Genomic DNA, 144,179 nt, shown 5'->3' on the forward strand with positions numbered 1-144,179 from the left:
TGGAAACGTAAATAATTGCGTACCGTACTGTACCGTACTGTAATGTATCGTACCGCTCGGTGGAAACGAGTCATTATTCTCCTTCTGTTCTCAGTCCTGTGCCAGTTCCTTATCGAGTGAATCCCTAATGTCCTGCTGTTTGTGTCCTGCCTAGTCCTTTTCCAGGTCTGTTTTACACTATGAAGAAGCTTTTATTTAATTAATAAAAGCCCATTGAGTAATCTGTGTTTTAGTCCTCACCTCATCCCTTCACCTAAACCTGACCATTGCACCACAGCCACCTCTTACTGGAGATATTTTACTACTGCAGATGGCATAACTGTGTGACAATTACATTTCATTGAGTATTCTACACAGTTAATCCATTTACTGTACTGTAAAAATATAACCAATTGACTCTGACTTGTCATTTTTCTTGGGGAAATAATATGGAGGTAAGAGTTGACCTAGGTCAGAGGCCTGTTGCATGAAGATAGTTGAACAAACTCTGAGTTTCAGAGTAGGTTTGGAGTTGACAAATCCATATAGATTCAACCTTGTTTATATCATGGTAAGGCCTCTGTTAACCACACGGTAAAAGGAGTTGCTACCTTTAATTTCTCAGTACAATCAACTTGGATGTTTAAGTCATTTAAACTTGAATTATATTAAACTGACTTAAAAAAAATAGTTGAGTCTTGTATAACATAAAAAAGTTGATTTTTTATTTATTTATTGTGTGTGTGTGTGTGTGTGTGTGTGTGTGTGTGTGTGTGTGTGTGTGTGTGTGCGTGCGTGCGTTCGTCTGTGTGTGGCAAACTTTTTGCTCCCTGAGGGAAAGAGATTATAAATCATACTGATGTTTTTTGAAAATGTAACAATGCAGAAATAAAGCAAGGGTTAGTTGTAAGGAGAGAGAATATAGTTTGTTCAGTATAAAAAAAAACATTGTTTGTGCAGAGTCCCCACAAAACATGAAAACCCAATGTGTGTGTGTATGAAAAAATTACTGAAAACTTTTACTTTTTTCTTCATCACTCCACGCTCCATAACGACACAGATTTGTGACAGCTTGAAAAACTAAAACAATTACATTACATAAATATTCATACCCTTTTCTCTGACATTTGAAACTGAGTTTGGGAGCGTTCCCATTTCACTGGATCATCGTTGAGATGTTTCTACACTTCGACTGGAGTTAACCTGTAGCAATTAGTACGTAATGTAGACTGAAAGTGTCTTATTTTTTGTTTAAAAGAAGCATACTAATAGCACACTTGAATACATTTATTGGTAAAACTTTACAATAAGGTTCATTAGTTAACATTAGTTAATGTATTGACTAACATAAACTAACAATGAGCAATACACTTTTTACAGTGTTTATACATATTTGTTAATACAAATACAGTTGTTCATTGTTTGTTCACAGTGCATTAACTAATGTTAACAAATACAACTTTTGATTTGAATAATCTATTTGTAAATGTTGAAATTAATATTACCTAAGATTAATAAATGCTGAAGAAGTATTGTTCATTCTTAGTTCATGTTATCTAAGGTAGTTAACTAATGTTAATGAACCTTATTGTCAAGTGTTACCCATTTATTTTGTGTAAGGGATATGACACATTGTGCGCATAAAAGTAAAAGTTATGTGTATAAATGCACCAGTAATGTAACCATGCCAAGGAAAATGAATGACAAAGTCTCTTCATAATGATGAGGAAGATGTTCTTCTCTCCAGAGACCGTGGCCTGATCTCCTACATGTTTACCAGCGCTGTTCGACCCTAGAGTCTAGTTACCTGGATCTGTTAAAGCCGTTCCTCTCTGGGTCCCAGTTGCTCCAAATTACCAAGCCTCTGAGAGCGCTTAATGATCGGGTATGTTTTTGTGTCCTGGACAAGTGAACTTGAACCCTTTCCTTGCCATATTTCACCAGTGTGTAATGGCATAAGACAAACAGAGAGACATACACAAACCGCAATAGCTCATAAACATATTAAATCAATGCCAGTGAATCTCTCAAACACAGGCTGGTAACATTCACACAAACACACCTGAATGTGATCGGTTATGTATACAGTCAAACCTAGATTTACTCAGACACCTTCAACATTCTCACATTAACACAGTTTATTCATTATAGTTTAGAAAATGGTAATAAAATATGACAAGAATCAGTTGATATTTGACTGGTTTTGTCCGTCCTTCTGTTAGACTGTCTCACACATGAATTATGTTGAATATCTGTCAGCTGTTAAATTTAACTACACAATTAGATAATACCAGTTTAGCTCAACCAATCACCAAGCAATGCTTCATTTTGTTCAGTCTGTGAACAATTCTTTAGCAATTAAAGAAAACACACTTCAGCAAAACATGATCAGGTCAAAAGTCTGAATAATTTTTGGTTATAATATGTCACAGTTTACTTTATTTTGCTCTCCTCACTTACATAAATGAACTATAGTGTCCTGCACACACTCAAAAAAAATAAAAAATGATATCTGGTGTCTGAATAATTTTTGGTTTGTCTATTGGATATCTTGGGTGGAGTAGATTCATGGGAGAGAGAGAGAGAGAGAGAGAGAGAGAGAGAGAGAGAGAGAGAGAGAGAGAGAGAGAGAGAGAGAAGGCAAAGTTTCTCGGGGTAAAACAGCAAGGGAGTAATGTACTCTAGTGTTCTGCAAGCTCTCTCCATTTACTCAATCCCAAAAAAGGACATAAATAAAAGCTGCTCTACTTGAAGCCTCCGTTCAAGAGAGAAAGTTGGAAGAGGGAGAGCGAGGAAAAGGACACTGTTTTCACTGGAGATATTTCATCTGAAGATTCAACATGGGGTGAGTTGAACATGCGTGATTGTGTTCAAACCTAATTGTAACATAATTGAGTCATGTTTATGTAAATGTGAGTAATATCTCAGCATGCATGAGCTCCAGCGCTGTGAGGTGATTGATACACCTCTCGACATCAGTGTGTGTGTGTGTGTGTGTGTGTGTGTGTGTGTGTGTGTGTGTGTGTGTGTGTGTGTGTGTTACTCACTTTATTACTTCACTAGGCCTTCTGTCAGAGCTGGAGGTTATGCAACAACATAAGGAAACAAATATATAATTTATTCTGTTTACGATTTTCTTAGAATCATATGGAGGATATGAAACCTCTCAACTGGTCTTTTTTCAACACAACCCTTACAAAACAAAAAAAGAAAGTTTATTTTATTAAGTACACTTGTAAAGTTCAAGTTCCTCCTGGGACCCAGGAATGGACTTTTGTCCACTGTAGTGGTCATTATATTTTAGTGAATTTCTCTGACACCATACATGTCACATGTCACACCTGGGTGTCCTGTAAAGAGCAGATTCAGGACTTTTCAGAGATACCGAATGTTTGGAGGTTTCACCATGAAAACAACTTCTCCTTGGTCTTTAAAAATGCCTGACATTAATTTAGTGATCAAATGTAGGAAATATGATAATATATTGTAATTATAATTTAAATCTGACTACTTTTCAAATTGTATTTCATAAACCAACATCTCAGGAAAACATTATGGGGTTTCAAATAAAAAAAGTACTTTCTGTTACAGAACACTGAAGACTCTATTGTGTAGAGGACATCAGGACTTAAATCATGTTTATCAGGCATTTTGGGAGACACAACAAGAGAATATGGAAATAAATTATACATCAATATTCCTATGAAATATTAGATATTATTATTAAAATGTTGCCAATTATTACTCCAATTATTACACTTCTTTTTTCATTAAATGTTGCTCCAAGAACACATTAATGTGCACATTAGATACATTGTATTGAATGGGAATATTAATTTATGGCCATTTTACCATTTTAAGTTATTTTTGGTTAAAAATAAATAAATGAAACCCCAAAATGTATTGGTGATCGAAAAAAAAAAATCCCATTGGTTTTGCCTATACATATAATTTCATGTTATTTTATTTTTTAAACAACTTAGTCCTGGTGTCCATTACAGAGGACATAGCATAACATATGAATAAAAAAATTCTAAAATGTTTTTTTACCATTTGTTTCTTATGCTCTTTTTTTCTGGGTCTTAATATCAATACTAATATCTAATATGCTAGTATACTTGTAAGTGCCCTATTTTAATACTGCTTGGGACTCATTAGGGCCTCTTTTTTTTAGTGTATAAAAGTATATTTTTAAAGGGATATTTCACCCAAAAATGAAAATTCTGTAATCATTTACTCACCCTCAAGTTATATCCAAACCTATATGAGTTTCTTTCTTCTGTTGAACACAAAAGAAAATATTTTGAAGAGTGTCTGTAACCAGACAGTTGATGGACCGAAGAGAGAAACTGTTGGTTGAAATAAAGATGAGTGAAAGGATCTAAACGCATCACTTTAAGACTTTATTTAACAAAACTCAGGACTAGAAACAACAAAACAACCAATTAAAACACGACGAGAACTGACAATTACTGTAACTGAAAGAATCTTGAACCAACAAACCAATCAACGAAATGAATCACAGGTGTACACGATAATCAAACAATGAGTAACCAAGGAAACAAACTCAAACAGGAAACAGAATTAAACACGAGCTAAACTCTCTCAAACAGAAACAAAAAGAAAAGGCTACTTGTATGTTTTCTTTAATTGAACTCAACATCATACTTATAGTTTACTTTTGAACTTTAAGTATACTACTATGTTCCTATTTAGGTATTTTATTGTTATGAATTTTATTCTAGCTTCATGTATTAATTTGATTGATAGGCCTACGCTGTTTCATGTTTGATGATTGTGTTATTTTACATGTGCGTCAGCAATGCTTTTATCGCTTGTTTCTGCTTCTTCTTTATGCTCTCCTAATGCTGTGTGAGTAATCTTTTGGATTTTCTTGCCTTTATTGGTTCACTGGTATTTGGTCCATATATTTCACTAATAGTGTCTATGTTTGTCCAATCCACACGCTACTTTTAGACAACGATCCTCATTCACTACTTGCGTGGGTTATTTAATATTTGTACACACAGGAGAACTTCTCACGAAAAAGCGTGACCACATGAATGTGTTCAAATCTTGTTCTAACGTAGTAAATGGAGTATTGTAAATGAGCGTCCGCGTGCACGAGGTTAGTTATTTACATAAACCACGCCCAAACCATCTCCATATAAGGGCTTTCCGCACACGCTTTCCTGTCATCACACTCGTCAAACAGACGCGCTCTCGCAAGATCCTCGAACAACGACGAGCGAGTCACTCAAAAACCAGTTCAAACACAATAAACACCTTTTATACAGACCCACATTACAGACTTCTCATCAGCCAGCTGTACATATGCATAAATCTGCATTATTCAGAGAAACCGCGATGCTGAAGCTATAACGCAGCTTTTCTTACTCTTTCACTGCATAAGATGAAATATATTTAAGATGAAATTAAATTACTATTTATTCATTTTATAATATGATATAATATACTAATATAATCTAATATAAATCTAATATAATATAATATAATATATTCATTATATTCGTAATTATATTCGTCTTAATTATATGAAATATTCACGATTATAAGGCCGCACAGAGAAAGTGCTTTTTTTTAAATATTTTTTTTTTATTTCACTACGAAGGTTTTTGGTGAACGGTGATTTGTTCTTGAAAACATTCATATGCAGATTTCACACACAAATTTGTGCATAAATGAGACTTAATGTCCTTTTCTTGTAACAATTTCCCATTAAAATAAAACAAAAGCCACAGTGCTGCCCTGACCTCCCTTCAGAAGATCTGGGTCATGAGTAATATTAGCCAACATAAAACAGCTGTTACAGTCTAAACTAGTTTAGAAGTGAACATCCTTCTCACCACCAACAGTTTCATTTTATTAAAGGCATAGGTCACTAAATAATGAAAACTCTGCCATCATTTACTCATCCTCAAGTTGTTTCAAATCTGTATGCATTTCTTTCTTCTGCTGAACTAAAAAGAAGATATTTTGAAGAATGTTGGTAACCATTGACTTCCAGGTTGTTTTTTCCGACATTCTTCAAAATATCTATACTTCTGTGTTCAACAGAAGACTCACACAACTTGAGGATGAGTAAATGATGACAGAATTTTCATTATTTAGTGAACTATGCCTTTAAGTCTATTCACTCGCCCTCATGTCGTTCCAAACCTTATGGTGTAATTTTTTTCATTGGAACATGAAAAGTAGAATATTTTTTTAAATCATTAGGCAGTTCTCGCCATACAACAGGTCAAAGTTACAGTATACCTGTGAAAAATGTTGGGTGAACTATTCTTAATATTGTGGATTAGGTGGTTTGTTTAGCTATAGTGAACGTGTTATTATGCAAAGGCATGAAGTTAATGGTGTTAAAGAAACAGCATACACTCACTCAGAGCTTTGTAAGTATTTCCTATCCTTTTGAATGCTTTGAATACATGTTTGATATATGATTTGCATTAGCATTTGTTACATGCCTACAGAGACTTTCCAAATCTTCAATGGCACACGCATTATAATTGCATGCGTCTTCTCAAATCAGTCATTTGTAGTATAGCACACCCATTATTCGCTTTGAGTCCTTAAAACACGTTCTGAAGTTCCCATAGACAAAACTGTCAGGAAAAAGAGGATCATGCATATCACAGATCCCTTCTGAGGAAATCCAGTTTCCTCTGTTAGTATTTGGAGATCCCCTTGTGGATGTGTGGATGTTTAAGAAGTGCTTTTTTTTTTTTACTCTGAGTACTTGTATAAGTCACACATTCCCACAGGGGAAAGAACTGCAGAGCCAAGTTCTCATTGTGTTGATCTTAAATTTCCATTTCAAGGCAAGAGTTATTCCAAAGGCCTCTTACTAAAAATAAACCCGTGAAGGGATGAGCAAACGCTTTGCTGAGAGCAGATTTGTTGATGGAAGCCAGAAAAATGATTGAATTCTGAACTTCCAAATATTTATATTTAATATGAATTGTGTGCGGTATTAATGCTTCTTTGCCTGAATTTCAGTTTCTCTGTTAACAAAACTTCCACTGTTAAGCCATAGCCTTTTGATACAGTATGGACAAGCCAAGTTTAAGTCCTGACTTAAGTCTTGTTCCCCATATTTATTAAAAATGAATATAAATGTACTGAACAATGCAGTTTATGAACTTTATAAGGTTATTTAGTCATTCATCGTCAGAGTCTGAAGCCCCTCCTCCTTCTACATAATTAAAACTACGACTGTCGAGTGCATGAATTGTCCAACATTTCACACTTTTTTGGGGGGGGGGGGTTATTTAAGTGCTTTATTCGGGTACTTTGGTAACACTTTATTTCGATGACCCACTTTAGATATAAGTAACTTTGCAACTGCATGTCAACTAGCAGTCATTAGAGTATTACTAGACTGTCTGCTTAATTGTTTTGCTCCTTGTTGTAAACTTTGCATTCAATGGCTTATCCGCTACTTTTATAAATGAGACAACCTGAATTTATTGAGAATTCATGTGCTGACCATCATTTGACATTTAAGTCCCCCTAGTCAATCATTTTATCCCTTAAAACTCATCTTTGATCACCAAAATTACATATTTAGACATTTTTTCTTTGAAAAAAATTCTTCATGCCTTAAAATATCTTGAATGTAACTCGACACCCTTGCCTCATTTAGTATTCGCGGTTCTATGAATATGCAAATGAGCCCCGCCTCCACTCACTCGCTCAGCTCAGAGATCCACTGGTTGATGATCACACGTTGATCTGATTGGTTACAAGGTAGTTTGTGACGTCAGAAACACCAGCGATTTCAAAGCGTGTTTTTGAGACTGTCTTTGGTTCACTGCAGTTTTAAGGAGGAAATACTCAGCAATGGTGTCGACACATTAAGGATACCCGGCCCTTTAAGGGAGCTCAGTAACAACTTGATCAGTTGCCTGCGTATTTTATTTTATGTTTATCATCTTAGATTAAAAAAATTCCTTCAAATGAATTGTAACAATACTGAACACTTAAAATGTCTTGCATTCTTGTGCACATTTTTAAGATAGCCACTATTACACTAAGCAGGTCATTCCACATGTTGAAAGGTTTATCTTCTTCCCGTATACGCTGAAGTAATAAAGCAAGAAATAAATAACACAGTGAATCTCCGCTTATCCCGTCTGAACCTTAGCAAAGCAATCAATCTCATAATAAACTCCTGCCACTGCCAAGAATGAATATGATTTATGACGTCTGGTATTGATAACATTTATTCATATTTTATTTCTCCATCTGGCTTTTACTTTCAATATTTTGGTGATTTTTCAAAACCTTGTCGGCACGAGCTCATCCTACTCGAGTGAATTTTCCACATTTCGATCTCCTCGGAAATGACTAATGGTGCGTTCAAGTCATGTCAGACAGATCATGTTTACGAGTTGAAAGCACATGATGGCCTTCACAAACTCGTAACTACGAATGGGAAGCTCAGGATTTTCTGTAAGCCCAGAGTTTATGAGTTTTGGGGCATCAGTGAGAAACGTGGCAGAATCCCACAATACTTACACATATTTAGCAGTGACATCATCAGGCTTTTTTATTTACAACAAACTAAGCATATTGCCTGCACAAAATATAATAGCATTTTAAAGTTTACTGTGGTTTCATAAATTAATTAAAAGCAAAACAGATTCTTCAATCTTCATTTTCTAGAAGTAGAGCTGAAGAAAACTTGTTATTTAATGTCTCCCTGTAGTCAATAATTCTATCCCTAGAAACTCATCCTTAAACACCAAATTTACATATTAAATATGTAAAATGAATGTAATTTTTATAATATCTAATTTTTCGTTGAAAAAAAATGTCTTCATGCCTTATAATATCTTGAATGTAACTCGACACCCTTGCCTCATTTAGTATGCGCGGTTCTATGAATATGCAAATGAGCCCCGCCTCCACTCACTCACTCAGCTCAGAGATCCGCTGGTTGACGATCACACGTTGATCTGATTGGTTACAAGGTAGTTTGTGACGTCAGAAACACCAGCGATTTCAAAGCGTGTTTTTGAGACTGTCTTTGGTTCACTGCAGTTTTAAGGAGGAAATACTCAGCAATGGTGTCGACTTATGAACTTACACATGCTTTGTCTTAAAGCAGATTAAAAACACCATATAGACACATAAACTACATTAAAAGCTGGATTTTCACCACAGGGGGACTTTAAGAGAAGGTACATCGACATCAGCGCATCAGTGTGGCCGATGGCCGATATAATAGCAATTTTAATGTGATATTTCACACTATAAGCACGCATTATCCACTGACAAGGCTATTAACAGACTGACAAAACTGACTCTTCTATTCAGCTAAAATGCCCACATATGTATTTCTATGTTATGTCACATCACAGCAAGAAGAGACCACAATAATTATGACCAATACTTCATGTTTCCAGACTTTTTTCTAGGTTCAATACCTTTGTTGTTGTCAAATCCTAATCCAATCAGCAGCTTAATTACATCAGCTTAATATAGTTTTGTAATGTGTTTGATTAAACTATAAGCTTCTCATCACAGCTCAAAACAAGAACAGCATGAAACAACACTCGTGGGATCTTAGCTTTTATTTGTGTGTGAAAAGAAGCGTGACAAAATGTTGGACACCGCCTGAGGGAAATCAAGAGTGTTTTCACACGCCGAGCGAGCTCCTCTGTTCTTTCCATCAACACTTTCCACTGAATTAACGGCTTGAACGGGGTTAGCATTATTCAACATCTAATCAAAGTTTTAGAAATGGGGGTTCACATAAAGGTAACCACTAATGCAGTGCGTTAGGACGGATGAAAGTGTTCCAGATGTGCTTCTATTGTTAGCACTTTTGACCCTATTTTACAGCTGTTTAAACTGGAGATGGTTATAAATCAGAGATAATTGGGGTTTTGACAATTATCTTTCATACAAGATGGATTGGATGTTGAACGTATTTCCAGACACAGCAGACGGACAGCGAAGTCTAGAAGACCGTCTACTGTGTGTTGTTCCCACTGGAAACAATATAAATGCTCTATAAGCAGAGTAAAGGTTCACACCAGGGGCGTGTCTAGGGGGAGGATAAGCCCCGCCTCCCCTGAGAAATGATCTGTCCATCTGATGATAAATTAAAATTTAAAAGTGGATTGTTTTGTGCATATTTTTCCATCGCTAGCAGATGGGTCTGACCCAACAAAAATCCAGTTTGGCGCTGTTTGACAGTGTGCGCGCGCTTCGGGCGTCCGCGCTCAGAACATGTGAGAACAGAACGCCAATGAAATGTTTACCTGGCAGAGCTTTAAAGCACGAGCAAATAATGACCTTTTGTCCTGTGAGTGTAACTCTACCGCTGCATTGCATTAACATGTGATGTGAATGTACGTCGAGTAACAGTATTGAGGCGCCAGAACTGCAGCTGATGAATGTGCGCTGTAGCCGATACTACCATCTTTTAGTTTACATGCTTAATGTGTTTCCACAACAATGTTAGTGAGTAAATCTACTGAAATGGCCACCATAACAGTGGAGTGTGTGATGTGTAAGACGAGAAAGCCGTGTGCAGTGTGTATGCGGTACAGGAGCAGCATGCGCTATAGTGATTTCACAGTGCGTAACTGATCCGCGGCTGGACCACAAACACATACTCACTATTTTTTTATTTCAAATCCAGAAGTTATCAGCAATTTTTATTTAAAAAAAAGGTTTTGTCAGCATTGCGATTCTCTTTTTACACATATACTCTTTAATAGACGTATTCACGTTTAAACCCAATTTAATCAACGTATTATTCAATGCGTATATTCAACGTATTATTATTATTCAACGTATTATTCAATCTTCTATACAGATTTATATATTTAGTTGCTCAAGCAAGTGGTAAAATATTTAACCATGTATTTATATTAAAATCTGATTCGCAAACATTTTAAATTAAAACTTAAAATTGACAAAAACAGCCGACTCTCATGCCTTTTCTTTTGCATTTAAATTTTAGCACAATAAATCTTGCATTTCACAAAGAACTTGTTTTTCCACCTCCACGAATGAGACGAGTGTCATTCATTATGCCGCCTTGTTGAGGTAAATTGTAGATTTGCCTTGCTTTACCCCGGTCTTAAAGTAAAAAGATGACTGTGACATGAATCAATTTGTTTCTGAATTTGCCAAGACTAGCCGCAGACTGGTCCTGTAGATAGGATACACTGGATGTATCAGGGACCTGATGAAATCCATGAATAAGTACTACAATAGTTCACAAAAAGGGTAAAATAATAATAATATTTGCCTATGGCAAGCACCACTAATAATAAAAAATATATATATATATATTTTAAAAAAGTTATGTTGCCTCTGCTAATCATATCATAATTTCAATTCTTATAGTTTCACAAAAATAGCTTTTATTTCAACTCTCTAGGTCTCCTGACCCCCTGTAGCCTAATATGTTTCCTTTTATCTAGGCCTACATGTTTACATTTACATTTAATTATTTAGCAGACACTTTTATCCAAAGCCACTTACAACCAGAGAATAACATTCAAACACTGTTCTCATACTGTTCAAGTGAGCATATCAATTTTTTTTACCTGGGGCCGCATTCACAAAGAATCTTATAAGAGGCTACAGGTGTAGCTCCTAACTGGCGAATTTAAGAGAAACTCCTAAAAATAATGTGCGTGTCACTCATAACTTTAGACTCCTAATGTGTTTTACTAAGAGTAATTCACGAAGCATTCTAGCCCTAAAGCAGCACCTACGTCTGGAACAGCTTAGAAGAAGAAACAAATTAATTTACCTCTTGTCTATACAAACGTGACTTCAGATTCATTTAAAAAAATCATCAAATTATTAATGTTGACCTGGTTTAACTAACTTTTATGTGATAGCCCTATAGTCTAATAGGGGCCCTGTGCCTATCTCTGGGTTCCTGGCTTAGAAAAAGACATGCACTAAAACAGATTGTGTGTAGTATAGCTTAATTTTGCGCCGATTTTTTTCAATTGTTTATGTTGCCCCCCCAAACATGACATCCTGGTAACCCCTCTGGTTCACACCAACGACGATAACTATAATGTTAAAGATAAAGTTATAAAAATCCTCGTAAATGTAAAAGAATAGCATCAGCACAATAGAGCTCATGTAGCCCCGCCCCTTTTGTATTTCCACAGCATGAAAGTAAGATCTTACAGATTTATGAATGAAAAAATCGTACATATGACTTCCGTTTCAAACATTACAATGCTCATGATAACTTTTGTTAACTCCACAATATGTAAACCAGCTAATTACTCTTGGTGTGAAACAGGCCTTTTGCTTTAGAAGGAAATAGACTTTAAAGGGAACTTATATATTCACAATCTACTGATGTAAAAGTTTTCTTTTTTTCCTATTTTCTAAGTCACCAAACTTACTATTCTGACCAATTAATCTGGCGAAAAATAAAAACCCTAGCGTATGATAGCAGGTTTTGCAGCAGCACTAATGGGAAACAAATGTATTTTAAAATTCATATTCAACATTTGCATGATCCAGACATTCACCACAATATTATTACACCAGATGAGTTCATTTATGCATGGTAATTTACATCGTGTCTTTTTGAATGTTAATTGATGATGCAAATAAATTCCAGTTCATTTACAGAAGCATAAGAGATTCGCTCGCCCCGTTATTAAAGCATTATTAAAGATGCTTTTGCAGCTCAACTCAGACATCTTGGTATATATTCGTCTCACACAACAGCCTGGATGTACTGTATACGGGTGAACCCTCCTCCTTGCACACTTTCCTCTGTGTTTATTCCAAGTCTTGCTAGACCTTGGTGATGTTTACCAGGGGAAGCTCTGTGTTTCGTCAAGCTCAGAAAGAAAGACTCAACCCCCTGAAACACCCCCCCACACACTCACAACCTCCAACAATATTAACAATATTCAGCCGGAGCTCAGATCTGTTCACTCGGAAGCTTTGCTCTACTCGTGACCCTTCATGGTCCTAGAGGAGATGTGATATTCAGGAGAACCCTGTGCATGCTGGAGGTAAATATGCCTAATGCAGGTCTTGATGTGCATGTCATGGCATAAACAGTGCATGCGTTTATAATAGGAGCTGTTAAAGGAATAGTTCACCCAAAATCATTTCCCCCGAGGACCTTTCAACGTATACGGATAAAAACAGTTCAAAACACAGTTCAAAAAGATTATTTTATGTTCTGCTGTATGTGATAGAGGTTTGGATTGACATTTTCATTTTTGAGTGAACTATCCCTCTAACTGTCGAGATATTTGGTCGTGTGTATTGAATCAAAAAGGAAATAGGTGGTGTGTTCAGTGTGTGTTTTAGGGAACTTCTATAATAAGAAATGTTCAAATCACAATCTGATGATGTTTATCTCACGCAGATGTTCATCTTTTTGAACTTAAAGACAAAATAATGAAACTTTTTGTGATATATCCAAATCTAAAGGGATCAATAGTAACAGTATTTATGTTTTGTCGGATAACAATACTTGCTTGAATGTTGCGGCCAGAAGAAAATACGCACCATTAATCACTTGTAATCTAACTATTTGTGGTCACTGAAATAGATGAAAAATGCTCCCAAATCGTCCTATTGTTACTCACACCTTGATTAGGTTGTCAGATCCCCCCATAATTTGCAGTCTAATTAGATTAATTGTCCAATAAATATGTTGAATTATGTGGCACTGGAAGAAAATCACCATTACCTTTCCTGTTACGTTTACGGACATTTCTGTCAACTCTAAAACACAACACAATGTAACGGTCAAGATGTACCCAGTGTTTTTTGTGTGTTCTAGGACTTTTATTTTGAAGTGTATTTTCTGTTCCGTTCGTTCTGCTGATTCTCGTCCTGTGTTTAGTGCCTGGTTTACTTCAGCAGTGTCCGAAATCGTTCAGTGTTCCCTACATTACTCCACTAATACAGTTCACTTGAAGAAGTGAATGAAAACGAGTGAGTGATTTCGGACACTGGTGCGTTGGAAGAGCCGTCGCTGTTGGTTTGTGCTGTTCTTAAAGGATTTATCTTGAACTCTGTCATGGAAACTAGCATGTATAAACCTTAATTAATAATCAATAAAAAGGCATGTATACCTGTTTGATATTACGCTGTACCCACATTGGACCAGCAGTCGTCAGATGATGATGATGATTCAGATGCAGCGCCATCTTCTGGTCAGACGCGGGAATTCATTCAGCATTCAGCTCTCACAGTGCATTATGGGTATTCTCTAGCCATTGGGTATACATTGGTTGTACACTTTATTGCGGTGGTGCATTGTGGGATTGAATGAGTGCACTCAATAACGTCCACTATGGTTTCGGACACCACTGCGAATGGCTGTGCCCTATTTAAAAGTGTAGAGATCATGTTTCATCATAGATGATTTCACACACAGCCTTTGTTTCTATAGTTACCCTTGTTATTGATTACCCACACCTGTGTCTTGTTAGCCTCTTGTTTTCCTATATATCCCAGTGTTTCACTTGTCTTAGGTCAGTTGTTGTCCTTTCATGTGTTTTGTAAAGCTGTTGCGTTCCTGTAATTATTATTTTTGAGTATGTGTTAGTTTGATAAACTGCTGCTATTAGATACTCACCTCTGATCATCCCTGTTTAACCGTAACAGTAATGCATAATTTAAAACACGGATAACACACCTGTGAATGGTCAACACAGAAAATGTCTTCAAACTGGGACTTTTCTTAGATTTCCTGTGTTTATGTTTTTTTTTTTTTTTTTTTGCATGCACTTCATCTGGATATCCAACGCTATCTCACGACCAATTCGTACGAATTCGTACGAATGATAAAAAGTTGGCTAATTCGTACTAATTCGTACGACCTCACTCGTACGAATTTGTACGATTTGTCTAAACCCACGTGATGGGTAGGTTTAGGGGCGGGGTCAGGGGTAGGTCATTCGTATGAATTCATACGAATTGGCCAATTCGTAAAATATGTACGATTTTGCAAAAATCGTACTAATTCGTACGAGTCAGGTCGTATGAATTCGTACGAATAAGCCACCTCGTAGAATTTGTACGTTTTCCCGTGAGATCGGGCTCGGATATCAGTAAAAAATGAGATTCTGCATAGAAGGGCTTTATAAGACAGAAACATGTAATCTATGATCTATGTTATATTTTGAGCCTTAATCAAAAATGTTCATTAACTTCAGCATTGCGTGATACTATTTCAAAGTGATATCCGTAATTTTGACAGATAATAAATTGTATTTACACATGAAAACAAACCTGGAAAGAGACGTGAGGATTTGAGGAGGAAAACTAGAGAATCTTCGTGAATTCCAGTGAATTATTAATGCAAAGGGTAAAAAGAAAAGAATCATCATGAGGAAAAGAACGCGGCGACTGAAAAGAGCTCTTGCCATAGACATTCTTGTCATGTTAAAATACCAAGTGATACGTTATTCTCATGATAAATCATGAAGGAAAATTGACAGCTCATCCAGTCAAGCTTTATTTGTAGGGCAACCTTATGATTTGAAATGATTCGTTTCAGTCTTTATGAATGGACGTTCCTCAATCTGGAAGTGCCACCCATGATTCAAAATCATCAGGAATTGTGACATGTCTGTTTGTTTTTGGACTTCCTTCTGTTCATGTGTTCAGTTTCCCGCCACTCCTCGTTTCCATGACCACGTCTTCATTAGTTAATTTGGCTCAGCTGTGTGTTGTTAATCAGTCTCGTTAGCTCCCCTAGTTTATATAAGCACTCAGTTTCTGTCTATCTTTGGTCAAGCTTTAGTTAACATTATGGGTATGTGTGTGGTATTTTTCTCCTTGTTGATTCTCCTGTTTATTGTTTGGATTGTTCTATTAAAAGTCTCCTGAAGATCTCTCCTTCGTCGTTCACTTTAAGTGCTCAACTTTATTTTCTTTTACAGTAGGCACAATATAATGCAAATGGCCAGAATGCAATGCCAACACAGCAATGCAACAGCAGAGTTAAGGCCCGTTCACGCCAAGGACGATAACTAACGATAAAAATATATATATTGCTCAAAAAATCATTATTATAAATATAAAATAATAGCAAAGTTCACACCAAAACAATAAAGATAAAAGCACAGAGAAACAATATCGCTGGAATCACTTTCAGAACGATTTTATCCAGCTGATGAACACATTAACAGCCAATCAGAATCCACCCTGCTTTAAAGAGCCAGATCTCAAGTCACCTTCATTTATACAGCGCTTTTAGCAATAGCGACTGTTTCTTTACAGTGATAATAGGAGATTACAGTAACAGAGATTGTTTAGGCTTTACAGCAGATCTAGAATAAAGTTATTGTCCAGCTAAAGTTAGTTTTGATTGATTCACTTCCGTAGCAAAGATCATTAGTTATTAACTTTCAGGCCGCTAACACGACACCGTTCTAACAGAAAACCCTTAATTCACACAACAATGTTTGGTGCTCGAGAACGCAAACCTTGAAATGCGTTCCAAGCTGCAAGTGTTGAAAAATTGTGTAAAACGTTATCATCTCCGCGTAAACTTCAAAAACGCGAATCTGTGGAAACGCTGACGACGTGCAAATGCGCATTACGTGTTTCTATAGATACGAGTTTAGTCTAGTTTTATCTGTACAGAGGTGAAGGGAAGGAGGTCTTCACAGGGAGGAACATCGTGACAGGAATAAGGATAGTGTAGAATAACCGATCTCGTGGTGTCATCCAAGTAAGGGTTAATGCCCGACGAGGTGTCCATTGTCAGGTATTAATGGACGACGGTCAGGCGTGAACCGTCCGACGCGCGGGTATCCATTAATACCTGACAATGGACACCTCGTCGGGCATTAACCCACTTATACCATGGTCACTTGCCAAATAACACATTTTTAAAACATTAGTTTATATTTTAATTCGTTTTACAATCGAAATCTAAAGTTTTTACAAACAATAACTTGGTTTCCCTGGTTACGCCTGACGGTTTATTTAGCAACCGGAGATATTTATAGTCCGCTCAGCTCGTAGAACCCTTCAGTTTAGCTAACTTACGAGCCAGAAAGTTAACGTTTTTTTTATTTTTATTTTTTATGTAAGTTAGGCTTGTCTAGCCATGGGCGTTACACTTTCGTTTTTTTAACCTATAATTAAAACACACAGGTAGGTATAACGGCTAACTAGATGTTTGTTTTGATACAATAAATTGTAAAAGGATACTTTGACTGCCTGTTGCTATGGTTACTCACAGCTGATGTAGCCAGCGCATTTATTTATTAATTTCGAACGGTAAACAGTTCGAAACTCCTTTACTAGGTGTCCTCTATCACTTTTTAATGGACACCCTGCAGCCAATCAGAATCGAGTATTCACCCAGACCATGGTATAAAGGCAGACGTTTGTGTTCAGTGGGAATCTTCACTTCCAGTCCCTCGTTCTCTCTAAAGGCCTCAAACATCATAAGAGTTTCATTCCCAGTCTCTCCGTCTCCATTAAAGCGACTGTTAATAAATGATTTTACTGCCATATTTGTGTTGAGCAAACTAAGCCCTCAGAATTGTTTCCACTGGAGGACGTCTCTCCATCCGAGTCTCTCGTCCGCGACTCCGACTCTAGCGTTTACAATAGCGGCTGAGCTGTTTAATGTAGCGTAGGGAGTGATGTGGTGGAACAGAGTGTTGTTTGACTTATGACTGAAAGGCGAAGCGAGAAGTTTAGCTTAGGGTGAGTTGAGTGACCACATCTGGACAGTGTTTCGGCGAGCGGACTCGAGTGTTCGTGCACATCTCGTTTGGGGAGAAGGTTGTGAACGTTGCGTGATGATTCCCATCTCCTGTTGAAGAGAGTCGGATGCAGCGTTGTGTGTAACTCATTACAAGTAGCTTGAGTTATGTAATCAGATTACTTTTTCGAGTAACTAGTAATGCATTACTTTTAAAATTTACAACAAAATATCTGAGTTACTGTTTCAAATAAGTAACGCAAGTGACTGTTTGAACATTTATTGACTGACAGCTCTCCTGTCCTCATGCTGAGACAAATCGAAGTGCCGAGGTGTGTGTGTGTCTGAGCATGATGGTTATTGTGGTTCTAGACTAAATGTGAGCGTGCATTTGCTCATCTCACATGCACACAAAAAAAGATTAAATATTCCTCAAAATGAATAAAATCAGTGAAATGCTGAATCAGAATTCTATGCAAAACTCCACATAAATATATTAAATAAAACACATGTTTATGCATTTATGCACCAACACTGGTGAAAGTTGCATGCGGTGCAAACAGGAATCCCAACATGTCCTGATTATTCCCATCTTCTGTTGAAGATAGTCGGATTCGGAAGTGCTTGGAGGTGCAAGTCATTGATGAATGAACGGCAAAAATGTTTTCTTGAAACATTTTCCAATACAGTTGACTCTCTCTGACATGACGTGTCTCCAGAGACTGTCATTAGCTCATCCAGGCCACCGTGTTCACAGCAGAATCACGTTTGCTCCCAGGAGAGCACATATGCCTTCAGTGGTGTGTGTGTGTGTCCCGGGAGAAGAGCCGGCACCATCTGCTGGTAAAACTACACCACGAGTACAGCTGGAGTATGGCTGGAGTAGGGCTGGGTCGAGCTGCAGGTCAATAATAGGCAATAGGTTAGCTAACAAAATCAAAGGGATCAATGTCTGGTAAGGGTTCTTAATGTTGTTCTTTTAATAATAAAGTCTAATGGTGTTTGGGTAAACACTTTTTTTTAATATATTCTTTTTAATATTTTGTGTTTGACTGCATATAGGCTACATGTAGGCTATAAAGCAATGCATTTTGTCTAAACTTTTAATATTGCATTGAGACATTCCATGCTGCATTTATAATCTGAGCTCATAAAAATCTGTATATGATGATAGTTAATGGTAATATTTGTAAAATGTTGATTGAATAGCAGGAGGGACTGACACCGCAGACACTAACTGACATGCAAACTTCCCGTATGGTCTCTTACGGATATTGATTTATTTGATGAAATGGTTGTGAGGAGTTTATTTCTAAATATCAAATGGCAGTGAAAAGTGTATAAATTATCATTTTACATTAAAGAAGCACAAAAGAGGGCCAAAAATGTGATGTGATGTAGAATATACTGCATACATATACTGTTACTTGTTTCAGAACGTTCAGAGAACATTCAAAAGTAACATTTCCCATAATGTTTGAAGAATGATAAAAATGGAACGTTTCCTTTAACATGTGAACTTTAAAAAAAAAAGAAAAAAAAAGTTTTGAGCGTTTAGACAACATTCAAAAATAACGTTTTCATAACTCTCTTAGAACATATTTTTGTTAGCGGGGATGAAGGTATACAGATAGCTTCAAAGACTGTAACAAGATTTAAGAAGTTTGTTTAATTGTGTTCTGTGTGTGTGTGTGTGTGTGTGTGTGTGTGAGAGAGAGAGAGAGAGAGAGAGAGAGAGAGAGAGAGAGAGAGAGAGAGAGAGAGACGGTGTGGCTGGTTGTGGTGTGTGTGATACAGAGAGAGAGAGAGAGAGAAGACGCTGGCTGGTTGTGGTGTGTGTGTGTGACAGAGAGAAAGAGAGAGAGAGACTGGATGTGGTGTGTGTGAGTGTGACAGAGAGAGAGAGAGAGAGAGAGAGAGAGAGAGAGAGAGAGAGAGAGAGAGAGAGAGAAGACGCTGGTTGGTTGCGGTGTGTGTGTGACTGAAGATCGAGAGAGAGAGAGAGAGAGAGAGAGAGAGAGAGAGAGAGAGCGCGGATGAGATTCTCCGGTTGATCTGATCTGTGTGTCTGCGTGTGTGAGTGTGTGTGTGTATCTGCGGAATGGAGGTCTATCCTCCAGACACTGAAGGGATGATGGAGGCTTGGCTCGACGACCACCGAGAGTTCGCATATTCTTACTTTGTACGAAAGGCTTCTCGGTGAGTTTAAAGGCGCAGATTGGCAACTATTGGATCAGTTTAAAGACGAGGCAGTTCTGGGATAATGAGAGTGAATGTAGAGCAATACTCGCTGCAGCTGCTTATTCTTTATCATTATGGACACATCTACAGTTGAACTGTTTTACCTTTGTACTGCGTAAAGAAAAGGGTCAGTATATAGGCTCCTGCATATTTCCTATGTTACATAATGTGAAACTTGATTTATAAGAGGAATCAAATCTGAGGTTCTGTGTGTAGCCTTTCATTCACATTGTAAGATTGTTTAATGCTTTTCTTTATTAACATAATCAGTTTTGTAGAGTTGATATACACACAGCTACTGTAATGACTTTAGCCTATACTCACCACTCACACACTGTTTAACCAACAAACAAACAAATGTGTGTACCTTTAAATACTGATGTGATTGACATATTGATTTGATGTTATAAATGCACTTTAATGCAGAGCTTAAACAAATAAGTTGCCATAACTGTGATGTTAGATGAATTAACACACCTGAATTCGCATGTCCAGGTGACGACGATTGTGTGTTAGAAATTTGGTCTGTCCAGTAAAGGCGAAGTAATGAAGAAAAACAATATATAAGAACTTATGAAAACAGCATGAAGGATCTCCTCTTAGTGGGACGAAGGCAGATCATCTAAAAACTTATGACACTTACTGTCAAATACAAATAAAGAAAATAAGAACAAATAATCAAACTACTAGCAACAGCACAAATAAATACAATAGAGAAACGATACTAATAAAATAAACAGTGCTTTTTAGAAATTGAAGTACAGAAGTAATCAAATGTAAAATAACTTGGCATATTCGACTGTATAAATGAAAGATTAATCCTTATTAAAGTTACAAAAGCTATTCAGTCCAGAGCTGTGAGTGATTTTCTTGTCTTTTAATGTTTGATTAACATTAAAAACACAGACAGCAGGAATATTAGGCTGCTGTCACTTTAAGACATAATGCACGGATCCAATACACACGCACGCGAGTTCTCTTTCGAGTCTTGCTCTTGAATGTTTAAATTGGCAAAGCTTAAAGGGGTCATATAATGCCATTTTTGTACAAGCTAATATGATTCTTTAGGGTCTAAATTAAAAGTTTGTAATATACTTTAATTAAAAATTCTCATTAGTATTGTAAGAAAACACTCATTTTACCTGGTCAGAAACGCTACGAACGCTATGTGTTTACTGATGTATACGTTAGTTCATTGACAGATTGATGTTACAGCTAATGGTCATGAAAAACTTTTTTCCGGTAAATGTAGGCTTGTCCGTGATGCGTAACGTTCTCTATGCAGTGTTCGGTACAGCTGTCAGGGCTGAAGCACTAACATTTTACTGATCTGTTTAAAAAATAAGCAGTCTGTGAGACTATGACAGTCATTAGGCACATAAACAGCACATACTCAGACAGGAGCTAATACCTTTTTCAATGTTCTCGTTTGTAAAGCAGTCTGGTGAAATGATACGCGCAAACATGAAAGCATTGCTGTTGATCGTGGGGAATATTCCCTTCGAAAACAAAACTCAGCCACTGCGTCTTCAGCGGTACGGATTACCGCAGGAACATCAAGATGATGCAGTGCTCCAGCGTATCAACAATGACGCGCGGGCTATGATTGACAGCTTGCTCACGAGCGAGGGCGGGTCTGTGTTGAAACGCTGCTGTCAGTCAACAGTCGTGGGAGGGGCGTCCGACCGTGTGACGTCACAAGATCGAACGGCTTGATTTGAGACAGGGGAACACATATAAGAAAATGTAAAAAAAACACTGGATGGATTTTTATCATTTTATGATGGTTGTGTACAGGCACCGCCAACACACATTTCAGTACAATCAGCTTGTAAAAGTGCATGTACCATTATATGACCCCTTTAAATGAGTTTAGATTAAACACAGAGAGCGACGTGTGCCGTTCAGGGTAAATGACCGGTCATGTCCGAGCAAACGGCGCTCGCATTGAACAAAGTTTACAAAGAGTGACCGTTTTGTTTGCGGTTTCTTGATTATCGCTGTTGTAATGTATTATTGGGGAGCCAGCATGTGCATCCATCGACAGGAACATACATTAGCGGAACTGTCAGTTTTACGCGTTGTTATTTTCAACAAACCAGATTATAGATGCGTCATCAGATTTGAGATCTTGATTTGAGATTTGAGTTAAAAAACGTTTGTTCTGCTTCTGTCAGTGTGTAGCGCCTACCGCTCCGCACTCCGAGAATCCCGACATATGGAGAAAGTCGCCAGAGTTATTGTTAGAAGTCAATAGTTTTGTGAACCTGTCTGTGTTATGCTTCAGTCATTTAACTCTCACGTCTGGACAACTGTTATTTATTCTGGACCACTGAAAAAACAGCCCATGCAAATCCTAATTATTTGATTGGGTAGGATATCCTCGCTTAGCACGAGTAACTTAGACGTTTATTAAATGGTTGGATGGTGTCTCATGTTATTTATTTAAACTATTCTAGCCAAGGACAATTTAGGTTGAGTCCATGGAGACCGTGGTGGAGTTTGAATATCCTCTCCGGATAATAAACATTTCATTGGAAGCATTTGTTATTGTCTATTCTAATGCTTGCATTGTAATGTTATCTTAACAAAAGCCAAGCATAGTGTTGTTTTAACAGATATTGGATGTAATCCACCAGCTAATGTTATGATTGTGGGGTCTTATAGACTCCAAGGTTTTCCAGTTAATCTCAAGGTCCCATTCAACCTCTAATGAAAGCGTAGAGAATTTAACATAGAGCCTTTGTAACGGTTCATATAGATACTGTAGGTCCACTTATCTGGCAATAAAACCTTGAAATGACTGAGCTGTTTTATCTTGCTTTACGTAGGTCAACTATAGAAGATTTGAAACAGATAACAGGAGGAATGGAAGTGCCACCTTTCAGTTACAAGAGCCTTTTTCATTGAGTTTATTTGCTGTTATGCACATTACAGTACTTTAGCATGATTTCAGAAAATGTACTGTTTTTAACAGTAAACATTTGCTGGTGGATTACGTCCAAATCTGTCAAAACAAAACACTATGTAGTGGCTTTTATTAAGCTACAGTAACATAACAATGCAAGCATTAATGATTTTTATCTAGTTGCTTTACCAAGATGGCGCCAAATGACCTGACTTGTCTTTAAGGACTTTGTCACTAGCGAAGTACACACCACATATAAAATGCATTCAGTTGTTATTCTCATGCTGGGTAGCTGCACGAGTCTGGATAAATTGAGGATACATTATTTTGTTTGTTAAAATCATGATTCTCCCACGATTCTGAATGGACAATTAAACTAAATAACAAGTTTTAGGTTCTGACAAAATGCAGTCTTAAAAAAATGCTTAATCAATTTGAAATATTAAAAAAAATCAGGTTGAGTGAATGATTCAATGACTCACTCATAAAGACTCTCATTACTGGATGAATCAGCGTTTTGGAACAAATCTCTTGAATGAATGATTAAATGACAAACACATTTTTTAACAGTCACTTGGCGCCACCTACTGGTGTAACGATGAAATTGATACAATCCTCATTTGAAGCATCAAGTTACTTCCAAAAGTTAGTTCCCTCTATTTTGATCTCTACCGTAGACTTCAGTGTTTATATCCGAACAATTTACTTTTATCCCAGTACTTCTGTGATAATTTGGATGATTATCTGAAATAATGAGACCGTGTGGCTAAAAAGCTGTTTGATGACAACGGTTCTCTGGATCAGAACGCAGATCTGAATCGTTGTTGATCGTACTTGTCAATGGTTTAATAGACATAGATGAATCGTTGTCATAAGATCGCATGGATGTTTGAATCAAGATTGGCATCTTTTAACGATTAATCGTGCAGATCTAGGGGCAAGAGACTTCTGAGCTAATGTTTTTGATTGCATTTCTTTTGAAGGGAAATGGTCAACGCTTGGTTTGCTGAGCGTGTCCACTCCATTCAACCGTCTAGGGAAGCATCAAAAGCCCCGCAGGAATCTTTAACGGTCCTTCATCCAGCCGATGCCCCGAGTCCGGCTCCATCCACTCCAACACGTAAGATCTCAGCGTCTGAGTTCGACAGGCCGCTTCGCCCCATTGTGGTGAAAGACGCCGAGGGTTCGCTCACTTTCCTAAGCGACACAGAACGGGTTCAGATGCCTCTTCCTCCTTCCCAGCGCGCAGATGTGGGCGGCGGCGGCGGGATTATGAATTCAGGAGATCGCCAAAATGGTGATCGCTGTGCTCGTTTGTTGGACCTCGTACGCGATGTTTCAAGTCACTTGGATCTTACTGCCCTCTGCCACAAGATCTTCTTACACACTCACGAGTTGATCGCTGCCGATCGCTACTCGCTCTTCTTGGTTGGAGAGGACAGCTCAAACAGAAAGTTCCTGGTTAGCCGGCTCTTTGATGTCGCGGAAGGATCCACTCTTGAAGAGGCTTCAAACAGCGGCATTCGCCTCGAATGGAACAAAGGAATTGTGGGATATGTGGCAGCCACTGGACAGCCTCTGAACATCAAGAACGCATATGAGGTGAGAATGTCATTTCACCTGCGGTTTACCATTTAAGTGCTGACTATAAATGAGACAAGCTAAATTCATCTCTGTGCTGAACATCATTTGACATTTTAAAATCCCCCTGTAGTCAATTATTTTAGCCCTTAAAGCTCATCTTTGATCAGCAAAATTACATATTTAAAAGTTTTTTCCTTGGAAAATGCCTTAAAATATCTTGAATGTAACTCGACACCCTTGCCTCATTTAGTATTCGCGGTTCTATGAATATGCAAATGAGCCCCGCCTCCACTCACTCACTCAGCTCATAGATCCACTGGTTGACGATTACACGTTGATCTGATTGGTTACAAGGTAGTTTGTGACGTCAGAAACACCAGCGATTTCAAAGCGTGTTTTTGAGACTGTCTTTGGTTCACTGCAGTTTTAAGGAGGAAATACTCAGCAATGGTGTCGACTTATGAACTTACACATGCTTTGTCTTAAAGCTTATTAAAAACACCACATAGACACATAAACAACATTAAAAGCTGGATTTTCAACACAGGGGGACTTTAAATGAGAATGAATTACAAATTGCATAAAATAAATATAAATGATTGGTGGCTACATCAGCAACAATATCATGAACACAGCAAAGCTATTCTAGTAACAATGCTAGTTTTCTTCTTTATGTGCTCACAATGAAAATTGCCAATTATCCGGTACTAAAAATAGTATAAACACACTCTTGCTTGTATTTTAAGACATTTGTGTCTTAAGGAGATGGTCTAGTTACTTAAGAAAAAGAAAATGTCGCACTATTAAGACAAAGTTGTTAAAATTTAAAATGTACTTTTATCTCGGTAATCTCAGACAGAATTGTTTGCACTGATAATGAGTCATATTTTAACAGATTAATGTCTTAATCTGATACTTCTATATTATTTTGTCATGTGCATATAAGAAAACCCTTCAGTTTGAGAGACTTAAATAACATTTGCTGCTTTAAAAGTCTCCTTAGAAACGCATTTTAGGCTATCTCTTAAGGCCTTTGATTAGATTTAAATGTTACGCAATTCAGTTGCTAACCAACAGTTTGTATAATGATAGCAGGTATTTTTAGCTCTTTGTAATTTAGTTTAATTGCGCTTCTCCCAGACACAGGGAATGAGAGAGAAAGAATGAAAGATTAAAGTGAAAAACAGGATGTGTCTGATTACGGTGAACGCAAATCCTGAACCATGTTTGCCTGCGAGACACTGTGTCTTATGAAGATATAAGGCGACAAACTTCATGATGAGGTTTTAGAATATTAGAACATGATGAAATCAAGAAATCAAGTTATTTGTCTTAATTTGTCTTGATTACTTAAAGGTGAAGTATGTGATTTCTGTGCCAAACAGAACTGCAGTTGCTCTGGTGTTGCAGGACCTACTAAATCTGTAAATGTCATGAGTAAATAAATCACTGGAGCCACAAGATATGAAGAAGAAAATGAAATCATGACAATGTTGATAGGAGAACCGACACACGGTCCCAAGGCCATGCTAACCAGACACATCATAGTCCTCGGTTTGAGCTAAACATTACATTGGAGATCAAACAAGGCAGTGAAAATTATTTTTGGGGTAGAAACTCAATATTAAAGTGACCCTATTATGCTTTTTTAAAGTCTCCTAGATGTGTTTTGGCGTCTCCTATAACAGGTTTACATTCATCCAAGGTCAAAAAAACACTTTCATTTCCTCATAATTTACATTGCAGCATAATCTCTTTTCTCTCAGTGTCTGAAACACTTAGTTCGAAGATTCAGTCTCTCTAAACCCCGCCTCTCTGAGAGCTGCTCTGCTCTGATTGGTCAGATGACTCCAAACGCTCATTATCATTTCTGAATCTCAGCTCTTGATACACAGCAGAAAACAGCGTCTTCTCGACACGAACAACACGAACCAAACTCTTCCAGTCTCAGATAAATGACAGTGTTTGAGGGCGGAGCTAAGAGACCAGGGGGAAAAGAGGGCGGGGCTTAGAGATTTAGAAAGCTGTTCAGCCAATCAAGACCATAGACTGGAATTATGCAAATTAGATACAAACCTACGTGGATTCAGCAGGAAGTGAGGCTGGAGTTACTGACGACTCGTTTCAGTTCAGATTCGCTTCTTTCTTTTAGGAGAAAATAAATGTATGATCTTTCACTTTGATCTTTAAAGCTTTGCAGACCTTTTACATTCACAAAAGGTAATATTGGAAAAAGCACAATAGGGCCACTTTAAATTGAATAATTAAAAAATGCATTGTCTTATTAAATGGGTAGCTGATTTTTTTTAATGGATTTGTGGTTGATTTTTCCCACTGTTTTTCCTGCATCAGGATCCACGCTTTAATGCAGAAGTCGACCAAATTACGGGATATAAGACGCAGAGCATCTTGTGTTTGCCCATCAAAAACCACCGAGATGAGGTAAGAGATCAAAACTCTTGACCTGTTACACTATATATGTAACATTTACCATCAAAACTTGAGTGCTGAGTCTGATGTAATGCTTAAAGGTTGTTGGTGTCGCACAAGCGATCAATAAAAGGTGTGGAGAGAACAGCCCCTTCACAGAGCAGGACGAGAGGGTGAACACTTCTGCACTTTCTATATCATAGTCAGTTTATTGGATCTGTCTCGTTCTGGCTCTATAACAATGGCTTTATTTTTAATCTCAAAAGGACTTTTCTTCGTACCTGGCTTTCTCTGGTATAGTGCTACACAACGCACAACTCTACGAGACATCGCAGCTGGAGAACAGGCGAAACCAGGTATGCTGATTTCCCCACATTTTAGTAAGAAATCAGTTTGTATAGATGCAGATAAACCGTGACTTGGCGTGTTTGGGCTTGTGTTGTAGGTGTTGCTGGATCTGGCGAGTCTGATCTTTGAGGAGCAGCAGTCATTGGAGGTTTTACTGAGGAAAACTGTGGCCACCATCTTGTCTTTCATGCAGGCTCAAGAATGCACCGTCTTCATTACCGACAGAGAAACGGCTGTAAGACCAACATATTGCATCACATTTACTTCCAAAAAGCTTAAACTTTCATAAAACATGGGAATATCAAGCGTGTTTTGCATTTCTTTAGAAGACATTGGCTATCCAAAATTTAGGATGCTTAAAACACCGAAGATTCACGAGGAGACGACGAGCTGAGCTTTTCTGAATCTTGGGCCAAAAAACATTGAGAACAACTGAACTATGGGGTTGTTTAGAAGATTAAAATATATAAAATACAAAATCTCTTTTATTTCGATTAATTCCAGAAATGTAATGGTGCATGACTAGTCTCCACAGAGCAACCCTTTCTTGTATATTTTCCCCCCAATAATATTATGTTTTGGCAATAGTTCGCCACTGCTAATTCTCAGCATTTAGGCATTATAAAAGAGAGGCTGTGTTGGATATTTCCAGAACCGAGTGAGAGAGTTAAGACACACTTGCGTCCTTTATAGCAGACTGAATTGCTTCCTTATTTGCCACTGACATTTACCTGATGTTCCCAAAATACCAAACATTTTAAAATTACATCTGCATTTCCTGAAGGAAATACCAGTGCTTGCAAAGCAGCAAAACAATGGTGTTTAATCAGTTTTACAGTAGGTAATCTTAGGCTTCAGGCTTTCTGTGCTGCGTCACAGTCTTAAACTTAGATGTGCAAATTTACCTCAAAATTGGATCAAAATTGGAAAAAGCTAATAAAGCAGCATTTCCATCCCATGTGTTCAAGAGAACAAAATAGTCACGACTTAGGAAATTGGTGCAAAATATCAGAACTAAAAATGGAAGCTTTTTTCCTCCATCATAAATTGTGTTGGGATGCTGGTGTTCGGGAACACACTCGTGTGTGTGAGACGCTTCTGGAGGGAATTAAACCAAATCATTCTGATCACACACTTCGACTCCGGCGTTTCAGAAACACCAAACCAACGTTAGAGATGCTGCGATGCCATTGGTCCGCTGGTTACTGCAGTTATCCAATCACAGCTGACGCTGAGCCAAAGTCACATGAGTTTATTGTTGAGCATCGAGGGATTTATCCTGTAAATGTGTTTCCATCATAGTTTATGTGCATCGGATAAACGTGCATTCGCGTTAGTTGAGCATATATGTTTCTTATGCACTTAATTACAAAGAATTTATGCACATCTTGGCTTTTCCATCCATCTTTTTTTATGCGATATCCCAAAATGCGCATAAAAACAGGATGGAAACAGCAAATCAGCTCTTGTTTTCTGTCAGCAAGAATCAACATATAAATGACGCTGCATTTGCAGTGTAAAGATGCAAGGAGGAGAACACCAATCACAATTCAGTAAGCAAATAAATAAGACCAAACATTTCCATATTTTATTTTATTTTGTTATTGAGAGAAAAGCGTTCAGCACATATTTACATATTCATCTAAACGTCGGTTATGCGTATAGGAAGGAACTGTCTTCTACATTTAGATGTCTAGGTTAGCTGTTGTGAAGGGGATCAAGGCTATCTTTATGAGGGAGTTCTGTGTATCATAATTCATAGATGTCATGTGTTAACCTGGAAACCTAGTTCTGCTCTGGGTTTCCGCAACTTTACACAGTGTTTATAGTCCTCGGACTTTGCACTAAAGTTCAGCTGTAAAGTGAAAAAAGAAAGCTTGTTAATTCTGTGAATTCCTTCTCCAGGTCGAAGTCACGTTGAGTGTTATGGAAACAGATTAACATTGTGAAAAACATGTACGATCACATCACAGATAAGCAATCCTCCAAGTGTCTTTAGGTTTGGGGAAAGCGAAGTCTGCCAACAAACCCATATTCAGTGTTTGTTATGTGGTCGGGAATGTGGAAATGGAACTCATAATTTAGTGCATGTTTGTTTCAAACTTTTTTTTTAATGCACTTCGTACTGAACTGTGCTTCATTCGTCATGAGCGGGACATTCTAACCCTTCCAGAAATGCACAAACACGGGCACATTAAACCATGTGACTGCCGTTGAGTTTACACAGGCAAGCCAGACTCTAATAGCATTAAAAAAGCCACAGAAATACGGGCCTACTTCTCTGGTAAACCTCTCTAAAGTTGCAGTGTAAGTAATTGCTGTTCTGCTTGTGTTACAGAACACATTCTCCAGTGTGTTTCACATGGAATATGAGGAGCTTGCAGGATCCGTGGACTTCCCGAACAGGTGGGGTTATCATAGAAATTACTATTATGTAATGCAAGGCAAAGTGGCAGGAATGTTCAATATAAGTTAAGCTATATGGAGTTTAGACTATAGACTTTAGCTTCAATACACCTGCCTTGAAGTGTCTAGTGTAATATCTTTTTTGCTATTTGAATATGATGCTTGAGGTTCACTTATACTGGTCTCTTATAGGTAAATCAACTCACACTCATGCAACGAACCCTTTAAAGTCCCCCTGTGCTGAAAATCCATCAATCTATGTGGTGTTTTTAATCTGCTTTAAGACAAAGCATGTGTAAGTTCATAAGTCGACACCATTGCTGAGTATTTCCTCCTTAAAACTGCAGTGAACCAAAGACAGTCTCAAAAACACGCTTTGAAATCGCTGGTGTTTCTGACGTCACAAACTACCTTGTAACCAATGAGATCAACGTGTGATCGTCAACCAGTGGATCTCTGAGCTGAGTGAGTGAGTGAGTGGAGGCGGGGCTCATTTGCATATTCATAGAACCGCGCATACTAAATGAGGCAAGGATGTCGAGTTACATTCAAGATATTTTAAAGCATGGAGAAAAAACATTGAAAAAAATCAAAAATGAGTTTGAGAGGATACATTTATTGACCACAGGGGGACTTTAAACGATTCAAGAATCAGACATCCTGGTATATTTCATGAAACGACAAGGAGCTTTAAGCTAGACGTCAAGATTTTCAGTGATTTTCATATTCTCTTCCTCACACAAAGCTCAAGGGTGTGTTCACACGTGGCAGGATTGGTTGGATTAAAGCGAACTGTAAGTGCGGCTCATTTCAGTAAGTGTGAACGCCGCCATCTGAACCAAACAAGCCGAGACTCTGAAAAGATGGATCTCGCTTCGCTTCCAAAACAAACTCTGACGCAACACGGACCAAAGACATCTAAACCAACCCAAAACAGGATGTATGTAATAAAAGACTTGCAATATAACGTTTAAGACCACTTTTATGCAGATTTATTTTTGGTCATTTTGGAGCACATGACAGTTCGGTACAGGCGTCAGAACCGCGTCTCCTCGCAGCAGATCTTCATTTGTGTTCAACGGAGGGATTCCTGATGCTAATTTTGACTCCTTTGCACATTTTATCACCTTTTCACGAGTTCTCAACTGGTCAAAATACCATATGTACAAACATACAGCGAGCATGTTTAGCCCAGAATGCAGCACTGTTTTGGATGTTTGTCCAGTTCTATCGCAAAATATACATCATAAATACCGCTTCGAACTAAAAGTGTGAACACACCCTAAAGGACTTTGCAATATAACAAGCAAGACCACTTCTGTGATACTTATACGGTGCACATCCCAATCCCCCCCCCAAGGAGCATGTTTAGCACACAGTCTTGTTTTGGATGTTTGGTACGTTTCGTCGCTAAATATATGTCATAAAAGCCTTTTTTTGGGGGGGGGGGGGGGGGGGGGGGGGGTTTGCATCTTTAGGTTCGGCCTTAAAAAAGAAACCAGGACTAAAATGTATTATTTTGTTTTTTGATCTGGACCAAAAGAACCCAAACTACAAGTGTGAACACACCCTAAAAGACTTGCAATATAACTTACAAGAACACTTTTATGGGGCTTTTTTTGGTCATTTTGGAGCTTCACATCCTCATCCTCTTCATTTACACTCTCATTATAATTAGAAAAGAGTGTCAGTTCAGCTTTATGTTCCACAGAAGAAAGAAAGGAACATTAGGATGAGTAAACAGCAACAGAATTTTCATTTTGGGGATTTTTGGCAATTACACATGAAGTTTATTTTCTTAGTAATTTTAAGGCAACATATTTCCTCACTTTTTTTAAAAGTTAAGGCAGCTGATCACTTTTTACAGAGTAGTGTGGTTTTTGTGTCTAAAACCATTTTCTGCATTGCTAGTATTAGCAGTGTTGCACATCTATGAGATTGATTGTGATGATGTGTAGTTATAAGCAGGAGCGCTTCATCATTTGTGGATGTCTTTTACAGGGAATGTGACGTCAACAAGATTAACTACATGTACGCTCATTATGTCAAGAACAGTATGGAGTCGCTGAACATCACCGATGTCACCAAGGACCAGCGATTTCCATGGACTGTAAGTGCTCATAAATGCTTATTCATTCAAACATTGGGATGGGATCATCCCGATGTTTCAACGCTATCTCACGACCAATTCGTACTCACTCGTACGAGTGAGTAAAAGGTGGCTGATTCGTACGAGTGAGTAAAAGGTGGCTAATTCGTACGAGCGTGTATAAGGTGGCTAATTCGAATGAGCGAGTAAAAGGTGGCTAATTCGTACGAGCGAGTAAAAGGTGGCTAATTCGAATGAGCGAGTAAAAGGTGGCTAATTCGTACGAGCGAGTAAAAGGTGGCTAATTCGTACGAGCGAGTAAAAGGTGGCTAATTCGAATGAGCGAGTAAAAGGTGGCTAATTCGTACGAGTCAGTAAAAGGTGGCTAATTCGTACGAGCGAGTAAAAGGTGGCTAATTCGTACGAGTGAGTAAAAGGTGGTTAACTCGTATGAGCGAGTAAAAGGTGGCTAATTCGTACGGGCGAGGAAAAGGTGGCTAATTCGAACGAGCGAGTAAAAGGTGGCTAATTCGTACGAGTCAGTAAAAGGTGGCTAATTCGAATGAGCGAGTAAAAGGTGGCTAATTCGTACGAGTCAGTAAAAGGTGGCTAATTCGTACGAGCGAGTAAAAGGTGGCTAATTCGTACGAGTGAGTAAAAGGTGGTTAACTCGTATGAGCGAGTAAAAGGTGGCTAATTCGTACGGGCGAGGAAAAGGTGGCTAATTCGAACGAGCGAGTAAAAGGTGGCTAATTCGTACGAGTCAGTAAAAGGTGGCTAATTCGTACGAGCGAGTAAAAGGTGGCTAATTCGTACGAGCGAGTAAAAGGTGGCTAATTCGAATGAGCGAGTAAAAGGTGGCTAATTCGTACGAGTCAGTAAAAGGTGGCTAATTCGTACGAGCGAGTAAAAGGTGGCTAATTCGTACGAGTCAGTAAAAGGTGGCTAATTCGTACGAGCCAGTAAAAGGTGGCTAATTCGTACAAGTGAGTAAAAGGTGGTTAACTCGTACGAGCGAGTAAAAGGTGGCTAATTCGTACGAGTGAGTAAAAGGTGGCTAATTCGTACGAGCGAGTAAAAGGTGGTTAACTCGTACGAGCGAGTAAAAGGTGGCTAATTCGTACGAGTCAGTAAAAGGTGGCTAATTCGTACGAGCCAGTAAAAGGTGGCTAATTCGTACGAGTGAGTAAAAGGTGGTTAACTCGTACGAGCGAGTAAAAGGGGGCTAATTCGTACGAGTGAGTAAAAGGTGGCTAATTCGTACGAGCGAGTAAAAGGTGGCTAATTCGAACGAGTGAGTAAAAGGTTGCTAATTTGTACGAGCAAGTAAAAGGTGGCTAATTCGTACGAGCGAGTAAAAGGTGGCTAATTCGTACGAGCGTGTATAAGGTGGCTAATTCGAACGAGTAAAAGGTGGCTAATTCGTACGAGCGAGTAAAAGGTGGCTAATTCGTACGAGCGAGTAAAAGGTGGCTAATTCGTACGAGCGAGTAAAAGGTGGCTAATTCGTACGAGCGTGTATAAGGTGGCTAATTCGAACGAGTAAAAGGTGGCTAATTCGTACGAGCGAGTAAAAGGTGGCTAATTCGTACGAGCGAGTAAAAGGTGGCTAATTCGTACGAGCGAGTAAAAGGTGGCTAATTCGTACGAGCGAATTCGTACGAGTGAGTAAAAGGTGGCTAATTCGTACAAATTCGTACGATTTGTCTAGGGGCGGGGTCAAGGGTGGGTCATTGGTACGAATTCATACAAATTGGGCAACTCGTAAAATATGCACGATTTAGCAAAAATCTTACGAATTCATACGAGTGAGGTCGTATGAATTCGTATGAATTAGCCACCTCGTAAAATTCGTAAGAATTGCCGTGAGATCGGGTTGGATGTTTCTGGGATTTAACAGAGCTCTTATTCATTCAAACATTCACTTCCCACACTATAAACTGCCTCGTTTCCCCTAAGCTGCTTGAATTTTAAACTTTGCAATTGCATTTGTTTTTTTCCCCCCTCATTTCTTTTCGGAAGAGTGAAAATCTAGAGTCCTCGAACGGTCAAATCAAAAGTCTTCTCTGCACGCCAATCAGGAATGGGAAGAAGGATAAAGTGATAGGTATGTGTGTTTTCAATATTTCCACAATCTGAGCTGTTAGTCAACATCGTTCCTAAAATGATCAAAAGCATTTATTAGTGGTGCTACTAAGACAAATATTGATATTACGATTGCTCATATGACGTGATTACACCTCAAATTGTGAAACTAGATGAAAGTGTAGAAGAAAAGAAAATTAGTGAAAACAAAATCTCATAGATTTACATGGACGGAGGGACCAGAATATCATCTGATGCTGTTTTTTTGTATTTGCACCTTAGACACCTCTCATATTTTCTTCTGAATGCATAAAAATATAGTTTATAATTGGCTTTCAGTCCGCACCATTTCTCATGCATTTCTAACTGACGTCATTAAGTTTCTAAACAATGATCACCATTGTGATGCTGGTCGAATTCAAGCGCATTATAAACTATATAAAAATTAAAGTCTGAATTGGTTCGAATAATTTAGCATGTCATCTTCTTAAGGGTTTATGTCTTATTTTGTATAGTCTCATTGAGCCAATCGTGATGAAAATAAATCTTTTTTTAATTGATTGCTTTATCTCCTTTCATCTAGACTTACAATAGAGGTTAATTAAGTTGCTGACAGCTGATAAACCACTAATGATCTCAGCCTTAAAGAATAATGGAACATTAAAATGGTCATTTATTCGGGCCTCATTTATTCCAAACCTGTATGAACTTCTTTCTTTCATGCATCACAAAAATTCATAAAGTGCTGGCACCTTTTTACACGTAATAAAAGTAAACGGAGACCTGTATAAAATTACTCAAAAATACCATGAAAGTATCTCAAAAGCCGCCCATATTCGCCATATTTCAAGTTTATTCTTTAGAAAATCCCCTTTTGTGTTCCATGGAAAAAGGAAAGGCTTATAGAGTAGGTCAAAAACAACAATATATATACAAAAATGTATTTCTTTTATGTTAAATATTCACATATACGTGTTTTGGCCTCTGAATGCAGGTGTGTGCCAGTTGGTCAATAAGATGGACGACGCTTCAGGAGAAGTCAAAGCCTTTAATAGGAACGATGAGCAGTTTCTCGAGGCCTTCGCGATCTTTTGTGGACTGGGCATCCAGAACACACAGATGTACGAAGCCGTGGAAAGAGCCATGGCCAAGCAAGAGGTCACACTTGAGGTGAGTCTGATTTTATACATTTAACTGATTTTATTCCATGTTTCTGCCATAAAAAAAAAAAAAATGCAATTTTATCTGACTTTATTTCTCAGAATTGCAAGTTTATATCCCGCAATTCAGACTTTAGAACTCGCAATTGCAAGAAAAAAAATGCACTATCATATTTTTATTTTGGGTGTTTAGAATAAAAGTTTCCATCCACCCTCCTTAATATTTTATTGTGACTGGGCCGCAAAGTTGCTGAACAACTAACAGGATGTCCTTAATGTGTCGGTGGTGTTACAGGTTTTTTACAATACAATTTCTCAATGCTTAGATCACTTAAACTCTTTACACATTGAGCACAACAGAAATCTATATGTGAGCTAAACTGTGAATCATTTAGCATTATTTTGGCACAAAATTCATTCAATGCAAATGACGTGAATTATTTTCTCAGTCAGACACAAACATATACAGTAGTGGCCAAAAGTGATGTCCGGAGACGATATTTGTATTTAATGACCCTACGAGTTTGATTAAACCATCAAATATGAGGAAAATATTTTAAATATGAGGGATGAACAAAACACTAAACTTGGAACTTGGTTAAGGTGTATATATATATATAATATGACAAACTTATTTGGCTACACTTTAATATGCAAAAAAAAGAAATGCATGTAAAAAAACGAAAGCTGACAGGAAAAAGATACAAGATAATCAGTTATTAATAATTCATTGGTTCTCTCTTGTTTTTGCACATGTTCATAATTAGTTCCACAATTTGTCATGGTTCATTGCGTTATTATCACAAATAAAACAATTGACTCCAAGCACAGCTCCACAATATGCTTACAAAATCTTTAACAAATCTTTCATAATGTTTGAATAAAGGGTGAAGATGTCAATTTTAAGTACAAAACATAATAAAAACTGAATATGGCAGCAATTTGTTACATTTCTACAGTAATACCATATTGAAATATATTCTGAATCTAAAACATGAAACACCATCAAAACAATGAGATAATTTTGTGCTGTAATGTAAACATTGTTCAAGTAACATAAACTGACATTTTACAAAATAAATCATTGTATAATTCTGCCAGTTGTTAGTGTTTAATGAATGACAAAGTGTGTTTGTTGGGTGAAACCTTTCCTAGTTTATAATTTGAGACATGATTGACGTGTTAAGTGCATTTTGTATTTGACATTGACTGCTGTGCCGAGCTGAAAGTGGGTTATGAGGTTATGAGAACTGTGTGAAGAGTTTTGACCTATTGAGAAATGTGTCCTTGATTGTGACCTTACAAAAGATCAAAGTAAGTTAGTTTTCCAGCTTATTTTTTAATAAATGGAAGGCATTTGAGTTCTGGAAGTTAAATATAGCAGATTGAACTTAAAGTATATGAAATGTTTGTCACTCGTGGATGATCCTCTCACTCCTCCGTGTTCTTTTATCCCGGCGTTCGGGAGCTGTCAGAGTCAGAAGCGCTCAGTCTGTCTCCTACAGCTGACACAAAACAACACCGGTTCAGGACTGAAACATACCAAACACTTTAGATATATCAGGGGTGTAACGGTACATGCATACAGTCAGACGACCAATACAGTCAGTCACAGGCGATCCACACTCCAGTCCTGAAGGGGGCGCTTGTGGTAATGCAATGCTGTTTGCTAGCCACCACAACTGGAAAAAGAGCAGAAGAAGAAGAGATGATCTGTGCACCAACCCAAAACAAGATTTCAGATGTCTCACAAGAGCTTGTTAGTAGCCTATAGGACTGCACAATATATAGAAATGATCGAAATATCGTAAATGTAAATATCTCGATATGCGTATCGCAACGGCTTGCAATATCTGGAGTCATGAGCCAAAGATGAAGAGAAAATCACTCGCTCTCGGCTGAGTAACTTCTGTAGCTTTAATAAGAATCAGGATATATTTAATTCATACAGTGAAAACTAAGCAGTGTTTTATTTTTACATTTGATTATTCAGTTTGTGTTGTTAAATAACCCTAATGTAGGATAACCTGAACCCCTGAACCCCGAGGTTTACACTGATGTTAAATAACCCTAATGTAGGATAACCTGAACCCCTGACCCCCGAGGTTTACACTGATGTTAAATAACCCTAATGTAGGATAACCTGAAGCCCTGACCCCCGAGGTTTACACTGATGTTAAATAACCCTAATGTAGGATAACCTGAACCCCTGACCCCCGAGGTTTACACTGATGTTAAATAACTCTAATGTAGGATAACCTGAAGCCCTGACCCCCGAGGTTTACACTGATGTTAAATAACCCTAATGTAGGATAACCTGAACCCCTGACCCCCGAGGTTTACACTGATGTTAAATAACCCTAATGTAGGATAACCTGAAGCCCTGACCCCCGAGGTTTACACTGATGTTAAATAACCCTAATGTAGGATAACCTGAACCCCTGACCCCCGAGGTTTACACTGATGTTAAATAACTCTAATGTAGGATAACCTGAAGCCCTGACCCCCGAGGTTTACACTGATGTTAAATAACCCTAATGTAGGATAACCTGAACCCCTGAACCCCGAGGTTTACACTGATGTTAAATAACCCTAATGTAGGATAACCTGAACCCCTGACCCCCGAGGTTTACACTGATGTTAAATAACCCTAATGTAGGATAACCTGACCCCCTGACCCCCGAGGTTTACACTGATGTTTAATAACCCTAATGTAGGATAACCTGAACCCCTGACCCCCGAGGTTTACACTGATGTTAAATAACCCTAATGTAGGATAACCTGACCCCCTGACCCCCGAGGTTTACACTGATGTTTAATAACCCTAATGTAGGATAACCTGAACCCCTGAACCCCGAGGTTTACACTGATGTTAAAATAACACTTCTTATATACAGTAAAACACTGATGTTCACTGGCAGAAGCTGGTGTTTTCTCGTCACTAAAAGAATGTGAAAAACGTATGTAAGTTATATCATGTTAAATATATTTTAAAGATAAATTAAGTTTATTTCACACACTTTAAGCATTACCGTATCGCATATCGAATATCCCACTATTTAATGAGTTATCGCAGTTTTCTTCAATATCGTGCAATATCGAGTTTTGATACATTTTTGTGACAAGCTCCGCAAACTTCACGGAAAGGAAACCGGGATGACGGAGTATTTTAAGTCGTTTCCGCTGTTATAATGAGACAAAATCATTTGAGTTTTGTGGAACAGTTTTCAACGTTGGGTAAAAGTCCATCACTTCAGCACTCATCACTTTTTTGCACAGCCGTCCAATCACAGTGGAGGAGGGGCGGGACTAATACCACACTGACCAATCAGCACGTCCTGCAGCGGACGACGACAACAAGCACAACAACTGAACAAAGTCATTTAAAAAACAAAAGCCAGAGCAAATACTGAACATTGTGTCAACAATTCCATACTGCGAAATCAGATACTAGTAACGGAAAAACTGAAGAAAAGAGAAAAAAAAAATGCTTTGCACCATTTTTTTTGTCAGTCCGATAGAGAGAGAGAGATGCCATAAGAATGTGGTCGATTACTTCCAGTCAGTCAGTTACACTGGAGATTAATTAAACGGCACTACTTTATTGGAGACATTCTGTAGAATCGCATTGTAGAGTCAAGTCAAGTCTCCTTCATTTATACAGCGCTTTCAACAACATAGATCGCTTCAAAGCAGCTTTAAAGTGACAGTAACAGAACATATGTGAACATATTCTCTGCTCATTAACCCATTAACATCCTATACGTGTGTGTGTGTGTGTGTTTCTGCAGGTTCTCTCGTATCACGCGTCGGCTGAAGAAGAAGAGACGCGGGCGCTCCAGGTATCTGCGGTAAATTGCAATTCATCATTATATCATATTGAAATGTGCTTTCATCATGCCAAATCAAGCATTACTTTTCCTGTCTGTTCACGACACAAACAACCCATGTTCAATGCCAGTGTAAAATAGCCCATAAACACATTATACTATTCCCCGTAATAATGTTGGGTTAAAAATCACCCAGTAAATATCCCAGCGATGGGTTGGTATAGCGCCTTTCCAACTGTGGGTTATTTTAATTTTACAATACAATAGAATCACATATGTGATGTGAAACACCTGTCCATATCCGATAGCAAATTGTTGTTTATCAATATTCTCTTTAGGGATTATTTATTTTGAGGAAGGATAACGTTTTAATAAATATCCATGATATAATTGCCGTAACTCACGGTCTCTCGTGGCGTACTGCTGTAGTTGTGTCTTATTCTACACTGTGTTTGTGGAGAAACCAGGAATTTCCTATAGCTTCAGACTCCCTGTGGGGATTTCCACCGGTCGCTTGGACACCGCGTATGGAAAACCTGCTCTGATTACGACTGAGAATAATCAGGCAATTAAAACGCAGACAGAGGCAGAATTTCTGCTTCAATTGAGAGTTAATTAAACCGGTTAGTCTTATGAAGCGATGCAGATTTAGCTCTATTTGTGTAATTCATAAAGCATGTAAAAACAGCTGAAGATATGCTTCATTTTGAGGATGATGGAATAGGATGTAAACCCCTATTTATTTGGTGTCCCCAGATCCTTAAAAAGTCTTAAAGTGTCTTAGATGTTGTTTTGAAGTCTCCTACAATACATTTACATTCATCTAAGCTCAAAAACACTGTAATTTTCTCATAATCTCCATTACAGCATCAGCTCTTTCCTCTCAGTGTCGGAAACGCTTCGTTCGTAGATTCAGTCTCTCTAAACCCCGCCTCTCTGAGAGCTTCCTCTGCTCTGATTGGTCGGAAAGCAAACGCTCATTATCATATCTGAATCTCAGCTCTTGATCACAGTGATACGAACAGTGACGATGTCGAGGGTTTTACCGTATCAATCTCAGAAAACAGCGTCTTCTCGACACGAACAACACGAACCAAACTCCTCCAGTCTCAGATACACTACAGTGTTTGAGGGCGGAGCTAAGAGAGGCTGTTCAGCCAATCAAGACCACAGGCTGGCATTATGCAAATTAGCTACATTGGATTGTAACAGGAAGTGAGACTGAAATAACTGGCGACTCGTTTCAGCAGTTCAGAATTTATTCTTCTGGAAGAAAATATCTTTATTTGTCATTTAGCATTTAAGGGTCTTGCAACTAAATAACATTTTCTGAGATTTTAACAGAGTTATGCATGTTGATCATCATAGAAGACAATGTTACCATCCGTTAGTTTTAATTGCAGAAGGAAACTAGTTAAGACGCCTCAATTAAACACGACGGCACACGTTGATTTCCCACGCCAGTGAGATCGCATTCAGTGTTGTTCACAAATGAGTGTTTGTTTTTGCTTTGTAAGAGTTTCTGCGTCGCATGAGTTCTCTTCAGTAGATCCCGAGTCTCGGACACAGTGAGTGTAACCGAGCAAACGGCTCATAATAACACCGCAAACTAAGCCTCATAAGTTATTAAAGATGCAACAGCGCATTCATATATATTTATTTATTGGCAGAGAGCATATGCGTAATGGTAAATTGCAGTGTGTGTTTTTGGGAAGCTTAAAAGCTTGAAAAGTAGCCAAAAACTCACCAGTTGCATAGAGGGAAAAGATCCAAGAAGCAACAAATAAAGCATGCATACTCTAATGAAAAAGAAAGACTCTAAAGGCGAGATTAAAGCCAGCGCTTTCCTGAGAAATGGCAAATGCCCGCAGGCTTGAAGAAGGTCGTGTGACTGAAACCTTTGGCATTTCTCAGTAAAGCACTGGCTTTTATCTCGCATTTAGAGTCTTTCTTTTTCATTATTAGAGAATGCATGCTTCTTTTTTTGTGTGCATTTTTGTCTATTTGGCTGATTGCTTTAATGCACAGAAATGTGAAAAGGCTCAATTGCAGGGGGATTTTATGACTTCGCATTGAAGCGATGTGCAGATCTTAAAATGTTTTCGGAAATGTTCCGAGACCTGCAGATAGCATGTGGCTATTCATACCTGAACTGTAGTTGATCATGTGTTTAAACAGATGAAGCTATATGACGTTATGTTATCTCTTTGCTTACTGAAGCAACAGAGGAGACATGATTTATGGACTCTGCATTATGCGATGGTTATGGTTTTCAGCAAGAGGAGACATATCCTGAGCACTGCAAACTCTGCGGATGGCAGATCATTGATTATTAATGCCTGTCAGACAGTGATCTCTCCGCTTGCAGTTTGGTTGTGTGCGTGTGTGTGTGTGTGTGTGTGTGTGTGTGTGTGTGTGTGTGTGTGTGTGTGTGTGTGTGTGTGTGTGTGTGTGTGTGTGTGTGTGTGTGTGTGTGTGTGTGAGAGTGATTCATGAGGTGATGTGTAATAATGTCCTGAACCCACAGGCCGCCACGATCCCCTCGGCTCAGTCTCTCAGACTGATGGACTTCAGCTTCAGTGACTTCGACCTGTCGGACGCTGACACGACTCAAGCCACCATACGCATGTTCGTGGACCTCAAGCTCGTGCAGAACTTTCAGATGAAGTACAAGGTACCCTCAGAAAAATAATCATTTTCCATTTTATTATGGTTTGATGTGGAGAGGCGTTCTGTAACTGATCATACCATTTGATACAATTGGTGATAAGCAGACGAATAGAGTAAATGATTTCTACACTGCAAAAAAATGCTTTTCTTAGTATTTTTGTCTTGTTTCCAGTCCAAATATCTAAAAATTCTTAAATCAAGATGCCATAAGATATATATTATTTTTGGGGGGGGTATCAAAATGAAGTGAGTTTTTGCTTAAAACAAGCTAAATGATCTACCAATGGGGTGAGAAAAATAATCTTAATTCAGACGGACACAGTATTATTTTTCTCACCCCATTGGTAGATAATTTTGGTTGTTTTAAGCAAAAACTCACTTCATTTTCATTTTCTTTCCCAGAAAACAAGACACAATATCTAATGTCATTTTACTCATCTAGTAAATGCTTCTTGATTTAAGAATTTTTAGATATTTGGACTGGAAACAAGACAAAAATACTGAGTAAGAAAAGCATTTTTTGCAGAAGAGACTTGGGTGTTGGGAGTGAACTGGATCAAATAGAAATCATCTCCTATAACAGCTGCATTATGGACTAAATGAGTGCGTTCGTTCCCATCCACTTTTTCAAAAGTAGTATTTTTCCATTAATTTATGAGATTTTTGTTAAAGTGATATAAGCCATGAACCAAGCCAACCAGAGGTGAATCGCAGCATTAAGTATTCAAAAACCCGAGAAAAATACAAAGAGTCAAAGACTGTGAACTTAAAAGCTGTAGTGAGGGAAAGAACTACAATATTCTGTACGGCATCATGGGTAATGTAGTTTTTCACCACGAATTCACGATTGCTTTAAAAATAAGTTGAAGAAATGTGAACAAAAGCATATACCTCTGATTAACACCATTAGAACTCGCAGTCGATCTCTCTTTAAAGTCCCTGTAAAGGCAATTCTACAAAAAAATTCTAAACACATTATAAGTGCTAGAAATGTATTGCTAAAACATGTTACAAAGACTGAGAACTGTGAAGTACTAAATTGTGGAGTTAGACCGTTTAACAGTTTTTCACCCTTGTTGTGAGCCGGATTTTTTGGGCGGGGCTAAAACGGGGGCTTGATGACGCACTGCGACCCCCTGAGCTTGATTGGGCCCCTACTTGATGACGCACGGAGTCACTAAGCCTATCGCTCAATCGCGAGCCGATCGGTGTCCTTATTTAAATTTCCGAAAAATGATCATATCAAGAGGAGGTGGATTTATCTTGAGAAGAGCTAACGTTACCTTGATGGAGAGCTGATGATCACCACCACACCGCCTCTGTAGAGATCAGGTCATCAGGATAGTTTACTTTCGTTGGAGACAACTGGAATTCACTGATAATCCGCTGTTACTGGTGAATGGGGCCGAACCGACTATCTCCCGCTGTCCGCTTCGGCCTTCATCCTCCCGTCGCGCCGACATGCACGAGCTGTGCGCGAGTCATATTTCCCGCGAGTGGGCGTGGTTTCAGCGCAGCCAGCGGACACGCCCCCAGCGTTTGAGAGCTGAGACTACTGCTCATTTTTTCGAGATTTTGATAGCTTATTTTATTTACTTGGCGGCTTTTTTAATCATTGAAATTGGGCTGGGTGGCTAATAACACATTTTTCGGTGGTATGACAAACTCAGAACACATACTTAATTTTGACTTTACAGGGACTTTAAAGGTTAAAAAAGTTTAAAAAAAAGTTTTTTCTATGTTTTCGCGTCTATAAACACCTTAGCACCTTCAGAGCAAGAAGAACACTTGGCAACATGGTGCGTTTATTCAGAAAATAAAAAATTAACACACAGCTGTGACCTCATTACATTACTATTACTGTTTATTTTATGAATCATAGCCAGGCACGTGTAATGACAGCTGTGCTTTAGGACGGCTAAACGCTCCTCGTAATGCTTCAAAACACCTTACATGGCTTGTGTCCGCGGCTGAAGCCATCACACCTAAGCCATCACACCTAAGCCATCACACCTAAGCCATCACACCTAAGCCATCACACCTAAGCCAGCACACCTAAGCCAGCACACCTAAGCCATCACACCTAAGCCATCACACCTAAGCCATCACACCTAAGCCATCACACCTAAGCCAGCACACCTAAGCCATCACACCTAAGCCAGCACACCTAAGCCAGCACACCTAAGCCATCACACCTAAGCCATCACACCTAAGCCAGCACACCTAAGCCAGCACACCTAAGCCATCACACCTAAGCCATCACACCTAAGCCATCACACCTAAGCCAGCACACCTAAGCCAGCACACCTAAGCCATCACACCTAAGCCATCACACCTAAGCCAGCACACCTAAGCCAGCACACCTAAGCCATCACACCTAAGCCATCACACCTAAGCCAGCACACCTAAGCCAGCACACCTAAGCCAGCACACCTAAGCCATCACACCTAAGCCATCACACCTAAGCCAGCACACCTAAGCCAGCACACCTAAGCCAGCACACCTAAGCCATCACACTTCGCAAACGAGCTCTGGCAACAGCAGGATCTTCCACAGTTAAAGGGACAGTCCACCCGGAGATGAAAATACGACATATTTTTTTATAATCTAAATATAAATCTAGCTGATACACCGTGCATAAAAAGGTTTGTGTGTGTTTGATGATATCAATACAGTAGTCAACATTTGAAGTGGATCCAAACCTTTCATCAAAGTTACAAATGAATTCTGAACAATACCCGTTCTTGTCTCAGGACAGCTTTGATGAACTCTTTTAATCCACTTCAAATGTTGACTACTGTATAATCTGAATATATAAGCTTTTGCCACCAATAGCTGAGCGAAAACACCCAATCGTGTGTGTGCAGAATTATTAGACACGTCCAAACCACATTAATCTTAATAACTACTGTTAATTTTGTATTTAATCATTTATAAGTGGGCATTTAATAATTTTTGACTTTTCAGTCTGAGTTAAATCTCTTTTTTGGCTTATTTTATCTGTAAAAGAAAACATTTCCAGCCTTCCTGAACAATTATATATCACTTATAAATGATTAAATACAAAATGAATAGTAGTTATTAAATTTAAGATTTTTTTATATTTCTTTACCAGTGTGATCAGGACACTATAGTTCATTTCTGTAAGTGAGGAGAGCAAAATAAAGTAAACTGTGACATATTATACCCAAATATTCTTCATACAGCGACTACCAGTAACATTTATACACATTTGGGACCCAAAATGATTGGGACACTTTGAGCTGATCATGTTTTGCTGAAGTGTGTTTTCTTTAATTGCTAATGCTCTTTTTACACACAGACTGAACACAATGAAGCATTGCTTGGTGATTGGTTGATCTAAACTGGTATTATCTAATTGTGTAGTTAAATTTAACAGCTGACAGATATTCAACATAATTCATGTGTGAGACAGTCTAACAGAAGGATGGACAAAACCAGTCAAATATCAAGTTATTATCATATTTTATTACCATATTCTAAACTATAGTGAATAAACTGTGAGAAAGGTGTCTGAATAAAGTTTGCTTTGACTGTATGATGTTTAGTTGTGTTTTAGCTGGAGCACATGTCTTCCAGTCTAATCTTTATAGCTTTAGAAGTGAAGTTGTTGTTAACCCGTTCCAGAGTCTGTGCCAGTGGATCTTAAGCGTGAAGAAGAACTACAGGAAGAACGTGGTTTATCACAACTGGAGACACGCCTTCAACACGTCGCAGTGCATGTTCGCTGTGCTGAGGTCGGGCCGGGTTCAGGTCAGTGGATCTGCTAAATCAGGAAACACAGCTTTAACACACTGACTGAGCTTGATGATCTGCAGTGAGATGTGCAGTTGTGGTCGTTGCTCTCTTGAAATGTTCGTTTCCTTTTATAGAGAAACCAGTTAAGCCGTGAAACTAGCGGATGGGTTTTTATTGTGCGCTCCACTGTAAACGTCTTCTGTTGTTCACGCTGGTAGTTAATCATTGGCGTTTACACTCTTGCAGTGAGAGGAAATGCCTGCTTTCTTTGAATAGCAAATACCATGAAGAGCTTTATGTTGTCAGCTTCTTACAATTGTGAATTATTTGGTATTTACGAATTGAGAACTAAACCCTCTGGTGCTCTTCGGTCGTTTTTGACCGGATAATTTTAAGTTTTTTTATTTCATTTTTTGTTTGTTTTTTACTTCATCTGAATGGTTTGAAACTTGGTAAAGGTTTTGGCACTTGCTGTGTGAAGACAAACAAAATCATGGACATGATTCGAACAGCTTAAATAGTCTGTGAACAACAGTCACACTTGTGCTCGTCGCGGTCAAACACGAGCGCATTGGAAATGAACAGGAGACGAGTTTCCTCTAGTGGAAGCGTTTGGTACTGCAGCCGAACAACATCTCACTGAAAGATCATTTATTGAGAGATCAACCTCAACTTTGGAACACAACATGTTTAGATTTATGGCTTTGATTTTCTCACAGTTTTAGAGTAAAACATGTTTTTGAAAATATAGATTTCATATAAAAATTGAAAATGGTATTTTTGTGCATTTTTCATAGCAATAAACGTACAATTCTGTAACTTTTTCTAAGTTAACGTTTTTTCACTTCAGCAATAATCTGCCAAGTGTCGTCTTTGAAAAGAGATCAAACTTCAGTCTGTCGCTCTAAAGCGTTCAAGTCAAGATTTACCACAGTTTAAGTTGGGAATGTAATTTTGAGGTCTATGCTCAAAAAGTGAATAAATGGATTATAAATACAGAGTAAATATAATGTAGTACCATAAAATCCCCTAAAAATACAAAATATGAAAATAAAAAAACTGAAATATAGTAATTAAATTTGAAAAAAAAAAATTATTAATTGGGTCATTTTTGACCGACAGAAGGGAGCCTCGTTTTGACATGCCAGCTAAATGTTAATAGGATTTAGTTTGCTTATTCACAGGAAAATTCTTACAGTTATTTGGGTTTACATAAAGTGTGACTGCATTTGTTTTTAGATAACATGGCTGTATTTTACAGCTTTTAAGGCACTGACCAATCCCTGACTCGCAATATTGTTTAATTTGGCAGAAGATTTATGGCCAAACCCTCTTTTGGTGTTAAAAACGACAGTCAGGATTTACTGAAGAAATAAGCGCTGAAAGGCGAGGACAGGGTTATTTAAGCAGATGATCTTATTGCAAATGCATTTGTAGGAGTTTCCCTTTCAGACGCAGTATTTATAGGAGAAAAGTGTTTAAATGAATCACGCAAGGTGATTGTTACGTTGGGGTTGAATGATGGGAGAAAGCAGAATCCATGTGCAGCAAACTTTAATAAATAAATCCAAAACTAGACAAAACTCAGACTTGGGAAACCGAACACAGGAACAAAACAGCCAACATACAATAACAGTCAAACAAGAACTCACAAAGACAGGGCTGAAACACAGGGCTTAAATACAGGGGTAAACGAGCTAGACAGGATAACAAGGGGGCGTGGTTAATGGAAAACACCTGGGATGACTAATAAACAGACAGGGAACCACTAAACATGACAGGACACAAAACCACATCGTGACATAGCCCCCAAAACAACAAAAAGTTCAGGAGGGCGGTGAAGCGGAGGCGGTCTCGGGGGCGGGATGGAGGGCCAGGCCCGTGGAGCAACAGAGGGCCTGGAGACTGTAGCAGGACTGGAGGCCAGGGCGGATCAGGCTGTGCAGGCGACCAGGGCGGATCAGGCTGTGCAGGCGACCAGGGCGGATCAGGCTGTGCAGGCGACCAGGGCGGATCAGGCTGTGCAGGCGACCAGGGCGGATCAGGCTGTGCAGGCGACCAGGGCGGAGCAGGCTGTGCAGGCGACCAGGGCGGATCAGGCTGTGCAGGCGACCAGGGCGGATCAGGCTGTGCAGGCGACCAGGGCGGATCAGGCAGGCGGTGAAGGCAGGTCAGGGCTGGACGAGGTCTGCGACGAGGGCAGGTCAGGACTGGACAGGACCAGCGGCGAAGAGGGCTCTGAGCTGGCGTGAAGTGCAGGCTCGGCTGGACTGGCGTGAAGCTCTGGATCGGCAGAAGTGACGCGAACAGACTCTAGATCGGCAGAAGCGACGCGAACCGTCTCTGGATCGGCAGAAGCGACGCGAACAGTCTCTGGATCGGCAGAAGCGACGCGAACAGTCTCTGGATCGGCAGAAGCGACGCGAACAGTCTCTGGATCGGCAGAAGCGACGCGAACAGTCTCTGGATCGGCAGAAGCGACGTGAACAGTCTCTGGATCGGCAGAAGCGACGTGAACAGTCTCTGGATCGGCAGAAGCGACGTGAACAGTCTCTGGATCGGCAGAAGCGACGTGAACAGTCTCTGGATCGGCAGAAGCGACGTGAACAGTCTCTGGATCGGCAGAAGCGACGTGAACAGTCTCTGGATCGGCAGAAGCGACGTGAACAGTCTCTGGATCGGCAGAAGCGACGTGAACAGTCTCTGGATCGGCAGAAGCGACGTGAACAGTCTCTGGATCGGCAGAAGCGACGTGAACAGTCTCTGGATCGGCAGAAGCGACGTGAACAGTCTCTGGATCGGCAGAAGCGACGTGAACAGTCTCTGGATCGGCAGAAGCGACGTGAACAGTCTCTGGATCGGCAGAAGCGACGTGAACAGTCTCTGGATCGGCAGAAGCGACGTGAACAGTCTCTGGATCGGCAGAAGCGACGTGAACAGTCTCTGGATCGGCAGAAGCGACGTGAACAGTCTCTGGATCGGCAGAAGCGACGTGAACAGTCTCTGGATCGGCAGAAGCGACGTGAACAGTCTCTGGATCGGCAGAAGCGACGTGAACAGTCTCTGGATCGGCAGAAGTGACGTGAACAGGCTCTGGCTCTGGCTCGGCAGGACTGACGTGAAGCTCTGGCTTGACAGGACTGACGTGAAGCTCTGGCTCTGGCTCGGCAGGCGTGACGTGAAGCTCTGGCTCTGGCTCGGCAGGCGTGACGTGAAGCTCTGGCTCGGCTGGACTGACGTGAAGCTCGGCTGGACTGGCATGAAGTGCAGGCTCGACTGGGCAAATGACTGGTTCGGTGGTTTTGATGGAACGTGGAGCAGACCTGCGAGCTCCCCGGACGGACATCCAAGCGGGGTCAAACACCTTAGACGCCAGATCAGCACTGTCTGAAATAAGTTTTCGTGCTCTGGGCCATGTGATCTCAGGCACTGGTCTGAAACGGATATGTTGCTCAGCAGGGAGTGGTAATGTGGGTTTGCCTGGGCTGACAGTGTGAGCAGGTTTGGCTGGGCTGGGTGAATGTAGGGCATATTTGGGAGTAAAACTCTCCCAGCAGATGGCAACTGCTGCTCTCCAGTCCAGCCCCGAGAAATCGGGGAGTGGTCGAGGATCGACACATCCGGCTCCGATTATATAAGCTGTTTTTAAAGTTTCATCACTCAGATCACAGTTTGTAGCTAGCTCACAAAATGTCTCGGTAAACTCAAACAGATTGTGGCTTTCCTTCACGATCGCTGTGAGCCGATCCCAACACATCTTGAAACACGTGTACTGCTGGATCCATAAATGGTGAGTTCTTCTGTTACGTTGGGGTTGAATGATGGGAGAAAGCAGAATCCATGTGTAGCAAACTTTAATAAATAAATCCAAAACTAGACAAAACTCAGACTTGGGAAACCGAACACAGGAACAAAACAGCCAACATACAATAACAGTCAAACAAGAACTCACAAAGACAGGGCTGAAACACAGGGCTTAAATACAGGGGTAAACGAGCTAGACAGGATAACAAGGGGGCGTGGTTAATGGAAAACACCTGGGATGACTAATAAACAGACAGGGAACCACTAAACATGACAGGACACAAAACCACATCGTGACAGTGATTTACTAAGGTTTGCGCTCGTCAGTTTACTGGTGTTTGCTCCATTATTTACCGCCCAAAACCAGAAGCTAATTTGAGCTGCTCTTGGGAGATTGTGTTGGTCATTATGGAAATGATCCGCTGCATCTGTTCTTTAATGTGTGTGTCGTCAGTAGATCACAAGAAGAACTTTACACTCCTATCAGCGCTTTTATGGGATTTCACTCTCATGCTAATTTAGTGAATCTGTGCCTGTGTTTAGTGACTTTCAGAGTTGTGGTAATATTGTAATAAAGCTGTGTTTCCGTTGACAGAATAATCTGAGTGATCTGGAGGTTTTAGCTTTGATGATTGCAACATTGAGCCATGATTTGGATCACAGAGGTGTCAACAACTCCTACATCAAGAGGTTTGTGCTTTGGTTTAGTGTGTGAGTGTGTGATATCACCGATGTAAAGATGCGACTGATGTATGTTTCACTGTTTCCACAGAAGTGAGCATCCGCTGGCCCAGCTTTACTGCCACTCCACCATGGAGCATCACCACTTCGACCAGTGTCTCATGATCCTCAACAGCCCCGTGAGTAGATGATATACGCGTGTGTGTGTGTGTGTGCTTCATTTTCTGCCTGAGCTTCGGGTCAGTACATCTACCTTGGGTTGTTTTGTCGAGTGTAGTGTAAATGCAGATATCAGATATGGGTCACTTTTAAAAGAAGATGTGAGCAAACAAATCAGATATAGTGACCTGCAGTGCAAATAAGGCCTTAATGTAGTCAGCTTGTTTATAGTCACTTTAAATATGATGTTTGACTCGAATAAAACCAGTTCAATCAATTCAGACACGCTGCTGTGAACATGTAAGATCTGCAGGAATAGACATGAATGCTGTATCAGATCTAGGCAGGAGGAGCTGGGGAGGGGGAGGGGCTCAAACACTCAACTAGACTATTCAAATGATGAGCAAGCGATCTCATTGGCTGCTGAATCAGCAGAGCCAATCAGCTTGTGCCATGCGGTGATGATGTGATTGCATGTAAAGGACGCCCTGTAGTGTTTCATAACTGAACTAGATTTATATTTGCAGCACATTTTTTAAATGCTAACAAACACACTGCTTTCAAAACTGTAAAAAACACATTCACAATAGTAGAATGACATTTTTTTTGCATTTCCACAGCAATTCTATTGACATATGTATAAAAAAAGAAAAAAAAGAAGTAAATTACCATAATTCAAAGGCTTTATTACCATATTCATACTTTGTATTGACATACTGATTTATGTGAAAAATCAAGCATCAAATATAAAAGTTCATTAGTTATGTAATGTTCCCTGTTGTTAGTAGTGAGAATTCCAGTGTCAGACAAGATTGTGTTGTGTTTCTGTGGTTTAAGCGAGTTTAGAAGGCAACTATAATGCAGACTTTTGATAAAGTGACAGTAATGGCCAATGCTCGACCAAAAACTGTAAAAAAGTCGTTGTGCAACTGTGCATTTCCACATATAATGTAGTGCACTAGCCGAGAACTGGATTGGCCTGAATTAATAACTATATTAAATGCAGACATATTTTAAATACAACTACAGTACTTACAGTACTTAAATTATGATTTTGAACATTTTGGTATCAGTAAAACAGACATCCACAATTTTTTAATAATCTAAGTGAAATGCTCCAGTGACCCTTAACCTTACATAACACACAACAACATATGAGATTGCCTTTAAAGCATGTTTGCAAACGCCCTGAGTTATGAACAAGTGTAGCGTGTTGTAAACGTGTAAACAGTTAACGTGTTAATCGTTTGTGTGCGATGACCTATGACTAGATGATAAGACGAACTCGAGGAACTTGCTCATACTTAGATCTTAAGTATTAAACTTTGGCACACAACAAGCCCTCACCTTTTGCACTACAGATAAGAATGATAGCTCAAAGTTGTGTGGCTTTTTGATGGGACGTGTGCTATTACTTCCACACCGTCAGATGATAAAACATGTGAAATCATGTAACCCTCATCCTTCCCTCGCTCTTTGTTACACATCTTTCCCCTCGCGGGTCAAAATGACCCGAAGCCCTAAAATTATAAAAAAACTAAAGATTTTATATTTTATATACCTTTAAATGACTAGATTTGATCAATAAATAATAAATAAATAGATAGTCATTTAAGCACATTCCTCACATTCTTTAAACTTTTATCCAAAATAACTCACAATTTCATGCATAAACCTTTTAACCCTTTCATGCATGAATTATGATAACCTCAGTCAGGATTTCTTCCCTATGTGTGTTTATTGCTCTTAGGGCATGAAAAACAAGAGGTTTTTTTTTTCAATCTTTTTTGATGTTATGAGTAAAGAAACGCATTACAAGTGTCATACATTATGTAATCACATGACTTTTTTCGATGTCAATGAAAATAACATTCTAATAATACAAATACATTTATTTACAGTAAAAAAGTCACTGCAGATTAAGTTTTTAAGTTTTAAGTTTCAAAAACAATATTCACATTATAATTATGAATTGTAGCTGAAATATAGCCATTGATGCATGACGTCCACTACAGTGGACATGTGATTAATCAGAGTTTTCTCTCAATCTAAAATCAAAACTTGGAAAATTTTACTGATATGACTCATTAGATATTGCTTGATGCTGCAATATTTTTTTTACCTACAAGAGTCTCCTAGGATAGAAGGAATCGGTGGATATTCCGGAGCAACTTGGCATGTCTGACTGACCCTTGGCCATCTTGGTTTGGAGGGGGGGGAAATCGAAACACAACGGCTTGCCAGTTGGTTGCAATGTATAGGATGATGCACCAGGGTCCACTGAAGAGGCTGATGTGCAACTTTGCCATAAAAACCCGTGCAAATTCAAGAAAATGCTTTTTTAATAGCTGTCCACTGCAGTGACCACTATGCGTGAAAGGGTTAATTCAGCTCTAAATATCTTCCATTGGGTGTCTTTGCCGACCTCTTGTGGAAACAAAATAATATAACATGATATTTCATAACTCTTGATGTCCTTATAGCTCTATATGGAGCAAATGAGCTGTTCCTCTGGGTCCTAAAGTCAGTTTACTTCATTGTGCATTCAGATACACATGTAGACATAAAGGAAAAAGTAAAGTTTTAGCACTTTTAGTTCGAATTTGTAGCATTTTTAGGTTTTTCTGTGTACTGAAGCATTCCTCGCTTTCCATTCATTCCTAAAGGGGTCAAATTGACCCGCGAGGGAAGGATTTGTTACTTTTTTAAATTTCAACCACAAAACTCCTCAAATCCGTGGTTCAAGTGCCTCATTTTTTCAAAAATCTTTTCCGAGCCCAAGCATATCGTAGGGACTTCTGACTCAGGCCAATAAAGCCATCCAGGTTCTTTGGGAAAACAAAAAATTGTTGTTGTCTGGCATCACTGTGAAAATCCCCTTTTGGAACCTTTTTATTTACTTTTTTTTTAACTTTTTTTACTTTTTCCCCGTCATTGACAGAATTATCCGGCAATCCATGTTTTCACTGCTATATGATAGGGGGCGCTGATATGAAAATATCAGGAATGCTGGCGGTGGCTGGCAACTTAAAAAAAAATTTTGGCAGGGAAAGAGTTAAAAGTGCATATTGTGTGACTTTAAAGCATACATTAAATAAGCGTACATAGATAGCGTATACACATTCATAATCTAGTTATTTAAGTTTAATTATAACACAAGTATTTTGTAAATTTAACAACATTCATCAAGGCTATTTTATAATTCAGAAACGCACACACAGAAAGCCGCTTCAGACAACGCGACAGTAGCATGTTGACTTCTCTTTCACACTTGAACAAACAAAAACACAAAAAACGATGTCAAAATGCCCGTTTTTGGCGAGTATCCTCTTAAACAAAGTCTTAAATGAGTAAAAAAGACTGAAATAAATGGATATGTGGCAGTTCTGCATCATGTGCTTCTGGTCTTAAAGTGACGGCAGCCTAATAAACCTTCTGCACTCACTGCTCTTGACTGAATAACTTTACTAGCTTTAATAAGGATTAATCCGTGTTCAATTTAAAGTTAAGTTGTTATATTTTAAAACCTATTAAATGTAAAAAAAAAAAAAAATGATGGCTTTCAATTTACTGTAATGTTGAATGGCTATAATTTCTGTCTACAATTGAAAAAAAAATCATCAGCATCAGTGACTCTGGCCTTCATTCACAGTACATCACAAAGATGCCTTTAAACACATATTTAACTCTTTCCCCACCATTGACGGAAATCTCCAGCTTTCCGTGTTTCCACTGTTATACGGTAGGGGGCGCTATTACACATCTTCTGAAAGAGTACAGAATCTCCTGATCAAAACACACATGAAGAAGATGCAAAAATGAGCGATCTCATATGTAATCATATGCATATATATATAATAATGCGATTATCAACATTAAACAGCATATAAATCAAAACTGCTTAATATTTGGGGGAAAAAAATGCCGACCCAGAAAGCTCGAATAGAACTGAGTCTGTTGTTTAAAAGCAGAGGCTCTGTTGTTGTTGTTGTTTGGCATATTGCATGTTAAGATATTCATACAACATAATATTCTGAGGGCCATTAACATTTTGTGAAAATGGTCAAAAACTTTGGCGGGGAAAGAGTTAAAATATGCCATCTTCATGTTGTTTTACATTAATCTAGAGGGTCAATGTGAATTTATCATCATATAAAAATATTATATTAATATGCGATTAATTTCTTTCATCTTGCAATAATAATAACATATTTAATACTAATCTACTCTCTCTCTCTCTCTCTCTCTCAGGGTAATCAGATTCTGAGTGGTCTCTCTCTGGACGAGTACAAGGCCACACTGAAGATGATTGAGAAAGCTATTTTAGCCACTGATCTCGCTCTCTACATGAAGTAGGTACTAGATGTCACACACACACACACACACACACACACACACACAGCTGCTTTCACACACCGACAAAAGGGATTTATTAACTGGCTTGTATTTTAGCACACCGCTGTTGATTTATACAGTGCTGGCCACAATTATTACAACACCTGACATCTGAAAATATGGACCTTTTTTGCCTCCAAAATATGATATCATTTCATAATGTTCATGACAAATGCAGATGTTGCACAACAAGTATCAGATGAAGCGGGTCATTCTGTTTCTGTCCACTTTTAACTTTAATGCTATATTTTCTAAATCATAATGATTTTTTAACGAACAAGTATTCGTTATTTCAACGAGCTCATTGTTTCTGCATTAAATCACTACACTGTGTAAATTTATAAATTTTTAGCTAACTGTGATTTTGTATATGTACATGGTAATATGGACTTTTTTCTGTAAAGATGCTTTGAAATGATGTGTATTGTGAAAAGCGCTTTACAAAATTTAATATTTGAGATGTCCACCTTCAGCACATCTCTCTCAGAGTCTGTATATATCCTGAGAACTTCAACACTTGTTTTATCTCATGCTTTCTGCAACTGAAGCCAAAGGCTTTCCTTTAAATGTACGACAGATCCGTCCAGTTTATTTTAAAATGTTCGGTAGCTCCGGCAATAGTTAGAGGAATGTTTCGGCTCATTGTCCTCTTGGAAAACAACAACCGGACATCTTAAATATGTTATGATCTAATCATTTTGGCCTCCACTGTACACGTTTGTTGCTCGTTCATAACGCGAGTCTTCGTGTCTTTGCAGGAAGAGAACAGAATTCTTCGAGCTGGCGAAGAACAGTCAGTTCGTCTGGGAGGACGAGACTCACCGAGATCTGCTGAGGTGAGCGGCGCTCGGGGAACAGCGTAATGCGTTTATGCGTGGGCCGTTTGTTTATATGTCTTGGTTATGATGTTATGATCTTCTGCAGGTCGATGCTGATGACAGCTTGTGATATCTCTGCTATTACTAAACCCTGGCCGGTGCAGAAGAAGGTAAACATGCTATAAAAAGCCAGACGCACTCATCGAAAATCAGTGGAGGAAAAAAAAGACTTTTTATCCCTTCATTTTATCCCTTAAAACTCATCTCTGATCCGCAAAATGCCATATTTAAACGTGCCTCGAAAAATGCCTTAAAATATCTTGAATGTAACTCGACACCCTTGCCTCATTTAGTATGCGCAGTTCTATGAATATGCAAATGAGCCCCGCCTCCACTCACTCACTCAGCTCAGAGATCCACTGGTTGACGATCACACGTTGATCTGATTGGTTACAAGGTAGTTTGTGACGTCAGAAACACCAGCGATTTCAAAGCGTGTTTTTGAGACTGTCTTTGGTTCACTGCAGTTTTAAGGAGGAAATACTCAGCAATGGTGTCGACTTATGAACTTACACATGGTTTGTCTTAAAGCAGATTAAAAACACCACATAGACACATAAACAACATTAAACGCTGGAGTTTCACCACAGGGGGACTTTTAGATTGCTTTAGAAATGTCCTCCTCTCGTTCTCTTCAGTAATAAACAGGTTCAGCTTCTCAACATAATTTAAATGACATAATTTAGACCTTTTACACTCTCATTAAACAATCAAGAATACATTATAATCAAGAATTATGCAAACTCATGACCTTTAGACAGACTTATTATTTACCGTACACACATGAGGCTCTTAAAACGAGACGGCAATATAGTGTCGGCCCAGATCCGGCCCACATCTGGGCCGTGTTTAATCCATGTGTACCGGATGTGGGCCGGATGTGGGCCGACAAAAAAAAAAAAAAACGTAATATTGTGAAATATTATTCCAGTGTAAATCAGCTGTTTTAATGTGAATATATAGTAAAGTGTAATTTATTCCTGTGATCAAAGCTGAATGTTCAGCATCATTACTCCAGTCTTCAGTGTCACATGATCCTTCACAAATCAGTATAATATGATGATTTGATGCTCAAGAAACATTTATGATTATTATCAGTGTTGAAAACAGTTATTTACATTTTTATTTCAGGATTCTCTGATGAATAGAAAGTTCAAAATAACAGCATTTATCTGAAACTGAAAGCTTTTGTAACATTAAACACCACCGTTCAAGAGTTTGGGGTCAGTAATCATTTTTATTTAATTTTGGGGGGGGGATATATAAAATAAATCAATACTTTTATTCATCATGGATGAATTAAATTGATCAAAAGTGACAGTAAAGACATTTATAATGTTAGAAAAGATTCTATTTCAAATAAATGATGTTCTTTTGAACTTTCTATTCATCAAAGAAGCCGAAAAAAAAAAATCACACAACTGTTTTCAACATTGATAATAATAATGAATATTTCTTGATCATCAAATCCGCATATTAGGATGATTTCTGAAGGATCATGTGACACTGAAGACTATCTAATAAAACACTTTCGCAAAGGCCACTAATAAGCAAACCCGTAAAGGCAGAAAAGCCTATATTACTATAGATTATTATAAACTATAAACAGACATGAAGCTGATGTTTAATTGTCAGGGTCGATCAGCGTTTGATGTTTAAGATGAAAATAGCCGCGCAAATTGAATAATTAGCATGTGTTTGTGTCCCACAGATAGCAGAACTGGTCGCCACTGAGTTCTTTGAACAAGGAGATAAAGAGCGGAGAGAGCTAAACATCGAGCCTATTGTAAGCGCTTTACTTTACAGAAAGGTTTAGTCGTTTAGAACCAGGTTAAAATGACAATAACCATGTGACTTTATTCTTTCCCAGGATCTGATGAACAGGGAGAAGCAGGATAAAATTCCCAGCATGCAAGTGTCTTTCATTGATGCCATTTGTACGCAGTTATATGAGGTAAATCACACGAACTGTTCTTTTGTCATTCGACCAAAGCTGCTAGTTTAGAACTGGAGTAACTGTTAAACGCACTACAAATGCTAAATCATGCTAGTAACATGCTAAAAAATGTTAGCAACATGTTAAATCATGTTAGGAACACGTTAGCTACATGATAAACCATGTTAGCAATATTAACATGATATCAACACATGTTAACATTGTACAAAATCATGTTAGCAAAATTTTAAAACATGGTAACAATGTGCTAATTCATGGTAGAAAAATAATTGCAATCTGTTAGCAAACATGCTAAAACATGTTAGCAGATTGTTGAATCATGCTAGAAACATGCCAGCAAAGCATTAACAATGTGTTAAATCATGTTAACAATGCGCTAATTCATGTTAGAAACATGTTAACAATGTGCTAAATCATGCTTTCGACATGTTAAAATGTGTTTGTTATGTGCTAATTCATGCTAGAATCATGTTAGCACTGTTAAATCATGGTAGAAGCATGTTAAAAATGTTAGCAAAGTACTAAGTTGTGTTAGCTGCATGCTAATAATCTGCTAAATCATGTTAACGATGTACAAAATCATGCTAGCAACATTTTAAAACATGGTAACAATGTGTTAATTCATGATAGAAAAATAATGGCAATCTGTTAGCAAACATGCTAAAACATGTTAGCAGATTGTTGAATCATGCTAGAAACATGCCAGCAACATGCTGACAATGTGCTAAATCATGCTAACAATGCGCTAATTCATGTTAGAAACATGCTAACAATGTGCTAAATCATGCTTTCAACATGTTAAAATATGTATGTTATGTGCTAATTCATGCTAGAATCATGTTAAATCATGGTAGAAGCATGTTAAAAATGTTAGCAAAGTACTAAGTTGTGTTAGCTGCATGCTAATAATCTGCTAAATCATGTTAACGATGTACAAAATCATGCTAGCAACATTTTAAAACATGGTAACAATGTGTTAATTCATGATAGAAAAATAATGGCAATCTGTTAGCAAACATGCTAAAACATGTTAGCAGATTGTTGAATCATGCTAGAAACATGCCAGCAACATGCTGACAATGTGCTAAATCATGCTAACAATGCGCTAATTCATGTTAGAAACATGCTAACAATGTGCTAAATCATGCTTTCAACATGTTAAAATATGTATGTTATGTGCTAATTCATGCTAGAATCATGTTAAATCATGGTAGAAGCATGTTAAAAATGTTAGCAAAGTACTAAGTTGTGTTAGCTGCATGCTAATAATCTGCTAAATCATGTTATCAACATGCTAAAACATGTTGACGTGCAAATTCACGTTATCACATGCAACATGCTAATCATGCTAGAAATATGATAATGTGTTAAATCATGCTAGGTAGCAACATCTGTCTATCTATCTATCTATCTATCAATCTATCTATCTATCTATTAGGGGTCTAAATATTAATCGATTCGTATCGATGCATCGATTATACAGCCGACGATTCGATGCATCCCTACTATCTATCTATCTATCTATCTATCTGTCTGTCTGTCTGTCTGTCTGTCTGTCTGTCTGTCTGTCTGTCTGTCTATCTATCTATCTATCTATCTATCTATCTATCTATCTATCTATCTATCTATCTATCTATCTATCTATCTATCTATCTATCTATCTATCTATCTATCTATCTATCTATCTATCTATCTATCTATCTATCTATCTATCTATCTATCTATCTGTCTGTCTGTCTGTCTGTCTGTCTGTCTGTCTGTCTGTCTGTCTGTCTGTCTGGCCAAAACTGGGCTTCTAACTGAAAGCCTTTAAACGTTAAGCTTTTTAAACTACTTCAAACTCTCTGGTCAGGCTTTCTCAAGCCAACACTGAAGTCTGTCTCATTAACGGTCTTCTTCTTCTGCTGTCCTGTGCTCGTGTGCGCAGGCGCTGACGGGTCTCTCGGAGGACTGCTCCCCCCTGCTGGAGGGATGTAGGAAGAACAGGCAGAATTGGAAGATTCTCGCTGAACAAGGAGAAGAAGGAGCTTTGCTGAAAGAAGGACTTTAGATTTTCTGTCGGCATACACTCTTCCTCTGACTATTCGCATCATTCCCTGGCCCTTTCCCAGAGACTGAAGGATTGCAAGACCCTGGTTTGATGTCTTTCACAAAGCACACTCGAGTAGGCTTGAGTGAAAGATGTATCAGAATAAAGTCACTTCTTGAATCGAGACTGCTGTGCTTTAACGTTACCTGTGCAGGTAATCCAGCGGATGAAGAGACATGCTTTAAAACTGTGACTAAAAGAATGTTCCAGGTTCAATGCAAGTATTTGTGAAATGCTATTACCACAGAAAATCATTTCATCACAAAAATCGTAGACTGTAAAAAAATATGTTCGTAGTTTTCGTGATGTTTCTGAAGAGCATTTTTGAAGCCCAAAGTGGGCTGAGACGGCCATCGCCATCTTGTTAGCGCGTCACTCACGGATAAACGAAAATATGCAGCGAGGCGGATAGCGGTGACATCAGCGGCAATCCACCTGTCACTCAAGTGGCCACGCCTTTAATTATGCAGAACTTTAAGGCTTAATATAATTTAAACGGATGAGTTATACAAATATTCACTCCCCTCACAGTTGTCATGAAGGGCAAAATTAGCGATATAGACCAAAACCACTTTTTGTACCAGGCTGCAAACATGTTTTTTCTGCTGTAAAGTTGGGTATTTTAACATGGGGGTTTATGGGATTGACTCTCTTTTGCAGCCGGTCTCTAGTGGCCAGTGGATGAACTGCAGTCTAATCACTTCAGTGTTGGATTCAAGAGAGAACAAACTAAATAAAATAGTTCACTACCGGTCAAGTGACAGTAAAGAATAATCCTGGGGGGGGGGGGGAATTATATATAGCAGCAAATACTGTTTTCAACACTGATAATAATTAATAATTGAGCACTTACAGAACCTTAATGGGCAAGACATTACAAAGGCAGAAAAGTCGTATTTTTCTACTGTCACGAACATGTAACCAATCCCGTTAGCGTGTTTTGTAGCGTTGAGCAATGCAGCCAATCACAGGCATGTCTGTTGATTTCTTGAACGCAATGGCCAATCAGAGGCCTTCATGAACATTGTGTCTGTCACGTGACAAATGAACGAAAGATTCAGAAGATAAAGTAAATATTTATCTTTGGCTGTATTATAATGATTTCTTAGTGGATGTGTTCGGGGAATTTGGATGTTTAAAGTATAACATTTAAATGAACTATGAACAAAATCTTTATTCGAGTCATTTCGTTCATTTAAGTGGCTTTAAATGACTCGAATAAAGATTCGTTCATTTTGATGAATGAGATCGAAACGAGAAATGATCCGAACTTTTCTTAACACTCGCTATTCCTCTCATTATAACAAACAACGTGTAGAAACGGTGTAAATAAGAGATTCATTGATTAAAACGGATGAGCTAAGACGAGAAACAGCTCTTTAGTGATCATCTTTGCGTGCTTTTTAGGCTATAATCCATTCAGAAGTTAAATACATTTACTCACAGATTAATTCTGGAAACTACAATGAATGACAGCGATAATAACCATTAATCCAGAGCCCGTCTACGGAGAGCCTGGCCACTCCCTATTAAGTCCTATTGTACTAATTAAGTCCTAATGTTGGTTGTAGTTCCACCAGAGTTCCACTGGGGGCGATCGCCCATGAGTGCAAAATGAATGGGAGTCTATGGGGCTAGACGGCTAAATTTGTCTCTTTCACCCGATTGCCGTTGAGAAATCTCAGATTTGATTGGAGGTTTTGCAAGTTCAACATGGGTTATAGGTCGAAAGTTGAATGAACGAGTACTTATGTCCTTTCGATTTCTTACAGGTTGAGTTGTTGTTGCCCATAACACGCTAGCATTCTGCTAATGAACACTGATTGGTCAGTGAAGGACTGATTACGACCAGAGATACCGCTTGATGGCATTGTGGCATCCGAAGCGGGACCAGAAACAAACAAAACAAAAACTCGTCTAGCACGTGTGTTTACCTGTGTCAGCTGTGTTTACCTGTGTCAGCTGTGTGTGTTTACCTGTGTCAGCTGTGTTGTCGATGCCTCGAGAGAAAAAAAAGTGCAGAGCGCGAAAGCACCAAAGTGACTGAAGGATTGCCGTAAAGCAGTATCTCTGGTCGTACGATGTGTATGACGTCATTGACATTTTAAAAGACTTTTTAAAGCAAATAAGTGACTAAAAAATCTAACACCCAGCAGTGTGTAATTTCTTTGCATCTCCTGTCGAATACAACATTCAAATTACTAGACAAAAAATTATATCCTGAGAAAAGTGGATTTTGAGGGGTATAGCGCCATAGACCTCCATTCATTCTGCACTCGTCCTGTGAGCGCCCTCATGTGGAGCCAGAGTGGAACTGCACTCGTCCTGTGAGCGCCCTCATGTGGAGCCAGAGTGGAACTGCAGCCAGTTCAGAAGCCGGAAGTTTACTGAGAGTGGAAGCTCTCCCCTTATTAGACATTCTCTGCATTAATCCAAGATTGAGTAGCGTTCACTACTTCAGTTAACTGTGAACGTTTCATGTTTTTAAAATCAGATTAATTTCTCGTGGTAATCGACAGCATATCGACTTGCATTGAGTCCAGAACATTCCTCGTGTTTTCTTGTAGTCTGTATGTTTTTGTTCAGCTCACTCACTGAATTACTGATATACGCACATACTAACTCTTAGTTTGCTACATTGCACTGTTAGCGTAAGCTGATATTTAAACGAACACATTGAATACAGTCGTTTTTCACTGTTTAAACACTTTCACGTCACTTTGTAAAATACCTTTATATGTTGTAGATTTTTTTTTTTTGTTCACTTGCATTGCGTACCTGTGATATGTGAACTTATTTATCATCTGTTACACAAATGTGTGTTAAATCCTTTGACAATCACAACAAATACTTGTATCGGGATGGAAATAAGATGTCTGTAGAAATGAAACCTGTTCCACACCTGACTTGTTGATGGATCTAGTATTTTATTTTATTATTTATTTTTACAATATTTGACCAATGATACACAATCATTAAGAAGGCACCTAATTAACTCTTTCCCTGCCAGCATTTTTGATCATTTTCACTAAACTTTTATGGCCCCAGAATATTGTTGCATGAATATGTAAACATTAAATGCATCAAAAGAAAGAACAGTCAGTTAACCCTTCCTGGGTCGACATTTCTTTAGGTAACGTTTAGATTTTTATGCTGTTTGATGATCGTGTTATTGTACATGTGCGTCAGCAATGCTTCTATCGCTTGTTTCTGCTTCTTCATTTGTGTTTTTGATCCTGAGATTCTGTCAGATGCGTAACAGCGCCCTCTTAAGGATAACAGTTAAAACGCAGATTGCGGCGAAAACTCGTCAGTGGCGGGGAAAGAGTTAAAAAGCACTTTCAGCTCATCAATAACGTAAAATGAAAATTCTTTTGTCTAATTTAACGGTATTTTATAGTTGATCAGTTGACAGATTGAATGGAGAATGCGCACATGGATGCTGTAGCTGGTCACCATTTTTTTTTTTTTTTTTTGCAGTTCACTTAAAGCTACAATATGTACGATTTTTGTAATAAAATATCCAAAAATCACTTGCACAGTGTGATATATTTCCTGCAGTTGTGTACTTACAATATCCCAAAAGTTCCCAAAGATTTTTAATTTCAGAGAAATTCCCATTTTAAATAATGGCTCTGTTCACTTGTCGCCTGTCAATGACGTAATATCCGCGTTATCCCTGGTTTCCGCTCGTACTGCCGTAGTAACCATGGCGACAGACGTGGACATCTGCGTTACATCTAGCAGCGCGCTCACGCTGTTGTTTCGTTCACACATTATGGATCATGGAAAGCAGACTTTGGGACAAAAGGTGAACTAAAACGAGGATCAATATCAGCGTGGCGTTTTCGAGAGCTAGCGACTAACGCTAACTTCGACTCGACAGAGACGCCGCTCTTGCATGTACTTTATTAGACAGGTGAGCAAATGTCCATAAAACGTATCAATGTTATATAGCTCAACATGATGAAATGTTAGAATATGATCAGTATGTTATTCTAGCTTACTGCTAGTCTCATACAGACAAACTCACAGATAGAACATTATAACTTTAACACACTCAAATGCAGTTTAGTGTGATAGTGTAGAGCAAGTGAAACAGCGCTGCTTTACCTCACAAGTTTCATTCGTATAATAAACTGCCCTGTGAGTATTATTCAGCACTTGTGAGTAGTTCGGTAGAATGAAATGTCCTTAGTCGTTCATTTCCGCGGGACTCGCGTGTGGCGCTGATATCTGTCTCTCATTAGCACTCGCGCCCTGCTTCATTACACAGTCATGTTAAACACTAGCCTAGAAATCTAGACGCACCCTAGCGGCAGCAAAATTTATTTTGCAGCCAGGGTAGTCTAGCAACGTATCTAGCAATCTAGTCTAGCAAACTAGCGTATCTAGTCTAGCAATCTCCGTTGACTTTCGTGCTGGAAAAACCTAAATTGGGTCAGGCCAATCACATCGTGTATAGAGTAGGTGGGGCGCGCTTAACATAATGACGACAAAGTTGCAACGGTTCCCTGCTACTTGAAAACAAAGAATGGCTGCTGCTGCTGGAGAACAGTCTTTCGAATCGGCTTTGGCCGCGACTCTGGAGGAATTGGAGTTAAGCTTTTCTTTGAGAAAAGAGCAAAGAACAGCACTTAAGTCATTCTTAAAAAAGGAAGATGTATTTGTAGTTTTGCCGGCCAGATTCAAAAGTTGAATCTATCAACTAATGTTAGCTCTGCTGTTGGGGAAACGCTCTGGTTGGTTGTTGCGCTGTCCTATTGCGTGCAGAGGGAATCTGAAAGACAGCCGTTTATCCCGCCCCTCGGATTGAGCCTTGTCTATGGTGAGTTGCCAGACCTAACACCTTGATGTAGGTCTGGCTTGCCAGGCTAGTTAAACATCAATGTATTCACTCATTATTAGAGTTTCACTCATTATTATTATTAGATTCACTACATTATTAGATCCTTCGGCATGACGGCAAGTTCCATAATTCCGCTTATATGCGTCATCAACATATGTCTTTGTTATTGTAAGAGGTTACGACCCCTAGCAGTGAAAAATATTACATATTGTACCTTAAAAGGTTCTGTATGTAATATTTTTGGTTGTACTAAAGCATAAAAATACCATGTGTGCAGATATTTAGGAAACATGTGACGTTCACATGAGGTGTGTTTCCCGAAAGCATGGTTAGCCAACTATGGTGGCAAGTTTAGGTGTGTGACTCACTGCCAGTTCCCCCAATAGACCCGACCTAAAAAGCCTCGGCATCGTCTAAAATCTCTATGACCACAAGCATGTTCACTCTTTCCCTGTCAACAAAATATTCTGGGGGCCATGAAAATTTTGATTTAAAAAAAAATTATCAAAAAACGCTGGCGGTGACTGGCAACTTTTTTTTTTTTTTATGCCAGCGGGGAGAGAGTTAAAACGCAGATAAATCAACAATTAAAAAATAATTTACTTTAAACTTAATTCAACTTAAAAAAATAAATTAAAAAAACGCGGCGGGGAAAGAGTTAAAACGCAGATAAATCAACGAATCAACCATTTAAAAAAAAAATCAGTATCAAGTAAGATCAAAACTTATCTTTTTAACTTAGCTTTTAGTTAAGGGTATTGTACATTGTAGTTATAACTTAATTTTATTTCTCCCTACACTGATCTCATCATACATTTGTGTGAGGGTGTGTGTAGCCATGCCTTCATCTGCTAGGCTTGATAAATGTTTTTATACATGTATGTTTTATTGTTTTTAGTTATAACTGCGAAGCACTTTGGGCAACAACGTTGCTATGAAATGCGCTATATAAATAAATAATAGTTGAAGTTGAAGATTCAAGTAGGCCTACAGCATCTCACACACACTCGAGTTTTCCTGAGGTGAAATGCGAGGCTCTTCTCCCAGTAATGAAGCATTAAAACACTGACGTCCACAGAAGCACAGGCTCAAAGCAGGACCTGCTTCAGATCAAACACGTTCACAGCCTTTATTCTGCTCCACATCTTCATAATCGAGTCCTTTCCGTCTCTGTTCAGTGTAATTAATGCGACACTGCTTTACCAAACTAAAACCTTCACTGACCTCAAGCTAGACAGACAAGAGTAAACTCAGTCCTCAGATCTTGCACGTACATTTCATGTGATGTTTTAAAATTAAAGTTCATTGTTGATTCTCTATACAGTAATGCAAATCAGCTTTTTGGGATAGTTTAAACCATCATCATAAAGTGAGAACTAGTATTACAGTCAGGTATAAATACATAACTAATAACATAGTAAAAAAATTACAATCAAATTAAAAACTTTTGAATTTGGGATCAAATATATTCTTGACAGGCTTTGTGCAAATCTCCTGATATGTAAACTTGGATGTGTCGCCATCTAGAGGAAACTGCGAGCAATCAAAGAAACGCATAAATCAACAATACAATCTTGGAAACAAGATATTTATTTTCTGTATTAGGAAATACAGCCTTTAAAACAACAACAAATAAGAAATAAGCTTTATATAGATATATACACAGGACTGAAACGTTGTAACAGAAGACAGAAGGAGAGCCGGCGCGATCACATGGAGTCCGTCCTCTTGTAGGCCACCATACTGTTGACCTTGTGAATGGAGGTGGTGAAGGAACGCAAGCGCACCTCCTCTGATTGGTCGATGAGCTGAGGCCCAGACTCCTCCCACTGCTCCGGCACCTGCAGGTCTTTATCCGTGTAGATCAGCAGGTCGAACGCGCCTGGTGGAGACGACAAAAACAAAAGTGTTAGTCAGATCGTAATATAAAGTGAGTCCCCCCAAAAAAATAAAATAATAATAATAATCATAATTGTTAGTCCAAAAAAAAAAAAATTTATATTGTTAGTCAGATCACAATATAAAGTACGTCCAAAACTTTTAACTTAAACGCACTATAACGATTAAATCAATCATTTGATACACTGTAATTACATCTATAATGACACGGATGACCTTAAACCCAGCCGTACCCCCAAACCCGTCCTGAACTAATAGGACATATAATATCAGGCAACTACGCGAGTTAAGATTAGGCTCTGGTCTAGTTATTATCCAGTTATTGTAAAATAAAGTGCTACTGTTTTGCAATACATCAACACAACACTGACTTAATACTGACAACAAGTAAAACTTGGTTCTACACAGTTTCAGTGCAGCTTCAAAGTCTCGACACGATCCAGCCGAGGAATAAGAGTCTCATCTAGACAAACCAGCCGACATTTTAGAACAATATAAACATTTATATACTTTTAACCACTAATGCTGGTCTTGCGCTCGCTGTGATGCGACACACATTAAGTAATCAGGTTGAAAGGTCAAGTGTGTTCCGGTTCAGAAATGTAGGATAGGGTGAAAAACTCCATCTCAAGTCTGACATCATTGTTTTATCTTTTATTTGATTAATTTGTAAATGGCGTTTGACTCAGTCTTTGCACGGTCACTGGGTCTGTTCTTACACCTACATCACGCTTGACCTTTCAACCTGATTACATAATGTGTCGCATCACAGCTAGAGCAAGTATATAAATGTTTATTTTGTTCTAAAATGTCCGCTGGTTTGTCTAGATGAGACTCTTATTCCTCGGCTGGATCGTGTCGAGACTTTGAAGCTGCACTGAAACTCACATCTGGACCTTCGACCCGTTGGACCCCACTGAAGTCACTATATGGAGGAACATCCTGGAGTGTTTTCCTCAAAAACCTTCATTTCTTTTCCACTAAAGAAAGACATGAACATCTTGGATGACGTGGAGGAGAGTAAATGATCAGGAAATGTTCATTCTGGAGTGAGCGACCCCTTTAAGAGTGTTTCAGACTTGTCTCGTTATGGTTAATGTCGTTGGTGTGAATGTTCCTCTGATGAACTCACAGGCCGTTTCCAGCAGCGGCAGGAAGGTGACGGTGGCGGTGACCTGTCGGATCACCGAGCGGATCTCCTCCTGGATGGCTTTTATGGACTTCTCCCTGGGAGCACTGGAACATACAATTATGAACATTCATATCTGCATTGGTCACACAAGAGAACATTAACATTAAATCACAGTGAACTTCGTGGCTAGGGTTGGGAACCGAATACTTGAGGTCAGGAATCGGATACTGGTTATAAAATAACATTTTCCATTCCCCTTAATTCCTTTGTGAGCATTTCAATATGACTTCAAACCATTCAAGTGTGTGAGACTCCTGCGCTGCACACACACACACGTACGTGTAACGGTATATTGGATCCGTGCAGCTCTTGAAGTGACAGCAGCCTAATATTCTTAATATAATTCATATTCTTGCCGTCTCTATAATAAGTAATTTTCAATAATTTATGAAGTACAGTGTTATTTTACATTTGACTACAGTTTCTGTACATGAATACTGAAAATCTTAAACTGTTTATTTCAATCGTATCTTTGTTCAGGTTTATCTTTGTTCAGGTTTATCTTTGTTCAGGTTTATCTTTGTTCAGGTTTATCTTTGTTCAGGTTTATCTTTGTTCAGGTTTATCTTTGTTCAGGTTTATCTTTGTTCAGGTTTATCTTTGTTCAGGTTTATCTTTGTTCAGGTTTATCTTTGTTCAGGTTTATCTTTGTTCAGGTTTATCTTTGTTCAGGTTTATCTTTGTTCAGGTTTATCTTTGTTCAGGTTTATCTTTGTTGTGATTGCTGATTTTGTTGTTCTTTTTTAAGTTACTGAGTGTTTATTGTCTTTAATAATGCTTGAAGTGTACATTAGTGAGGCTAGTTGTTCTTCAAACGCTCCTCGTGTGAGTGTTCTTTAGCCGGTTGATTTCTGTTCATGATATTCAGACACAATTAAATGTTTTGCAATAATGATATCGAAGTATATATTTTTTCTAATTGGAATCGAAATTATGAATCGCTAAGAAACAGGTTTGAGAATCGTTTGAATTTGAACGATTCCTATCCATGGCTGTGATTGAATCTGAAGATAACGAATCATTATTCTGATATGAGAGATTAAAACACGTACCCGCTCTCCTTCGCCGCCTTGTCGCACTCGATGTCGAACTGCCATCGCTCCAGAACCTCGTTGGTCTCCAGACACGTGATCACGACCACCAGCTTCTGAACGGTGCAGTCGAACAGCCATTCTGCAGAGAGACGGACCATCACTGAGCAAACACACACTCACACTACACGCAGGAGCGTTCACAGTGAACAGCAAATCTCAACTTGTAAAATAAGTCTCTGATGTCCCCAGAGTGTGTGTGTGAAGTTTTAGCTCAAAATACCCCACAGATATTTTTATATAGCACGTTAAAGTTGTCACTTTTTGAGGGTGAGCAAAAACACACCGTTTGTGTGTGTCCCTTTAAATTAGGGATGCACGATAATGCATTTTGGCCGATATTCGATATGCCGATATTTTCAAACTAATTTTGTCCGATGCCGATACCGATATATACACATTTTCCCCCTGATATATTTACACTTTAATTTTACTGAAGAGAAATCCAAGTCTCTCTCCTGTACTACCTTTACTGTATTACACTCATGTGTTGTAGATAAGGCAATACACAAGACAAACAAAACAACATTTGATTCTACCATAAATGTATAATTTTACAAATGTAGACAGACATTCACCCCTGAAAAATAGGTAAATTATTTATGCCATTGCCACAGTTTATTTTTAAGTTCAGACTTTAAACTTCAGTCCTTAGAAGTAAAATAAATAGAAAAAAAAATTCAAATAAAAAAAATTACATCTTCTCCTACTTGAACAGGTCTACCAAATGCTCCCCTGTTTTCGGTGATGCGGTGGCGACCCGTTCATGTACTGTAACATGTAAGGGTGGCGCTGCCAATAAAGCAACTAAAAGTTGTCACAGAGAAGCGCAAAAGTAATGATTATGAATATGTCAAATATAGCAAGGAGACATTTTAATTGTTTATTAATAAACAAGTGTTTTCTGTGTCGGCTGCAAAGATGAAGTTGACTGACTCGCAATCTTCGGAGTAGGCTCGCGAGTCAGTCAACTTCATCTTTGCAGCCGACACAGTGAACGCGCCAGGGAGAAATGCACATTTCGGATTACATAGTTTTCTTTCGTTTTGAATTGTTATGTTTAAAAAATATGATTTAAAACGTTCTGTAGATAATAGATATATTTATCAGGTCTGTGAGGCAAGTAAGCTATGCTGAGTTTCGTTTCATTTATGAGACGAACTCCAGTTCACGCGCGCGCCTCTGTGTCGTGATATCTATTATCTGGTTTACTTATTATTTATTAGGCTAAATCCAGGCAATTGGTTGATAAAACATTTTTTAAAATTAAGATACAATTAATACAAAACGAAATTCACTTAGAAAGGCTTTGTGCTTTCTGTTTGAGGTCTCTGTGGAAGTTTTAAAGCAGTCTCTATCAGCGCCGCTTTCAGAGCGCTCACGTCCGTAACCGAGAACTGTCACTGTTTTTCCTCATAAATGCGAACACGAAAAATAAAATAAAATGAATATTTTATGCTCTGTGGAGAGCATAGTAGCTTGGAGAGTTTACATAAGTAAGCTACAGGACATTGTCTTTCGAAACATGACCTGCACGAAAGAGAAAAAAAATACTGCGGCATTCTACCCATCACTTCTGAAAATGCACTTGCGAATGCGTCTCTGTCCCCAGCACATCTCAAACCAAACTGACGCTCATGCTAGAAATGCCTCCACATGTTGGAAGTTTAAGTTGCTGGCACTCATGCTATGTTCACGGTCGTCACGTGCACATAGGAAACACGCCACCCTATCGGCAAGGCTCATCGGCAGAAATATTCATATCGGCCGATGCCGATGATCGTCATTTAAAGCTTTTATCGGCCGATACCGATGTTGTGCCGATATCATCGTGCATCCCTACTTTAAATGCAAATGAGCTGCTGCTCCCGGCACAGGGGGCGGAGCTTCAAGAGCTCCTGTCCTTTTACCTCACACACACATGCACTGAACATTTCAAAACCTTTTAGCCTTTTATGTTCAAACCAGATTCAGACAATGATGGAGAGACTCAAGAAGAAGAGACAACATGTAGAAGCAACAGGATATTTCTGAATGGTTAGTTGATGAATTTATGTAGATGATGTGTAGTTATCTTCTAGTCATTGATTAGCATATTCTGTCTTGATAATCTATAAATCGTGTTCAGGGGGCGGGGTTTATGTAAATTCTAGGGCTGGTGATGTCACAACCCGGGAGGAATGTGGTGTAGTCTCTACCAGCCGTTTGTTGTAGTCCTTAAAAAGAGATTTCTGTAAAAGCAAATATCTCCCTTTGCTCTGAACTTTGAGTATTGTAACTTTGCAGATGTTGTTTATGCTCAAACAGCAACATTACACACTAACTACAGTTAGAAAAGTCAAATCATAATCGACCACCCCTTTAAATGTAAGGTGAGACTGATTCATTCACAGCCATTTTAAGCGTTGGAAATTGATCAACATATTTAGTGTTCATTTGGCCGTTCACAGGGTTCGTACAGACACTGTAAAATGAAATTCCAGGACTTTAAGCACTTTTTTGGTTTTCAAGGACTACAATCAGATCTCACTTAAATTTATTATCTTTCAAATTCTAAAAAATTCAAAGCTGTATCGTATACTTTAATTATATGAGCAATATCACGCTCGTGGCCATGTGATGTGGCTCTATATCAATATAAGACTTAAATTGCAAAAAGTCAAATTCAAGTTCTTCAAGCATCTTGTATGAACCCAGCATTCATTTACATACAAGCGGCTCATCTGTGCTGTAATGTCTCTTGTAGTATAAATATAATAACTAAAATAAAAGGTTTTTATTTAAGTCAGCATGAAATGGAAGTTGTGCTGGTCTTTTCTCCTCTATTGTGCCGTATATCCAAGCCAAACGCTTCAGGAACAAGAACAAATGTGGGCGGGGCTTGATTGAGTCTGCGAGGAACTGATTGGATGGTTGTGGTTTGCTATTGGCTGATCTCATGTGAGTGACAGGTTGCCCCGCCCTCGTCATCACAGAAGAGAAGAGATGTTATTCTGATTCAAGATTACCGGGAACATGCATTAAAAAGTAATAAGGATTTGATGGTGACTTTGAGCTGCTGATTTGAACGGAGTCTAATATAGAGGGTTTGCATTGACGTGACTTTCCCGCGGGAACACGTTCCCTCATCCGGACTGAGTGTCAGAAGAGCTGAGAGTGACTGGAGTTAACAGGAGAAACTGCGAGTAAAACAAACCATTATCAGTTTAAACTAAAGCTTGGACTCGACCTAGTGTTCCTGACAGCTTCCCAAAGATCCAGTGATCCGTGGATATTGACATGCAGCAGGAATCGTGTTTCCTGACATTTATATGAGCCTGATTTCCACGCCGAGGAAATACATAAAGCACATTTGCCTGTGAACACTTTATATAAATACAATATAGATCTAAATCCATGTGATCACTCATATCAATGTTATATCATCCATACATCTAGTTTATACTTTAATGTGTTTACTTAAAAACATCCAATTATGCAGAATATACAATGTTTAATATTTAATTGAGTTGTCAATACAATATATAGGGTGTGATTTTACCCCATAATTCTGCATATTGACAATAATAACTGCAAATCCTCCTTTCTCTGCCTGGACCCAGTGGTTTCTGGGAATTGCAGTGATGTATTTGCGTCTCTGTTCTGTAGCTTTCAGCATTTCTTGTCAAATCTAGTTGTTCAGTCGATCTCAAAGCTCTTCCCCGTTTTAGATGCGTTTAGTGTTTTTTTCACGGCATTCACGCTGAAAACCAATGCTGTCGTGCCACTCAGTGTGTGTGTGTGTGTGTAACTATTCATTTCTTCTGGGAAAAACTTTGAGGCATCAAATCAGTTGAAAACACATTTAATGTTAAATACAAAATATCCTATTACACTGTATAGCCTAGCTAGCGAACAGGGCTGGGTAAAAAAAAATGTATTGATTTCTCGATTTTAATCGATTCTCAGTTTTACGAACCGATATCGATTCTTAAATCCCAAGAATCGATTAGTCATCCTGTTCTCAGCTGATGAATGAATGGAACATGTAGCGCATCCCATCCAATAAATCTCAACAATCTTTGTGCTTTACTATTGATATGAAACAAAGTCTCAGATTTCAAATTACGTCCATTTTCTTACGAAATTCAAAAACATAAATAGCGTTTTGTCGCTGTGGCGTGAGATCGCTCTGGCTCAGCTCTAGAGAAGCACATGATCTTCTCTTCCGCCTTAATAACACCAGTTACAGCGCGAGATAAACATGAATGAGCTTCTGAAAGTGTGTTAAAGATAGAGTACAACTTATCGAAGTCCGTATCATGTGACATGGAGTCGCTCAGTGTTTCAACCGTGGAAAGACGTCAGTAAAACAGCTTGTAAACAATGTCATGTAACGTCACATTTACCTCAGAAAAACCATATCCAGTGACCATAAACTCGTCAGTCAGCGAGAAATATTAACTCTAGAGAGGAGCATTCTGCTAATATATGCACCATATTACATATTCATTATAATTTTTAATGTTCTTCAATATTTGCATGTTTGAATAAATCTGGCAGGTTTGTATGACAGACACCATTTAAATGTCTATATTTAATATAACTTTATTATTATAAAAATAAATAAGTGTAATTTAAGTGTTTGTACACAAATCAGTTGATTGTTACCTTCAGTATTACAGTAGGCTAATGAAGCCTATAGGCTACCACTGACTCCCACAGTTTACAGCATTAGTGAAGAGATGTTTTCCTTGAGGAAATTTGCCATGTGTTGCACCTAATATCCACAATAATCAATATTGAATCGAAATCGAATCGAATTGTGAAAATTGTGTCAATACCCAGCCCTACTAGCTAATGTTACTAAAACATGTGTGGTGCTGTTGTTTCCTCAGACAGGTGTGTGTGTGTGTGTGTGTGTGTGTGTGTGTGTGTGTACCTTTGAGTTGTGTGATGACGTTGGTGAGGTAGTTCTTCAGCTTGGAGTCAGTGGTGAGATGAAGACTCATGTCGTATTGTGTGACTCTGGTGAAGGTTTCCGCCGGATAAATCCCTCGCTGGTAGAGGATACTGTTGATCCCGAACGCTACAGAACACAAACATATATTATTTATTTACATAGAAATTATTTTCTGGAACAGCTGCAAAGTTAGCACACTATAGCTAATGCTAACTGTACAGTAACAGTACAAACGTCCTCCTTCAGCTCGTGCTTCACGTGTCTTGTAGAAATGATTAAGTAAACGTAAGAATCTGATATTGTTAGTAATATTTCCAGGTCAACACTCACTGAACTAGAGCAGCAACTCAGGTTTACTTAATTATCTATATATTCTTTTCACGGAGTATCAAATATGATCATCAGGCTTTTATTAAGGAAGATTTATTTGTTCATCTCTCAATCACCACTGTATTGCATTAAATGTATTAAAACTACAGAACTTTGGTCATACAACTAAGCATTTAAATATAATCTATCGTCAAAACACAGATATTTATATATGCATTTTAAGTAACTAGACGCTATACTGTTATTGATTTATTTTATCTTACTTTTTGGCCACATAAATATCATCTTAGCAACAAATTGCATATTTTGCATAATTAATTCTCGAGTATGAACTCCATAATCTCATAAGTTACTATATTAAACATAAAGCGTGATGCATCAAATGCGATGCTCAAAAAACACAGATGCAAACTCTTTTTACATTTATTTTGATAGTCTAAATGTCCAATACATTTTTATTTCATAAGATTTCTCGGACTAGTTCACATGTCAGGCTTTACAGGGTTCGCGATCACATCTTAACATCTTAAAACCACACATTTGAGATTAAAACAGCAGTCTACTTTAACAATGGCACGAGACTTTTGAAAGAATATTCGCACACCTCAGGATGCAATTCGCTTTCAATTCTATTTCTATTGTAACTATAACCACGACAAACATTAACGACGCCATGAAACGCATTAATCTGTCCGAAAATCAGAAACGTTACTTACAGAAAAATTCGGCAACAAGTTCCGCACTGCCCTTCAGAGTGATTCCCTTCAGCGTCTTAGACATCTTGAATTGAGTTTAGATTCGGTAAGTTTGCGTGTAAACTCAGTCCTCGATGCTGCTTGTTTTCTATTAACCGCCAAACAGTTTGAATCTGACGCTGCGCGTGACGTCAGCGCACGCGTCATTATGACAGCTCACGTTCAACGAATCAACGTTCAGGAAGAAAAATATCCCGTTCAGATGTCGGTTTAAGCTTTGTAACAAAATGATTTTGACCACGCAACAATTTACAAAGGTTAATAATTATATAAAAAGCAGACTAAGCCTGAAAAATTTAATAAAATGGGAGCGATTTAATAATTCTCTTCTTTTACTGTTTTTATTCAATATTTAAATATTACATTCAAATTTGTTTTGTTTTTTAACTAAATGACATTTCCTGCCTTTTAAATTTTTTTGTATGGTATTATCAAAGACTTAAGATAACAATATATATACATAGATGTCTCATTAGTCTCCGTTTCTAAACGTGAGCCGTCCGCCATATTGGAACGGTCAAATCTGGTCCGTGACCACTTTAGAGCAAAGTTGACTGTACTGCGTCGGCTCGAACACCTAGTTATTAGTCTGCAATAGACATTATCAGATGATTTTTAACAGCATTTAGTTTATCATTAATGTGATAATTCTGCAAATGTATAATGCTTATTGAGTTAGGCTATATAAAACACAAATCAGCACATGGGTTACCCTAATTCATCTGGGATTTACAGCTCAGTGGTTTTTACTGCCATAGGCTGCACAAAGCTGCGAAATATTAGATAAAAAATTCATTAATTTCTTAGTGTGAGTGATGAACAGCATTATGTTAACCGGTCCAACATGGCTGACGCATCGAATTTGAATTTCAAATAATTTAATTTTTTGTTCCAGATTACATTCGTCTGAAAGCTGAGCGGTCTACTAAACTGGGAATGAACCAGTGACAGAACTATTTGATTCAAGACACTGGCTCAGAAGAAATCACGCCATGTGTAGTAGTGTGAAAACAATCAAAGAAAAAACACTAGCCACATTTGTTGTGAAGGATGTTATTGGCTTCATAAGTGGCGAAGTTAAAGACTTTGACACGAGGTGGAGTCACTTCAGGGCTTTTGCACCTGGAGGCTTATTCATGTCGGTGGAATTTGAGATTTTATGGAGTCGCTGAAAGTGAGAGAGAAGATATTTGAGGAAAGGTCATCCATCTTTGCCAGAATCTTGCCAGAAGCTAAAGACAAACCTCCAGCTGTCCGTTTATTGCCTGGGTTGACAAAGAGTCATCATCCAATTGACCTCTGGTCCCTCCTGTTTAAAACATTTATCTAGTATATCCCCCATATTGCTTCCATCTTCTTCCCAAAGAAATGCGATGTTTTTCAGGCTGGAAAGACAGCAAGCTAAAACAATCATATATTTAAATGATTAATGGTAAACGTTAGTGATCACTCAAAGAATATTGCAACATCTTCTGCCAAAAATATAGTGATTTGTTTAGATTTTTCCAATAACATATGAATGATTTCTTTGAATCTTTACATAGCATAAATAAACTGAATGAGATTGATCAACACTTCTGAACGGAAGCCTTTCATTCATTAGAAGCCAGTAAGTCTCCTTGAACCGATGAACTCAGTTCAGAATTGAGTAAAAACACAGCTGTCACGGGTTAGCATAGCAATAATCCAAACAAAGATGCCTGACAGACAGACGATGAAAAAACATTTAATAAACACCAGGAACTACACAGAGCGTAGCAGCAGCTAATGCTAACGCCGGTACGCAGGGAAGAACGGCTGTTTTTTATGAATGGATGTCAATGGAGAGGAGGCTTCACTACACTGAATAAGCCGCTTTTGTGAGGAAACACATCATTTAAGTAATCGACAGCCTGTTCGCTAATCTTCAACATGTTTTACGCTAAACAATACTTTTGTTGGGAACGATATAGATTTTACTATGATAAAAAGGTTATTTGTGACCCTGCGATTTCAGCAAGGTACTCACACTGAACGAGTGGATCGCATGCGATGTAAAGCCAAGCTAGCGTTTTATGTGCTCACACTATGGTCCGATCATGGAGCTGCGACTGCTTACACTATGCGTGTGAAATATGTGAAAAAAAAGAAAAAAAAAGGTTGCGCCAATTGAATGAATTACTCTTAGAAGCAGCTTTTGTTTCCTCCAGCCCAAGAGAAAACCACTTTCAAGAGCCTATAACCACTTTTTTTTTTTTTTTTTTGCCAAGATCACAGTTATTTATGCTATTTTGATAAATGTCGAGCATAAATATCTCAAATGGAACAGTTATAGATATTTCGATTCTCAACAGTTTTGCTTCAGATCCCATGTGTGCATCAAGCGGCGAAAGTACCAACAAGTTTATAATATTTGTAAGGTCACGTACGTCACACAACCTTGTTTCTTTGCCTAATTTTGACAATTAGTCATTTAAGAGAAGCTCTTTGCGATAGAAAGAAGACTGTAAATAGGTATTGCGCAAGGCCTGAGGAATTGTGTCATATTTCTTGCAGCTTTAGCAACGGATGTTTATCCATTTACTGCTGTGGGACGCTGAAATACGACTCCAGTCATCTGTCGCACACGCCATCTGTCGCCACTATCCCTTCACGATCCCTTCACAACAAACGTCATCTGTCGCCACTATCCCTTCACTATCCCTTCACTATTCCTCCACTATTCCCTCACTATTCCCTCACTATCCCTTCACTATCCCTTCACTATTCCCTCACTATTCCCTCACTATTCCCTCACTATTCCCTCACTATCCCTTCACTATTCCCTCACTATTCCCTCACTATTCCTCCACAACAAACGTCATCTGTCTCCACTTTCCCTTCACTATTCCTCCACTATCCCTTCACAAGAAATTCAACAAATTGAAACTGTAGCCTACATAGTCTGTGCAATTAAATAGTTTGAAATTGAATGTTAAAAGTTCATACTGATGTTCTGTAACTAATTTTAATATAAAGCATACACTGTCAGAATATAAAAAAGATGCATTTTATGGGTGCAACAGCCTATCACTGGCAGTCCCTTATGAAAATGAACATTACAGTGACCATAGTTCAACTAGGCCTATCATTTTTTGTAGATTTCCATGGTTACCACTACAAGTAAACATTTTAACCAAGTGTAAACAAAAAATATATTCTAATAAGTTCCAATTAAGGCGTATTGAATGTTAAAATGCCTTTCAAATATAATGTTAAGTGGGTATCATTACCCATTTTACTCTTGGTAATTCAATAATTTAAGAAATTATTATTTTTTTAAAGTTCAGTTTAGGTATCGCATCGGTATCAGCGATACTGGCCTTGAAAGTATCGGTATCGTATCGAAAACAAAATAAGTGGTATCGCCCATCCCTATTATAGAGTAGATAAAATACATTTTTGAAAACCTGACGACGCCCACTAGGGGAGGAGCCTGTTAAAATAATTTAGAGTACCGTTTCCATGGTAACGCAATGTCCAATTTCAAAACGGTTTTCACAGGATGATTTTTTTGAGTTCGTAAGCTTTCGAAAGATACCTAATTTATGATGATTACTAAAATATGTGAAATGAAAAAAAGGCGATAGCGTATTAACCATCAGTGCTGTAGACATTAACTGAACCCAAAGCTTAAAGGGATAGTTCATCCAAATATGAAAATTATGTCTTAATTTACTCACTCACAAGTTGTTCCAAACCTGTATGAATTTCTTTCCTCAGTTAAACACAACAGAAGATATTCTGAATAATAATAAAAGTCCCCATTGACTTCCATAGTAGTATAAAACAAATACTGTGGGGTCCATCGACTGTTTGGTTTCCTCCAGAAAGAAATTCATGCAGGTTTGGGAACTATTGAGGGTGAGTAAACAATGACAGATTATTAATGAAATATACAATTTCCAAAAAGTTTTTTTTTTTTTTTTTTTTTTTTTTTTTTTTTTACCATTTGTTTCTTATGCTCTAAGTCTAAACAATGTGATGACATGAACAAAAAAACCTTTCAAAAAAGTTATTTTTTTTTTTCTGGGTCTCAGGAGGAGAAATATTAATTTTTGGGTGAATTATCCCTTTAAAAAGAGTTGTTATTACATTCCTGCCAGCAAACACTTCTCAGATCTTCTCCAGACAGTTCATGCATTTAATTTTCTCATATTATTAAAAGAAAAAGAGCACATTGGTTTGTCAGGTTGCTCATCTAAGAGTTTGAGTTGCACAACGACCAACAGTCCGTGACTCGGCATCCAATAAGAAGCCCAACAGATCTTCCAAAAGCTGAAAGAAGGCTTTACTGTACGACTACATACAGCGCTCATTCATCTGATCTCAGAGCCGGCGACGCCAGCGATTACAACACAGCCCTACACACACATAGCCCTACACACACACACAGATCTAAACACACCACTCCACACACACAGCTCTACACACACACAGCTCTACACACATAGCCCTACACACACACAGATCTAAACACACCACTCCACACACACAGCTCTACACACACCACGGTTCTGTGGTTATAAATAGCTTTCTTTCTGCACTTTTAGCATCTTGTAAAAGCAAGGGGAGCTCGTTGACATATGCCGCGTGCCGAAAGCAAGAGTTTCCTCGGCTGAGGTGAAGTCCTCACACACATTCCTCTTAAACCGGTCTGTTCGTCCACACACTCATGAGTGTAACATAGATCTACACACTGAAGCAACTACTGAAGACACCTCGTGTTCTTATGAAGCTTTTATAATCTTTTTTTTTTTTTGTACTATAAACTCCCATAGATAGATTGCACTAGCATACATGTAGACATAAGTGTATTCAACATACACACCTTTCGTCAGCATCTGACCAATTAATACTAGCACTTACCTTTTATATTCTCTAAACTATTCTATTTGTTTTGTTTTTCTGATTAAAAAAAATAAAATAAAAACGTGCTACTGTGCTAAACTGAGACTTGTTACTGCACTTGTACTGTAGTCCTCTCGTTGTTCTGATTGCATCTATTGTTCTCCTCATTTGTAAATCGCTCTGGATTAATGCTAAATGATTAAATGTAAATGTAAGATCTGCCCACTAACATCGAAGCAACCTCGTGTTCTGCTGCCTCTGTTTACAAGCTTCTCAGACTCCCTGCTTTTATACTCTTTTTTTGTTTTTTTTGGTACCTATAAATTCCCACAGATCGCGCGCAGGATTTTAAAGAGGCTCAACAGGGTCTGTGAGGGGAACTGATTCTCCCTCGGGGGATTTACTCCAGCTTTGACACACAGTAAGTGGAGCTGGAGATGTCCTCAGAGACGGTGATGTCCGATCGGGATGCCAGGGTCCCTGCGGTGCTCGGGTTATACACACATGTGGAGGTGTTCCGGTCACCTGTCAGTGAAGCATTCTGGTGTTTTATTAGGGTTAAGCTACTGTGATATTTACAGAATCTCAACACTCGGAGAGTTTGGCATGGTAATATGACAATGTTGATATCTTTGGTCTTGGCGGAATGGTACAGGTCAAAAGTTAAATTACTATTTTTAATGTTTTTGAAAGAAGTTTCTTCTGCTCATCAAGCCTGCATTTATTTGATCAAAAATACAGATTTTTTTTTAAATATTGTGATATATTATTACAATTTAAAATAATTGGTTTTCAATTTATTATACTTAAAATTATCATTTATTTCTGTGATGCAAAGCTGAATTTTCAGGATCATTACTCCAGTCTATCACGTGATCCTTTAGAAATCATTCTAATATTCTGATTCATTATCAAACGTGGAAACAGTTCTGCTGCTTAATATTTTTTCATAACCTGTGATACTTTTATAGGCTACTGTGATGAATAAAAAGTAATAAAAAAAAAAAAAAAAGCAAATTTTAAAAAAAATATATATATTTTGTAACAGCGATATACACCACTGGTCAGTCATTTGGGGTCAGTAATTTTTTTTCTTTGTTTTTTTTTAAATGAATCAATACCTTTATTCAGCAAGGATGTGTTAAATTGATAAAAAGTGATAGTAAAGAAGATTTATATTATTAGAAAATATATATATTTTTTGAATAAATGCAGTTCTTTTTAACCTTTTATTCATCAAATATATTAGGCAGCAGAACTGTTTCCAACACTCATAATAAATCAGAATATTAGAATGATTTCTAAAGGATCATGTGATAGACTGGATGTCACATGTGACACTGAAGACTGGAGTAATGATGCTGACAATTCAGCTTTGCATCAAAGGAATAAATTATTATTTTAAAGTATATTCAAATAGAAAACTATTATTTTAAGTTGTAATAATATTTCACAATATTACTGTTTTTTTTTCTGTATTTTTGATCAAATAAACGCAGCCTTGATGAGCATTAGAGACTTCTTTCAAAAATATGAAAAAATCGTAATGTTTCCAAACTTTTGACCTGCACTGTAAATATATAAAAAATGTGTACAAAATATAAATGCTGGTGACCGATAGCGGAATGAGGGAGTGCTGGACACTTTTGACCCCAAAAACTGTTGATTTACTTCAAACAAACCTGAACATTTCTAAATATAGGCTATTTGGAGCAGAATCGGCTTGTTGCACCAAACATAAATGTATAAAGATGAATTTCATTGTTGCGTAGTCAACCATGGATGTTTAGAAAAGTGCTGTGTGAGTTTTTGTGCCATCTAGTGGATTAAAATCAAATCAAATAAAACAGAAATGTACAAAAAAAAAAAAAAAACCAGCAGAGATTTGGGATTGTTGGGATTGGGATCGTTTTGTTGTGCATACCTGGCAACCCTGAGGAGTGTGTGAAGGGATAAACACACACACACACACACACTCCTCTGATCTCCTGGAGCCTGTGTTTCAGTGACTGTAAGAAATGCACAAACACACTACGTTAAACGATCTTAATGCAAAAAAAATCTCATAAAATGCACACATGCAAACACGACTGTGACATCATACCGAGAGGGTTCGGCGTGTGGCATACAATTACATGAAAAAATGTTTTGTGTCTTAAAAATATTGTCACTGGCTGAAACTTTTTACACCATATTATAATAATGAATGTCATTCTCTGTTAACCGACTGTTATTATAAATATTCTGTGCCTGGATTGTATTTGGGCGTATGGACTTTTGTTTACATATTTCAGAAGATGAGCTCCATATCAAATGTCTTAGAAAGTTTTTCTTTGCCATATTTGCCTTTTGTCCACTTGAGGATATCAGGATATTTCTCTGTGAAGAGTCTTTGGACTAACATGTACTATAACTATCTCTTTAAGGTGTGCTTTTACTGTTTTTGTTTTGCTTTATTATTAAGATAATGGAAAGAATGCCTCATGGAATTTCAAAGCAGAAATGCTATGTCTGATACACACACACCTTTCCTCTGTTAACGATAAGATCTCTCTCTTCTGTCGTCTCTTCCCTGCTCTGACTTGCTGCAATGCTATCCGTTCAGTCTGAAGGAAAAATGATCATCTGATAATCTTAGATAAAATCACACTGAAGTTTTGCCAACAACTGGAATCCGGTGTCATCTCCAACGATTCACTCGGATATCTCGGATAGCCTTTCCTGCAGGCCAACGACTGGGATTTGACCGAATGAAAAGCACAGATTGGATAACGTGTAAAATCTCTGTCCAAATCCCCACAGAAAACAATATTACCACCATAGAAATGTGTCATATTTCTTAATCTAATATTTGGCTAAACACAGGGATAGAGCTAAACAGTAATATCTATCGGCTTGTATTGTTTCCCTGATTGGCGTTTGATTATTATATCAAGTGAGGGGAACTTTTACTTTGTGCAACATAATAAAAAAGAACCCATTATAATAACTGATTCTGCCTCTGGATGAAACTCTCAGGAACTTTATGTCTGGCACACGTCTATAATGGTTATCAAAACACTACAATAAAGATGAACCGCATGCCAGACGTCAGTCAAATATGACAACAAAAAGGTGTTTTTTAGGGTCCGTTGTGTCCAGACATGTTGAAGACACTGTCATAGAGTGTGTGTGAGTGTTAGATACGCGTTTGAGTGGAGCAAACCCTGCTTTTGAGGATCCCGGCGGGATGAAGAGAAGAGTCTTAAGTGGGATTACACCCATCAGGTAATATAGTTATTGATGATAAATGATTAATTTCGCAATCAATTGTTTCGGTTACGAAAATACATTAATGGTCGTTAAACGGCTTATATTATAAAGTGATTTTGTCTGATTTGTAATCAGGCATTAAAGCGATTACCCATAAAACGAGTTTTGAACCAATCGGATTGCTTGGGTTCTAAGATTGCAATGGGAGAAAGCGCAATATGGCGGAATAAGCCCCGCCTTCTAGATAAACGAGCCAATCGCTGACTAGTAAAGAAGCTAGTTAGAAGCTCCGGTTGTGATATAAACAGTCAAATTTAAGTCATAGTTGTGGTCAGACTTCATTGGTGATTTTCAAATATGAAATTTAATTGTAAGCTTGGTGAACAGCTTTGGAGAAGTTGATTGGAAGAGATAGGAGCTGTTGAAATGACTCGCCTTAAGAGACTTTGATCCCGAGCCAGAATCAGGATCTTAGGGAATAGAAATGACTTATCTGTTTTTTTGTCAAAAATAACACATGCTGAAGTGCCGCACATGTTTAGACCCTGTATCTAATCCAGAGAATGAGAGTTTGCTGCCTGAAGGATCTTATTTTACTGCATGGACATGTGGTTTAGTACAATAAGCCCATTGAGATTCATCCTTTTCTTTCAGTGCAAGCCAAAGTGAGTCAGATTCCTTCCTGAGGATGCATTAGCTTTCATGAGTAATGCAGTGGGAGAATTCTTCTCATTGTTCTTTTAAGCATGTGGAAAATTATACATTATGCCATCTGACTGCACTTGACAAAAGGATAAGATTTATTTATTTTGGAAATAAAACATTACCGCAGATGTAATGCAATACATGAGCGCAGCTGGAATCATGAAATGCAGGAAATACCCTGCATAAAACTTAATATCAAGGGGAATATTAGCCAAATATTATAAATGTTTCCAAGTGGACCATTAGCACATAGAGTATCTAAAACTGATAAGACCCTGAGGAACCTGCTTATTACTTCATGTTCTGGGGGGAATAAGTATTAAGGCAATCTATAACTGTAAAAAGAAATGCGTTACATACAAAGGGTTACTAAACCACATTCCCAGATCTCTTGCGTCTGGGAGGCAGTCCATTCAGCGGCGTTGTCCGATTCGTTTTAGTGAATCGGTTCGTTTAAATGAACGCGTTAAAAAGCGATTCACTGATTCGGTTGTAAGTCCTCGGCACTTAAAAGTGTTACTAAACGTTTACACGTGCTATTTAACGTGTTATTTTTTTGTCAAAAAACAACAACAACATCTTTTATTAACATACTAATCTGAACGTTTTTAGATTGTTTCACATCTATAGGCTAAATTTAAGTGTTTACTTGTACTGGTGATATAGACAAAAAAAATTATACTAAAATTCACATTAGTGGTCAACTGATGTGTTCCTTCCCAATTTCTAAATACAGTCTTGATTTTCATTCTCAACTATCCCTAGCGAGCCTGTGATTTGCGAATCGGTTCAACAGAATCATGAATCGATTCAAACGAATGATTCGTTCGCGAATCGGACCTCACTGTATGTCACTGAAGAGTAACTTAAGCGAAAGATGAGACAGTTCAGGTCTGTCTTTGAGGACAGATGGGTCGACAATGTCTTGACGCTTAGAAATTATGCTATACGACCCGTTTACATGGTTTTTGAAAATCGTGAAAATCTTGCTCGTTCAAATCGCGAACCTAATTTCCAAGCGCGCCTGTTATTCCTGATATCATGACATGCAGCGGTGTTATTTTGCGCTGTGAAAAGATTAAAGTAGTGGTATCATCTGTTCTGATATTCATTTTAACTAGTTTACAAATAGGAACGAATGGTTTTAGGTGCAATGCACGGACGAATGGGAAGAAGTGCGATTCTTCTGACGCTTTTGACTACTTTTAGCGGATTTATTAACTCAACATACGGAACATGGAAGAGCAGTTTTCATGCGAATCGCGTGAATACCGTGGAGAAACCTTCCTCTCAGCCTCACATCATCTTCATCATGGTTGATGACCAAGGGTTTCGAGACGTGGGATATCACGGGTCCGAGATAAAGACTCCAACACTGGACAGACTCGCTTCAGCCGGAGTGAAACTGGAGAATTACTATGTTCAGCCTCTGTGTAGCCCGTCCAGGAGCCAGCTGATGACCGGCAGGTGGGAGACATCAACATATTACACTTTATCTGTCAAACAAAGGGGGTTCGTTTAGTTTATTTGCACGATATGAACTATACAAGAAAAACAAGAAAATACAATCCATATAGGCTACTGTGCAGGGAGAGGCAGGAATCCCAAAAGCCTCCGCCTAAACAACAGCAACAACAAAAAAGGAATTAATAAAAATAATAGTATAAAGTAAGAATTGCGTTATATAAAGTTGCAATTTCGTGATATAAATTCAGAATTATAAAGTCGCAATTTCGTGTTAGTCAGAATTGCATTAAGAGTTGCGTGATATAAAGTCAGAGTTGTGTGATATAAAGTCAGAATTGCGTGATAAAGTCAGAATTACGTGTTATAAAGTCAGAATTGCGTGTTATAAAGTCAGAGTTGTGTGATATAAAGTCAGAGTTGCGTGATATAAAGTCAGAGTTGTGTGATATAAAGTCAGAATTGCGTGTTATAAAGTCAGAGTTGTGTGATATAAAGTCAGAATTGCGTGTTATAAAGTCAGAGTTGCGTGATATAAAGTCAGAATTGTGTGTTATAAAGTCAGAGTTGCGTGATATAAAGTCAGAGTTGTGATATAAAGTCACAAATGCGTGATAAAGTCAGAATTGCATGTTATAAAGTCAGAATTGCGTGATATAAAGTCAGAATTGCGTGATATAAAGTCAGAATTATGTGATATAAAGTCAGAGTTGCGTGATATAAAGTCAGAGTTGCGTGATATAAAGTCAGAATTTTGTGATATAAAGTCAGAGTTGCGTGATATAAAGTCAGAGTTGCGTGATATAAAGTCAGAGTTGTGTGATATAAAGTCAGAGTTGTGTGATATAAAGTCAGAGTTGCGTGATATAAAGTCAGAGTTGCGTGATATAAAGTCAGAATTGTGTGATATAAAGTCAGAGTTGCGTGATCTAAAGTCAGAGTTGCGTGATATAAAGTCAGAATTGCGTGATCTAAAGTCAGAATTGCGTGATATAAAGTCAGAGTTGCGTGATATAAAGTCAGAATTGCGTGATATAAAGTCAGAGTTGTGTGATATAAAGTCAGAGTTGTGTGATCTAAAGTCAGAGTTGCGTGATATAAAGTCAGAATTGCGTGATATAAAGTCAGAGTTGTGTGATATAAAGTCAGAGTTGTGTGATATAAAGTCAGAGTTGCGTGATATAAAGTCAGAGTTGTGTGATATAAAGTCAGAGTTGTGTGATATAAAGTCAGAGTTGCGTGATCTAAAGTCAGAGTTGCGTGATATAAAGTCAGAATTGCGTGATCTAAAGTCAGAATTGCGTGATATAAAGTCAGAGTTGCGTGATCTAAAGTCAGAGTTGTGTGATATATAGTCAGAGTTGTGTGATATAAAGTCAGAGTTGTGTGATCTAAAGTCAGAGTTGTGATATAAAGTCAGAGTTGTGATATAAAGTCACAAATGCGTGATAAAGTCAGAATTGCATGTTATAAAGTCAGAATTGCATGATATAAAGTCGCAATTGCATAATATAAATTCAGAGTTGTGTGATATAAAGTCAGAGTTGTGTGATATAGTCAGAGTTGCATGATATAAAGTCGCAATTGCATAATATAAATTCAGAGTTGTGTGATATAAAGTCAGAGTTGTGTGATATAAATTCAGAGTTGCGTGATATAAAGTCAGAGTTGCGTGATCTAAAGTCAGAATTGCGTGATATAAAGTCAAAGTCTCGTGATCTAAAGTCAGAATTGTGTGATATAAAGTCAGAGTTGTGTGATATAAAGTCAGAGTTGTGTGATCTAAAGTCAGAGTTGCGTGATATAAAGTCAGAATTGCGTGATATAAAGTCAGAATTGCGTGATATAAAGTCAGAATTGTGTGATATAAAGTCAGAGTTGTGATATAAAGTCACAAATGCGTGATAAAGTCACAAATGCGTGATAAAGTCAGAATTGCATGTTATAAAGTCAGAATTGCGTGATATAAAGTCAGAATCACGAGATATAAAGTCCAATTCTAAGTAAAAAATACTTTTTTCCTCAGATTTGCAAGTTTATCTCACGCAATTCTGACTTTATAACTCGCAAGTATGACTTTATATCACCCTATTCTGAGAACTGTGAGATGTAAACTTGCAATTGTGAGAATAAAACTCAGAAGTGTGAGATAAAAAGTCGCAATTACATTTTTGATTCTGTGGCGGAAACAAGCTTCCGTAAAATGTAGGTTCATGTTGAAAGTCATTTTCTATATGCGTGATCAAGTCACCTTTATTTCTATAGCGCTTTATACACTACAGATAGTTTCATAGCAGCTTTACAGTGATAACAGGAAAATAATGAGTCAAAGATGCAGACAAGTTGGTGTTTTAGTGTGCATGTGTTGAATGCCTGACTCCAGTGTTCCCACAGCGAAACATCTGGTCCACGCCTCGGGAAACAGGAAGGTTGCTAGGAATCTCTTTTGGCAATTTGCTTTGGAAGCAGTGAATGAATCAACTCCTCCCTCAGTCATTTACAATGAATGGCTTTCTGGCTGTCTGAGATGGGGATTTACTGGGGTAATATACTGTGTGTCAGATCACTTCACGGTGTGTGAGCGTGTTGTGTGGTTTGAGAAGACTGAGAACACTCAGGAACAGAGATTAGCATCACACACATCAAAGGATATCAGTCCGTTTTATTCTATAAGGAGCACAACGCCCTCGGCTTGGTCTTTAAAGGTGACTGACGTCGACTCAATGACACTCTTGTGGGAATGTTTTGTAACTACTTTTCAAATTGATTGTTGTAAATGAACATCTCAGAACTGCAGTGGGGTTTCAGAGCAGAATACGAGATGCATCAGTTTCACACCAGGACTTACTGCAGGCCGATCAGCCGTTTTAGGGAAACATAATAAGTGAATAGGGAAGAAATCATGAATATTTCTTGAATTTCTTGAATGTTGCCAAGTTATTACTCTCATTACATGTTGCCCAAAAAACACATTCATTTGCAAATTAGAGACAATGAAAAGAGACTGTATTTAATGGGAACAATTTTTTTGGCCATGTTTACACACATATTGTGTAAAGTAAAATACCACATCAAACTAGATTTGGTCATTTTCTGTGGCGAAAACTGACACTCAGTTGGCTCGGGTTTTCTAGGTTGGCATGGCTGGTTGCTATGGAGCATCGTTGCTAAGGCATTCTGGGTGGTTGCTAGGTGGTTGTTAAGATATTATGGGTTGTTGTTAGGGTATTACTATGCGGTTGCTAGGGTATCCTGGGTGGTTGCTAGAGTGTTGATAGGCAGTTGCTACAGTGTTCTAGGTGCAAATGGTTAGCAACACCTTTGCAACCACCCAAAACACCCTAGCAAACACATAACAACACCATAGCAACCACTCAGAACATCCTAGAAACCGCCTAGCAACACCCTAGAAACCACCCATAACACCCTTGCAACCACCTAGCAACACCCTAGCAAACAACCAGAACACCCTAGATGTTTGCTAGGGCATTACTAGGCGGTTGCTAGAGCATTTATAGGCTATTGCTAGGGTGTTCTGGGTAGTTGCTGTGGTGTTGCTAGGGCGTTGCTAGGCGGTTTCTTGGATGTTCTGAGTGGTTGCTATGGTGTTGTTAGGCGTTTGCTTGGGTGTTTTGGGTCGTTGCAATGGTGTTGCTAACTAGTTGCTAGGCAATTGCTAGGGTGTTTGTGTGGTTGCTATGGCGTTGTATGTGAATAATTTAAATTTAAACCATATTCTGCCACTTAGAAGTTATTATTGTGACAGATTCATAAAACAATCCATGCTGAAATGGTTAAAAAAGGTTAAAATGGAAATGGAACTTGTTAATGGTACTTAAAAATGAAATCTATCTACACTGACTAGTAAATGTGGACAGCTGTTATGTCATTTCTCATGATATAACCCCTTTAATATTTGCTGACAATATTATTTTAAATTAACACTGCACATGGAAATGGTTCAGCTGCTTTTAGTAGTTAAATTGTCTTAAATTGCCATTCTTTTCAGCCTGTGAATTGCTTAATCTTTAAAGAGCTCTTCAACAAAAAAAAGGGGGCTTCATCAAAAAGATTACATTACAGAGGCTTATCTTGGCAAATGCTTAGCCGTCTCATTGCCTTGGCTTTTGGCTTGCTTAGTTGGGGACATTTAATATTCAACAGTATTATTGATCTGCCTTACTTCAGGTGGACGATGACGCAGTTTTCTTCTAGAAACAAACTTTGTTGTATTATTTTCATGTTATCAATGTGAAGCTGCTTTGATACAATCTGTATTGTAAAAAGCGCTATATAAGTAAAGGTGACTTGACTAGACTCTTAAAGCTAAAACAGCAGTCTAAAATATGCTAAACGTAATGGAAAGAGACAGGCATTGGTAATGTTTTAGTTGAAACTCTTTCTGCTTCTCTGATGGATGATGCCTTTAGATCAGAAGTCCAAAAACATCACATCTGCCCATATAAGCATTATGTTCAGTTCTTCTTTTCAGCTTTTACCCTTTTAAGGTATTCACTACCATCTGATAAAAGTAATGAACTTCTTGTAATCTTCAGCGTCTGTCCAGCTGAAAAACCTGCCAAGCAAAGCAAATCAGATAATCACTAATTAAATGTTGGTTGCCACATTACCATGAATAGGACCCATTGGTTCCTTATCTTTGTACCTTATTTGACACACCTAATTCAGTTCTTGAGCACTCTACTAAAAAGTGGATGAGTTACTGAGAAAAACAGGTGGTTTAGATAAGGAAGGTATTCAAACTGTGCAGTTTTGTGGCGCTCCAGAACCAGCATTGGCAAACACTGCCATAATGAACAAGCCAAACTGTTAAGGGGAACAAAAAGGGGCTGAATGGCAAAAATTGTCAAAATTACAAATAAGCATAATAAAAGTATGATATTCCTTGTGCACTATATTAATTTATACAAGCCTTCTAAATCCATTCAATAGCTTTAAAGGCCCCCTGAAATAAAAATGTAAGTTTTTTAGCTTTTAGTATGAGTATGTTAGCCTTAAGGTTATGAATAAGCTGTTCCAGAGCAATTACAAATAGTGCATTTAGGAGATATAAACATTCAAAACTTACACTCTCTCACTTCCACTAAAATGGATCACGGATTTTTATGACATCACCGCTTCTCATCACATCTTCTGTCCAATCAAATGCTCTTTAGAATCTAAAGCTCCGCCCCCTCTGCTATAAACACCACCTGGCCAAAGCGAGCGTTGACTCGTCACGGAGCAATATGGGTTGGAGTGTGAGTTCGGTTGCTCAAAAGCTCGAGGTTTATTCCGTTGTCCAACTGTACGCTGGTTAAGAATGAAAGGGCTAGCTTTTATTCACTCCTCTACTATTGAATCCACCGTATCGCTTGGATTCGCTTCCATGGTGCTGTCAATCTGTGAGGTAAACTAAACGCTATTGGCTGTTTGAAAAGGGGGAGGAGCCATTCAATATGTCCCGCCTTAGCTTCCTGTTTCAGTGGAAATTACATCGTCCATCTTACAAATCTGCGCGTTCCAAAGCACTTCAGTGGGACTTTAAGTAACAGCAGAAGTAAAGTGTAAAGCCGGGTTCAGACTACACAATATTTTTGTCTGTTACGATAGCCAGATTATGCAATTCTTGTCATGTCGTGGACCAGTCATCAGTCAACGTCTTTAACGACGTGCGTGATGTGGTCGAGAAGGCTGAGCTAGCGATTGACCTGAGCGTAAACAAACTATGGCTACAGAATAGGGCTGTGCAGTTAGTTGAATTTCGATTTTGGCTCCCATCACCAAAATAGTACAATCGAGTAAAAATTATTATTTTGCCATGTTCTGTTTTGCAAGAACTCTGAAGCCCCTTCCTGAAGCCATAAACTCTCTCAGCTTGACTGTTCAAACTGATAAGACTTAAAAAGAAGTGAAAATTATCAACTTTAGTTACGATGCAATGCTGGCCCGATTGTGCAAGTGATAATTCCGTCATGTCCCGACTCCCAACAGTGGACATGTTCCTGGAGCAAGAACAGGACAGTATGGGATGTCAATCCTCCAAAGAGAGTGCATTTACACACCATAATATGAGAACTGAACTGAGCTGGACCATGACATCACTGTTGTCTCCAGAGTAACTATATATATATAAATTAACTAAATTAATAACTTTTTTACAACAATAATGAACCATCACTGAACTTACTTAAGCTAGACTGTGACGCTATTTTCTTCTAGATCTGACAACAAACTTGGTTGCATTATTTTCCTCTTATCTCTGTAAAGCTCCTTTGAAACACTCTGTATGGTAAAAAGCTCTATATAAATAAAGGTGACTTGCCTTGATAAACGATTGATTCTTGCGTCTTGACGCCCATTATCGTTTACGAATCACCTCTACACCCTACGTCGTCAAACGGATCGTGCCAAAATTGTGTAGTCTGAACCCAGCATGAGTAACATCTGCCCTAGCTCTCATTGGGGTGTTCATGAGAATTCATGAGAGAAAGTGCCAACGTCCTATTTATCAACAAATTGTTCTTTTGAGTCAGATCCTGTCAACAAGTTAATCTAGTTAACTAAACGTTCTCGAGTTGAACTCACTGACTCACGAATGAGTAAATGATGAGCGAATCGTCACTTTCGGATGAACTAATGATTTAAAGATGAATTTGAAGGGTCTCAAATCTTGTCTGTTGTCAGACCGAAAGGGCCTTGAGATGGTTAGTTTCTGGGTTACTGAAAAGAGAAGGGGTGTAATGAATGGCTGGTCTAGTGGGAACGAGGGAGTGTGTTTTAATGCTCTGTGGTCTGACTGTGATTAGCTGTAGAGAGGAGTATGTTCCACTTATTGAAAGCAGATGTGGGAGGGATGTTGGAGCGAACAGAAGAACATGGGTCAGCAAGTCTTCCAGCACAGGCTGGTTGGGGATTCGTGTTTCCTAGTGGTTTGGTGACCAAAAAAACATGTCTTGTGGGACATTTGGTTGTGTTAAGAAGTGTTTTAGTTTAATATTAGTTATAAGCTACAATATTTGGAAATAAGTTTGATTTTATTTGATTCAAAGAAAGTATAGTGATATACACTCATTTGTCAAGGATAACGCAATAAAGTTAAAAACTTGTTTTCCATTGCGGTCCTTGATGAAGAAAGTACCAATGTCCTATTTATCAACAAATTGTTCTTTGTCAGATCCTGTCAATAAGTTGATCCAGTTCTTTAAACGTTCTTGAGTTGAACTCACTGACACCGGTTGTTGCATGAAAGAAAGACCATCTAAATGTGTTTGGAAGAACATGAGAATGAGTAAATGATGAGAGAATCGTCAGTTTTGGGTGAACTAATGCTTTAAAGATATATTTGAAGGGAGTTACAGAATGAAGCTGTGGTTGGAACTGTGGTGGTGCATAAGTCCTGATGTCTCGAGGGGACGCAGGTTTGAATTTGGCCTAATGCCATGTCCCGATCCCATTTACTTGATCTGCCATATGGACTATGTGCACAAGCGTCGCGACGAACTTCCGCTATTGTCAGAAGTTGGCATATCAGTTTCCGGTTTACGGCCGCTTCATCGGCATCCGCTATAAACAAACAAGATGAGTGCTGCTGTTGTACGAAATAAAGAGATATAATGTGCGTGACACATCTAAGTTTCTAAGAACTGTAGGTGGATCTAACGGCCGTTTCACACTCCGTGTGCCGTGTGTGTGTGTGTGCGGTGCAGGAGCAGCACGCGCTATATGCTTCACATTATGCGTTTGCAGTGAATAACTGATTCACGGCAGTACCACAAACACTTACTATTTTTATTTAAAATCCAGAAGTTACGCTGCAACTTTTATTTAAAACAAAGTTTTGTCAGCATTGCGATTCTCTTTGTACACATATACACTCTTTAATGGATGCATGCACATTTAAGCACAATTTAAACAACGTTACGTGGTGCTATTATTCCATGCATGGGGAGAGTGGGGTGATTTGTGCCAGGGGGGAAGTAGTTCCACCCTTGTTTCTGGAAAACCGTAAAAGAAATTGGTCATATGACCACATCATTTTGAAAAGCAATCACTTTTACTCGTCCTCCAAAGAAGGGAGACTCATGGCATGAGAGTTAAGCATATTTTAGTGCAAAAAACAGTTTTTTCCCTTTCAAAGTAAAATTTCTATGATTAAGGTTTTTTGATTGTAGTGTCTGAAAAATTATAGACAAGTTTGAAAACTTTTCACACATGTTTTAGTGCTTTAGTAGGCTACACAATGAGTCTATACAGTTAGCATGATATTAGCTCTTAACTGCTGGATCATGCCAGTTTTTCAAACTTTTGGGTCCGGGGTGATTTGTGCCAAAGGGTCTGGGTTAAGTTGTGCCAGATCCAGACCACCTAGACCTACATACTCACAGGGGATAAACTTGAGAAGTGAGGAGATAGTCATGCCTCATCATTGTTTGACTTAGGCCTGCCTGTTATTTGTTTAATTTAGCTAACACTGATTTCAGTTTTGAGTTTGCACTATGTTATTAAAGAGAAGTTTTATTCCGTTTTTAAGTGGCCTATGTCACAATAGTATGTTTAGAAATTAGCCTAGTCACTTTATTCTTATATGTTACATAATTGACAGACAGCGCTATGTCAACAGGCATCTATTGCCAAAGCCTTTTTGCCTGAAATGATTCACAAATATCATATATTGTGTTGCTATGGTGCTCTAAATGGTTGCTAGGGCGTAGCTTGATAGCTTCACAATGATCCTGAGAGACTGATTGGTCGTCTGAGTAAAATGAGCCCGCCCCCTTGTCTCTATGACACTGTGATCCAGAGTTATGTTCAATACAAAATCCCTATGCTATTGACCATAGTAGGAAAAACGCATGCTATGGTATTCCGGGGTGACAATATCTAAATGAACCTTAAATTAGTCATTTTGTATTGAATTTGTCTTGCTTTCATATAGCATTACAGTTCATAACATTAAAATGTTCTGTTTTACTTCAGAAATCACTGGCACAATTTACCCCCAATGTATTCCCCCAAAGGCACAACTTCCCCCGCACCAGGGGCAAATTGTGCCATGAGACCACTTTTTTTTCAAGAGCTATATTTCTGAAACAATTTATTTCAGATCCAAAGTTATTGTTCTCAGGGATGCACCACATCCTGAAATATATGTACATCCTTAAGTTGAAGGCATTACTGCCATGGCCTCACTTTAAAGTCACTTTGAGTAAAAACTGGCACAACTCACCCCACTCTCCCCCTACTTATTAAGTTGCTCAAGCAAGTGGCCAAATATTTAACTGTAAATTGACAAAAACAGCCGACTCTCATGCCTTTTCTTTTCCATTTAAATATTAATAAAATAAATCTTGCATGTCACAAATAACTTGTTTTCCACCTCCACGAATGAGACGAGTGTTGTTCATTATGTCGCCTTGTTGAAGTAAATTGTAGTTTACCTTGCTTTACCCCGGTCTTCTAAAAGTAAAAAGATGACTGTGAAAAATAATAGTAGGCCTAATTAAATGCATTTATGGTGAGATTTCTACATTTTATTTAATTAAACCCATTCATGGTAAAATTACTACATTTTCAGGTCAATCTTTGTTCATTTTGACCACGAAACATGCGCTGTCACTTTAATTCAGCGTTTGCGGCACAGCAAAAATAGACTCGGTGCGGAAATAACGATATCTGCACTTCTGTATGCTGTATATTTGCCGAACCTGGAACGGATCGACGGACTGCAACCGCGTGCAGTGTGAAAGCTCTAACCTGTTAGCATGGGTACATATAAGGAGCATTGCTGTGTGCCACTTTGCTCTGCTTAAAGTCGCTAACAGCCATTTGAGCTTCAATTTCGCTCACAAAACCTTGCATTCTATTACGAGCGAACACATGCATGTGTGTATTTATATACAAAATAATTATACACAGTACACACACATATATTATGTAAACACAAATTCTGGATGCGATTAACTGCTGCACAGCCCTAATTGAAATATAGATTTAGAAAATTTTTGTGACGACCCTTAACCGTCTAGTATGAATTAAAGCCCATTTTCACCACATAAAAAACATCAATAAAAATATGACATAAAAAGACGATATTATGATATAGTAATCCACAATTATGAGATGAAAAGTCAAAACTTTGACTTGCATATTCATAATAATGCAGCTGAAATTGACATACTAAGCAGAAATCATGACATTAAGTCATAACTATGACATTAAAAGCCGAAATTATGACATACGACAATTTACTTCAACAAGGCAACATAATGAACAACACACGTCTCATTCGTGGAGGTGGAAAAACAAGTTCTTTGTGACATGCAAGATTTATTTTAATAAAATGTATGGAAAAGAAAAGGCATGAGAGTCGGCTGTTTTTGTCAATTTACAGTTAAATATTTGGCCACTTGCTTGAGCAACTTAATAAGTAATGCATGGAATAATAGCACCACATAACGTTGTTTAAATTGTGCTTAAATGTGCATGCGTCCATTAAAGAGTGTATATGTGTACAACGAGAATCGCAATGCTGACAAAACTTTTTTTAAATAAAAGTTGCAGCGTAACTTTAAATAAAAATAGTAAGTGTTTGTGGTACTGCCGTGAATCAGTTATTCACTGCAAACGCATCATAATGTGAAGCATATAGCGCGTGCTGCTCCTGCACCGCACACACACACACACGGCACACGGAGTGTGGAACGGCCGTTAGATCCACCTACAGTTCTTAGAAACTTAGATGTGTCACGCACATTATATCTCTTTATTTCGTACAACAGCAGCACTCATCTTGTTTGTTTACAGCGGATGCCGATGAAGCGGCCGTAAACCGGGAACTGATATGCCAACTTCTGACAATAGCGGAAGTTCGTCGCGACGCTTGTGCACATAGCCTATAGCATTACAAGATTACAACATCACAAGCACACTAGCTGAGTTTACATGGACATCTTTTGTTTCAATCAGAATGAATGAATTTCCCTTCCTGAGTCCAAAACGTAGGGCCCTATTTTAACGATCTAAGCGAATGGTCTAAAGCGCACGGCGCAAGTGCACTTAGTGCGTGTCCAAATCCACTTTTACTAGTTTAACGACGGGAAATGTGGTCTAAAAGGGTCGTCTCTATTCTCTTAACAAGTAATTGGTGTGTTTTGAGCGTAACATGCCAATCAAAGTCTCATCTCCCATTCCCTTTAAAAGCTCGCACCATGGTGAATTCGCTATTTGCATGGCGGAATCAGCAAGCGGAAAGACTGACTTAATATTCCTTTTATTTTTTATATTTGGCTATTCGTGTCTCTGTGTGTGTGTAATAAGCAAAGTGTAAAGCCGCCTTTCCACTGCACACGACATTCGCATTCGATTGTCGCATTTCACCCCCTGGTGTTGAAATTGGTCGTGAACCCTCGGCTATTCACATTGGTAAAATGAATGATTTTAATGAATGTAATGCATGCATGAATATATCCACACAAAACAAATGACCCTCAATACATCTAAAATAAAAAAATAGTCGATTTTATAGAGCTAATCAATATAAATATTGATTTAATAATGATAAAAAACAAATTTCAGCCATGGTTATTAATAACCCCCATTTTGCAGGAATATCGTTTAAGTTAAAGTATTAAAATTTTGATAATTCTAGCTTTGCGCTCATAGTTTTGATTAGAATACACATCCGGTCGACCGGTCGCATCCGGTCTAGTCGTAGAAGTTCAGATATTTCAACGCATCCGAAGCTCAAATCGGATCCGAAATTTTCGCATACGCATATGATTGTGGACACGTTGTGGACCTGCCTATAGGCTCATATTATTAACGCGCTCTTTAAATAACGAAAGAAATATTTGTTTGATTTAGATTTAGCAGTCTATTTCAGTTGCTCAAAACTGCAACGCGCCAACAATGCGCCTGAACACACCTCGTTTTCAGATCAGCTCGCTCATGGACGCACAAATGGGCGCAAATGCCTTTGCTATTTAAACAACGTGAAAATGATAATTGCGTCTGGCTGAAACTAGCAAAAAACACTTGCGTCGCGCCTGGCGCCGGATGTATGATAGGTCCTTTAGAGTAAACCAGTGTATCAAATGTCTGTTTTATTCAGTCGCTTGTCATGTTTGTTACTAATTTAGTGCTTTTTTATGTCCTAGATATCAAATCCACACTGGCCTCCAGCATTCCATCATCCGACCCACTCAGCCGAATTGCCTCCCTTTGGAGAACATCACCCTTCCGCAGAAACTGAAGAATGCTGGGTACTCTACTCATATGGTGGGAAAGTGGCACCTTGGGTTTTATAAGCGAGGTTGTATGCCTACACAGCGTGGCTTTGACACCTTCTTTGGCTCTTTGTTGGGTACCGGCGACTACTACAGCCATTACAAATGTGACAGCCCAGGAATGTGTGGGTATGATCTTCACGAGGGGGAAGAAGCTGCCTGGGAGCAGGACCATGGCATCTACTCCACCATTATGTATACTCAAAAGGCTGTGAAAATCCTTGAATCTCACAATCCTAATCGGCCAATCTTCCTCTACTTGGCGTACCAGGCAGTACACTCTCCCTTACAGGTTCCTGCTCGCTACCTCGAACGCTACAAGTCAATCCCAAACTTACATCGTCGTAAATACGCTGCAATGGTCAGCTGTTTGGATGAGGCCGTACGCAATCTAACTCTTGCTCTCAAGCAGTATGGATATTATGACAACATGGTTATGGTGTACTCCTCAGATAATGGAGGCCAACCAATGGCAGGAGGCAGCAATTGGCCACTAAGAGGCAGTAAAGGGACTTACTGGGAGGGAGGTATACGGGCGGTAGGGTTCGTACATAGTCCTTTACTGGTCAAAAAGGGCACTAGAAGCAGGGCTCTCATTCATATTACTGATTGGTACCCAACACTGGTGATGCTTGGTGAAGGTACGCTAGATGAGAACCAGAGTCTTGATGGCTATGATGTCTGGGAAGCCATCAGTGAGGGACGTCCTTCACCTCGACAGGATATTCTCCACAACATAGACCCCATCTACACCAAAGCCAAGAATGGCTCCTGGAAAGCAGGCTATGGGATCTGGAACACGGCCATCCGGGCGGCTCTCCGTGTCGGTGACTGGAAGCTTCTTACTGGTGTGCCAGGATATAGTGACTGGATCCCACCACAGACTTTCTCCACCCTTCTGTTGGCCAATCGTTGGCACAATGAGCGTGTGAGCTGGGATCGAAGCAAGTCTATATGGCTCTTCAACATTACAGCTGATCCATATGAACGAGTGGATCTTTCCCGACGATACCCACATGTGGTGAAGAAGATGCTATTCAGGCTGCTACGGTACAACAAGACAGCGGTGCCGTGCCGCTACCCTCCCAAAGATTATCGCTCCAATCCTCAGTATAATGGGGGGGTCTGGGGTCCCTGGTACACAGATGATGATGAAGATGAGGATGATAACCTTCTCTTATATGATTTAGAACAGATGAAGAGTCGGAAGAAAGGAAAACGGAGAGGGAAATTCAAAAGAAAGACCTGAGGCCTATAGAATTGTTGGCTCCCATTTGGACATTCTTGGTACCGTTATGAACTCAGGGATGTGGTCTTTAACTTCCAGAAGTAATGTATAGATTTACCTCCAATTTCATGATCAAATGTCTGTTTTTCATACTTTATTTTCTATCCCAGTTCAATGTGCAGAGAACTATGGAGTGTAAACACTGTGGGACTTTCAAAGCTTTGCTCTTCTTTGTAAAGTCTGAAATGTCAAAGTTTGGCTCAAGAAGTTTTGGGTCAGGACAAGCAGCGGCAGACTGGAAGAGTGGAAGAAAAGCATTGTTTTCGCAACTCCGTTTGGTGCCTCTAAAGCAGGGCTATCCAGTTAGCTTCATTCGAGGGCCAGGGGTGGGCTGGTGGGTTTAGCTTATTTATTGAAAAATTATTTATTATTTATTGAAACATAATAGTATCAATAAATAAGCTAAAGTAAACCTAAAACAAAAGTATTTTGTATTTACTTGGAAATGTGGTACCCAACAGTATGCAGATTTATAAGACCATAATAAATAACTCATTTAAAGCTGTGTACAGTTTTCCTTGGAACAAATACATGAATTATACGAGCTCATAGCTATTGGTAAGAATTATATTTATTTATAATTATTATAGGCTTAAATGAAAATACTCTGACAGTGAGACAGGTAAAACCATGCATGGCTACTCACTCACTACCACTGTATAAAAAATGCCTGAACACAGGTAAAAACGAAAGAAACTGCCATAATTTCATAACAAAAATGACTTATATATTCCTACCCACCTAGTAAATCTAATACAGTAACGTTACATTCAAGGTAAATGTTTGTAAGGGTGGTGATTAGGGGATTTAAAGTCTTCTAACTTCGTTCATGGCACAATGTTTCTGCTGTATTCCTCATCATCGCTCGTGTTGGGAATGCTGAGGCTGTTTCATCCGATTTAAAACTAGTTAAATCATCGATTGATTTGTGGTTTGTCAGAGAGGTGTCGAATTAAAACGCTTCTCACTGGATGTCTTAACGCTGTTTAATAATAGTGTCTGGGACCGGGAGTAAACGCAACTCCTTTGTGAAACAAAACAAATAAAAACAGCGCGATTTGTTCTTTATTTGTTGTTACTGACCGAGAAACCGCTTCAGATGATTCAGTGCACTAAGCCGTCCGAACGAATCCGAATCGTTTCAGACCGTTCTGCAAGTGCGTTTGGCCAATTCACGGAAAGGAAAGAATCGAACCAAACCAATGATTCATTTACGAATGATTGGTATCGCTGGTTCAGTCGACAGAAATACGGGACACACTGCTGAAATATTCGCACGGAAAACGTTTCTCAGGTCCCCAGGTGAATAGCCCTGCTCTAAAGGCACAAAAACAACATAGGTCTACCTTCAATGAAAAGTAATGCAAGCTGAGGAAGGAAACCACTTGAATTACTACTACAAGAGCTTGAATTAAAAAATAATTGGGTTGCGTAAGAAATTGGTGCTATTTTCTCATCGAACATTTAAAATGAGACGATTTCGAACCTCGGAAAAAGAAACACACTTTAGGAAGCATGAAGTGAAGCATTTTTTAGTCACTGTGATGATCTCATTGGTTAAAAATATCATTGTTTTGTTTGTTGCCTTGCCTGGTCTGGCACCAGCTAAACTTGAATGTAAGATCAATACATACTTCTTTTTCTCAGTCTCCGCTTTTTCACTTCATTTTGCTCTCTGGAAAATGTCAAGATTTTAGATTTGGTCTGATGTTTGTAAAAAGACAATAATGGAATTGATATGGGCTTAAATATATAAACAAAGTGTTGATTTTACAACCTCTGGTACTGATTTTCAAGGTATAAACTGAACTTTGCCAATACACACGCACACTTACAACAAGCAACAAGAAGATTTTGTCAATCACTTGATTTCAGTATCTGTGCCAGTGCACTGGTTAGTCCTGCTGACAGTTTAGTAGCCTAAATGTTAATTGAATTTTGTGATGTTATTTGCATCATTTTGGGTCAAGATCTTGTATTGCAATGCAAGTCCAGCACTCTGTAAATTCTCCTCCAGCACATACCAAAGACTTTCAGTGAATTTAAGGAGCCGATTCATGTGTGGAAATAACTCTTCATGCTCCTCCCAACCATTCCTTCACAGTTTGAGTCTGATGAATCTTGGCTTTGTGATCCTGGAATATGGCCATGATGTTCTTCATACATGGTTGTTTAAGAAATGAAAATCTATTAGAGTTAGAAGAACTGCTGCCAAACGTATAACATGCTAGAAACATAATAATTTACTTAATTGACTTTTAAGAATTTGAAAAGTTTGGAAAAAAAATAACTATTTTTTTTTCTTTCTTTGGCCAGGCAGAGTATGTATATATCCTATAATAGCCCTAATTAAAATAGCCCCACATCATCACATAGCCCTCACCATACCTAGAGATTGGCATGGTTTTATTTCAGTTAGCCTAATAGCTGGTTTGATTTGCATTGAGAGATGATCTTATGGAAAGTACTCCATGCCAATCTCTAGGTATGGTGAAGGCTATGTGATGATGTGGGGCTATTTTAATTCCAAAGGCCAAGGGAACTTTATCAGGATGCATAGTATCCTGGATCCATGAAGTAACTGGCCTTTAAAAATAAAAATCTGCCTTCCTCTATGGGAATTTAACCTAGGGGTGTCCAGACTTATGCACCCTGTATTTTAAGGAAGAACATTTATTTATGTACGATACATTATTCATTCACAAAGAAAATTGGTGTCCTTAAAGGTTGGATTTTTCCTAATTTTTTTTAATTAAGGCATTAAGTTCAATTTCCAAAAGATGATTTTTTTATTCCTCTTTTTAATCAACTTTAGCATGGGTGTCTAAACTTATGCATAGCACTGTATATATATATATTGATGCACAATATAACGTCCACCGTATCGGTATCGGCTGATAAATGTACATTTTTAATGTTATCGTTATTAAAGTCGATAAATACTGTATTATTTCCTTCAGCTGAGGATGCGCACTGTTCAACATGATGGTTTTGCATTGCTTGAAATATGATTGGAATCACTTCAAAAAAGGAAAATACAGTAACAGTATGTGCTGTCATATCGGCTGCATAAAATTATCATGAGAACATTATAATTGTGTGTTTGGGACGTGGATTTTAATGGTGAGACTTGTTTTTGTAATCAGGCTCTCAAAAATAGAAAATTTGATTTAGATTTATCGGCCAATATATCAGTTATCGGCTTTCAAATATAAAGAATTATCGGTATCGGCCAAAATGTTCATATCTGTGCATATACTGTATATTGTCTGTTATTGTGCACATTGCACGATTCACATTGACTGAATTCATCGCTTGAATCTTGTTGCATTACGCCTGCTTTAAGACGCTGTGTAATACTTTCCTGCATCTTAGTTTAGTGACTTTCAGCTGTGTGGTTTTGTCAGTCAACAAGCCAGATGCATATGAACCTCAGTGTATTCCAACAAATACAAAAAAAAAATGAACATGAGTTTTATTGTCCAGCGCTGCCCTAGAGCACAGAAAACATGACGCAGCTGCATTACATAATCTGGACCGGTTCCTGAGAACGATCCGACGATCTCCTGCCGTAACACCACAGCTGTCTTCGTGAAGCTCATGTGAAGCAAGGCTGGAACAGATTACAATTCCACACATGTAATGCAGCAGATACCCAGCAGAACGACACGAGCTTCACATGTCAACAGGAGCATTATCCTCGCCGGCAGGGCCGAGTCTCTGCATTCCTTCAGGATGAGCTATTCCTTGTTTTAATGCTGTTGGTTCGCATTTGTCCAGTGCTACACCTTCCTAAAGGAAACACTTTCTGCATTGCATAATTTGCCCAAACAGTTCCTAGGCATATATCCCAGATATGTGTGTGCTGGTTTAATTATACCTGCCACAATATTTACTAATGGAAACAGATTCTTTGATCATTGGCATTGGGAACTATTCCACAAACAAAATACTAAAGAGATGATCATGTTAATCTCGAAGAGCCCATGAATCAGCCGAATCAGGCTGATATATTTTGGTCTAAGTTATGTATTGATATTGATATATGATAGGATATGATTATGAAGGTTTATGTGTATTTTGTGTGTGGACAAGTTCTTCTGCTCTCTCTCTCTCTCTCTCTCTCTCTCTCTCTCTCTCTCTCTCTCTCTCTCTCTCTCTCTCTCTCTCTCTCTATATATATATATAAATTAACTCTGCTTGATTGATAGTTGACAAGATCGCGACCATTTTTCGTTCTTTTCTAATTTCATTCGAAATATTTCATGAGAATGTAGTATATCGTCAGCCTTAGAATTTGTCTAAAAAGTTTATTCGTATCAGTAAAGAATCTTATCCTTTCTTCATTTTCCCACAACCACGTTTAAAATTAAAATTAAATAAAAACATTTAAATGGAGCCTTTTCTGTTAACTTTTGAAACTGTGATGTTTCACATATAATGCAACACCTCGATCATTGAAGCTAATTAAAAACACAAAGTAATAAACAGCAGTAGGCTTGAAATGATTTACTTTCACTTCGAAAAAGAAACTGTAAAATGCCATTCGGGGAAATTTGAAAACGCTATTGCGTGATGAATCAAATGGAATCGATTCATTTGATCAGATCATTCTAACGAACCGATTCGCTAAAATTAATCTAATTTCCCAACTCTGCTTACAGGTTTTTCCGATTGCTAACACACTAAAATGACACAGCACAATTATTTAAACTGACCTCTTCTCAAGTCTCCAAAAGTCTAATTTTCTGCTTTACACACATTTTGCAATTCAAAATGGCACTTTTTAAACGCAGTGAACATGGTTCTCTGCATAACACACACAATCTGACATAAAGTCACATGTTTGCCATTTCAAAACACTGCCATTCAAAATGACACTCCATGATACACTGTCAGAAATAGGGGTACAGTAGGAGTCCATTTCTGTCCCCCAAGGTACAATCTACACTAACATACCCCATATGGCTTATTATTGGACCTCAAGGTACCTTTTTGAGGGTCAAAAAGCATTAAAAGGTACATATATGTATATATATTTAAAGGTTAAGGTACAATATTGTACCCTTGAGGGTACAGCCCCAGTGACAAGCCATTGTACCCCTAAAGGTACAATTATGTACTTTATTTTCTGAGAGTGTACATGTGTCACCTGACCAAACACCTCAATGCTTAATTGTTAACACTTCAATCTTTTTCAGTTTACTGTTTTTTGTGTGCATATTTTTGTTCAGTCCAGTGTAAATATTTCTGCTGCACTGTAAAACAATTCTAACCTCCCTAACTCAAAATTTTCTAGTGACTGATAACATCTACATTTTTCAATTGGCCCAAGTGAAATTCTGTAAATTATAAAATTAAATTTACAGATTTTCACTTGGGCCAATTGAAAAATGTAGATGTTATTAGTCACTGGAAAATTTTGAGTTAGGGAGGTTAGACATTTTTTACAGTGTGTGCATATGTTGCACTGACTTGTTTAGTGAATAATAATAATAATAATAATAATAATTTTCAACAGCATGTGTGTGTCTCTGCAAATATTTCTGTGCATGTGAACAATCTGAAGAATTTTCTACAATTTGAACTATTTTAGTAGCCTATTATGATAAAGCATACTGAAGATGAGAGTGCTCTTCATTATGCCCAGCAGTGTGTAGTTGGCCAGACAAAAATCTGCTAATATGAATGAAGTGTGTGCCATTTCGTGCAAAAGTTTGATTTTGATAATGCTATGTGTAGTTTTGGTTGCAGTGCTTAATTTTGCAGTTTGGGTGAGTGATTTTGTGAATTGTGTAAAGTATTTTTTGATAAAAACCAGACTAGTTTGCAAAATTGTGTGTTATTAGCAATTGGAACAAAAACTGTAATCTCTCATATCTCGCTTCCTGCTGTTGAATGCGATGTAACAGCGCCACCTGGCGGCACAGACGCGCGTGTGCAACTCACTCTCCCAGTTCTTCGAACAGCTGATAATAGTCGGTGAAGCCGACGCTGTTGAAGCCATGCTGAGAATCTGAGCGCAAACGTCAAATCTGCGGTCACTCTGTATATCCTTGACTCTGAAAGTTTCATATAAGGTTCATATTTTCCCTCTGTCTTTCCTTCATCCCTGCCTTTTAGCCGCTCTCTCTCATACTTGTTCTCAAAGGTCCTGCTTGTGATCGTGTGTGTGTGTGTGTAGGCTACATGTTTTTCTTTCCCGGTGGGGACTACAACCTGAATACACACTGACTCACGGGGACCTAACTTGAGGAAACAAGCTTATAAAGTTAGTTTTTTTGAAAATGTAAAAATGCAGAAAGATTGCTTTAGGGGGAATTCACTTTCACAAAATAACCCTTAATAAAAATCCACAATCAAAAAAGTGAGAAAAAAAATGACAAATAGACCTAATTTGAAAAATCAAGAGGAGCGAGGGAGCTTTTTGTCAGTGCTGATTTTAAGACAGTCGTGGATGAGGGGGAATTCTGCAGCGGATTTACAGGATTAGTGTTTTAAGAGGATAATTGGTCATCCAGTTACCTCAAGGTGACAGTGGACAAGGATGAACAGACCTGTATCATGCTTCAATTTAGACTAGAGTTACATAACAGTCTGTCAACGGGTCTATCCTCACACATTCACCAATATCCTGCAATATAATAATACATGATAAACTGTAGTGTTTTCAGACTCTTGTATACGCGTGTTTGTGCCGCCAGATGGCGCTGTTACATCGCATTCAACAGCAGGAAGCGAGAAATGAGAGATTAAGCGGAGTTGGGAAATTCGATTCATTTGAGCGAATCGGTTCGTTAGAATGATCTGATCAAATGAATCGATTCAATGTTCCGTTTGATTCATCACGCAATAGCGTTTACAAATTTCCCCTGAATGTCATTTTACAGTTTCTTTTTCGAAGTGAAAGTAATTAATTTCAAGCCTACTGCTGTTTATTACTTTGTGTTTTTATGAGCTAGCCTACAATGATTGAGTGAAATGTTGCATTATGTGAAGCATCACAGTTTCAAAAGTTACTAATAAAGGCTCCATATAAATGTGTGTCTTTTTATTTATTTATTTATTTTTTTTTACTTGGCTGTGGGAAAATGAAGAAGAGATCAAATTCTTTACTGATTCGAATCAACTTTTCAGACACACTATAATAATGACAATATAAATTCGAATGAAATATTTCGTATGAAATTAGAAAAGAGCATAAAAAAATTCTCAATCTTGTGTCAAATAACACCTATCAATCAAATGGAGTTTATTTTTATTTCTAGATTAAACGTGCAAAGTTCTCAGAAATGTAATATTTGTGTTTATGTTGGGTTCATACATTTTTGCAAAATGATCCCATTTACGGGGAATAAAACGACTTATTTCCCTTATATCAATATGTTTTCTAGAAGTTTAGTCTTGTAACAAGAGTTCCTCTTTTCTATAATCGTAAATTACGAATTTTAGGCATAGATAACAGCCCATAATAGCTCACAACAATGAATCCCCTGAGACTCGAATAAATAACACACGTTTTGCGAATCGGCTCTATCGAATCAGTCAAAAGAACCGGTTCAAAAGAACAACACGTTCGCGAATCTCTGATCAGAAGAGGTGCGGCGCTTCAACTTCAAATAGTGTCAAACCAGAGTCAGTCTCTATCTCACACCTGAGAGAGGATTCGAAGTGGCAGACCTGGACATTTTCATTTCTTTCCTCTGTTGAAACCTTCACTTTTGCTCTGCATTGAGGATAATCAGGAAGAGTGACCGCAGATTTGACTTTTGCGCTCAGATTCTCAGCATGGCTTCAACAACCTGCACCAGGTTCACCGACGAATATCAGCTGTACGAAGAACTGGGAAAGTAAGTTACATTATTGGTTAAGTTAAATTATTATTAAGTTACACTGGGAAAGATGAGTTAAACGCAGACGCTTCAATCTGAGGTGTTTGCACTGACTATAGCCTACCTGATTACCTGTTAGTCTTCTTTCATGACACTTTCACAGAGACAGTCGAGCATTCTGCTGTTTTTGTATTATTCTTTTCTCGTATGTTCTTATAATCCCCCCCAATTTAAACCCCCACGTTTGTATGTTTCCTAAACAGAGTTGTGTTGATGTTGAGAAGCAGGAACACACCTAACCTATTCAACACAAGGCTCTCGTCTGGTTTCAGAAAGTCTAATAATTTTCTTTAAAAGTGCAGTATTATTTTCAGAGTGAGGAACTTACAGGAGCGCCTTTAAAATTATGCATCCTGCAAAGAAAGAAAATAAAACATGATTTATTTATATTTGATCTTTTTTTAACTTTCAGAGGAGCATTTTCTGTGGTGAGAAGATGCATGAAAATCTCTTCTGGTCAGGAATTTGCTGCCAAAATCATCAACACTAAAAAGCTCTCTGCCAGGGGTGAGTACATCTGAGGACACTGTGATGAACTCTCTCTGCATCTGTAGCTTTGACACTAATGTAGAGTTAATACACAGGATTGGTTCACTGAGGGTTGCGTTTTAACCACAGTTAGGTCATTGGTTTTGGTTTGCGTGTACAAAACCACAGCTTACTGTTCTTGGTCTTGTAGTGTTTATTAAATTGTTGCAAAGGCTATTAATATTGTTCATACTTAGTGTATAATATCATCGTGAAGTCGCACACGCCATTAGGCAGCACTAAAGAAGAAGAGATACTTAGGGTTGTGTTGGGTTGAACAAACCATTAGCTTTAGGCATTAAAGAGGTCATGAACTGCATTTTTGACATTTCTACACTGATTTTAGCCCTAAATGAACGGGTCTCTTTTAAGTCTTAAATGTAAACGGGTATGATTGGGTATAGGGGTGTAACAATGTATCATGTCACAATATATCGCAATGCAAAAAATGCAACAATATGTATCGTGGATAGTTCACCCAAAATAAAAATTACTGTGTGAGAAAAAATTCTATTTTTCAGAGTTTTAGTGTCAGTACTACATATATAATGTATAATAATGCAATGAGGGAATATTTGTGGGTCCTGATAATGCCAAATTTCTTGTTACCAGTAAAAAGTGACAACATTATTTTAAATATATCTAGTCAGTGACAGAGATCAAGCATATTCATCTAAAATAATTCAGTATTTTCAGCTTCAGAATCATGAATATTGTTATTCTGGTGTCTCTATTGTCCTGTGCTTTTGGGTTTCAGCACCAAGTCCAAGACTATTCATTTACACACACAATGATATACCAAATTTAGCATTTTAATCAACAGTACTTTTTTTTTGTTAACCTTTTATCATATGTCTTGGAGTATCGCAATAATATCGTATCGTGACATGAGGGTCTCGTTACACCCCTACTGAGCATCACAGGAATTACACATCTTTATGTTAATGCTCTGCTCATATTCTTTTGCTTCTTGTAAAATAGGTTCCATTTAGTTCATTTTAAAGGGTTAGTTCACCCAAAAATGAAAATTCTGTCAGTAATTACTCGTTTAGTCGTCGTTCCAAACCCGTAAGACCTTCGGTCATCTTCAGAACACAAATGAAGATATTTTTGATGAAATCTGAGAGCTTTCTGTCCCTCCATTGACAGCAATGTCATTGCAACTTTCAAGGCCTAGAAAGGTAGTAAAGACATCGTAAAAATAGTCCATGGATCAACCTTAATGTTATGATATGAAGCGGTGATAATACTTTTTGTGTGCAAAAAACCCCCTAAAATAGCGACGTTATTCAGCACATGGACTATTTTAACGATGTCTTTACTACCTTTCTGGGCCTTGAAAGTTGCAATGACGTTTCCGTCAATGGAGGGACAGAAAGCTCTCAGATTTCATCAAAAACATCTTCATGTGTGTTCTGAAGATGAACGAAAGTCTTACGGGTTTGGAACGACATGAGGGCGAGTAATTTAATTTTGGGGGTGAACTAACCCTTTAATTTCAATGCAACTTTTGATCACGAGAAAGTTGGCTTAACACTTAAAATAATCACTTGTAGAAGAACTGAAAGAAACCTTTAGAAGCTTGATCCGCCCGTTATAGAGCCGCCCTTCACTTCCCTTTGGTCCTTCATGGGTCGATCTGTCAATATCCGAGTCGGCCAGCGGTGTTGTGCGTTTCACATGAGCGGATGTTTGCTGAGTGCAAGCGTGGGACGGCTCTGGTGTGCCTGTATCGACTCATACTGTGTCTTTAATAGACTGTCAAGTGAATGGAAGAAATCAGGCCTTTGTGTAAAGGAGAAAGCACTCACTTGAGGAATCTACAGAGAATCTGACAGCAACAGCTGAAGGTCGACCTGTGGCAGAGAGCTCTGGGGTGGGCTACTTTCACACTGCTTTTAAAACCAACAAAGTGAACTGAAACTTGGACCTGAGAGTTATTATGACGCTGATTTCAAGTATGTTCAGTGTGCCATGAACCATGTACAATATGAATGCAAAGATGACTGGGTTATTTTTCAATCTATTATGGGTCAACTGAAAGGGATCTAAGTTCGGCTCGTTTAAAGAGGACTCAAGTGTGAACACCTTTAATGAGTAATTCTTTCCGTTAGCAGCGTAACACAAGCAGAACATGACTTAAAGCTGCTCTAAGCGATGTTGGGAGACGTTACTTCTTGTTGACATTCGAAGTGTTGTCAAACAAAATGGAGGCTAGCTCGACCCTCCCTCCTCCTCATCCCGTCCCCTCCCCCTCCCTTCCGTGCTTCCTGAAACTGTCATGAACCATTTAGAAAAACCAAACTGGATTTACCCTGTCCAGCAGAAACAGCGCCACCTTTTGAACGCTATTCCGATGTAAATTCGGGACTTCGCGCATTCCTTCTTCTTTGTTATTTGTTCATCGGAACGTCGTCTCTTTGGTCGTATGTCGGCCATATCAAAATTCTCAAGAATATCATTTTTTAACATTAGTCGTTGTCGTTGTCTAGGACTTCTCTCCTCTAGCTAACTTCCCTCTTCATGCTTCTCTTCATAAATCATCCACCCGCCCCAATAACTTTCTCTGATTTAAGTATCCGCACCCGATTGTCAAATTACAATTATTCTGTGTGTTGATTATAAATGGATGATCGTCACCTTCAACAGCGGACTCGGCGACGGTTGATGTGCGCATCTTTAATGGTAACATAATACACTGATTAATGAGCGCTGCTCTCAAATGAACATTTCTTTAAAACACAAAATCCTTTTCTTAATGGCATAAACAAGCTTTACTCCCTTGAAACTTAAACTGTTTCTGTCACTGTGACTTCCCGAACAGGCGAGCACACGCACACACACATCACTTTTGAAGTAAATTTTAAAATTGAGGATGCGGTGCATCGCGATATCGAATTGAACTGAATCGATGACATGACAATCGTAATCGAAACGAACCGTGAGACCAGTGTCGGTTCACACCTCTAAGTAATAATAAACGTTAATAATAAAGAGCTCCGACCTGTACCTCCGACTGCTGCAGATTCATTTCACCGCTGATAGTGTTCCTGTAGAAGGCCTGAGGCCACGATACATTTCATATCTTTAAACATCAGGGGCTTTCACACAGGAACGTTTGCCGTGTCGTCGATGCCCAATGTCGTTAGTGTGGATTTCACATGTACCGGATGTGGGCCGGATCTGGGCCGACACCATGTTGCTGTCTGGGTGGTGTAATGGTGGAGAAGTACTTCAGCGTCGGCCCATCTATCGCTGTTTTCCATGTTCGTAGAGTTAGTTTGTGGAGTAAATATATAGGTTTACGCTGGTGTTTCACGTGCGCTCGGCCAGTCGAAGTACACTTACGTCACTGGTAGTCCCTATAGTGCTGGTTTAGACCCTACTCTGAAATAGGAGCGTATTAAGTCCCCCAAAATGTGTTCCTGTAACTAAAATCGTTCCCAGTATCGTACTTCCGATAATAGTTAGCCTATAGGAACTATGAAAACATTCCTCTGATTCGAAAGCCTTTATTACATCAGAGTGACCCCCAGGGGGAACCCTTTTCTTGTTTGACCAAAAAGCCACATATATATATATATATATATAGAGAGAGAGAGAGAGAAAATCAAATTTTCATGTGGTTATGGATGTACCACAATTTTCTTAAATTGCCTGTACTGGTAGAAATGTCAGTTTACACCCTGAAAATAATGTAGTATTCCCATCATCTCAAGTTCGCAAACTTGGTGTGATTTTTGACTCTCATTTGACACTTGAAGCTCATATCAAGTGCATTTCAAAATCTGCATTTTTCATCTCAGGAATATTGCCTTTTCTTTCATTAGCTGATGCAGAGAGGCTTGTCCATGCGTTACCTCTAGGGTTGATCACTGTAATGCCCTTTATCTTAGCCTACCTGCAAAGTCTATTTAGCGCCTGCAACACATTCAGAACTCACGGCACGTCGTCTTACTCACACTCCTTCTCGTCAGCATTTCTCTGGGGTGTTTAGGACCCTGCATTGGCTTCCGGTCCACGCATTGATTTTAAAACTCTTATTTTAACACATAAAGCTGTTCACCATCATATGTGATTTAATTACGCTATATATGTCCTCTCGATCCCTCCGCTCCACAAACTCTTTGCCTTCTTGAAAGAGCCTTCTCTGTGGTTGTGGAGTGCACTTCCTTTAACATTAAGTAGTTTTAAGAAACCGTTAAAAACCCATCTTTTTAAGATAGTGTTTGTGTCTTAATTGGAGACACTGGATGTATATTGTATTCTACCTGTTGTGGCTTTTTTTTATTTAATTTTATTTTTTATTTGTATGGATCTACTTTTGTACTGTGCTTGTTGTAGCTTTGGGTATAAGAAAAGCGCAATATAAATAAAATGTATTATTATTATTATCATCATCCGCTGAAGGTCACCTCAGAATAGGGATTCTCTCTTCCCTCTTCACTCTGCATTTGTGCTCTTAATATTAAAGGATCTCTAGCTGGAAACTTCCCACCACTGGGATTTATTGGCATCCCAGACAGCAACATAGTGTCGGCCCACATCCCGTACGGATTCCACACGGCCCAGATCCGGCCCATATCCAGTACACATGGTTTTCACACGGCCCAGTTCCGGTACACACGGATTCCACACGGCCCAGATCCGGCCCATATCCGGTACACACGGATTCCACACGGCCCAGATCCAGTACACACGGATTCCACACGGCCCAGATCCGGCCCATATCCGGCCCCTATCCGGTACACACGGATTCCACACGGCCCAGATCCGGCCCATATCCGGTACACACGGATTCCACACGGCCCAGTTCCGGCCCATATCCGGTACACACGGATTCCACACGGCCCAGTTCCGGTACACACGGATTCCACACGGCCCAGATCCGGCCCACATCCGGTACACACGGATTCCACACGGCCCAGATCCGGCCCACATCCGGTACACATGGATTCCACACGGCCCAGATCCGGCCCACATCCGGTACACACGGATTCCACACGGCCCACATCCGGTACACACGGATTCCACACGGTCCAGATCCGGCCCACATCCGGTACACACGGATTCCACACGGCCCACATCCGGTACACACGGATTCCACACGGCCCAGATCCGGCCCACATCCGGTACACACGGATTCCACACGGCCCAGATCCGGCCCACATCCGGTACACACGGATTCCACACGGCCCACATCCGGTACACACGGATTCCACACGGTCCAGATCCGGCCCACATCCGGTACACACGGATTCCACACGGCCCACATCCCGTACACACGGATTCCACACGGCCCAGATCCGGCCCACATCCGGTACACACGGATTCCACACGGCCCAGATCCGGCCCACATCCGGTACACACGGATTCCACACGGCCCACATCCGGTACACACGGATTCCACACGGCCCACATCCGGTACACACGGATTCCACACGGCCCAGATCCGGCCCACATCCGGTACACACGGATTCCACACGGCCCACATCCCGTACACACGGATTCCACACGGCCCAGATCCGGCCCACATCCGGTACACACGGATTCCACACGGCCCACATCCGGTACACACGGATTCCACACGGCCCAGATCCGGCCCACATCCGGTACACACAGACTCCACACGGCCCACATCCGGTACACACGGACTCCACATGGCCCACATCCGGTACACATGGACTCCACACGGCCCACATCCGGTACACACGGACTCCACACGGCCCACATCCGGTACACACGGACTCCACACGGCCCACATCCGGTACACACGGACTCCACACGGCCCACATCCGGTACACATGGACTCCACACGGCCCAGATCCGGCCCATATCCGGTACACACGGATTCAACACCGCCCAGATCCGGCCCATATCCGGTACACACGGATTCCGGCCCGGATCTGGATCTGCTGTGATTCCAAATCAATATAGGCTGTCCTCCTTTCTTTTTTTGCATGGGTAGAAGCCCATAAAGACTGAGGCAGTGTTCAGTGATAAAAGAAATCGCAGTGAGCTGCTTTTATTTCTTTAATCCTGCTTAGGCTTTGACAAGCTCAATGCAGGTGTGTGTAACTGAGGTGGTCAAACGAGGAAGGACGAGCGATCACGGAGAACAGAGTTTAATCTACACTGGTGCGGATCACGTGTGTTTGTCTCAGCATCCGACGGTTATTAAGAAACGAAAGAAATGATTTCAGCACATGCAAACCATCGGTCTGTCAGCAATGAGTGGAATATGATGTAGATGAAATGTTTGAAGGCAATCCAGAATTCAGGTATTTTAGTTGTATATTTAGTTTAGTTAAGTATTATTTTAGTAATTATTTATGATGCTCAGTAGGGGTGTAACGAGACCCTCATATCACGATACTGAACTCACGATACAATATTATTGCGATACTCCAAGACATATGATAAAAAGTAAACAAAAAATGTACTGTTGATTAAAATGCAAAATTTGATATTTCATTGTGTGTGTAAATGAATAGTCTTGGACTTGGTGCTGAAACCCAAAGCACAGGACAATAGAGACACCAGAATAACAATATTCATGATTCTGAAGCTGAAAATACAGGATTATTGTAGATGAATATGCTTGATCTCTGTCACTGACTAGATATATTTAAAATAATGTTGTCACTTTTTACTGGTAACAAGAAATTTGGCATTATCAGGACCCACAAATATTCCCCCATTGCATTATTATACATTATATTCAACATTATATATAGTAGATTAATGTAGTACTGACACTAAAACTCTGAAAACGTGAATTTTTGGGTAATTTTTATTTTGGGTGAACTATCCACGATACATATTGTTGCATTTTTGGTATTGTGATAAATTGTGACATGATATATTGTTACACCCCTAATGCACAGGGCTGGTAATTTCTAGTTTAATTTATAATGTTGTCATGATTAACAGGTTCAGAACGTTTGTGTGGGTGAAAGGTTCTCCGAGGTCGTTGACCTGATCCATAGTGCAGAGTCCACTGACAAGGTTGTAGTTTCATTTAATGGGATCTTTAGTAGGTCATGTTGGGAAAGCAGTGTAAACTTGAGAGAGAACCATGTTATAGAAACGTCCAGGACAGCAAGGTTCAAAATAAGTTGATTCTACAGGAGATCCCAGAGCTTTGTAAAGAGAATAATCACATTAAACGAGAGCCTAATAACATCCCGCCTTAGTTGTCATGGTTATTCATTTGATCTCATCATTATGTTTAAGTGTGTGTGTGTCTCGTTATCTCTACTACTTAAGTTCAGTTCTGTTTGAGTTTCACTGGCGGGTCTCATCCGTGTGTACGTTGTGTTGAACTGCTTATCTGAGTTATTGTGTGTTATTAAAGCCTTTTATATTCAGAAGAGCGTGTGGGCGGAGTCTCTCTGCAAACGCACTGCACTCACAACCAAATCAATCCACAATCACAGCCAATCAGAAGAGCTTGTGGGCGGAGTCTCTCTGCAAACGCACTGCACTCACAACCAAATCAATTCACAATCACAGCCAATCAGAAGAGTGTGTGGGCGGAGTCTCTCTGCAAACGCACTGCACTCGCAACCAAATCAATCCACAATCACAGCCAATCAGAAGAGCGTGTGGGCGGAGTCTCTCTGCAAACGCACTGCACTCGCAACCAAATCAATCATATATCACAGCCAATCAGAAGAGCGTGTGGGCGGAGTCTCTCTGCAAACGCACTGCACTCGCAACCAAATCAATCATAAATCGCAGCCAATCAGAAGAGCGTGTGGGCGGAGTCTCTCTGCAAACGCACTGCACTCGCAACCAAATCGATCATAAATCGCAGCCAATCAGAAGAGCGTGTGGGCGGAGTCTCTCTGCAAACGCACTGCACTCGCAACCAAATCGATCATAAATCGCAGCCAATCAGAAGAGCGTGTGGGCGGAGTCTCTCTGCAAACGCACTGCACTCGCAACCAAATCGATCATAAATCGCAGCCAATCAGAAGAGCGTGTGGGCGGAGTCTCTCTGCAAACGCACTGCACTTGCAACCAAATCGATCATAAATCACAGCCAATCAGAAGAGCGTGTGGGCGGAGTCTCTCTGCAAACGCACTGCACTCGCAACCAAATCAATCATAAATCACAGCCAATCAGAAGAGCGTGTGGGTGGAGTCTCTCTGCAAACGCACTGCACTCGCAACCAAATCAATCAAAAATCACAGCCAATCAGAAGAGCGTGTGGTCTCCAGTTTAGAGAGATGAACAGTCTGCGTCTGGTTGCCTCCACTGGTTGTCTGATTTTGGCCCTTTATTTTGAACATGACGACTGATGCATTCTCCAGATGGATAGCACAGGTGGTCTCTTTTAGATTGATATTATATAAATATTCTGATTAATACATACTTTAACAAACCACAAGAGAACATCAGAAAAGTGCCATTGAAATGTTATTCAAAACTCTTAAATAGCTGGTGAAAATGTGTCATGCACTTAAACTAAAGAAGATGATGAATTGATGGAATGATTGCTCCGGTCTCGGGAATTAACTTCGGTTCAGAGCCAAATTAAGTTAGCAGTGTCCTGGAAGCAGAAACGTTAGAAAAGACCCAGTTCTATTAATGTCCACACTGAAACAGATGGACATGTTCTGTCACTTTGCTGTATGCTGGTCCAGTAAAGATGAATGTGTTTTCCTTGGGTAAATCCACGGCTCACAAGAATACACGTATCGCTGAGAACCTCTAGACACATTTTACATTACACATGTATAAGTCGATCCTTCACTGATAATAATGATTCTTTTGCTACAAAAAATCAAATGTAATTTCTACATGAAAAAGTTAGTTCAGGCAAGAATTTGAAAAAAACAAAGTAAATCCTGTATTTGTACTCAATTCAAGCTTGTAGAAATTAAAGCGTAAATCTCAACGATACAAAATTAAGTAAAACCTACTCAACTTTTCTAATACTGGTGTTCCCATCATGCACTGGGGCATGAATAATTAGTAATATTGTATTATTTAGATGTTTCTAAGTAAAGCATACACTTTAAAAGTGTGGTTAAATTAAATTTGATATTGTTTGAGTAAAAAGTCAATTTTGTTAAATTGACTTAACTTAGTTAAGTAGATGTTACTCAATAAACTCTATATGTGAAACTAAATAATTTAAATATAATTAAGTAATATTTACTTAATTACTTCAATTAAATGTTAAGCGTCAATTAGTGTCAATAGTAAGTAGGTTTTACTTGATAATAACAGGTTGTGCAGAGCAGTTGCTGTAAATTTGACTTAAATGTTTTAGTGCAAATGGTTCTGAGGATTTTATCAAGGAAATCCTACAAGTTATTTTTTTCAATGTTTCAAACTTGGCTCATCTAGCAGATTTCATCCTCCCCAACTGAACTAAATAATAATCCTTCTCCTTATTCTCATAATGGTACAGTCATTTATTAGCAGGCGTGTGACAAATGCAACACAAATCCACTTTTATATTGAAATAGATCTGAAAATATGTGACGGTCTCCGCTTCATGCACTCGTACACACACATGCCGAGCCTTACGTAACCGCGATTAGCTCACCAGAGAGAAACCACCGCTTACACGTACATGGAGCGCACATAAAGACAAAAAACGAATAGTGTTTGTTTTGGCAAACCTTCTATTCTCCAATGAATTCATCCCTGACATGCTGCAGTTGCATCACACAAATGTTGCACACATGTTTGCATTGGTTATGTTTCAGCAAAGGCTTTCCAGCAGCAAGGCTCGTCTAAAAATAGGCCGTTTACAGGCAAACCGTGAGCTATTTCACTCGAAGATGCTGGTCTCACTATATCCAAACACTGTTTTTCCTGGCATTTTCTTAAGTGTTTTCTTCCCACACGGTTTCAGTGTCAAGCATTGGTTAACTTTTCCTCATGTCTGTTTATATCCGAGACGCTGACTTCCTCAGGAGCCTCGCCAATAGTTCAGTGGAAATATCAGTGTTATGTAATGCAACCCAATACTCTCCATTCACAAATCTATTGTGTGTTTAGTGCTAACCTTGTGGTCGGTGTATTTAGTTTTCTCTGTTGATGGATTTGATTTAGCTTGAATTGTGACATTGTTGCAGAGGGTGCTTTCACTCATGCTGTATTTTCTGGGGAATTATGATCGTTTTAGAGATCACGAACAGAACGTTTTCCTGCGGATGATGTGATGTGTGTTATGCTCTGTGTTGTGTACAGTGAGGGCTAGTTCACACAGTTTTGTGTAGTTCACTAGGATAAATTGAAGCACATCGATGAGTTTATTCAGTATATTTGTTTACATTATTGTTCATGTGCATGTCTTCTAATCGGATAAAAAATGATCTGACTCAATTGAGTGCATACGTTTTTTAATTCACATTTTTAGAATTCATGTGCATCTTGGCATTTCCATCCAGCAGTTTTCTTCATGCAATATCCTAAAATTCGCATTGAAATGGGTGCATGCATGGAAACATGGCTTATGTCGTTCATGCACACGTTACTCATCACACTTCAGTAGCCGGTACATGATGTGTTGAACAGAGTTACAGATGTGCGGATGAAGAAAGCAGAGGTTCCTCTGGTAATTACACCTGTCTGCATGTCTCCTCATGTTTAGAGCGATAGAAGAGCTCATGAAGACAAGATAATGAGTGCACAGTTTAAAGGCCTCAATAATGAGGACGATTTACAAGCTGTTCTTGTACTGTCATTCTTTACTGGCAGAAGAACACACTTATAACCAGAGTCCGTGTGGTATTAGACAGCTTTGAGTTTTATTATAATCAGAGGCAATCAGATGCATTTTTAATCGGTCTAGAGGCCTATTATCAGTAATGACATTTCATACTAATGAGCGAGTTTTGAGTGGTACGATCAACAGATGGGCTTTTGAGTTATAAACATCATCTAACACTCAAAAAGAAGCTTTAGGAGACAAAACAACTTAAAGGGGTGGCTGATTATGATTTGACTTTTCTAACTTTAGTTAGTGTGTAATGTTGCTGTTTGATCATAAACAACATCTGCAAAGTTACAGCACTCAAAGTTCAGAGCAAAGGGAGATATTTGCTTTTAAAGAATTCACTTTTTAAGGACTACAACAAACAGCTGGTAGAGACTACACCACATTCCTCTCGGGTTAGTGACATCACCAACCCTAGAATTTACATAAACCCCGCCCCCGGAACGCGATTTATAGATTATCATGACAGAATATGCTAATCAATGACTAGAAGATAACTGCACATAAGCTTCACGAATTCATCAATTAAACATTTGTCTACATGTTGTCACTTCTTGAGTCTCTCCATCATTGTCTGAATCCGGTTTGAACATAAAAGGCTAAAAGTTTTAGAAATTTTCAGTGCATGTGTGTGTGAGTGCAAGCTCTTGAAGCTCCGCCCCCTGTGCCGGGAGCAGCAGCTCATTTGCATTTAAAGGAACAGACACAAAATGGTGCATTTTGGCTCACCCTCAAAAAATGTACATTTTTACATGCTATATAAAAATATCTGTGGGGTATTTTGAGCTAAAACTTCACACACACACACTCTGGGGACATCAGAGACTTATTTTACTTCTTGTGAAAAGGGCATTATACCACCGCTTTAAAGCATAAGCCCTTTTATTCAGCTTCATGTGACGTACTGCTTTTATGGAATAAATGTGGCAGCAATATGATAAAAAAGATGTTCGATAAATGGGTTGCCGCATTAATACTTCTGTCATGACAACTCTTGTTATTGTTATTAAATGTTATTGCTGCTGTATTTACTCGCGACTGTCGATAAATCCACAGACGTGTGGGCAGATCTAGGCAGGTGGAGCTGGGGAGGTGGAGGGGTTCAGAGGAACTGCAAGAGCTTACAGCAAACCATCATATTTAAAGCCCACTGTAGTCAATCATTGTAAAACTCATCTTCGATCACCAAAATGTTTTTTCCTTGAAAATAATTCTTCATGCCTTAAAATAGCAGAGTAACTCGACACCCTTGCCTCATTTAGTATACGCGGTTCTATGAATATGCAAATGAGCCCCGCCCAGTTTAGAAGCGGGTGGGATTTCCTTGAAAACCGAAAGCTGTAGAGAATTAAACAAATGAGGAACTTGGGTTTATTCTGTTACTCAAACAGAAACCATCAAGTTTAGTGAAGTTACGGTAAAACCCAGGCCCGACATGGAGAAAAATCAAGTGTATTTTTTCATGTATGTGATGTATTGGTGTGTGTGTGTGTGTGTGTGTGTGTGTGTGTGTGTGTGTGTGTTCACAGGCAAATTGCCATGTACTACATTATATAATGGACTGTATGAATTCAGTCTTATTAAAGACTCTTTAAATGAAGTAAGAAGCTGAATATTGGTATTAATGAAGCATGTCTATTATGTAGCTGCAGTTCATTTCTTTCCAAGGCAATTATGAAATTATGAAGCCACATCATTATAGCTGTAGACGTCTTCATGTGTCAATTCGTAAGAGTTTTCCCAAGCCAGACAGAAAATGTAATGTACTGAGCTTCAAGTGCAGTTATTTACAACAGCTATCATTAGTATTACATTTACAGTCCTCTCTGGCAGTATACAATAGTTTTTAAAGTCTCCCTGTAGTCAATAATTGTATCCCTTAAAACACATCTTTGATCAGCAAAATTACATATTTATGCGTTTTTTCCTTTATAAAATATCTTGAATGTAACTCGACACCCTTGCCTCATTTAGCATTCGAGGTTCTATGAATATGCAAATGAGCCCCGCCTCCACTCACTCAGCCCAGAGATCCACTGGTTGACGATCACATTGTTTATATGTCTATGTGGTGTTTTTAATATGCTTTAAGACAGTGATTCTCAACCGGTGGGCCGCAGAGCGCCATCTGGTGAGCCGTGTAGGCAGCGGTAGACTCCCCCCACATTATGTTTTAATTGACAAATCTTGTTATTTTCTTGTTGTTCTTCTGAATTTATATGATCTGAAACACTCAAGATGCAGCACGAGTCGCACACAGTGCACCAGGAATCACAGTTCAAACCTGTCTCTGGACTGCGTAGTTGTGGCTCTGGTCTCGGTTTGCACTTTGAATATTGAGAGAATACTGTGACGTCTGAAGAACGACAGAAAAGAGAGGCTTTTAATCGGGACGCAAGAACAACTGAACACAAACGCACCAGCCTAACTCGCTCTTTCTCTCCAGCCGGCCTTTTTCCGAAATTCACTGCATTAACCCTAGAACTAAGAAAAAACTGTTATTTATTTTTGTTATTTATACTGTTTTTATTTCTGTGTTCAATTTGTGGAAAGGAGTTCAGTTAGGAGGTCTCTCTCTCACACACACACACACACACACACACACACACACACACACAACCTCAACCAGAAGTTCTGGAAGCCCATTATTCATGAACAGTGACGTCTGAAGAGACTCATGTGAAATCATACAGGAGAAAGGCCAGTCAGTCGAGTTTGTGGCAAAACCTTTTACAGTGCTTGTATATTGTTGGCTTTCAATGCAGATGATAATGCATACTCGTAAAGTAGAACTGAAATGACATTCATAACAAGATTATTAGTTAAAACATTTCAAAATGCACCTGCAGACTACTTTTCCATTCATGAATTTCTATATAATATTTTGCAAAAATATCGTCTCATCGCGTCTCGTGAGATAAGTGTCTTGTCACACCCCTAGTGTTCATACTATCATATTCTTAATGTTTTTGAACAGTCATTGGTGGGCCATGAGTTGCAAAAGGTTGAGAACCCCTGCTTTAAGACAAAGCATGTGTAAATTCATAAGTCGACACCATTGCTGAGTATTTCCTCCTTAAAACTGCAGTGAACCAAAGACAGTCTCAAAAACACGCTTTGAAATCGCTGGTGTTTCTGACGTCACAAACTACCTTGTAACCAATCAGATCAACGTGTGATCGTCAACCAGTGGATCTCTGAGCTGAATGAGTGAGTGGAGGCGGGGCTCATTTGCATATTCATAGAACCTCGAATGCTAAATGAGGCAAGGGTGTCGAGTTACATTCAAGATATTTTATAAAGGAAAAAACGCATAAATATGTAATTTTGCTGATCAAAGATGAGTTTTAAGGGATACAATTATTGACTACAGGGAGACTTTAAAAACTATTGTATACTGCCAGAGAGGACTGTAAATGTAATACTAATGATAGCTGTTGTAAATAACTGCACTTGAAGCTCAGTACATTACATTTTCTGTCTGGCTTGGGAAAACTCTTACGAATTGACACATGAAGACGTCTACAGCTATAATGATGTGGCTTCATAATTTCATAATTGCCTTGGAAAGAAATGAACTGCAGCTACATATTAGACATGCTTCATTAATACCAATATTCAGCTTCTTACTTCATTTAAAGAGTCTTTAATAAGACTGAATTCATACAGCCCATTATATAATGTAGTACATGGCAATTTGCCTGTGAACACACACACACACACACACACACACACACACACACACACACACACACACACACACACACACACACCAATTCATCACATACATGAAAAATACACTTGATTTTTCTCCATGTCGGGCCTGGGTTTTACCGTAACTTCACTAAACTTGATGGTTTCTGTTTGAGTAACAGAATAAACCCAAGTTCCTCATTTGTTTGATTCTCTCCAGCTTTCGGTTTTCAAGGAAATCCCACCCGCTTCTAAACTGGAACCAACATGCCCTCTAGCAGCCAGTGGAGAATGACAGGAATTCTTGCTTGCCGTTCATTAGCAAGTCCACACATGCGAAGACGGACAAAAATATGTATGGAGCCGAGAAAGTGAATGAAAATGAAAGAAGAACGAGACCGAAACACGTTAAAATGAATCCAAATCAACACTTTTCCTCATGGTTGCTATGGAGACTGCACTACATTCCTTTGGGGATTTAGATGACGTAATCCCAGATTCTACACCGCAACACACACACACACACACACACACACACACACACACACACACACACACACACACACACACACACACACACACACACACACACACACACACACACACACACACACACACACACACACACACACACTTTGGCTGTCACTGTAATACAGAGCTCTCATTCAGAAAGCTTTGCCTGGAACAGTGGATTCAGTGCCATAAATGTCACACACGTCATCTCACTTCAAGCTATTTTAGTTTATTTAAAACAAAAGTTGGAAAATATGTTGCATTGAAAATACATTCATTCTGTGCAGTACTGTATCAACATACTGTTTATAACAATCTTAAATATTAAAATGACAAAGTTTAAAGATGGAAATCATTGGTTGTTGTCGGTTATCATAAAACCACAGATTAATTAAATGTCGAATCAAATAAATATGTAATATTGTCAAAATGAATCAAAATGTATACATATATATACATATGTATTTGTGTATGTATGTGCATGTGTGTGTGTATATGTATATGTGTGTGAGTATATATATATATATATATATATATATATATATATATATATATATATATACACACACACACACAGTATTTTAGGGCTGTCAAGCGATATTTTCAATCAGATTAATTACATGATGGGGCGATTAATTAATCACAGATCAATTGCACATCAAATCTGAGAAATAACCCCCGAAAGATCATTTAAATGAGTGTTAAATGAGAAAAGCGTCAAACAGACGTTCCAAAAACTAACTTTCTAAAGAAATATTTTATTTGATTCGACATTTAATTTTTCTGTGTTTTTATGATAATCGACAACAACCAATGATTTCCATCTTTAAACTTTGTCATTTTAATATTTAAGATTGTTATATACAGTATGTTGATACAGTACTGCATAGAATGAATGACCCACATATTGTATTTTCAATGCAACATATTTTCCAATAAACTTTTGTTTTAAATAAACTAAAATAGCTTGAAGTGAGATGACGTGTGTGACATTTATGGCACTGAATCCACTGTTCATCTATCCATATATATATATATCAACAAACCGTTGTGTTAAAGGCAACATGACAATATGATTGCCTGACACTCTATATAATTATCAATGTTGATCAAAAATATAATAATTTTAATAATAGCATTTATTTTATTTGAACAGATTGTTTGCCTTGTTTTAAGCCTTACTAGATTTAATACTCTGCATTTTCTGCAGCATTTTCTGCCTCGTTCTCGTATTTCTCCTGTTTGTAATCCAACTATTCAAATGAGCATTCGCAGTGGGAAACAATAGCGGGTCTGAGTCCTCGGCTCATTTGAATACGGCTGAAGTTATCAGATGCTCATTTGCATATGCAGACACGGGGGAGGATGCCAAAAATAGACGAGCGTAAAAAAAAAAGAAGCACCATAGAAACATAAACAGACAGCAGAAATGTGACTGGCGTTTGACGTCGCCTGAGGAACGTCTGGAGGGAGAGAGAGAGAGGGAAGATGGGCGAGAGACAGATGATGGATATAGAGAAGCAAAACTAATGTTATGGGAACAGAAACAAGGATCTAAGGCTTGAGAAAATTCATTATGGACCCTGCAGCCTCAAATTTGCATATTTATATCTCAATAAAGATATTATTTACCATAGTTGCATGGTAATATGTAAGAATAATGGCATATGATTCAATTACAGATGCACTGATATGAAAATTTTGGGCGATACCGATAACCGATAATTCTTTATATTTGAAAGCCGATAACTGATATATTGGCTGATCAATCTAAATAAAATGTTTATATACTTTTTGAGAGCCTGATTACAAAAACAAAAGTCTCATCATTAAAATCCATGTCCCAAACACACAATTATAATGTTCTCATTTTGATTTTATGTAGCCGATATGACAGATTTGCAGACTTTGAACTGTATTTTCCTTTTTGGAAGTGATTCCAATCATATTTCAAGCAATTCAGAACCGTCATGTTGAACAGTGCGCAGAGAGAGAGAGAGAGAGAGAGAGAGAGAGAGAGAGAGAGAGAGAGAGAGAGAGAGAGAGAGAGAGAGACCCACAGAAGAAGAGCCAGAGCAACAGTTTCAATCTTCTTTTATCCTTTCCCTGACCATGTGACTAAAACCCAGATGTGAGACATTCAAACTGACCAATCAGATCATTACACTTCCCCCACCGTACTAAAGGTGCGACAATTCATCGACCCCCAGTGTACAAACATGTTGGCCTACAGGCCTTGATCACTATCCGTGTGGTGGAAAGAGGGGGAGGAAACAGTAAAGCAAATATCTTTGTTCATTTAAAATATCTTGGATTATTTTCAATCCTACACAAGTTTGCTGTGTGTGTGTTTGTTCAGTGCTGTTTTAGAGAACTCTCGTCTCGTCCTCATGAAGTAGTCTCAGTCTCACTCTCTCCTCACGAGGCTTGAAGAGGACGTCCAGCATCAAGTCTTCTGTCCACGCTGAGAGAAAGCCTCACATTAACTCGTGTAGAGCGAGACGTGGCCGGAGGATAAGTGAAAGTCGCTTTTTCTTCATTAAGTGTTTTGCTTTTATTCCCTTTAATATGTGATATTAATATATGTGGCTGAAGAATTCAATTCACGTTTATTTGTATAGTGCTTTTCACTATACACATCGTTTCAAAGCATATTACAATTTACAGTGATCAGAGGAAACTGAGTAATGTATTTCATAAATGTAGATATACAAAACCACAGTTTGCAAAAAATGTATTAATTTATTATTTTAAAAATGTCAGGCAGAAACAATGAGCTCATTGAAGTAATTAATTCTTGTTTGTTAACGAATGATTGTGACGTAGCATTGGTGCATGTTGACTGAAAGTCAGTTTTTCTTCATTAAAAGTTTTGTTTTTATTCCCTTTAATATGCGATACTAATATATTGTGTAAAAGTATAAATATAAAAGCATTTTGTCTACAAAGATTTAACAGAAATTCGGAACAAATCTGAAACATTGAGTCAATAAACATAATTTTGTTGCTGTAAAGTAAAGTTGCCGTGGTTTGACGGGAAGGGCTTTAATAATTCATCTAGAAATGACATTTATTTCATCATCTCTGCATCATTTCTGAAGGTTATCCTCGTCCTTTTACTGATTTCATAGTTTGATGGACGTTTCATGTCTCATTTCTTCACACACACGTCGTTGTAAACACACTAGTTTCTCTTTTTCATGCGGTTGTAATGATCAGGTCTGTTTCTCACACACGATCTTGAATGACTTGTCCTTTTACAAGCTTCAGTTCCCATTCTTATTGTAATTGCATTGATTTGTTTTTTTTTACATTATTCATCATGCAATTGTTAATGTAACGAACAGAGGCGAAGAAACTGTCTTGACTCATTTGTGCATGAAACAGCAAGCACTTTTAACACTAAATTATGATTACAGGGGCAGATTATTGATTAATAATTAACCATAACCATAGTGCATGATATGTAAACTAATACATTTTGAGGTTTGCATCACGTAACCAGCTGTATATGTTTATGATAAATGATAACAGGGAATCACTTGTAGTTTGCAGCGTCACATGACTTTGTGTGTGTGTGTGTGTGTGTGTGTGTGTGTGTGTGTGTGTGTGTGTGAGAGACTCTGATGCATGTCTAATTCAGATTTAATATGGAGACAGATTGAGGTCAATATTAAAATATTATAATATGACACACTACTATTTGAAACGCTTCTCATTAAATCCTGCACGTTTCACGTTCACTCACACCTGAATTTGTGACGATCCATTTATTTCTATTTTCCTCATTTCGTTCCAGCTCTGTGTTTCAAGTTTCGCTTTCGCCTCTTTTGCACTAATTTGCTTCTTATGCAAACTCTGTTCCTGACCTCTGTTAACATTAGTGTGAGAGAACACACACACACACACATTTTTGTACATCTATCTTTATGAGGACATTCATTGACACAATGCAATCTCTAGCCGCTTACCCTAACCTTACCCATCACAACCCGACCCCTGACCCTAAACCGACCCTCAACCTCATGATAACCTTATCCCTAAAACCAAGTCAGGACCCTCAAACAGGCCTTTAAAGGCTCTCAACATGTCCTCACTTTACTCTCTTTGTCCTTGTCGGTCCACGATCCGTTCCACCTGCACGATCCGTTTCACGCATGCGATGAAACACTTGACGGCCAGGCGGCACAACTTGCGGCATATTTGCGTAACGTTAGTTGTATTGTGTTTAACATTTCACAGCGGGTCTATTTTGATGCTTTTAAATGTAGGTTACGCTATGCATTACGATGTGTTTACGTGGTTGCCAATCCAAAAGTGATTGTGAGTTGTGAGTTGTTACATGAACATACATGATCAGTTTCCTCCATATACTCTCCTTTGCGATTCACTGCTGTATGGTATTAGGCTGAACTTACTTAACTTGCCGTGTTTTGGTCTGAGGTCAGTAGTATTGTCAAAGATGGTTTGTGTCGTTTTTTTTTATTATTAAAAGCTGCTAATATTAGTTAACTTTTAAGTTGAGTAATTTTGTATTAGTATGGGTCTATATAGGCTAATATATATCTATATAATCTAAATGAGGAAAATAATCCCTTCAATGTTGTTTACAGAAGACAATAAGGAACATAATATGCATTTCTGCCTAGGCGATCTGCATGCGTGAAACAGGTGGAACGGATCGTGTACCGACAGTCCTCACTCCAATGGTCTAAAACTCAAACTGGTCCTCACAAAGATAGTCGTTCAAGTACACACACACACACACACACACGCCTGTCTGCAGAGAGACACACACACTCACACACACACACACACACACACACAGTAAACTGACTCACACACACACACACACACACACACACACACACACACACAGTAAACTGACTCAGATCTGGGGGGTTCCGCTAAGACGGGTGAAAGTTTTTGCACGTTACTGTCTTTCCTTTCACGCAACACAATAAGTGTTAAATGAAACACATTTTCTCATCTGTATTATTACCTCATTATTTCATCTGACTCCATAAATGAAAAAGGTTTTAATGATATCTGGGCATCATTAAAAGTGAGCGAATGTTTGATTATTCTTTTTAACTCTTTAAGTATATTTACCCACTCAGATTAGGAAGCTGTGTCTCTCAGAGGTCCTCTCGTCTTCTGTGTAACGCGGGTCTCACGATCACGAGCGCGTCAGCTTCCGTCACTGAACAGAGATGATGGCGATAGATCTGAGATTCACACTTACACAATCAGAGATACTCTGGTAAAGCCCCCGTGGAATCGCATACACTACAGGTTTACTTCAGTAGAGGTACGGCCACTGTTACAGATATAAGCTGACCAACATTCCTCCTCTTATAATAGCTCTGGATTGGCCAAGCCGTGGTTTCCCACGTACACTTATCTAAAGTAACATTACATTAAAACAGAGGCGAGACACACAGATTTAGATTGATCAAACAGCATTTGCTGTGCTAAATGGAAATTCCCTTCTTGTCTTTACAAAACCACGTACACTTGAATCAGTGCCAAACATTAGTCATCACTGACGCAGACTTGCGGGAACATAGGAATCCGTTTAATCCACTTGGGAAAACAATTTCAGAGCAAGTCAGAATAATCAAATGTAACAATTTATTATGTCAGGTAAATGTATCATGCCAATTTCATAATCAGTTCAAAGATAATCAATACAAAAACAAGATAAAGAGTAAGAGATGAAGGTGAAACACGACATTTAGAAAAATACATAATGCTGGAGTCTTTGAGATCCTTCAACGTCTGAGTTTCAGGATCGCCTCGAGCCTCTTCTTCATCTCCCTACACACTCAGACCAACGCAGAAACCTCTTTACAGATGCAGACATGAGTTCACAGTGGGAATTTGCATTAATCATGGGGGCAAACCCAGATATCTCTAAACTCTCCACACCTCATTACCTGTCTGGTTTACTTCTGTGGGAATGAGACATTTGGACCAGTCGCACTGAGACATTTCAAATGATACCAAACATGTGTAATACTGTATGATAATTGTTCAAATTAAACCATATAGATTCTTGGGTGAATTCAGGCAGGGATGGGTGAAGGGAACGATGTGTAAATTGGGAGGTGATCCACTCGCGTGTGATCGTGTCTCGAGTGGGGATTGTAATATAGCAAGAGATTCATTTAACAATTAAGAGGTTCATTTTCCTTCGTTTTCTCAGAGAGTAAACCTCTCTTCCAGCTCTTCCAGTTTCTCCAGCCTTACACTGTTTACATTAGTGTGAGAGAATACAAACACACACACACACATACACACACTTACACACACTCACACTCACACATACACACACTCTCTCACACACACACACACACACTCACACACAGTTTTTGTCAGATCAAGTTCATTTCTGGACTCATATTTCTCCTCCACATGTTTGCTTGTGTTTCTCATCTGCATGATGTCAGTCGATGGACAGTGAGTTGATTTGAGAAGATCTGCTCCATTTCTGGCATCTCTCCGTCTCCGTCTGAGTCTGAGGGGAAATGACTGAACTGGGTCAGCGCAACACTTAAAATACGCAAAAACTAGATTTGAATGAAAAGCTCTCCATCTGGGGCATTTAATGAAGAACATGGAGTTTGGCCAAACTTTTCTAATAATGAGGAAAGAACAAAACTGATCACACTGTTATTGAGCTGAACACACACACACACACACACACACACACACACACACACACACACACACACACACACACACACAGTTTAGTCAGTTTAATCCTGTGATGTCACAGGCTCGTGTGTGTGTGCATGTGTGTACGTGTGCGTGCGCATGCGTGTGTGTGTGTGTGTGTGTGTGTGTGTGTGCGTGCGTGCGTGTGTGTGTGTGTGAGTGTGTGTCAGTGATGATGCTGATATTAGACGAAATCCTCATTAATGTCTTGAGATCATGATGATAAAACATCTGAGATTAAACTTTACACTCCAACAATCTTATTGGCTGAACACACACACACAATATTCTATAATGACATACTGAATTATGTGAAATCCATTCTGACTGTAAAGATTACAAGGTTTTGAACGGCTCTCTGTCAGGGGTTTTCGATCAGTGTGTTTGAGTGACAGTATTTCCTCTCTGAATGAGAATTGCTGCAGAGTTATGGATGAATGATATTATTCTGAGACCGTATGAAGTGGTTTGAGGTGAGATTAACTTTAGGACAGAAATATCAAGATATGGGAACATAAATCCCTTTATGTATAAAACATGAACACCATGTTTTTAAGTATTCACAGTGCATTCGAAATTAAATATTATAATCCATAATTTCTTAAAAAGGCCCTTTTATAGTCGTGATGTTGTTTTCAGGCTCTACTAGAACAGGTTTTCCTGCTTGAATGTTGATTATTCTCCTCATATTCTCCATTGTTGCAGCTCCTCTCTTCCCAGTCTATCAGTAACGCTCTGTTTACTTCCTGTCTCTATGAAGCCCCTCCTTCTGAAAAGCACACTGTGCTCTGATTGGTTGGCTGGAGCGGTGTGTTGTGATTGGTGGCTGGAGCGATGTGTTGTAATTGGTGGACTGGAGCGGTGTGTTGTAATTGGTGGCTGGAGCGGTGTGTCGTGATTGGTGGGCTGGAGCGGTGTGTTATAATTGGTGGACTGGAGCGGTGTGTCGTGATTTGTGGACTGGAGCGGGGTGTCGTGATTGGTGGCTGGAGCAGTGTGTCGTGATTGGTGGGCTGGAGCAGTGTGTTGTGATTGGTGGCTGGAGCGGTGTGTTGTCATTGGTGGCTGGAGCGGTGTGTTGTCATTGGTGGCTGGAGAGATGTGTTGTGATTTGGTGGACTGGAGCAGTGTGTTGTGATTGGTGGCTGGAGCGGTGTGTTGTGATTGGTGGCTGGAGCGGTGTGTCGTGATTGGTGGACTGGAGCAATTTGTCATGATTGGTCGGCTGGAGCGGTGTGTCGTGATTGGTGGCTGGAGCGGTGTGTTGTCATTGGTGGCTGGAGCGGTGTGTTGTCATTGGTGGCTGGAGAGATGTGTTGTGATTTGGTGGGCTGGAGCAGTGTGTTGTGATTGGTGGCTGGAGCGGTGTGTTGTGATTGGTGGCTGGAGCGGTGTGTCGTGATTGGTGGACTGGAGCAATTTGTCATGATTGGTCGGCTGGAGCGGTGTGTCGTGATTGGTGGACTGGAGCGTGGTGGGCTGGAGCGGTGTGTCGTGATTGGTGGGCTGGAGCGGTGTGTTGTGATTGGTGGCTGGAGCGGTGTGTTGTGATTGGTGGGCTGGAGCAGTGTGTTGTGATTGGTGGGCTGGAGCAGTGTGTTGTGATTGGTGGCTGGAGCGGTGTGTTGTGATTGGTGGCTGGAGCGGTGTGTTGTCATTGGTGGCTGGAGCGGTGTGTTGTGATTGGTGGCTGGAGCGGTGTGTTGTCATTGGTGGCTGGAGCGGTGTGTTGTCATTGGTGGCTGGAGAGATGTGTTGTGATTTGGTGGCTGGAGCGGTGTGTTGTGGTTGGTGGGCTGGAGCAGTGTGTTGTGATTGGTGGCTGGAGCGGTGTGTTGTGGTTGGTGGCTGGAGCGGTGTGTTGTGATTGGTTGCTGGAGCGGTGTGTTGTGATTGGTGGCTGGAGCGGTGTGTTGTGGTTGGTGGCTAGAGCGGTGTGTCGTGATTGGTGGACTGGAGCAATTTGTCGTGATTGGTCGGCTGGAGCGGTGTGTCGTGATTGGTGGACTGGAGCGTGGTGGGCTGGAACAGTGTGTCGTGATTGGTCGGCTGGAGCGGTGTGTCGTGATTGGTCGGCTGGAGCGGTGTGTCGAGATTGGTGGGCTGGAGCGGTGTGTCGTGGTTGGTGGGCTGGAGCGGTGTGTCGTGATTGGTCGGCTGGAGCGGTGTGTCGTGATTGGTCGGCTGGAGCGGTGTGTCGTGGTTGGTGGGCTGGAGCGGTGTGTCGTGGTTGGTGGGCTGGAGCGGTGTGTCGTGGTTGGTCGGCTGGAGCGGTGTGTCGTGATCGGTCGGCTGAGGGTTCAGAAACAGTGCAGACCTTTTTCATGCTCAAACTGCAACATTACACACTAAAGAAATGTAATTTTCCAATGACTCCTGTTTGCTTGTTGTTGTTGCGAGTAGAGACAATATTTATTGACTCATTTAAACACTGGATCTATTAGAACAGACTTCAGACATTTAACATTTCTGTCCTGTGATATTCACTACATTTCCACTGCTATTAAACAAACATTTACATTTCACGTCATTCAGCAGAAACTGTTATCCACAGACTAGTCAAGTGTTTAACAGACAAACATCTGTTTCTGCTTTTTTTTGTAGATCACCAAAAACTGGAACGAGAGGCTCGAATTTGTCGTCTACTCAAGCATGCCAACATCGGTGAGTGTACACACACACACACACACACACACACACAGACACACAGACACACACACTTTTTTTTCTTTCTTTTTTTTATATAAACATTTAAATAGTGGATGTCATAAAAAACATGATGCATTAAAAATTGAAGAACATGTTAAGTAAAAATACAATGAATGTGCAATATACTGCATATATTTAGGAAAATATTATTTTCTAGGTTTTGTCAGCTGACTAACGAGTTTATGGTCATCGAATGGCTTTTCTGAGGTAAATGTTAGATATTATTCTCAAGCTGTTTTATTGACGTCTTTCCGCGGTTGAAACACTGATCGGTCGATTACATGAAACATGATTCATTTCCAGACCTCAATAAAACAGCTTGAGAACAATAATGTCACGTAACGCCACATTTACCTCAGAAAAGCCTTTCAATCATCATTAACTCGTTAGTCAGCTAGAAAAACAAAACCCTAGCAACATTGTGCTAGATATATTCAGCACTTCATATGCATTATATTCATATATATTGATATATTCAGACTCAACCTGATGGAGTTATAAATGTATGAATAAATCTGTACAGCCATCTTTTAAATCTTTATATTTAACCGACAATCTGGAGTAGAAACATAACTATATTAAAATGTTTATATAAAACGGCCTTATGTAGTTAAACATTTTAACTTTTATTTGATTGTTAATTATTAAATAAAATGTATTTAATCAATTGATTAACCACATTTAATTTTTGTTTTCCGTTTAGGTTTTTGGCTAAATTAATATTTAAAAAAATACATAATTAAAAATGAGGTGCATCACTACAATTCATGAAATTAATTAAGAAATTTAATATTAATGCAATTATACTTAAAAAATACAAAACAAATTCTAAAGGAACCTTGACATAATCTCCTGCTGGTGTTTTAGTGCAATTAAAAAGAGCTAGGCCACAATATACAATACATCACAATCATTACATTATATAATGTTATTAATAATAAGATCGAATGCATCAATACACTGATAATTAACAGATTTGCCACTAGATGGAAGTTTTGTTCATTCATCAACTTAAAACAGACTGAAAGAGATTTAAGAATCAATATTAGTTCATCAAAACGAGATTTCTGAGTGATTCATCATAATTATGTCATGCAAATCTGACCTGAAGCTTTTAGTCTGGAAACGTCTATAAATGTCCAAGCGTTTCAGCCCACACACACACACACACACACACACACACACACACAGCAGCCGAGAGATTACAAGCGTTGGCGTTTTCTAGCAGTAATTATGACTATAACACAAAGCATTAGATGAGCTGAACACAGTCTCTCATTCCCACCCCCGATGTTCATCTCATGCCACTGAAACTATTCAATCGGGTTATTGTTCAAGAGTTTACATGAGATGACACGGTTTCATTGCGTATGGATTGTTCGTTAGATCCCAAAGTCTCTGTTTGCCCTTCATTATAATTGATCTCCTTTCACACAAATATGACTTCAAGTCTTAAAGGTTTGCAGTCAAGAGTCATTGGTAACACTTTATAATAAGGTTCATTAGTGTATTAACTAACACTAACTAACAATGAGCGATACATTTGTTAGTATTTATTCATCTTTGTTCATGTTAGTCAATAAAAATACAGCTGTTCAGTGTTTGTTCATTTGCTAATGTTAACAAATACAACCTTTGATTTTAATACCATATTAGTAAATATTGAAATTAATATGAGCTAAGATTAATAAGTGCTGAAGAAGTATTGTTCGTTCTTAGTTCATGTTAACCTTATTGTAAAGTGTCACTGAGTCAGTGGATATAAAAGCCAGTGGTTTTCCTAAAGGAACGAGGGTTTTCTCTCCGTCCGCTGGAAAGCCGTTCTCTCTGTTGCTATGGCAACAGGTTTGAGAAACGACTGAATCACAGAAGATGCATGAGATGTTTATACTGAGAGGATTCCTCCGTCTCTCTTTCCTCGTGTAATCCGTCCATATTTATAAATCAAAAGGTCAGGTCGTTCGATTCCTTTGAGAGATGACACCAGGCGTTCCCTCGTTCATCAAGATCACGTCATGATCTCGGCCGTTTCATTAGAGGAGTTCTCCTCAAGACTCTACGGCACTCACACTGCAACTAATGCTGTTCTCACTCAGTGTTTCTGTCGTTTCCAGTCCAAATATCAAACATTTCTTAAATCAAGATGGATTTACTAGATGAGTAAAACGACATAAGATATTATGTCCTGTTTTCTGGGGGAATAAATAAAAATGAAGTGAGTTTTTGCTTATAACAAGCAAAATGATCTGCCAATTGGGTAAGAAAATAATCTGGTTTCTGTTTGAATTAAGATTATTTTTCTGACCCCATTGGCAGATCATTTTGCTTGTTATAAGCAAAAACTCACTTCATTTTTATTTCCCCAGAAAACAAGACATAATATCTAATGTCATTTTACATAATTGATAATTTTGCTTGAAAGAACGTGATCATTTTGTTTGTTTTAAGCATCAACTCACTTAATTTTGATTTAATTCCCCCAGAAAACAGGACATAATATCTAATGTCATTTTACTCATCTAGTAAATCCATCTTGATTTTAGAATTTTTTGATATTTGGACTGGAAACAAGATTAAAATAATTAGAAAGAAAAGCATTTTTTGCAGTGTTTTTTAGGCTGGTTAATCTATCTTTCTTTCTTTCTAACTAATCCATCTTTCTTTCTTTCTTTGTTTCTTTCTTTCTTTCTAACCATATTTCTTTCTTTCTTTCTTTCTTTCTTTCTTTCTTTCTTTCTTTCTTTCTTTCTAACTAATCCATATTTCTTTCTTTCTTTCTTTCTTTCTTTCTTTCTAACTAATATATCTTTCCTTCTAACTAATCTCTCTATCTAATATATCTTTCCTTCTAACTAATCTCTCTATCTATATTTCTTTCTAAATAATCTTTCTTTCTTTCTTTCTTTCTTTCTTTCTTTCTTTCTAACTAATCTTTCTTTCTTTCTAACTAATCTATCTTTCTTTCAAACTAACTAATTCATCTATCTATATTTCTTTCTTTCTTTCTAACTAATCTCTATCTATCTATCTATCTATCTATCTATCTATCTATCTATCTATCTATCTATCTATCTATCTATCTATCTATCTATCTATCTATCTATCTATCTATCTATCTATCTATCTATCTATCTATCTATCCACTAAACGACTGAATAAATGCCTGTTTTTGCCCAGTTTAATGTAGTCCTGCATACATCCAGTTATTTTAGCTGTCCTTCACTGATAATTCAATCCCAGAATGCATTGTGACGACTTTCACATGGCACAGGTATCGAATGGCATACAGACGTTATTCAGGCTGAGGGATTGATGTACCGTGTTTTCAGTGACATCCACTGTAGAAAAAACTGTATAAAGCTTCTAGATCACTTTTTTGTGAGTTTTTGTTTTTACTGATGTTTCTTGGAAAGATATTTTTGCAGTGTTTCGAATCCAAAAACACAATAAACATAATATTAAAGTCTCCCTGTAGTCAATCATTTGATCCTTTAAAACTCATCTTTGATCACCGAAATGACATATTTAAGCGTTTTTTTCCTTAAAATATCTGGAATGTAACTCTACACCTCATTAAGTATTCGCGGTTCTATGAATATGCAGATGAGCCCCGCCTCCACTCACTTACTCAGCTCAGAGATCCACTGGTTGACGATCACACGTTGATCTGATTGGTTACAAGGTAGTTTGTGACGTCAGAGACACCAGCGATTTCAAAGCGTGTGTTTGAGACTGTCTTTGGTTCACTGCAGTTTTAAGGAGGAAATACTCAGCAATGGTGTCGACTTATAAATTAACACATGGTTTGTCTTAAAGCATATTAAAAACACCACATAGACACATAAACAACATTAAAAGCTGGATTTTCACTACAGGGGGACTTTAATTAATAAACAGAATGAAGAGATGTACGTCTATCCCGCACAGCGTTGCTTTCATTCCCGCTATAAATCCCCCTCCCGCAAAGATGGCGCTGCTGTGAATAAGGTCTATTAAGATGGGATAGATGAAAAAATGACACAGTTCAGCTTTAGTGGATCTGCCCTTTATTCATCTTTGACAATGAGAGGAAGCAGAAGCAGAAATAATTCCAATTTGTGGAATAAACGAGTCTGTGAAAATCTCATTCTAACGATTATGACTGTGAGCTGCTCGATACAATCTAATCAGTGTCTCTCTCTCTCTCTCTCTCTCTCTCTCTCTCTCTCTCCACAGTGAGGCTCCATGACAGTATATCAGAGGAGGGTGTTCACTACCTCGTCTTTGATTTGTGAGTGAATTTTTCTGTGTGTGTCTCCGTCTGTATGAGGTCACGTCTCCAGTTCTCCTGTTAAACGAGTGTGTCTGTTAACGAGAGCTCCTCCACTTACAAAATAAACTGCAAAAAATCTAATTAATTTATCGCACATCAGTTTTGGCTGAGAAATGACCCCCCCCCCCCCCCCCCCAAAAGATAATTTAAAGTCATTATTATGTTAGATGAGAAAAGCATTGAATATACATCACAAAAAGCTAGCTTTAGAAATAATAATATAGAAATAAATTTGTGAAACTAAAACCACCAAGCCTCTGTCTTAATGAGTGAGTCATCGAATCATTCATTCAACCGATTAATTTAAACGGCTGATTCATTCGGGAACGAAGCAATTGGGCGTTTTTATCAATGAGTCACTGAATCGATGACTCACTCAATTAATTTAAAACTGTTGATTCATTCAGTAATGAAACGCCGCTGTGTGTCGCTCAGAGACGCACATCAGTTCTTCTGTGGCTTTGTTTAAAACAAAATTGAGCAAAAACAGATAAAACTGTTGTATAAAATCAGGATCACATTTGCAATCATGCAGATATAAAAAAAAAAGGAAACTCTTGCTCATGTGACATTGCTAAACTATATCATATGATATAAATATTAGTCATTTTTGTGGCATTTTAACAGCATCCGTTGGCTTTGTCCAAAGATGATTTTCCAGACTCAGTTATTCAGCTTTCAGGGTTTGTGGTCTTTTTTTTTTTTTGGTGGCCACTATAGTTAGGGAAAGCTATGGAAGCTTGTTTCTGCCACAGAATGAAAAATAAAAAAGGTGATTCCGACTTTTTATCAGAATTGCATGATATAAAGTTGCAATTGCGAGAGAAAAAAGTCAGAATTGCAAGTTTATTTCTCACAATTCCTGAAATCTCTTCTGAATCTCTTCTGAATATCTTCTGAAATCTCTTCTGAAATCTCTTCTGGAATCTCTTCTGAAATCTCTTCTGAATCTCTTCTGGAATCTCTTCTGGAATCTCTTCTGAATCTCTTCTGGAATCTCTTCTGGAATCTCTTCTGAATCTCTTCTGGAATCTCTTCTGAATCTCTTCTGGAATCTCTTCTGGAATCTCTTCTGAATCTCTTCTGGAATCTCTTCTGGAATCTCTTCTGAATCTCTTCTGGAATCTCTCCTGAATCTCTTCTGGAATCTCTTCTGAATTCTCTTCTGAAATCTCTTCTAAATCTCTTCTGAATCTCTTCTGGAATCTCTCCTGAATCTCTTCTAAAATCTCTTCTGAATCTCTTCTGAAATCTCTTCTAAATCTCTTCTGAAATCTCTTCTGGAATCTCTTCTGAATCTCTTCTGGAATCTCTTCTGAATCTCTTCTGGAATCTCTCCTCCTCTCCCTTACTGAAATCTCTTCTGAATCTCTTCTGGAATCTCTCCTGAATCTCTTCTGAAATCTCTTCTAAAATCTCTTCTGAATCTCTTCTGAATCTCTTCTAAATGTCTTCTGAATCTCTCCTGAATCTCTTCTGAAATCTCTTCTGAATCTCTTCTGGAATCTCTCCTGAATCTCTTCTGAATTCTGTTCTGAAATCTCTTCTGAAATCTCTTCTGAACCTCTTCTGAAATCTCTTCTGAATGTCTTCTGAATCTCTTATGAATTCTCTTCTGAAATCTCTTCTGAATTCTCTTCTGAAATCTCTTCTGAAATCTCTTCTGAAATCTCTTCTAAATTCTCTTCTGAAATCTCTTCTGAATGTCTTCTGAATCTCTTCTGAATCTCTTCTGAATTCTCTTCTGAAATCTCTTCTGAATTCTCTTCTGAAATCTCTTCTGAAATCTCTTCTGAATTCTCTTCTGAAATCTCTTCTAAATCTCTTCTGAATGTCTTCTGAATTCTCTTCTGAAATCTCTTCTGAACCTCTTCTGAAACCTCTTCTGAATGTCTTCTGAATCTCTTCTGAAATCTCTTCTGAATTCTCTTCTGAAATCTCTTCTAAATCTCTTCTGAATTCTCTTCTGAAATCTCTTCTGAATCTCTTCTGAAATCTCTTCTGAATTCTCTTCTGAAATCTCTTCTAAATCTCTTCTGAAATCTCTTCTGAATTCTCTTCTAAATCTCTTCTGAATCTCTTCTGAATTCTCTTCTGAAATCTCTTCTGAATCTCTTCTGAATTCTCTTCTGAAATCTCTTCTGAATGTCTTCTGAATTCTCTTCTGAATTCTCTTCTGAATCTCTTCTGAATGTCTTCTAAATCTCTTCTGAATTCTCTTCTGAAATCTCATCTGAAATCTCTTCTGAATGTCTTCTGAAATCTCTTCTGAAATCTCTTCTAAATCTCTTCTAAAATATCTTCTGAAATCTCTTCTAAATCTCTTCTGAATTCTCTTCTGAATTCTCTTCTGAAATCTCTTCTGAATTCTCTTCTGAAATCTCTTCTAAATCTCTTCTGAATTCTCTTCTGAAATCTCTTCTAAATCTCTTCTGAATCTCTTCGGGAATCTCTTCTGAATTCTCTTCTGAAATCTCTTCTGAAATCTCTTCTGAATTCTCTTCTGAAATCTCTTCTGAATCTCTTCTAAATCTTTTCTGAAATCTCTTCTAAATCTCTTCTGAATCTCTTCTGAATCTTCTTGAATCTCTTCTGAAATCTCTTCTGAATGTCTTCTGAATCTCTTCTGAATCTCTTCTGAAATCTCTTCTGAATCTCTTCTGAAATCTCTTCTGAAATCTCTTCTGAATTCTCTTCTGAAATATCTTTCTATATTCTCTTCTGAAATCTCTTCTGAAATCTCTTCTAAATCTCTTCTAAATCTCTTCTGAATTCTCTTCTGAAATCTCTTCTAAATTATCTTCTGAAATCTCTTCTGAAATCTCTTCTAAATCTCTTCTAAATCTCTTCTGAATTCTCTTCTGAATTCTCTTCTGAAATCTCTTCTAAATCTCTTCTGAATTCTCTTCTGAAATCTCTTCTAAATCTCTTCTGAAATCTCTTCTGAATTCTCTTCTGAAATCTCTTCTAAATCTCTTCTGAATTCTCTTCTGAAATCTCTTCTGAATTCTCTTCTGAAATCTCTTCTGAATTCTCTTCTAAATCTCTTCTGAATTCTCTTCTGAAATCTCTTCTAAATCTCTTCTGAATTCTCTTCTGAAATCTCTTCTGAATTCTCTTCTGAAATCTCTTCTGAATCTCTTCTGAAATCTCTTCGAAATCTCTTCTGAAATCTCTTCTGAAATCTCTTCTGAATTCTCTTCTGAAATCTCTTCTGAAATCTCTTCTGAATTCTCTTCTGAAATCTCTTCTGAATTCTCTTCTGAAATCTCTTCTGAAGTCTCTTCTGAATTCTCTTCTGAATTTTCTTCTGAAATCTCTTCTGAACCTCTTCTGAAATCTCTTCTGAATTCTCTTCTGAAATCTCTTCTGAAATCTCTTCTGAAATCTCTTCTGAACCTCTTCTGAAATCTCTTCTGAATTCTCTTCTGAAATCTCTTCTGAATTCTCTTCTGAAATCTCTTCTGAAGTCTCTTCTGAATTCTCTTCTGAATTTTCTTCTGAATTCTCTTCTGAACCTCTTCTGAACCTCTTCTGAAATCTCTTCTGAAATCTCTTCTGAATTCTCTTCTGAAATCTCTTCTGAAATCTCTTCTGAATTCTCTTCTGAAATCTCTTCTGAATTCTCTTCTGAAATCTCTTCTGAAGTCTCTTCTGAATTCTCTTCTGAATTTTCTTCTGAAATCTCTTCTAAATCTCTTCTGGATTCTCTTCTGAAATCTCTTCTGAATCTCTTCGGGAATCTCTTCTGAACCTCTTCTGAAAGCTTACTCTTTGTGATCATGTGATCGTTGATGGCATGTTTTAAATACATTTGAAGTAGACACACCAAAAAGCAATATTTGAATCAAGCCTATCTGCCAAATCATTGCTATAACTGCTATAATAAATTGTGCAGCTGTGTTGTCGAAGTAACATTCACATTCAACAGAAAGTGGCAGTGACACATGTTATATGCGGAGTAAAGTGCCCTTCACAGTGCTTACTTTAAGTGCTCTGCCCTTCACAGCGATGCTTGGTTTCCAGTGGAATTTGCCTGTATTTACAAGTTACTCATGTTGAGTGTCGACACACACACTCTGCTCGCTTATGTCTTTTTTTAATCTCTTAAGAATGTCATGTCAAGGTGCAAATGTAGATTTCTCACATGCAGAGCTTCCTGTTAATTAAAGCTGCTGAAATGAGACTGTCTGATGTTGGACCTGTTTCAGAGTCACAGGAGGAGAGCTGTTTGAAGATATTGTTGCCAGAGAGTATTACAGCGAGGCCGATGCCAGGTTAGTGCTCGTGTCCAATGCAAACCTCTCATAAGAATACATGCATTTTTAAATAGACAACAGAGTTAGCTTTGTAGATTCGGCAACATAGTGTCAGCCCAGATCCGGCCCTCATCGGGGCCGTGTGGAATCTACAGTCAAACCAAAGATTATTCAGACACCAGATATAATTTTTGATATTTTTTGACTAGTGGGTGCAGGACACTATAGTTCATTTATATAAGTGAGGAGAGCAAAATAAAGTAAAATATGACATATTATACCCACAAATTCTTAATACAGTGGACTACCAGTAACATTAATAAAAAAATCCAAAATGATACCAAAAACAATACCAAAATTATTCAGACTTTTGGCCTGACCATGTTTTGCTGAAGTGTTTTTTCTTTATTTGCTAATGCAACCTTTTTACACACAGACTGAACAAAATTGAGCATTTCTTGGTGATTGGTTGAGCTAAACTGGTATTATCTAATTGTGTAGTTAAATTTAACAGCTGACAGATATTCAACATAATTCATTTGTGAGAGTCTCTAACAGAAGGAAATATCAACTGATTTGATAACTCTGAGTTCTTGTCATATTTTATTACCATTTTCTAAACTATAATGAATAAACTGTGATAATGTGAGAAATGTTGAAGATGTCTGAATAAATTTTGGTTTGACTGTACGTGTACCAGATGTGGGCTGGATCTGGGCCGACACTATGTTGCTTTCTGGGTTGTATTATATATTTTATGAAGCTGTATAAACCACATCTGTGGCATGCTGTCAATTAATAACTATATTCTGTGGTATTTTTTTATATTTCAAACAATAATGCACTTACAGTGGAAGTTTATGGAGCAAGACAGTGTATCTGTTATATCTGGTTCTGCACCTGTCATTACCTCCTCCCACCAAACGAGGGAGCCGTCATCAGAATAATAACTTCCGGGTTTCATCCACTCCTAAATCCCATCATTGCTGCTTAGTTATGAAAGAAACAAAGCTTTTCGAAACTTTGAATCAATTGAACCAATTGTTTTGTAAAATAATTGATTGTTTCGCAGCGCTGGAACCGTCACACGCTGGCGACCCCTGCTGGTCAGAACAGTGTAAATGCTGCGAAAACTCAGTCAAAACATGCAGAAAAACACCTTTTGAAAAACTGTCATCTATTAAATGCAATTAACAAATCATCTAATACCACTAAATATGAAGTGTCTCTATAATACGTTCTATTTTTTTTAATACATTTTTTTGTAGAGATTTAGTTAGTTTTATTGAGAGCTTGCTTAATCAGACCAGTAAGAGACTTTTAACCACAATTCTTCTTTTTTATTATACAAATGTATAAAACTGATCCGAGATCAGGTAAAAATCATAACTAGACACGGTTCATGGGTTCACAGAGATCATCGCCCTCTAGTGGCGAAACATTGACATTTGGAAACAGTAATGACGTAACAAAGCCCCGTTAACTGTAATCATGTGACTTTGGCAGTTTGATACTCGCTCCGAATCACTGGTTCAGAACAAATGATTCACAAAGTTTTTGAAGCTGCACGAAGCGTTTTGAAGTCTTGTTTATCGTTGCATTGGCAATTCTGAACATTATTTTCTGGGTTGGATTTACTGTTTTCTGGACCCTTGACCCAAAAACCCTTGAGTTTTTGTCTCACACCGTGTCAACACTGGACGCAACAAAGAGACCCAGACAGCAACATAGTGTCGGCCCAGATCCCACATCTCATACACAAGGCCCAGATGTGGGCCGGATCTGGGCCGACACTATGTTGCTGTCCGGGAACCGTTGCAAATCCATTTATTGTTCGTGTCAGAAGTAGCGCAAGCACTTGAAGTACAGCAGAAATAGAACGGGACATCAGTTTACTCTCGAGAATTGCGACGCATCCAGTGTAAACAGCATCACTGATTATAATGAATTTTATTCGCTTTTGTCGTGTCGCTTCACTCACGTTTGTGTTACTCTTAAATCCTCTGCGCATGGATCCTCATTAGTAAATCTTGCCGCATAGACTTTCATTGTAAGTGCATTTCATTTAAACACAACTAAGAGACAAGTCAAAATAATTTTCTGTGAAAGAGCTTTACTTGTATAGAAGCCAGAACATTCCACACATACAAGTGCATCTCGTAATTCACAAAACAGAAGAACTGTAGTTTATTATGAGTGTTAATGTGTGCATGATATGATTCTTTTCTTTAACGGACTTCCTTCTAAGCCAGTTGTGGGAGTAATCGTGTTATACATGAATGCGTGTTATACATGAATACCCCATGTGTTATACATGAATTTATCTGTTTGCTACCATTTAAACTCAGCTGTGAGAAGAAATGATCTAAAGTTTGTCAAATTCTTGTCTTTGATGCTGCTCATTGTTGGTGTTTATCTTAATTTGGGTTGTTTAACCATTTCTTTTCGTATGCTTCTGTCATAACTTTTTATATTACTTTGAAAAGTATAGTTCACCCAAAAAAGGAATATTCTGTCATCATTTACTCACCCTTCTGTCATTCCAGCCCCATTTGACTTTTATTTTAAAAAAGAAGAAATTTTAAAGACTTTTTCTGCATTTGTTTCTGTGCAATTACAACGAACTGAGACTGATGCATTCAATATTTAAAAAGGACACAAATGGACAATAAAAGCATAATAAATGTCAGACAACTCAATATTCCATTTATTCTGAAATTATACAAAATGTTGTGTATTTTTGCCAAACATGAAACTTTTTTCTCAACTGTCCACAGAACAGTTTCCAAGAAGCACTGTGTAACATCTAAGTTGTTTTAATTGGGCAAACATGAGATATATCTTTGTCATTTTACCCCATTGGCAGATAATTTTGCAAAAACTCACTAAATTTAGATTTTTTTTTTCTTCTAGAAAACAAGATATAATTTCTTATGTCATTTTACTTATCTAGTAAATGCTTCTTGATTTAAGACTTTTTAGATATTTGGACTGGAAATGAGACAAAAATACTAAGAAAAGCATTTTTTACAGTGCGTCCAAATCTGAATCACAACGGATCTAGTCTGCTTTTACAAATGCATCGTAAGCCTAAGTCGATCGTTGAGAGCATTGGTGCCAATGCGATCATGGGTTTTCATTGCTTTTGGGAAATGCCATCCTGGTTCAGTTCAACTTACTGTTTAAATCTAGATGATCAACAATTCCAGGCTGTTCGCCTCATAAACCTATCAAAAGGCTTCAGACGTATAGGAATATGGAGCAGAAGTTTTATGGACTTCTTTTGTGATGCTTTTAAAGTCCTATTGAAAGCTCATAGTAATGTAAAAGAGCGATCGGCTCAAATTTCACCTTCGTTCCACTGAAGAAAGACAGAATGAAAGAAAAGAAAGTCAACAGGGATTCCAGTGACATGAGGGTGATTTTCATTTCTGGGTGTAATATTGTTGCAAATGCGCCTTTGTATCAAATGTACCAGTTTTATAGCAAATATCATAATATTTTCTACAGACTGGAGTACAGTATGTTCCTGTCCCAGCTAAACTTGCTCTCTGTTTTCACTGTTTGTGTGTCAGCCGCATTATTTTCTGACTGTGCTTGCTGAACTGTTCAATCTCTCTTCTTTGGCTTCCTCGCTGTGTCTCTCTCTCTCACAGTCATTGCATACAGCAGATTCTAGAGAGTGTTAATCATTGTCACTTAAATGGCATTGTACATCGAGACTTGAAGGTTAGTATGACAGGCTCAAACCTGTTTGAACAAACAATAAACCGCTGGTTCCCATTGTGGACGCCTCCTCTACTCACCCCTGATCCCTCGAAACACAGCTACACACTGAGAAACGTGTGTTGCGGTGGGCTGAGGGGTAAAAACACAAATAATGACCTCAGAAATAGAAATTTGTGCATGTAGCACCTAATCGGGGACTGTGCGTTTGACTCTGTAGGATTGTCTTTTTTGTTTGTGTGTGTTGATGGAGACTGTGCCCTTTTTGATTGAAATGCAAAACGGGCATCAGAACCCATAAGTCAATGATTTAGTGGGTCAAGCTCGCAGTCGCCCAAGCAAACACCACTTCTGGATTGAGATTTTGGGGAGCAAGACGAGAGGTAATGATGACAGTAGATGTGCAATAGATAGATATATAGCTATATTTGATAACGTTCACAAACAAATGTTTTATAACTGTACAGTAGTGCTGGGAAATAATGTGCCTAATAGTATAAACAGTCATTATAATCTGATCACACATCTGTATCTGTGTAGACAGCATCAGTCATTATAATCTGAACACACATCTGTATCTGTGTAGACAGCATCAGTCATTATAATCTGAACACACATCTGTATCAGTGTAGACAGCGTCAGTCATTATAATCTGAACACACATCTGTATCAGTGTAGACAGAGTCAGTCATTATAATCTGAACACACATCTGTATCAGTGTAGACAGCATCAGTCATTATAATCTGAACACACATCTGTATCAGTGTAGACAGAGTCAGTCATTATAATCTGAACACACATCTGTATCAGTGTAGACAGAGTCAGTCATTATAATCTGAACACACATCTGTATCAGTGTAGACAGCATCAGTCATTATAATCTGAACACACATCTGCATCAGTGTAGACAGCATCAGTCATTATAATCTGATCACACATCTGTATCAGTGTAGACAGCGTCAGTCATTATAATCTGAACACACATCTGTATCAGTG

General features: G+C 38.5%; 4 protein-coding genes across 18 annotated transcripts in view; 3 read left to right on the plus strand and 1 right to left on the minus strand.

Annotated features, from left to right (window-relative positions):
• The first annotated feature begins 2,710 nt into the window (after window positions 1–2,710).
• Window positions 2,711–62,684, plus strand: pde5ab (phosphodiesterase 5A, cGMP-specific, b). Of its 4 annotated transcripts, none has more exons than XM_084405410.1 (21): window positions 2,711–2,824; window positions 23,825–24,443; window positions 26,778–26,867; window positions 26,957–27,028; window positions 27,122–27,211; window positions 27,301–27,438; window positions 29,542–29,609; window positions 31,611–31,719; window positions 33,721–33,805; window positions 34,778–34,953; window positions 38,735–38,794; window positions 41,301–41,447; window positions 45,092–45,217; window positions 49,602–49,696; window positions 49,779–49,866; window positions 54,098–54,198; window positions 55,000–55,077; window positions 55,166–55,229; window positions 56,831–56,905; window positions 56,990–57,073; window positions 59,004–62,684. In XM_084405410.1, exons 1-21 carry the CDS (start codon window positions 2,820–2,822, stop codon window positions 59,124–59,126), a joined length of 2,493 nt encoding a protein of 830 aa, XP_084261536.1. In that variant the 5' UTR covers window positions 2,711–2,819; the 3' UTR covers window positions 59,127–62,684. The 4 variants fall into 4 exon arrangements, with proteins under 4 accessions (XP_084261536.1, XP_084261537.1, XP_084261534.1 ...); XM_084405411.1 differs by lacking the exon at window positions 2,711–2,824 and adding an exon at window positions 12,938–13,019 and having other exon boundaries at window positions 38,735–38,785; XM_084405408.1 differs by lacking the exon at window positions 2,711–2,824 and adding an exon at window positions 19,757–19,891.
• A 2,904-nt stretch (window positions 62,685–65,588) lies between these two features.
• Window positions 65,589–74,387, minus strand: mad2l1 (MAD2 mitotic arrest deficient-like 1 (yeast)). Its single transcript, XM_084405427.1, has 5 exons — window positions 74,185–74,387; window positions 73,118–73,264; window positions 68,158–68,278; window positions 67,046–67,149; window positions 65,589–65,896 (listed from the first exon to the last, which is right to left on the minus strand). Exons 1-5 carry the CDS (start codon window positions 74,246–74,248, stop codon window positions 65,724–65,726), a joined length of 609 nt encoding a protein of 202 aa, XP_084261553.1. The 5' UTR covers window positions 74,249–74,387; the 3' UTR covers window positions 65,589–65,723.
• A 9,550-nt stretch (window positions 74,388–83,937) lies between these two features.
• On the plus strand, window positions 83,938–98,315 carry arsj (arylsulfatase family, member J). Of its 2 annotated transcripts, none has more exons than XM_084405230.1 (2): window positions 83,938–84,561; window positions 96,654–98,315. In XM_084405230.1, exons 1-2 carry the CDS (start codon window positions 84,188–84,190, stop codon window positions 98,047–98,049), a joined length of 1,770 nt encoding a protein of 589 aa, XP_084261356.1. In that variant the 5' UTR covers window positions 83,938–84,187; the 3' UTR covers window positions 98,050–98,315. The 2 variants fall into 2 exon arrangements, with proteins under 2 accessions (XP_084261356.1, XP_084261355.1); XM_084405229.1 differs by having other exon boundaries at window positions 83,938–84,516; window positions 96,672–98,315.
• Window positions 98,316–105,169: 6,854 nt separating this feature from the next.
• Window positions 105,170–144,179, plus strand: part of camk2d1 (calcium/calmodulin-dependent protein kinase (CaM kinase) II delta 1) — a gene marked incomplete at its 3' end in the record, with an annotated part of 84,720 nt that continues 45,710 nt past the window's right edge. For 7 of the 11 annotated variants that reach the window (XM_084405751.1, XM_084405755.1, XM_084405757.1 and 4 more), the window contains exons 1-5: window positions 105,170–105,938; window positions 106,393–106,487; window positions 130,781–130,840; window positions 135,101–135,155; window positions 139,409–139,474. In XM_084405751.1, the coding sequence (XP_084261877.1) occupies window positions 105,877–105,938; window positions 106,393–106,487; window positions 130,781–130,840; window positions 135,101–135,155; window positions 139,409–139,474 (338 nt within the window). In that variant the 5' untranslated portion in view covers window positions 105,170–105,876. Of the gene's footprint in view, window positions 105,939–106,392; window positions 106,488–130,780; window positions 130,841–135,100; window positions 135,156–139,408; window positions 139,475–143,112; window positions 143,186–144,179 lie in introns of all 11 variants that reach the window. The other 4 variants (XM_084405754.1, XM_084405756.1, XM_084405759.1 and 1 more) reach the window with 1 other exon arrangement.

Source organism: Rutilus rutilus, assembly GCF_951802725.1.
Source record: "Rutilus rutilus genome assembly, chromosome: 3".
NCBI lineage: Eukaryota > Metazoa > Chordata > Actinopteri > Cypriniformes > Leuciscidae > Rutilus > Rutilus rutilus.

Excerpts from the sequence above, each read along its gene's own strand:
- pde5ab (XM_084405408.1), top strand. The coding sequence starts at position 19,794 with ATGGAGGTCTATCCTCCAGACACTGAAGGGATGATGGAGGCTTGGCTC. Across the intron at positions 29,610-31,610 it reads TCCGTGGACTTCCCGAACAG|GGAATGTGACGTCAACAAGA; the intron begins GTGGGGTTATCA and ends TGTCTTTTACAG. Across the intron at positions 57,074-59,003 it reads TTTGTACGCAGTTATATGAG|GCGCTGACGGGTCTCTCGGA; the intron begins GTAAATCACACG and ends TCGTGTGCGCAG.
- mad2l1 (XM_084405427.1), bottom strand. The coding sequence starts at position 74,248 with ATGTCTAAGACGCTGAAGGGAATCACTCTGAAGGGCAGTGCGGAACTT. Across the intron at positions 73,265-74,184 it reads ACTTGTTGCCGAATTTTTCT|CGTTCGGGATCAACAGTATC; the intron begins GTAAGTAACGTT and ends TGTGTTCTGTAG. Across the intron at positions 67,150-68,157 it reads AAGGCGGCGAAGGAGAGCGG|TGCTCCCAGGGAGAAGTCCA; the intron begins GTACGTGTTTTA and ends TGTATGTTCCAG.
- arsj (XM_084405230.1), top strand. The coding sequence starts at position 84,188 with ATGGTTTTAGGTGCAATGCACGGACGAATGGGAAGAAGTGCGATTCTT. Across the intron at positions 84,562-96,653 it reads TTATCTGTCAAACAAAGGGG|TGCTTTTTTATGTCCTAGAT; the intron begins GTTCGTTTAGTT and ends TTACTAATTTAG.